The sequence below is a fragment of the Seriola dumerili genome, unplaced genomic scaffold (genome assembly GCF_002260705.1).
Source record: "Seriola dumerili isolate Sdu_G_001 unplaced genomic scaffold, Sdu_1.0 BDQW01000413.1, whole genome shotgun sequence".
NCBI classification, from domain to species: domain Eukaryota; kingdom Metazoa; phylum Chordata; class Actinopteri; order Carangiformes; family Carangidae; genus Seriola; species Seriola dumerili.
In genome coordinates this window covers 878,310-1,002,490 of record NW_019174668.1, presented here as the reverse complement: position 1 = coordinate 1,002,490, position 124,181 = coordinate 878,310, and the positions used below count along the sequence as shown (strand labels likewise).

The following is a 124,181-nucleotide window of genomic DNA, read 5'->3' as shown; positions in this document are numbered from 1 at the left end:
ATTTTCGAGTCTTTTTCTATTTATTTTCTGCAGTCACAGCTCTGTTCATAGTTTTGTTCTAATTATAGGACAGGAATGTTTTAGTTTTATTATTATTATTATTATTATCATTACATAGCTCAACATAGAACATGTCTTAGGAAATGATTGACTATTGATTATTAGTAAGTTACAGACGCATGAAATAAAGTTTTACAATAATGTTGTGTCCGATCCAGATGGGAATATTGTGTATTCTCTACATTCTTTTCTTTATTTTTTCTGTTTTTTATTAAGTTTCTAATGGTCTGATTATTCAGAATGCTGGTTACTAAACAGAGAAGATTTCAGTCTGTGTGCCGCTCCCTCTTCCTCTCTGATTCTCGCTCTGTGTCTCTCTAGGACACCTTGAGAGAGTGTCGCCCCGGCAGCGTTCGCTGCTTGGGCTACCTGTCCTGGGTCTCTCCGCTCTTCTTCACCACCTTCGTGGTCATGGTCCAGTTTGTGCTGGTGAACCTGGTGGTGGCGGCTATCATGCAGGCTCTGGAGGACAGCACCATGGTACAGTCAGTGCACATGCACAGACAAACACACAGTCATTGTTTGACAGGAACAGCTCTGAGGCTTTATTTTATGATTTTCTTTCTTTACATTTTCTTAATAATTTCCTGGAAAGTTTCCTGGAAAGAGCCGAGTAATCTGGTTCTAATTATACTGAAAACAGACACATGATCTTTATTTTACTTATATTATACATAAAATTAATTAAATGAATTGTATGTGAAATTTATCTACAGTCAATCAAACAACTATAATATGAATATCCAATGACAAATGAATAGTGGATTAATATTTACTTCTTTCAAGCAATTCCCAACTGCACATAAACTCAAAACAGCAAATGAATTTTAATTCGCTGGCTCAGAACTTGATCTGTATTTTTTCTATAATTAGTACCAAATTAAATCAGTATAGCAAAAGAATCTCCTCCTACTGTAACTCACTATACAACAAATAAACACTGAGGATGAGATTTAATAAAAGAGCAAATTCACACATATATACATATATACTTAAATACAAGATTATCTGTGGTCAAAGTCAGTTCAGTTTTTTGTAGATAATTCAGAGTAACTGGGGTTTGTGTTATATAAATGTAATTAATCACCTCAGCCCCGCTGTCAGAACACACCTCTGAAACTGAAATCCTAATAATGCTAATAAACCAAAGCCTTGATAGCTGACTGTTGAGACTGAAATACCAAACTGACAGAAAAACTCTACTAACCCCTGTCTCCCTCTCGAGGAGGAGGACGAGGAGAAGGCCCATGCTGCACGCAGAGCGGGCCCCACCGTCTCCAGAGGAGGGCGTCGGCTCCGAGGGCCACGTAGATAGATCTGACACGGAGCCGGCCCCTCCGTCTCCGGCACAGGTCCCAGATCAGATCCAGCTCTGTAGACCGGTCTTCATAGTAATCAGTCAGTCAGTCAGTCAGTGAGTCAGTCAGTCAGTGAGTCAGTCAGTCAATCAGTCAATCAACTCAAATCAATCAGTCAGTCAGTCAGTCAGTCAGTCAGTCAGTCAGTCAGTCAGTCAGTCAGTAGACAGTCATCAGTCATCAATCCCAATCATCAATCAATCAATCAAGTCACGTCACAGCTGATCAAGTCATAGTCAGCATCAGTCAGTCAGTCAGTCAGTCCAGTCAGTCAGTCAGTCAGTCAGTCAGTCAGTCAATCAATCAATCAATCGTGTATATTTGTAAATAACATTGAATCCCACATGTTCCTATAACTATTTTGAATCTTAATCTTAACTCAATCTTTTTTAATCTTTATTTTCTTGTGTAGTTATGTTAAGATAGTACCTTTTACATTTGAATGTTTGTATTTTATCTTTAAATTGGTAATAGATGTTATACTGTATATATATCATTTTCTGCCTTGTTTTTGTTGCAAATTGTTGTTGTATTTTTAGTTGTAAATATCAGTAAATAGATAATAATAACTGAACAAACCTGATTTACCGTTGTTGTGACTTTTAATTGATTATTCAGTGGTTTTAAGCAGTGACATAAACTGGCTTTAATGTGCAGTGTATGAATGAACAATGATATGAATGGTGTTACACAGAAAACATAATGTTACCATTTTATAAATTGAAGGAAAGTAGACTCTATGACAAACCCATTACTATTGAAATGATGTGACTACAAGACCAGCAAAGGTGGTAGCCATCTTGGAAAGATGTGTGAATGTTCCCAAATCTAAATAATGAGGTTTTCCTGCTCTATTTTCTCCGCTGACATTGTGTAAATGCAACGCATGGTTCACCCACATATTTGACTCCACGTATTTTAGACCTCTTAATTCATTCTCAATATTAACAATAGAGACTAACACCAGACTTATCCAGGGTTCTCACACTCCTGGAAAACACATGGAAAATAAGAGATATTGTACAATACAAACTAGAATGTCTAACACACTTTCACAACAATAAGTGATGCAAAAAACAGAATCAGTCATTTAAATTTTCCTTTAACTGAACTGCAGCATCTGTTTGTAGGGAGACTTTGATTGATTTCCTGTTTGATTTGATCGGTCAGTCATTCAGTCCACTATCTCCCACTTGATTCTTGACTCTTTATGCTGTAACACAACATAGAGAAACATATTTTAACCCTCTATTGTATGGTGACGTCATGCCAGACAGCCAGTCAGTCCACTGGCTCCCACAGAGGACTTGTGAAGGCTCTGGTTGGGATCAGGTCTGAGGAGAGGGAGGTCTTCCCAAGGTCAGCTTATGATTTGCATTTTCTCCTTGACATTCAAGAAACTTTGTTTTTGTTTTGCTTATGAATTGGGTAACACTGTGGGCACCTGAGGTTATTTAGGTAGGAAGGCAGGCATAGGACCAGAATGCACCTGGGTGGACCTATGGTTTTTTACCAGAGCAAGAGAGGCATGCAGTAAACAGGATTTCTTTGTTCTTTGCGTGCTTGCTTGTTTCGACAAATAAAACATAAGTAACGCAGAAACTTGACATGGATAATGCACTTCTTTTGCCTGCATACACCACATGGCCATTGTGCGTCATTGGCCCTCTGATTCTAAGTTTGATCAGAGTTTGATTTTGTTTTTAATTGTTTTTTGACAAATGGTCACAACACAAAATAAAACCAGCACAAAATATAAACTATATAATAAAATGTGAACTTTCTGACATCCCATCATTTTTCCATGTTGCATGTGTAATGTTCATCACAGACACCGTTCATCCCCCTCCAGTCTTTCCACAGCTTGCTGTTCTATTCAACATCATGCTAAAGGGCTAGACGTAAATAACTTGTATTGCAAATATTGCACAGTGAACAAGCAATACAAATATCACTTCAGTTTAAATTAGAAAGAAGAATTGGAAATAATTGGATGTTATATTAGAAATATTTTATTTAAAAACATCTGATATACACATTTACACAGATTAGAGACAGATTAACCAGAACAGATTGTTCTAATATCGTGTTGAGTGGATGAAATATTAAACACGAATGATTCAATTCAAACCTACTATTTTACTCTGTGTGTTATGCTGATAAAAAAGCATTAATATGTTCAAATGTCATCCATGATGAGAAGGGTAATGCTTTCAGAAGTGAACAACCACATCACTAACTTCACAGAGATTTCTGCTGGACTAAAAATCAATAATAAAATGCATGAGATACCAAGCCATAGGAGGTAGGGTGGACTGAGCTTGCTGTCATTTTGTTTTTAATTTAAAAAATTCATTACAAGGACAACAAGAAAAAGTAGTGGGAAATTCATATGATGGCTTCTGATAAAAACACAGGACAACAGAGTAAAAGGATGCACATTTCATATGTGTACATGTGTAACAATCACACCTAAAATCTCCTTATTGCGCAGCAAATAATGCTCTCCGTCAAAACATGCTAAACTAAAAATAATTAAAAAAAAACACAAAAAATAACACACTTATTTACATTTAAAAATTTCATTTCATCAACCCCGCCCTTATAAAACTTGTAGCAGACATAAAATGTGCAGCAATTGGTCTTCAAGCAGACTGGGCAGCTTGAAAGTCAGACTGCTGTTTTACTGAACCAACATCTGTACTGTGCTACTTCTCATCATCCCATGCCCATGTCCATATCTTTGGCCTTGTTCGACCATTTCACAGTGATCTAAACTCCTGTCTTTTCTTTGATCCAGCCACGGAATTTGGTGACTGTTGTATAGATACCGGGTTTGTTTCTGCGAGCGCAGCCATCTCCCCAACTAACCACTCCTGCCAGGAACATACGATTTCCAGATGGACTGGACAGAGGACCACCAGAGTCCCCCTGAAACAGACAAATACACAAAGACACACACAGATACACGTTAGCATCAAGGTACTACATAGGGGCAGTCTGGGGAACATTTTCCATTTTCCACTTAGCAACCGGTCTTGGCGTCATTACCTCTTATCACCATGGTAGCACTGACAATAGCTGAGTTAAATTTATGAATAACCGGTGATCACTGATAATTGGTGAATTTGTCCATTGATAATATGTTTGCACCTGACAAGCATCGACTCCTCCGGTCAGCACTCCAGCACACAACATCCGAGACGTGATCTGCCCTCCCATCAAATCATTACACACAGAGTGGTTTATGATTCGGACCTGGGCCTTTTGGAGCACTGTTGCAGCATATCCTGAATCATGCAAAAACACAGTCATTAAACGTCCAATACCGGCAGGCCTTCATTAGAGAAAAGTGATTGTTTTCCTTTGGCAGGTCCACAAATAAGTGGTGTGTTTAATCAATCACATTTATTCACCAATTCTCAGCAATTTATGAAACAGATTACTAAATAAAAAACAAGAATTCAACACCAAAGCCGTTTATAATCTAAACCACAGGCGCATTTGAATTCACAATAAATTATGTTTATCACAAGCAATGCATACAATGTTGTCAATTTCATGATTTTCTTAATTGAGGAATTAAAATTACAACGATTCCATCCGTTTGGTAAAATCAGCATTGACTACCGCTACTTGCTACACTACTTGTATAACTGCAAAAAAAAAAAAAAAAAAAAAAAAAAAAAAAAAAATTGCCATCAAGAAACTGTATTTGATTATTTTCAGAATTAGTGGCTACGGGTAATTAATACAATGTTCATGATTTCTCAGGACTCACCTCCTTCTCGAGTAGCACCCCAGCCGGTGATCCACACAGTGTTTCCAGCTGGAAAATCATGCTGTGGGGACGGCAGGCAGATGGGCCTGATGTAGTCGGAGTACGTTACAGGACTGTCCAGCTCCATCAGGGCAATGTCATTGTCAAAGGTGTACGCGTTGTAGTTAGGGTGGGATATGACCTGCTTCAGGTTCTTCTTCACCACAGCGCTTCCAGTCTTCCGCTGGGTGTGAAGGCCGAGGTAAGCTTCCCACGTGCCGGGCTGGGAGAATCTGAGGACACATACGCAACCAGATCAAAGTTCATTCTTAAACTCTGGTAACCGTTAGCGGGTACAGCATGTAGCATAAGCATCACATTAGAAAATACAGTATGTATCGTTGTTGGGATGGAGCTAGACTCTCTGCCGGTGGTGTCCGACAGGAAGATGTTGTCTAAGTAACAGACCGTCCTGGACAACAACTCCCACCCACTCCACAGTGTGCTGGTCAAGCACAGGAGCACCTGCAGCGACAGACTAATCCAGCCAGATGCACCACAGAGCGCCACAGGAAATCATTCCTGCCTGAGGCCATGAAACTATACAACTCGTCCCTCTGAGGGTCAGATGCTCAGAACCAACAGACTGGCCTTGGACTTAATTTCACCAGACATTACCTCATAATTTATGCAATTTTAAAACTCATATCCTTACATATTTATATATATATATATACATATATAATTAATTTGATTAAGCAGAGGAATTTTCTGGCTGCCAGTGAGAACATGAAACATAAAATAAGATGTTACCTCGTCTTGCCGTCATCTTGCACGCAGTGGGCAGCAGTGACCAGCCAGCGTGGACTGATGATGGATGCTCCGCACACGTGACCGAAGTTTTTGACATGGAGGCTGACCTGCCAGGGGAACTCCCCTTCTTCTGTATCCTGACCGCCCACAATACGCGATGTCTTGAACATACTCCTCCCACAGTCTAAGAAAGAACACAATCAATCATTCACAGGGCTGGCTTGTTGCAGCTTGTTGCCGTTTGTGAAGAGGGTGGAGGTTCACACACATTGTTTTGTCATGCAAGCTTAATAATGCAGATGGAGGTAATAGCTAACTTATTTTTTGTTTTTTTGACATACCGCAGTTCTCCTCGTCGGATCCGTCGTCACAGTCCGGTGTGCCGTCACATTCTGGGTTCACTTTACTGATGCATTTATTGTTTTTACATCTGTATGTGAGATCAGTGCAGCTCACACCAGAGACTAGAGAGAGAGAAGGGGAGAACAGTCAAATCCAAGGCCATGAAAGAGACCCTGTGTGAAAGCTATTCATTTCAACATCAGTGACATTATGTGGTCACTAAGACGCGTCCTTCACACATGTGCAGACCATTTCCAATCTGTACTGCAGTTTAAAAAAAGTGTTTGAAAAAGTGTTTTTGAAGCTGCTCTCATTGATTTTTTTCTTTTACCACAACATGCGAAAAACACATCCCTGGCATACTGTCGCCCTTTAACCATGTTACGGTTGAATATGGTTAAATATTATATACTCTCTCCTTTTAGCTCCGTTTTATAAATCTGGCTCTTTAGCTGCTACTAGTAGCCTACACTTGCTGCTTTTGCTTGCTGCTACAGGAAAACAGGGTTGATGAGCGCTTTCAGACTGAAATGAAGTTGTAATTGTGTCAAACAACCAAAACTATTTTCTAAAAGATGCTAAAACGCTCATTATTCCTGTGAGTTTGGCAGTACAAGTGAGCACTTTTATATCTCACAGTCATTTGAGCCATTACTTTATATGAAATGAATTATGCATATGAAAATACTGGGTAAATGCATTTGCCATTAACAGGAGAGTGTCTTCTGATTAGCTCAACAGGTGGGTCAGTGCAGGGATCAGGTGGAATTACGATTTTTTAAAATAAAGAACAGATTCGGCGATGTATGTTTGGAGACATTTTTGACTTAAGTACAAAACTAGTCTTACCTCTCGCACAGTCGAGCTCATCGGACCCATCCCCACAGTCGTCGCTGCCGTCACAGCGATTCTTCTCAGAAACGCATTTGTTGTTCTTACATGTTATTTGTCCTGATTTACAGCCACCTTCAAAAGAAAAGAAGCATGTCTGAGAAAACTGACTGAAAGCCTCTCAATGCTTTGGTGAAGTACGTCCTCCATCGACGTCAGTAGGTCTTACCACAATTCAGCTCATCTGTGCCGTCTCCACAGTCATCTATGCCATCACATTTCCAGAACATGGGCTTACACAGTCCATTTTTACAATTGATATTGTCTGCTTTGCACTCTGGAAGTAAACACAGTTAAAAACTCCCATTATGACACAACTAACTCATTTTGGATGCTAATGATATACAAAGTAGTCAGAACTAGAATTATGCCTCCGCCAACCAGCCAAGTTACAAGACATATGGTCACAATCTCCATCCCTGAGTTGCAGCGTTGAAGAATAGCCAAAATATTATGATGTCAGTGTGAAGTTGACCTTTGACCTTTTGGATATAAAATGTCATCACTTCATTATTTTATCCTTTTGATTCAAATTGTGTCACAATTAGCACATGAATTTGTGAGTTATAGCCAAAAACGTCTTTTGAGGGGCAATGTGACCTTGAACTTTGACCTTTAACCATTCATCTTTGAGTCCAAGTGAATGTTGCCAAATCTGAAGGAATTCCCTCTAGGAGTTCCTGAGATATCACGTTCATGAGAATGGGAAGTACGTATGTAGGGAGGGATAGTCATCCTGGAGGCAAAATGCCTCTGACCCTGGCTGTCGCCGGCATGGAGGCATAAAAAAGTAGTAAAATAGTCTGAGCTCATAATACTTACTGCAGTTGAACTCATCACTCATGTCTCCACAATCATTCCAGCCATCACACCTGAGTTCTGTCTTAATGCAGCGCTGATTGCTGCACTGGAACTGCTTTGGACAAGCTGTGGAGAACAGGGTTAACGTGAGCTACACTTTCCTGATGTTAAGAAATAATAATAATGATAATATTATCCAGTAGAAACTGGGTCACTTACGGTCTTTGACGTCAATGGCCTCAAACACTGCATCAAAACCTCGGTCTACGTAGGAGGCATCGGAGAAAAACATCACGTTCATTTTGTTGTTTTTGCTGGTTTCCGTTATTGTTCCGTCGGGATGTTCTCCACACAGTCTGAGGATGAGACGCACAAGGAGTGACAAGTCTGCTCTGCTATGGAAACCTTACCTGGTTTTTGTTATGTGCAAGCATGACTCACTTCTTTCCATTGACCTCCACGTAGTCTTTACGGCAGCTTTTACTGCTTTCCTGCCCGGGCTCAGACAAGAAGAACCTTTTGAAGGTCACCTTCACTGCCTTACCAGCAGGGACCTTAATGATTGATAAAGATGAGAAAAAATTTTAAAGACATGTTGATATGTGACCATCAGTAACACAGAAGAGAAACATGTGTCAAACATATGAAATGGCTGACTAAGTGCCGACATCTCACCTGGATTGACCACTGACACGACGTTTGAGGAGGATAGTAATTTGGGAAGTTGGGAGAAGAGAAGGTTCCTTTTTCGCCTGTCAGCTGGCCACCGCATGTTGTACCTGAAAGGTGAAAGTATTTGCACAAATATTAGACATCTATAGTGTAAGCTTGTAACAAAGAGGCTCACGTGAGCTACAAGCACAAACATTAGTTCTTACCTTTACTTCCACGTTTGACTTGTGAGACTTGTGCTCTAAAACCTGGGTAGTTCTTTTTGTCATTTGTGGCCATTGTCACCAGCATGACGTTGCCCGAGGACAGAAAGGTCAGTGGTTCACTGGGTGAATAGTACCCACACATCCTGTAGAAAGAAAAAAAAAAAAAAAAAAAACAGAAAACATGAATTTTCTATATGCACTGATCCCTGATTGATGCATCGAGATGATATGGACATTTTCTCAAAAACCATACATGTGATATGTATATGTGATGTTTATGGGTCAGGTTTACTTAAACTGCATACTCATATTCAGATAGCGGTTGCCTGTGGAAAGGCTGGTTCCTTTGACATGGTCTGAGCTTAATCAAAGACTAAAAGTAAAAAACAAAAAGAGCCCAAACAACTATTGTCCTAAGAAAAAAAGTATCATGTGGCATCAGTTTGGGTTGACAACATCTTATCCTGTCATGATTTTATCATGCAAACATGAAATGTTCTTCCCGTAGAGGTTCAGATTGCTCTCTTGCTGCACCTTATTTCTCCGGTTTGGAGAGAGCGATCACATTCTTACATCTTTAGCTGAGTTGCTCCCAGATTAAGACTAAACTGTCATTTTACTATGATTCTAGCAATAAGGCTTAACCCAAGCAATGTGTGGCAACTGCATCGTCTGACCAGCAGAGGGCCTTACATACAAGATGAAATCTTATCTATGCAAATCTAAAAGCATGCACTGTATGAAAATAAGAGTGCAGGGGGCAGAGTGAGTTAAAGCTGTAACCAGATCAGGCAATGGGCAAACTCACTCTTCCATAACACGGCTCTCAATGGCCACCAGGGAGTCGTAGATTTTTACAAAATCATTCTTGCAGTCCTCTTCCAGATTCATGGTGTCAAACTCGAGCTTGATGACGTAGCTTGGGTCTGCTCTCAGCTGCCACTGGATGAAGGTGTTGGAGGGATAAGGGCTGTCGGGGAAGCCGGGGGACTGGATCTGCTCTATGTGATTGGTCTTTGCGTGTTCGGTAAACTTGAAAAATCCTGAGAGAGAACAGAAACAATGACATTTAGTTTTAGTTCACACTCAGCTTTGTTAAGTCACTGTCACGGGACTCCAGTGGACTGCTTATCTAAGACATACAGACAGATTCTGACATCACTGCAAACGATAAATCACATGACCAAATATGACATGTTTATCACATGAGTTAGAATATTACTTCCTGAAAAATCATCAGTTACATCATCCTGGGTGGAAAGATAAGATGCAAAAAAAGATCTTTTGTTATCAGCTAACTATATTTTCATAAAATGTCCTCATGTAACTAGTGACAACAGACAATAATCAGTCATGGTAACATGTTCCAAACCTCATGAACTATGTGTTTGACATTATTTTTTACTCTTTGCGGTTTTCTATGTATATGGATCAGTTGTCAAAGACACCTCAAGTAAAATAAATGATAAAGGCAGGTTGAACACTCACTGCTGAATGATGTTGAAAACAGGCGGGCATCGAGTGCTGTGAGATGATAAAGAACAAAGAACACAGACATAATTAAGATGAGGAGTCCACAACCAAACACACCTTGTCAACTGACTCTACAACAAACCACAAGCAAACCAACGTGATGGACACGACCTAAATCACAAACAACAGCGGTTCTGCTTCGACTCTACCTGAGGACACCACATCCGCGAGGACCAGGGAGTTGCCAGGTCTGTGCAGGGTGCGCTGCTCTTTGTCCACCAGCCTGTCCATTGAAGACATGGCGGTGTCTACAGACGCCTCTTGGCCTGCTGGGACTCTGAACTCAGACAGGTAGTAGGCAATGACGCTGCCTTCACTAGGAGCAATGAGACAAGGAAGAAAACAGTATTTAGGCAAAGCAAACTGTGAAGAACACGTCACTATGTTAAAAAGGGTAAGACTGACGCATGTGATCAGGATTTATTATTAGATTTATTAGATTTAGAGGTGGTGTTGCCTGGTCTGATTTCAGTAACACATGATTTTTTATTAATTATGTCTTTGTGTTTGATCTTATCTTTCTATACCCTGGCTCTCTTATATTACCGACTGATATAAGTTGAACTATACACTGAGGGGAAAGTGAATGCCATCCAGTTTTGGACACGGAAATCAAAACAAACACTGGCGCATACATGCACGATCATCTGTGTGTGTTTTGAGGGGTGGTGCCACTAGCGCTGTTTGGATCCACACCAAAAACAGTCACTTGTTCTACTTAACCTGTGGCCTAGTTATTTCAGCTCACTTTGTGTTGGAGATCTGCTGCTAACCAACACACAAGCAGTCAAACAGGAATGGAAAAATGACTCTCTCGGTGGAGGTAATATAAAGGAGTAAATCAAAGCTATTTATAAATGGCTTACTGATTTACCTGAAAGCTTGAACTGTAGAACCAACATAGTATTTGGCCAGCTGTGGACTCTTGGAATAGATGGCTTTAAGCTGAGAGAGACAGGAACATAACCACAACAGAGCATGAATGAAAAATAACTGTTTGTCTCAAAGCTTAAAAAAAAAACAGCAACTTCTGACACAGAGATAACATGAGTTTAATTTCTGAGGACGTGGCGGTGGAGTGGAGGCCTGAGCAGCAGTCTACTTACCTGTGAGGTCACCTGCTTCGCCAGCGCTTTGAACTCGGTGCTGTTGGAGTTCTCATAGGCGTCTTCAAACACCTGGTTGGTGATCCGCATGGAGCCGCTGTACATCCTCTTGACCCGCACATCTTTACGGACTGCAGGATCACACAGAAAATTTACTCACCCCCCTCTGTAGTGCTGTAGGCTTTTGATTGGTTTTTGTTTGTCACTAAAATGTCTCCTGTGTTGCGATGTTTTCAGTCCCTCTGTTTCAGCTGTACCTTCAATCTCTCATTCTGGGTTTCAATCATTTGCATGTGCAAATAAACAAACAGCATAAAAGGTGCACTGAGCTCTAACTTGACTATGAACATTACATGGTTGCGTGCTCATGTGTTTTTGGTTTTTATCAGCGGAGGCTTAAAGAAGAAGACAGCAACATTAATTTATGGGTTCTTTCTTTTGATCTTTATCTTTTAGTGACACTAATAGAAGTTAGTAACTGGTCCTGTCTGTTTATGTTTGTTTGTTGACAAGATATTTTTGGATCTTGTGAAGAGATTTCAATGAAATGCAGAGAAATAGTAGACCAGGTGCCACCAACAAACAAGTCTTTAATGTGGATCCAGGGATTTGTGAAACATTTCTTTAACAATGTGCAAAAAAAGCCTTTTTGAACTGCTTCCTCTTCCTCTCTATTTGGAAAGAGCCTTGAGATAACTTATGTTGTGAATAAAAATTGAATTGACTTGATTTGACTCTGGACCATCCTGAATGAAAACATTATGGCAATCCCGAACTCTTCTTTCACTTAAGAGTATTTTGATACAGATCTGATACCAAATGCTGATAAAAAACAAAACAAAACAACAAATTTAGAAGATTATGGATTGGTGGAGATGTGTCATGACAAAATTGGGTTGCTTGCCAGTTAGCATGCGTTAACACTGTATATACTGTAAATGATTGATGTAAATTCTTGTTACTTTGCACTTGTGACAATTTTCCACCTTTGTTAGGTCAGATTCCCTGTTCTCAGTCGGTTGTCATGGCTGTTGAAAAGGTTCCTTCGGGCAATAATAACAGCCATAACAATAGTTTTGCTCTGCTTTGTTATTTGTCTCATGTTGGGCTCGTAGTGTATATCAAAATGTTGAAACCCACATTCTTTGGCTGACATTAGATACATTTACACGGATGGATGAATGGATTCAAGGGAGGGCTACTTACAGTGGAAATGCCAGACGAGCAGTCCGGTCATAAGAGCAATAACGGCAGCAAAGATCACCACACCGATCACAGCCCCAACTCTTCCTGGACCCTTGCTCTTCTCAAGCTTTTTGTTATCCGACGCTGGCAGGAACTGGACAGAGGTGTCCCAGTCTTTGTCCTGGAAGACCGACAGAGGAGGGTCAAAACATAGAACTAGAGGGGTCAAAAATCAATTCCCACCATTTCACAGGAGGATGAAGACATTTGTTCCACTTCGTAGACATAAAACTGCAAATGCTTCTCACCAAGGATATCCCTTTACTGACACTTGACAGGATGGAAATACTGGGGCCATCTATACCTGAGCAGATAATCAACTGAACATAAGTGACAGCAGCAGACAGCAAGTAGGTACTTGTGTATTTTAGGAATGTCCCACCCTGTGGTGACCCAAAGAAGTAGTTTCTTAACCAGAGGAACTGTGCAAGCACCAATTTATAAGTAGCTTTTTCTAGGGAATGAAATGAGAACAAATCTGGGCATTAAAAAGCAGAAGACAGTTTAGTTTCAGTGTCTGGTACTATTAATGAAATAGAAGGGAACTTCAGGCATGAGTCACAGCTCTGTTGTTACCTTTAAGAAGTGAGACAGAGGGGGGGAGGGAGTAAAAAGGTTTCACCATGTAAAATCCTGTCAAACCTGCTGGGAGCAAACTACTCACATATCTGAAGTGGAGCACAGGTTTCTGAGAGCTCGCTGCACTGTTGTATAAAATTAAAAGCTCCGGGAAAACAGGACTACTTCAGGGATTATCAAAAGATAATCTTTAAAGCTCTGAGATGTTTCAAGGAGTAAAAACAAAAATCAATTCTATGACCTTGATTTTATGCCTGTTAACTTTAAAATTACAAGGTGATTACTGGAAGATTATCCACAGTACAACATTATGACTCCATTAACTGTTTTTATAAACCAAGGGCGATGCTTCCTTTCCACCTGTTTAAACCTGATACCCACAACAAACGACAACAATGACTCACACAGCACCTGTCAGGGCTCTGCCACAACTAAAGCATTAAAATGTATCACGGTAACTGGTAATTTTGAAAGAGCAGGCTTCACATGTGTCGAATTAAAATTCTCATTTTAAATAATCATTGCAAAACACATCCCCTACAAATGTCCTATGTGCAGCTCCGACTCGTTAATTAAACTAATATTACATGTCTCATGAATTCGCTGCCTGAGGTGCTTCTTAAAAGTTACAAGGTACAAATTAAGTAGAGTTACATTCTAAATTTAGAAACAGAGAAAACTTGTCATAATACAACATCTCCTTATAAAATGAGATGACGTATTCTTGGATATGAATCATTTACAGAATAACCAGAACTGTCAAAACTGTTACAACTTTTCAAGTGAATAAAAACTAACTCTTAATGAAATTTCTTAGTGTCCATGTTTCAACCAATGGCACTTCCTTAAAACATTTCCATCTATCTTATTATTCTTTTGGACTACAGAGATGTGAATCTTAATCTACATCATTTAATCCCACTTTGTTTTAAAATTGTCCCGAATTATTCCCCTGCCTCACTGTCACACTTGGCACAGCAACCTCGCTCCTATTTCTCATCTTGTATCTTGTATCCCTGTGCACTGTGAATGTATGGAGTTATCTTGAATGGATGTTAGTCAACAGAACAGAAGGTCTCTGGTGAACAAACAAGTCACAACAGGGCGGAGGAACCTGGAGGAATTCAAGCCGCAGCTCAGTAATGGTTACATGCTTTCTGAGGAACTTCACCCAGCGATGTTACCCTAATGTTTTCATGTCAAGCATCCTCCAGAGACACACTTTAAAATCACCGTCTCAAAAAAGCTTTATGCACAGTTTTGAGCTTGAAGGGTTTGACAGTGTGATTTGCTGCTGTATTCTGCAGGTGGGAAGATGCCGCCACACATTCTTTCATTCTGACTTCTTGGAAATGGAAGTGCTTGTTGTCGTTAGGATCTCTTTGTTCGCAGGACATCTCAAAGGAGAGCTGATGCAAAGTTATACCACAGGCCAAAGAACATGGGACTCAAGATTTTAAGAGTTTTCTTTGATTTCCTCATGAACTACTGCTCTTACTTGAATGAAAAAATAAAATAAAAATCTGACACATGAATCCTATGACTGCTTGTTGCAATGTGCACCACTGCGCTCCACCCCCCCCCCCCCCCAAGAAATGAGAGATTGTGCTGCCTCAAGAATCAAGAGGTGACACCTTTGCCTTTTTTTTCTCTATGCGAACAACACATTTTAAAGCTTGCCTAAAGAGTATCACACTAAACTGCAGACACGGCCTCTAATCTGTACAAAACCAGAAGCTTGGCAAAGAAAGGGAGGCAGTTTATTCCCCGCCTAAGTGCTGGATTGCTTTTTCACTCTGTAACATGTTTGTCTTTAGGCAAAACAGTTTGCTGGTGATAAGAGTGTTTGAACCTGCCCAACTGTTTGGTTACATTCTACATCCTATCCTGAAGTGTTATATGTATGTATGTATGTATGTATGTGTGTGTGTGTGTGTGTGTGTGTGTGTGTGTGTGTGTGTGTGTGTGTGTGTGTGTGTGTGTGTGTGTGTGTGTGTGTAATGACAACACAAGGGATCTATTTACTTGATGTCTGACTGGTTTGCTGTGGGCAGGTTCTTTTACCTATGACCCAAACTTCTTTAGTTAAGTTTGTCTCTGCAGCAGTTTTGGTTCACAGATATGCACCTATCAGTGTCCGTGTTATTCAGGTTAACACCCACACACAAACATAAAAACACAATCGTCTAAATTAACATTTAACAGGTTAGAAAAAGTCTCTTACCGACTTTGGGGTGTATCTCAGTCCACTGTCCATGTAGTCCATCAAGGGTCAACACCTGGACTAAACTGTTAAAATTAAAACCTAAACGACCTCAAACGCCTGACCTTCTTCTCCCCTCCTTTCCTTTCTTTGACCTCTTGTAGTTTTGATGTTTCCCACGGGCTGTTTTCCGAGGTGAACCTGCAGGCCTAGCCGCCAAGAGCTGATCCCTGTGTTTGTGAACGAATTCCACCTGCGACCAAAAAAAAATCTATAGTCCTACAAGAAACAGGTAACAATCAAGAAAACTGTTCTCTGGAGTTATTACTGGATTTAAAGAAGGTCCCTCTTCGGTCGAGGAGTTCACGAATGAATATGTCGCCTGTCTGTGCGACCACACCGGAGGGAACTAGTGACTAAACAGCAGGGGGAAAAAAAACCCTCTTTCCGGGTGCTTCAGGTTTCTGCGGGCGTGTCTCCACCCCGTATACACCTGTAGCGACTTCCTGTTTACCTGCCACAGGTAAGAACAACACCTTTTTTTTTTTTTTTTATGTCTATCAATGGAAAACGATTCAGTGAAGTCCCAATGTAAATGAAAAGCTAAATTAATTGGATTTTATTACCGACAGTGCGAGAGGTTTACAGTTTGTTGTGATGTTTTCAAGGAGCCACGGACCAAATTTAAATCTGGACCGACTACATTTCAGCCTGGACACAGTTTCAGAGTGTTGTAATTGAACAAAAAACAATAAATAAATAAATAATAAAAACTGTTTTTATGTCGTCAAATATTGATATAGTAAATGTTTCGTCCAGCCTATTTTTAGTATCAGTCATGTGATCCGGGCTTAGTTGAGCAATGTAATAATGATGACTCACTTCTGCTGAATCACCTCCCTTTTTCTTTTAACATACACGATGAGCCGTGGGTTTCTGTTTGACAAAACAGGAAATTACCCGTCTGTGGCAATAAAATGAATCAATATTTCCAATTTGGCAGTAAATTCAGAGACTGTATTAATCCGCTCAACACAGGCGGACTGATACAACTCTTGGACCTGCACAAACATCCCATCCAACATCCCTAAACATGATGAAGAAAAACAAAAACACCCTAACCATCATTTTTAATCCTGTATCCTTAAACTGATATATTTAGACAATTAATTGAATAGAGATTTAACAGAAAAAATAATTAACCGTTCTGACAATTGGTTAAAAATATATTTTATAAAAAATTACAGAAATTCACAAGTTGTAGCTTCTAATATGTGAATATTTATTGGTTGTCTTAGTCCTTTATGAAACTATATCTCAGGATGTTTTGGTATTTTTTACTTTTTTTCTGAGATTTTATGTACTAAACTATTATTTGCTTATTAGAAAGAAAAATTGACATACTCATTAATAATGAAAGCTGTAAAATAATGGTCCTTTAAACACTTGAATATTAATGCCAATTTAATTGTGAGAGCAAAGGACTGGCCCATTTAAACATAAACATCTACCTATCTATCTATCTATGAAAAGACGACACATCCATATGGAAGTTGTGAGTTTATTGATGTGTATCCCCCCTGTAACCATGAATCTGTTTCCATTGGTGTCAAACATTTTTTTTTTTTTAAAAATCACTAATATGCATATATTATATTAGTTCCCAGTCCCCTCCCACAATCAAGCAGGCAGTTACAAGATTGAAGCCATTTGGGTGCATAGTGAGACAGTCACATACAGAGATACTGTCACAGGAAGAGAAAAAATAGAAAACAAGAGAACAAACTTAAAAATATATATCATATCATTTCATATAAGAACAATGCACACCACAGGTAATCCTCCGGAAAAAAGCCATGATTGCAACATCAACTATACAGGCATACAAAGACAATACTAAGAGAGAGGGAGAGAGAGAGAGAGAGAGAGAGAGAGAGAGAGAGAGAGAGAGAGAGAGAAAGAGAGAAGAGGACTCAAGGATTCAGTTTACTTGTTTGTGTCATTCTCAACCTGTAAATATACACAAGTTAGCTTTTTTCAGAAACCAGCTCTCCAAGCCTTGTCTTTCTGTGTGTCTCTGTCTGCCTGCACAGCCCTCCAGCTCCTGGTTGTCTTCAAGTGGCTTTCATCCAGGGCCGGCCCAAGCCTTTCTGGTTACCCAAATCCCAAAACCTGGATTGCAAAAATTCTTTCTACTCCCACAAATCCCAAAATTAGCTTTAGTACCACCCCAAATTATTTGTTGCAATCCTCAAATTTGGTGTAGTCAGGTTTAGAAAAATTGTTGTGATCCCATTTATTAGCTGTAGCACCCCTAAATCTAACAAACTGTGTACATTTTCACTTCATTTGGGGACCCTCTGGTTCCCGATGGACACTAAGCAGCTGCTTATTGGGTTTGTGCCTCTGGGCCGGCCCTGTTTTGATCTGTCAGACTGTTGTACGCTTTATGACCAGCAAAGCTAACAGTTCCTCCAATAATGTGTGTACATCATCCCCAAATTTGTTTTCAACACTAACTTTTCTGGCTATTGGTTTTTGCGTCAGATAATTTGTACAAAAAATAACAAACACCCCCCCCCCTCCCAAAACAAAAACAAAAAAAACAACAACAAACAAACAAACAAAAAAAAAACCCTTATTTGTCAGTTTGTGGCATGTCATCGCCCACCGTCACAATGTATGTGACACCGCACTGAAATAAAAGCCACAAGGGAACCTGTCAGATACATAGTATGGAAAAAAAGCTTCCAAAATACATTCAACTATGTAACACATGTCAATAGGCATTACTCAATCTATCGATTTATACTGTTTCCCTATTAATGAAAGGTTGTTTTTGTGTGTGTAGGAGGGGATATGTTATCACATTCACTTAGTAAGGTTTCAGAGGAGGTTCTGTATGATGTGTTTGAGCTGGGGGCCTGTGCACACCCTCACCTTCCCCGACTCTTTCTAACAGTGTGCCTGCAAACGCAACTCATAACCACCAAGCTAAGAACCCTAAACAAACTCATGACCTCTTCCCCGGGAAAATAAGGTGGAATAAAAACATCTACTCTTATATATATTTAAACTGTATATGTATATTTTGTCTGTTATCATAACAAAGAACAGAAAGTAAATAATTCATGATTTCATTTTTTTCTCATTTGTTGTTTCACTATACATTTTAATTGGTACAAAGAACCTTCATATACAAGCAATCTATTGAGAGGAAAAAGAACAAAATAAAACACCAATTCATTTTGAGAAAACCATCAGAAACTGCTTGGATGACACTTGGCATGATGGGAAACTGACGTGTAGTGTCTGGTATGTGCCGGTTTGATGATGGCTACTCAAAAATGTTTAAAGTTTGCTTGATTTGCCTTTCACTTTCAAAAATAAAGAAAATGTCTGAAGAAATGTTGTACATCTTGATCTGAGATAGCTGTATTGATAATTACAGAGAAATCTGCAGAATCACATTTTCTGTAATGCAAAAATGGCAGATACATCACCTTTTCAAAAGAAACATGATCAAAAAGAGCTCTATAGTACAATAGTAGCAGTAGTAGAAGTAGTAGCATTATTTAAGGATTGTTTTGAACAAACCAGTAAATGGAGTTTGGATGTATGCAAATAATTGTAACAATAGCATCATGTGTTATTGGTCAGTAGTATGTTCCCCCTAGGTTGCCGTCCTCCACTGCACCCCCTGTAGGCTCTGGTTAGATCTGCATCTGCTCCAGGTATTTGTAGGTGGGGTTTTCATAGCCGTGGTTCTGCATCTTGCTGAGGTGACGTTCCTCTGGTGTCAGCATGGGGTCAACCTGTGGGACAGACAGATGGCATTCATAATGGCTGACCTCAACAAGGGCAACTCTTCTCAAGAAGGCACAGCATGCTGTGTGTGTGTAACATGCAAATGCTGCAGGGACAAAAATCTAATTTTCCCCTGCATTTACCCATGCTCCATTTACATAAAACATGATAATTTAATGTAAATCTAACACTTGGAATAAGATGGATAACAGTTCACCGAGAGTATACACCCTCTGCCCAAATCTCCACACTGTGCTGCAAAATAACGAGTGGCTTACCTCCACAATGCCATGACTGATGGTGCCGTATTGCCTCTTCCTCAAAAGCACCAGACTGATCACAATCACAGTTGCTATGGCCACCGCAATCACCAGCAAGCCAATCAGTGCACTGCTGCCGAAGCTGAAGTCCTCTCCCAGGGGCCGGTAGGACTCCTAACAGGTAGGATGAGAGAGAGGAAGACAGGGAGAGTAACAGTTAGGAGACGATACACAGCTGACTGCTAAAGCAATAAAACAGAGACACGATGAAGCTGACTAACTGTAATAATGAAGAATTTGTATACTGCTCTTGTGTTTGCTGATACTTCTCTAACATGCACACAAGCCAAATTGAGAGCGAGCCTCACATTAATGTAAATAACTGAGCTTCTGTCCGCACATGAATACATGATCTGAAATTGGATCTGCTATTCTGTCAATGGGATTTTCCAACACAGCTATCTGTGAAGTTTTTTGGAAAGTTGTAGAACTTTCCCTGATCAATATAGGTCTTGCTGGAATCTGGGTTTTTTTTTTTTTTTTAAACTTCTACAGCAGAGGTGATGAGTAAATTGTTATCATGATCAATAATCATTATGCAGATTAGATTTGCAGCACCCAGGTTTGCACATTCAATTATTTCCCATTACAATAAAAGACACTCATTTATTTTCCTGGAAAAAGAAGGGTAGCCACTCATTTATGGTAACTGAAACTGGGTTCTTCTGTCCTGCAGATAAACTGTAATTTGATTTGAACTTTTTTCTAAGCAGGGATAATGAAAAATATCACTTTTACAGATTAACCTTCCTTGAAGTCAATTTTAAAAGGGGGAATAAATTAACGGAAGGAGATTTTACTCTTAGTTCTAATGTTATAAAAACCACAGTGAAGCAGGGACAGCATCGCTTTTTGGCAGAGCATCTGTAAGAAATGGTTGACTTGTGAATCGTGTGTACACATGCATGAAATGTGTCTTTGTGAAAGATTGTGTTATATCTTGGCCAATACGGTTTACACACACAACCACGGTCATCTACGCTCATCTTCACAATGTAATCTGGCACATATGACACAAACTAATCATATGTAAGACATGTAGCCACTGGGGGATTGTTTTTTTTGTTTTTGTTTGTTTTTTACTGCTCATTCTCACACATAAACTGAGCACCACTCAGTTTGTGTGGATTCACATTCATCATATGAACTGAGATTTTCAATGTGTACATTCAGATACATTCACATAACAAACATGCGCACATGCAGAAATAACCAAAACATATTAGCCTGAACAAAAATCTTTAAAAAAAAAAAAAAAGAGAGGGGGATAGGGGAATGTTCAAATGCTGAATTTTTCATTTTTAATTTCTTTTTTTTTTTCATTTGCAGTTATCAGCTACAGAACCGGTTCTTTGCACACTCCCACACTCCCTCCTTCTTTCATCTTCTCCCCACTACTGATAACTACAGTTCCCCAGAGAGCCCTGTGGAGGGCGCCGCTATACTCACCAGCTCATCATCATGCATAACGCTGACTCTCTCTGCACTGTAAACCACTTCTTTAACATCCAGAGACTCATCAATCACCTGTCAACACAGACAGGGGAGCCCAGGTTACACTCACCACAATGTGTGTGTGTGTGTGTGTGTGTGTGTGTGTGTGTGTGTGTGTGTGTGTGTGTGTATGAGATAGATAGATAGAGAAAGAGAGGGATAGGCAGGTGGAGAGCGAGAGGGTGTGAATGTGCAGCGAAGTAAACTGTAAGGATTATCTGTGTTTGGGTGATGATACACTCGGAGCTGTCTTGTACAGACTGGAAGGAGAGAGGGAGGGGGTTTGCAGGCATCAACAACAGACTCTCTTATAGGCACACAGTTAACATGTCTTCCTAAACAGGCTGTCAGCCACTCATTACTGAGTGCTCTAATCTGAAGAAGAAGAAGAAGCGCTGTGAGTGGAAGTGGGTGTGTTCAAGAGGCAGAAACAAAATCTGCTGTTTGTAGAGACAGAGCAGTCCAGAGTCTGTTTCTCACAAAAAAAATAATCACGACAGACAATTTTAGGCGTCATCACAATTTGTTATTTTTAACCTCCGATTGCTCCGTCTTAGAAAAACTAGCATTTCCAAAAAAATAAAAAAAATTAATAGACATGCATGCATTCAAAAACTTGCATAACTCATATTCACAGACACACACACACACACACATACACGCACGCACGCACGCACACACACACACACACACACGCACACGCACACACACACACATTTTTTTTTTTTTAAAACCCTCTTTGCTTTGCTGGTGTTGGATTAGCATGCGAAACACAGCACACACTCGGCAGCCAAGCATCGTTTGAAAATCCGTGAGGAAGAATGGTGTGTCTGGCAAAGAAAAGTAGCATGCGATGACTGCAGAACAAAGTGCGGGGTTGATCTGAATGAAGGTCGGTTGGCAGAGGCCAAAGAGAGACACGCAAATAGCCCAGTGTGAGATAGCTGTAACTATGACAACATAATTACTGGAATAATATGAGTCATTAAAAGCTGAACTTAAGAGAGCTATGTGAAAGCGCTGCTGTATGTACTCATTAATTTCAATCATCGACACAACTGCCTCGGCCTGAGGTTGTGGTAATGAAATTGAACTGTCAGGGCAGTTGTCTGCAGTAGAATACAGGATTTACCGCTGGGAATACAATTTCATATCTTACACAATTTCTCCTGTGCTTTTGCTTTAACACTGCTGCTCTCAGTTCACATGTTGAGCATGTTAGTAAGTTGAAAAATGCTCAGAGGCACAAACAGAACGACAAACTGACAACGAAGCTCTTACCACATTGTCGCTGATCTTGGGTTTGCTGTTGATGATTCTCTCCTCGGCGCCTATCAGACCGTCCAAACCAGACATGGCGGAGCCTGCAGGAGGCAAAGGAGCACGGTAAATATCAGCAGGGCAGCACAAAACAACCAACAAACAAACAAACAGGGATGGTGGTATTGATGGTGGACAGCTGCACACAGATATCCAGCTCTTTCCCTGACACCCTCAGTCTCCTTAGTGCACTGGTGACAACAAAGCCCTTTCTTCCATTCACAGCACAGTGTGAGCAGTGTGAAGCCAACACGACACTGACCTTACATCTTCCACAAAGGCCCTCTCAAAGTGCTGTTTTGCATATAACTGAGATTTCTCTGTGAACATCCAGTCACGTGTGTTGACTCATTTAATTAATCCCTTTTTTAAACAAGTGTGAGTCATCCTGACATTTTGTATCACTCACATATCTCCATTTCATGGTCAAAATTCTGCATTGGTGCAGCTCCTCATCTACAAATCCCTCCACAGTCCCTTGAGATTTTAAACAGATGATCTTTTTTTTTTTTTTTTTTTTTTTAAAACCCTGTGGGCTTCAGTAAGTGGCTGAGCCCAAAACTGGGCCAGAGTGTCAAATATGCATGTTAGACTGATGGTTTTGAAATAGGCATTGGATCTATTAATACTCACACACCAGATACGCCATGAATAAATCAGGAGCAGAGAGGAGAAAGAGCGAGTGAGGCAGTGAGGGCACGGTCCTGAACAATGTACAGCAGAGTCTGGTGTCGGCTTATTGTCTGCTGGTGCTGCTGCTGCTGCTGCTGCTGCTAGTCAGCCAGGGCCAAACGCTTGAGATTAGTACAATTGCTTTAGGATTAAGCGAGGAACAATGATGTGTTTACAAGCCTCACTTAGCAGAAGTGACGTTAGAAGCTCTGGCAGGTTATCAGATGGTACTGCAGGGTACACATAATGTTGCAACCAGCCACAACGGGAGTGACCTCGATGGGAACAATGTGACCTCTCATCTGCATGGCTTCGAAAAAGTGCTGAAACAAGTAATCTATTAATTGACGAGTCAATCGCCAGAAAATGAATTGAAAAGTCATTCATCAAGCAAGTGTGTCAAATATTTGCTGGGTCACAACGTTGGAAATGATTTTTTCTCTCTATTCTCTGTACCCATAAATTGATTTTTTTGGGGGGGTTGGGGGACATGGCAAAATCTGGAAAATCTTGATGGGCATTTTTCACTTTTCCTTGATATTAGGTTAATGGAGAAAATAATGGACAGATAAATCTATGATGAACTAATCCTTAGCTGCATTTTAGGTTGGACTGATAAAATGCAAAATCAACAACAAACACAGAGGGACAAAGTTCCATGGCAAAAACAGCAGGAAAGGTTACACATTCATTTTCAAAAAAGTCAATATATAATCTAGCTTCAACAAAAGGTGCCTGTCTCTATTCACTGAGTAAGATCACAAGGTCGAGCCCAGATCAGACAAAACAGGTGACGTAACCACATCCCTGTGTCAGGTCTTGTAGGACAAATTGGGCCAATTTAAATTGGGCTGTGGGTCAGCAGCGGAAGCACTGAGCCTCAGACAGGGCCAGTAAATCACACAGGTCCTATCAGGAAGAGGGCGACTGATGAGGGGAATGAGCGTGTGGGTGGGGGAATAATTAAACAAGGCGTTTTGTCAAATGTACTGAGGACGGGATGACAGCGAGCACACGGCTGAAGAGTCTCTCTGAGAGGGGAGAGCTGGCTGTGACCTATCTCTACCAGACTTAGAAGCCACTGACTTTGCTATCCAGCAAGAGGTGATAATCCCAGTATGATGAAAAGCATGAGAACAACTGAGATCCAACCACGCTGTCCATGTGAGTCATCAAAAGAAAAAAGTAGAAAATGAACCACCAGATGGCTTCTAATAAAACAGAAATGGTGGGAGAGAGAGGATCCCAAATTGCACCAAAGGGAAAGGAAAAAGGAGAACAGTGGAACAAAACAGGAGATGGGAATGGCTTGGGAGATGAGGAGAGGGAGGGAGGGGGGCAGAAAAACAAGATGCAACAGAGGCACCAACCTTTCTTGAAGGCACGTGGGGAGTCTGATAGATCGCCTTGGCATTAGAAATGAGCAACAGAAAAAAAGAACAGAAAAGGGGAAGGAAAGAAGAGAGAAAACTTAAGTGAGAAGAGAAAGGCAGGATTATCAAGCTGTGTTAATTGATTAGGAAAAGAGTCCAGCAGGGAAGAGTCCGAAAATAAATTTGAGAGATAACCAAACTGAAAAAAAGGGAGCCATTTCAAAACTGGCTAGCTCTATCCGAGCCCTCTGGGGTGTTGGCATGTATATTAAATGTTCCTTGGGGATTTACTTGTAATTTTTCTTCCATCTCGCTGGAAACGTTCCATCCATCACTTTTTTCTCTCCTTGAGAATTCAATCTATTGTTTGGCACAAATGTGACAAAGACGAGAACCATAACTGCTCATTTCCCCCCTAAGCTTTTGGCTCCAACTTAGCAACAAAGCCTGAGGCTTCGTGCATTTATCTGAACTTCAGTAGCGCTGTGTTGAAGGGTAGGCCACAGGGAACTGTGCAGGCACAGATAAGTCCAGACCAATGGCTCCACAGCACATTTTCATTGGCACAAAACACATTGTAAACCTATTCTTCCTCACTGTGCAACAGTTCTGGCGTGCTTTGTCACCAATGTCCTTCAGAAAGACTTATGTGTAAGGCTTATTGCTCTCTACACAGCCACAGTGCGGTTCATGATGCTGCTGCAGTGACTGTGTCTGAGGCTGGAGCTGCTCACCCTCTGGCTCTAAGCGGGACCCCAGGGATGTGACCTGGAAGGGCCGGTAGGGTTTGCCCTCAGACACCGGGACTTCCACGCTCTCCTCTGATGACACGGTGACGTCTGGCTGCGACTCAGAGATAGACGACAGGAACTGGTCCATGTCGGCTTTCTGCTCCTGGAGTAGCTCGTCTGTGGTGGAAAAGGCAAATGACATGAGTATGAGACAGCCGGGCAATCACTAACACCAGTCGACTTGGGACACGGCAGCAATGTGCAAAATGAGAGTTTCGCCAATTATTGTTAACATTCCTTTTTCCAACAGACAGAGAGCTGCTGCTGCAAGAGACGCCTGTTCCCATTTCTGCTAACTACCAATTAGTATTTTTCTGAGAGCTATTTTCCATGTAAATCTGCACATCTCCCAACAGGATGCTGCATGGTGAGAGCTGTGACCCAGTTCTGTCACTGATCCCGCTCCATTTTAATCTGTGCTGCAACACCATGCTATGGTTCCTTTGATGAACCAAAGGGAACAAAAGAAAATATAAAAATAATAAAATGTGCCGGACATTGCCTGTGTTCAATTGTTCCACTGGAGGTGATTTCATCCCCAATACTGATCCCATCTTTAAATCTAATTGTGAAAATCAAAGCTGGCGAGGCCCTTAAAAAGAGAGTAGTAGCTGTATTAAATTTGCCTCCACAAATACTGAGAAAAAGACTTTTCTCTCTGTCTGTGATAATTGGTCTACTGGTGTCCTTATATATTTGTGTTTCCCTTTGCTCAAATAGAAGATATAAGAGGAAAATATCACTGAGGGCCACAGGAAATGTGATGTATTTGCTTTATCTGTCTGGCACATGTACGAATTCCATCACTGTTTTCATTTCACCTTACTCTTATTAAAGCACACCGTCCTCCCTCCCCCTCCAAGCTGCCCGGAGGGGCTTGACTGAACACGACTCACCAATTTCATCCTGAATCTCGTCGGCCACATAAGGTACTTTGTAGAGCAGAGATAAACTCTGGTTCATCCTCTCCTCGATCACACGCAGGTGGGTCATCACCTGTCGTTGGAAAAAAACAACAACAAACAAACAAACAGGTAAACAGGGTGTCATGCAACCCAAATCCAAAATCTCCATCACCTGCATGGAGATGATGTGTTTGATTCCCAAGATCCTGGATAATTCTCAAACAGAAAGCAAAATAATACAGATTTTGATGTACAATGTTACTATTTACAACCAGTGTAGGACTGTAGCTAATGATTATTGTCATTTTTGATCAAACTTTAGTTTAATTTAGTCTGTAAAACACCAAAAAATAATAAGTTATAATAAGTATAATAAATAATGTGTTGTCCCCCAATTGTGTCTGAACAACAGTTAAAAACACACTAGGATTTGATTTATAATGATGTAAGATAAAGAAAAGATGAAAAGAAGCAGAAATGTTTGAAATAAATTACTTAAAATGATAATTCATTCATTCATTCAAATTGCTGTTGAATCATTTTATGGCATACGACAAATCCATTAATTGAATAATCATTTCAACACTAATCCAGTGACAACAAATTACAGAGTGAATTGCCAACTATTAGTATCAAATGTTCATCCTAACAGTATTCATGTAAAAGCTCCCATTAATGGACCAGAAAATATACCCTTATTATCCCAGAAAATCCCCATGTTAACTCACTCTGGAGTTTATTGTCATTGGTGAGGTTACAAGTTTTGTCACCTAATAGCATCACAGATTACAGTCTGCTTGGAGGGTTGCACTCTGAGGTTGTGTTATGCAGGAAAAACATGGCAGTGCAGCGTGATAATGCACACGAGAAGATTACAATTCATCCTCAGAAATAGGTGTTAGCAGGAGGAGAAGCATCAGTCCCACCAGAAAGAAGACAACAAAGGCAAAAAGAGGGAAGAAGAAGAAGAAGAAGAAGAAGAAGAAGAAGAAGAAGAAGAAGAAGAAGAAGAAGAAGAAGAAGAAGAAGAAGAAGGCAAGAACACAACAGAGAAAGAGACAGAAGATGATGAAGAACAAATGAAGAAGCAAAATAGATACAACTACAAATCTGATTAATCAACACAACCACAAAACTGGCTTTGAACTTGAATCTAATTTAATGAATGACAATATTACAAATCAACTAACAGTTCTCTCCCCCGGAATATAAGTGTACTGGAGAAAAGGAGTTGTTCATGTTCCCAAATTTAATCACAACTGTCACAGAAATAGCATATTTTCTCAGACTCGCTCACAGTCAGCCAACTTGCAGACATAAAACAAGTTGCTGCATGTTATAGTCAAATCAGTCGTGAAACTCTGAACTGACTTGACAGGATCTACTGCCTGTCAGTCCCACTGATCAAAAAAAAACTTTTTTAATTGAATAGATAGAAAACTGTCACTAGGTTTGGTTTTTGGTTTTTAGCAGCACTGTGATGTTTAGGGAGGAGAAATATTTCCACATTACTGTTGCCAAAGTGGTTGGCAGAATATGAATACCTACCAGCCACTGACAGAGCTGACCAGCTCTTGGCAGGTAACTGGTGTTTATTTCCCACTATGATGATTGACTGTTTTAATCTGCCAACACATGGCTGCAGTGCAGCAGAGCCAGCAACAGATGGCAATAATGCACCTTTCCCCATTAAAGGCACACTGCAGCCCGTATGGCACCTTCCTGTGCCTGTTTGACAAACAATCCTTATAATAAAGATCACATGTCCCAGTGTCGGTATTGTAATTCTGGTGCATCAAGCAGCATAAACTAAGCTAGACAGGTGAGGCTTTTATAAAAGAGAATAACCTTGATCCCAGAGAGTCACATAACACAGTTATATAAAGCACAGCAACCCTTCTATTTACAAAGGATTGTTTTGTAATGCACTTCTAAGTCCCACATTAAATCCACAAACAACAAGTTGCTTAAGACTGAAAATGCAGATTTGAAGCTGCTGCAGGATTGGCCGAGTGAAGGAATAAACAGGGACTGCGCTTGACAAATGAACACTGAGAGATCACAACAATACAGATCGGCTTCTCATGACTGAGCACAGAAGGCTCGCCACCTCCCAGATCCCACGATCCATCTAAATAGTAACCCTCCGGTCTTGTTCCCCCCCCCCCCACACTATGTTGTTTCATCCGTCTGCTGCGTTATCTGTAATGGTGGAGAATAACTATAAATGGTGTCGAAGGGCACTAACACACACACACACACACACACACACACACACAGGCGAGTACATCTAACAGAGGAGCTTCCAGCCAAATCCCTGTGCAGTGGCTCAGAGTCCAGCATTACACAAGACCTGCGCAATGTTAATCTTCGGCTGAGGCTTAAGTGAATGAAACACCCGCCGTCCCTCCCTCCGTCAGACGAGCCTACTCTCTCCTCCTGGGCTTCAACTCGGAGAAACACACACTCTTTCTACCTCCTACACACTTAGAAACAGGACAGAGAGGCTGAGACATCATTATCCCTCCCCTGTCGGAGCAGGAATAGGAGAAGTGTGAGATCTTGGAGTGGCTCGGCATGAGGTTTCAGATTTACTGACACGGCCTCTAATACAGTACGTCTTCAATGTCAAAACCAGCCCAGGAGGGAGGTACCAATTAACCCAACTGAACGATTGCAAACCTGAAGGACCACACACTTGATAAATGATTAATTATACAAATCTAAGATGAGTCATTCTTCACAGAAATGCCAAGCATTTGCTGGTGCCAGCTCCTCAGATTTGTGGATTTGATGCCTTTTTGCTGTTTTACATCACTGCCAAATGAATATTTTTGAGTTTCTGACTGTTGATTGGAAACAAAACAAGCTATCTGAAGATTTCCCCTTGGGCCCTGCGCACTTGTGATGGGCATTCTTCACCAGAGTGAAATCAGGTGATCATCAGTCATGATAATCAGGATAAAAACACAGACCTGTGACTTCATCTGAGCAGCCTTCTCGGGATCCACAGCCAGGACGTGCTGGTAGTGTCGGATGGTGTGCTGGCGGTCCTTGTTCTCAGCACGGACGTAGCGCCTCAGGGCTTGCAGGATGCGGTGGGGCTGAGGGGGCGCATACAGTAGCAAGAAGAATGGTGGTTACCAGTGTCGGTTGGTAAAACACAGCCTCATAAGCATTTCTGTGTAATACTGACTTTCAGATGGATTAGGTTGATGCAATATTCCTGTCTCCTTCACATATATGTGACATGACAGCAATTTCTTTTCTCTGAAGAGGTATCAATCCCTTTTTATTTCTCTTATAATTTTATAGTAATGATTTTGAAAGTAACGTTTCTCTTTCTCATCCCCTTTAAATGTTTGCTTTAAAAGATTCCTATTTAATCAGATTCTGGTTAATTCGAAAATGATGAAACAACAAGATCCAGTTAGTTAAGAACCTGTCATTAGACATGAGTCTGCTTTGTGCTGCTAAAGATGAAAAGCAAACGTGAAAATGACTCTTTCCATCTTCATCTTCATGTAAGTGAGAAGAGACACGACAAGAACGTTGCTGTCAGATGTAGGTACAAAATATTCATTGCATATAGTATGACACAAAGTCTTCTGTCTGCTGCACTTATTTTGAAATAGCATCACACCACAGATGATGATGATGATGATGATGATGATGATGCATTGATCAATTCTGGAGGTAGAACAGAAGCAGGAATTACTGCGCACAAGTCAGCCAACATTATGACAGTCGACACGAGTGCAAAATAAGAATATTTGATTTATTCCTTTTTGGGTAGCAAGTCCAACACTGGTGGTGAGAGAGAAGACCAGCACCTTGCAGCAGAATACCAAACTGTGTGCTGGCAAAAGGATCAAAAGACTATTAGATAAAAGGAATAAAAAAAAAGAAAGAAAACACCACACAGGGATTATAGCTGAAGGTTCAAATGTGATTGACTTTGTGCTCATGGAGGATTTTAGTATGTGTGTTTTTCTGGCTGCAGTAATCCATTCTCCTCATGATGAATTGCAAGTTGGCAGAGGGTCTTTTGACAGGATATGAGATTAGCCACAGGCCATAAGTAGTGTGAGGCTGAGCGTGGTCTGACGGATGTGTGTGTGTGTGTGTGTGTTAATGTGTTTGCACATGGACTCAGGAGGGGAAAAAAAGGCAATAGACAGATGGAGAGAGGTGAAGAGAGGATAAAAGATGCTCTCAGAGGCTGGTGTGTGGTGTTCACCCTGGGGGGGTCGGCCTGCAGGGCAGCCAGGTAGTTCTCCAGGGCCAGACGGCGTCGGTCATTCAGCATGGCCTCCACGCGGGCGAGGTGAGTCTCCACCAGCTGCTGCTTCTCACTGGCTGCCTCCTCCTCCAGGGACTCCACCATGGCTTGGAAATGCTATAAACAACAAAATTATAAATATGTATAAATGTATATGCACCTTAAAGAGTATGACTTAACAGAGCCCCTTCAGCCTCTAAGCTCAGGCTCTGTCGCCTCTCAGGCTTGTCAGGGGAGTTAGGGACTCATTTAGAAGTCTCCCCATTCAGAATGTGCCCTAATTTAGCCTTAGAGTGATAAAGATAGAGCAGCCAGGGAAAAGAGATCTTTATTGGCGCAGGGAGAGAGGGACCCCGCGCCTGTAAGCCGCCACATCTCACCCTAACAAAGGGACAAAGGGGGAGGACTCCCGGGGGGACGGATCAGTGTCTTACCTGGATCAGTGTCTGCCTCTCAGCCTTGGGCAGGTTCTTAGCCTGGCGATCAGCCTCTTCCCATTCCTTTCTTACCTGGAGTGAGTGAGACACAAGACAGAGAAGCACATGAAGAAAGATGCAAAGTGGTGGACTGTTATTAAAACACGAGCTTCACAGGTTTGACCGCAGAAACAGCTGAGGTGTATACAACGCAGTGTGGTCTCCACTGCACTAAAAATGGGTCAGAAAATTACCAAAAGACATTTTTGTAAATGCTAATGGGGGAAAACAAAGCCTGTCGTCGCACAAAGACAAGAGATCCTTAAAGTATGACCCTGCTCCTTGACATATTCCTGCATTCAAATTTTCAAATTTTAAGAATACTTGCAAATTTAGTGAGTCAGCCGACTTGCATATTTTCTGGCCCTGAATTCTCTCAGCTGCTCCCCAGCAAGCTCAGGAGAATTTGTACTCAAATAAATTATTATTAGAGTTCTTAAAAATAAAATAACATTCTTCCAGTTTTATTGAAAAATGTATTACAAAAAAAATCTGTGTATTTATATATTTACTTATTTTATTCTTTAATGTCTTATTTAGGTTGTCAAGCCTGATTGATATTGTAATGTTTTGTGTTTGTGTTCATTATTTGGTTTGTTTAGTGTGACCTAGTGTGTTCAGTTTGATCTGCGTTTATTGTTTTGTCTTCTGGTTATTCATGTCATGTTTTTGTTCAATAAAAAAAGAAAAAAAAAAGAATCTGTGTCTGTACAGTTCCTTCTTAATGAGGGAAGTCAGTAAAGCTTTTACCTCACGAGTGCCCTCTATGAAAAGAGTGAATGTTTAGAGTAATCTTTATCACCAGGCAAAATTAAGAATACTGATTTGTTTTGTAGTTTTTGGATCATTTAGCATTTACTGTAGGTTTTGATGGAATGTCTTTGTACCAGAAATTAAGCACCGGGCAAAATGTTCTTTGATTTCCTGGTATTGATCATCAACACATCAGATAATGTTTTATGGTCATATTGCAGGAAGAGCAGTAAACGTCTTAATTATTGCCTCTTTCATTAGCGAGGTGGTGTCCTGATTTGACTTGTTAACTCACCCTTTCCATGCGATTGCGGTGCCTGATCTCCAGCTGCTCCTTGGCCCTCTGGAAGCGACTGTGCTCCTTGTCGTCGGCTGGGGTCTCAAAGTAAATGTCAACATCATCGGTGGGCTGAGGGGTCGGGGGCACGGCTGCGAATTCAGAAGCAGATGGTGAGCGGACAGGGCTGCAAACTGACAACCAGGCAGACAGACATGCACAGGAACAGACAGACAGACAGACAGACCGGCTGATCCAGTCAGACACAGGTAGGCAGAAAGACAAAGATAAGACAGACGACTGCGCACACACAGAGAAAGAGAGAGAGAGGAAGAGTTGAAAGTGGAATGCAGATTGAAGTTGGACAAAAATCCTCACAGAAGCTCTTCTCTCATTGGCTTTCTTCCACCCTCAGTTACTCTGATAAATTTAAGGGAATCTGACAGTCTTTCCTTTTGAATTCCTTTCATCTTCCCATCGGCTTTCTGCTGACAGGTCGCGTCTCCAACACTAATGGAAATATCTCCGTGTTTGACGGCTGGGTCATCTGGGGCGAGGCCAGGGGGCTCTGTTCTGGGCTCCTTGCTGTACAGTCACGCAGGACTCACTCCCTGCATCGCGGCAACTCGCAAAAACAATAACGCTCCGGGCTCGCAAACAGGAAGAGACCTCATCGTTTCACCGCACCATCAAAAACATGACGCACGGATTAATGGATGAACACATATTTCCTACTCTGAACTTCACTGCTTCAGTCCCTAAAATCATTTTATTTTTGAAATGCAAAAGAAAAATAACATCCAATTGGTCATGGCCGTGAACTGTGTTTGAACTGATGGAAAAAAAAAAGGTGCTTGCTGACATGTGCTGTGGGGTTCTAGCAGAAATAGTGGCAGTGCTCTGTGAGCAGACAGACAGATGGGACAGGTTGTTGACAGGCAGACAGACAGAAACATGAACAAATGGCAGGAGTGAACACTGGCAGGCAAACAAAGAAGACAGTAAACGCTACAAAGTGTGTGTGAAGTTAGCGTGCATACTAATGAACAAAAGTAACAAGGAAAACTAGTGAAGTGAAACTGAAAGTCTTTCTTTGGATTTGGTATTTCTTTTAATTAAAAATGACTCGGAAGGTAGTGACCGTGACTGTAGTGACAGTAGGGCTGGGCATTGAATTTTTTAATACTAGTGCTGATAGTTTTAGTACCAATACCAAAACCACAGTTTTGATACCTTACTTTGACTAAAATAATAATTCCCTTTAATAGAAGAAGCCAAATGTTCAGTGGTGTCTAAACACAGGGAGCTGTACAAGAAATTCAATAGAGAAAATCTGATGAAATTATGAGTAAGAAAATATGAATTTGAGAAAGTAATTAATGTCAGCTTTCTATATTTGACAGTTTTCCAATATTTGTGATACAGATAAATTTTAGTTGGTACCAAAAAAAGTTATCTGACAGTTCTGAAATGAACCAACTTATAGATATTCTGTCTCAGACAGTGTCCGATATTTTATTTAAGTATTATATTATAAATAATACCTAATACAAGCTTCATTTCTTTCTTTCTAATATTGAACATTTCAACAATTCCAATTTAGTAGAGCATTAATCAAAACTACTGACCTAGTGTGTGCTGTAAATTAAAATATTAAGCTCTAAGATCTATTATGTCATTACAAAGAGCCTATTTATGAGTGAAGAAGCAGATAATAAGTGACATTTAATAAAGTGATACAGTGCTGAATCTATCAAATGATTGATCTATTGACAAAAAATCAATCAGTGACAATTCCAATACATTGTTTACGATTGTCATCAAGCAAAAATACCAAACAAAATCTGATTCAGGCTTCTTCAGTGGTGTTTTTCTTTGTTTTAAATCAGTGTAAATGAAATGTCTTTGGATTGTGAACTGCCAAAAGAAAACAATCTAGTCTATCAAACTGCTGTGATTTTTTTTTTTTTTTTTACAGTATTTCTCGACATTTAGGTTTTAGGTTTAGGCAAAAGAATTCAGAAAAAAATAATTGACACATTATAATAATGAAAATGATCAATTAAGCAATTAATAATCATAGCCGCAGCCCTTTGAGTGGAATAGTAAAACAAAAGAGAATGATGTTGAATGAACTCAGCTGTTTTGATTGTTGTGGTGGAGGTGACATGGTAACAACAGCTGCAGTGCTACAATGTGTGACAGCTGAAGACTGCCGAACATGTGTTCAGCTTACAAGTCAGTGACAGACTACACCTATATTATCCTACAGTGTTTTCAGCAGAGAGTCTGCAGCAGAGACACAAACAGAGAGAGGGAGAGGGGTGTTGTCCAACCGGCCCCCGTCATATGAGACTTACTCAGGCGTTTGCACACGGCCATGCAGTACTCCTCTGAGTCGAAATTGTTGCGGTTGCCGGCACAGCCCCCGTATATGAAGCGCACGCACTTCCCCTGGCTCATGTCGAAGTGCCAGCGGGGCATGGAGGCACGGCAGGGGCCGGTCTCAGCCTCCAGGGTGCACACCGCTGCCAGGGGACAGCTTGTTAGATCATCTGGCCACTAGGGGCAGCACTTCATTCCAGTCTCAATTACAAACACTCAGAAAGCTACCCACTGCTACATCTAAAAACATGATTAAACAAAACAATACAAACGTAGGAGCAACCCATTTTTTTGTATGTGATGAGCAGGATTTAGCAGCAGTTTGCTGGATGATCTGTCTTTGTGCTGAGATGAAGAAAAGGGTAAATGCTGCTGATGCTCACACTTATCTTATATAAGTACAATTTGGCTGAGATTCAAGCATAACTGACTATAATTTTATAAGTTAGTTATAAGAATATTTAAGTGGAGGCAATGTGCCAATAAAGGGGAGAGACAGAGAGAGAGAGAGAGAGAGAGAGAGAGAGAGAGAGAGAGAGAGAGAGAGAGAGCATTGTACATTATAATCTATAACAAGTCATTACAAACCTTTCACTTCCTGCAGAGTCTTGTCTTCATCTTGGCTCTCTGACATTTTGTTGGCCTCTGTCTTCTCATCCTCATCCTCCCTATCAGCTTCCTCGTCCTCATAGACATAGTGGTACTCCTCCTCATCTTCCTCCTCCTCATCCTCATCCTCGTCCACTGGCTCCTCCTTTTGTGTGGGCTGCTCGTCAGCTGGTGTTTCACTGGGGAGGGGAGGAGGCGGAGATGATTGAGTGAAGGGGTGGAAGCCATGAGGGGAGGGGGGTGATTTATCAAACAAGGCAGAGCAGCTGCCATAGGTCAATGTCACAACGCTTTAATTCATCCAGATGGCCAGTAATACCTGCCCTTCACAAGAGAGCGGATATCACGCTTGCCATGATGATGAACACAACCACACACAGTCACAGACCTCGCCGCCCACCCCATTTCACAACCGCTCACCTGTCCTCCACAGCATCCTCCTCATCCAGGTCGGCCTCGTCGATCTCCTCATCCTCTATCTCTTCCTCTTCGTCGTCCTCCTGTGAGGGCAGGGAAGGTGGGGCGGACTCCCCGGCGCGAGAGGAGGGGCAGCACACGTACTCTGTGCCGTGGAACTTGTCAATGCCACAGGGCAGCAGCATGCCGTAGCTGTGCAGCACCATGGAGCTCTTGGCACAGGCCTGACAGGGCAGAGGAAGAGAGCTAGTGATTAAATCTAATGGAAACAGCACAGACTGCTGAAGCTTCTCACTACTTTGACTAGTAATATTTGTTTAACCTTTTTTTCATCAAGTTAAAGGACTGCATCATGCCAGATGGAAAAAGTGTGTGAGTCATGGCGGGAGGAAATGGTGGAGGTTAAATGAATTCAGTCACGTTACATTGTTGACATGCTGCAGTCAGGATCCTCATTTTTGTTTTTCATAGATTTAAAACAAAAAATACCCAACAGTTATCAAAATGAGGAAACTGATTTCCCCCTCATTAGTTATTGTCTCATGAAACCAAAAGCTGTTTTCTGCTGCAAGAAGACACTGGCCATAGCAGTTTACAGTAAATAATGTCCTCTTGTCCCCCTTTTTAAAAGAAATGTACATAGGTCAATTAAAAGGTATTTATTTCTTATTTATTTTAAATCCAATTTTCAAAATAAACACATGAAAAAACAAAATCTGACTCTGAATGAATATCTCAGTAGGTTGTTCCAGCCAGCCCAATGCACATTGCTGCAACTGATATCAAATGCAGACCTTAGTTTTAGGGGAAACTTTGCTTTGGAGCCTAGAAACACCAGTGACTTCAATGTCAGCCTTTGGTGAGTATTACTATCAAAGGGGTCTTGCAAGATGTTAAGTCAGAAGAAATCCCTGTTTGTGATCCAGTGTTTGTGTTCACGGTTCTGCGCCTGTAGATATGTACGTAACGAATCAAAAGCTTTTTCCTAATATTTAAACATTGCTTATTTATCATGTGTACTCAAGGTTTTGCAGCTTTCTTTATCCTTTACTGCACCAGTCAGGGCAGGTGTACACTAGCTACCTATTCTCAGAGATGCTACCAGTTCTTACTTCATGACTTCTTGTATAGTGCTAGTCGCTTGCTGTTACCTGACATGGTAACAGATCTATCCACCTACAGGATAAAGATATAGTGATTTTAAAGCTAGTTCACATACTGAGTACAATGATTAATGGGCCACACTTCCAAAAAGTCATGTAGTCCTTTAAGTGACGTGCTATTTTTCAACAATGCTGTGCTTCATCTAGCAGCTCGGAGGTACTGAGTACAACTTCAGTTTAACTGATGGCTGCTGAGCAACTCCACTGGAGCAGTTGAGGATTAGCTGCCCTGCCTAAGAACATCTCAGTGGCAGTCGGTAAGGGAGGGAAGAGGATATTGTTTTTAAATCATTTTTCTTCTCTTCACTGGTGAGATTTATCACCGCTTGGTTGTAACAAATTTGCTATCAGCCGCAGATCAACAGTAGGTCGTTTGTGCTTCTGGGTGTCACACTATCTGAGGCTGCAGATGAATTTGTAACACGTGTCGGGGAGACTAAGAGTCAGGAAGCATGAGGCGGGGAGCGACACAAACAGAAGCTTGACAGGCTCAGTGAGCTGCTGCGCTTACTGTCATGGTCAGGAGTGGGCCCCAAGGGCCAGCTCTGGAGCTGCCCAGGGGGGATTAGTTGCATTACAGCCACAACACTAATCTGATTAGGAGCTGAAATGTGAGTGCTCCCAGTCAGCCTGTGATCATTCGGCCTCAGAGACTCACAGAGACAGGTGGAAAGATATTCGGGAGGAAAGAGTAAAGATTGCAAAGTAAAAGTGTGACTGTATGACAAGGAGAAGTGACTCAAAATTTGTTTATTTTAGTTACTAAAAGTTAAGATGATGCTTCAGACTTCCCACAGGACTTTTCATTTCCATTTCTCTGCTATCTCCAAGATACAGCCTCCCACTGCTTCCTACGAAGTCATTCCTTCCTTACCTCTTTGGCCACACCGTGCCACTGCTGATGGCTGACGCACATGTCCATACGCTCCTTGTGGAAGAACTTGCACTTCTCTGGGACCAGAAGCACGTCACTCACGAACTCGCCCACTGTAACAACAAATCACATGGACCAATATGCCTGTTAGTCACACCACCAATTTATCCAAATATATAAATAAATGAATGAATGACTGAATAAATAAATAAATCACTCTTCTGCCTGATCACTTGTCTACAGCACTGCCAGGGTCCGAAACAATAAATCGCCTACTGGGACTAAAAAAGGAATAGCAGATGAGAGGAATGGAAAAAAAAGGGCATGATTCAATAATTCATAGCTGCCTGGTCCTTTAAAATTCACTGTAATTTCATTACAGTGATATAACAGGAAGGGCATTTGACACTTGAACATCTGTCCATGCACCTGAATCCGCGAGGGATTCATCCCTTCTCTATAGCCGCATCTGTCAATCTGCAATCAAAATGGCAGTGGAGAAAATCAGGTTTCATACTGTGCCTCTTCTAAAAGCAGTCCAGACTCTTCCTGTCAGTCAATGATATCATTTGCTTGATGAATTCAATTTGAATATGTTTTATTCATAGAATGAGCTGACAGAAGGCGGAATGGGAGAAATAAAAGACTTGAAAGGCATCTTGTGAATTCCTGTGAATAGTTTCAGGTTGAAAACAATTTGCGCGTAAGCATATGGCGCAGGGGTCATAGGAAAGATTAAAAAGGACAGCGACTGCTGGTGGGCTGGCAGTGTGACGAGGCGCTCAGGTAGAAACGCTGCCATCAGAAACAGATGGAAAGCCAGGCGGAAAGAGAGAAAGGAAGCGAGAGGGGTGGGAAGAATAGAAGGTTTAGGGCAAAGTCCAGGCTGAGATCAGCGTGGCTGAGGAGTGGGTGGATTGAAAAACACACAAATGAGGGTCTAGAGGTTTCACGACAAGGGCTGGGAGCTGTCCTATAACTGCTCATTTAGCGGTTTGCCATGACCTCGGCCTGAGGCAGAGCTGCTGGAGCACTTCATACGAGCCAAAGCGAGGCAGCCCGGCAGAGGGTGAAAAAGCAGTGTTTTGGAAAATGAGAGGGTAGGATAGGAAGAGGAGAGAGCTGGAAATAGCAGAGGACTCAGCAGCTGCTTCTCATCTCCGCCCAGGAGGTACAGTGACACCCCCCCCACCCCCCCCCCCCCCAACCCTCTATACCCTCAGCCTGTTCATCAATTCTGATAATCAGTTCATTCTTATGGTGAAAATGAAAAATTAATGCTAATTCATTAATTCTATCTTGATTTTCTGACATTTTAAAAGACTAAACACTCAATTCATTTCTATTCTGCTACTTCTTATTCACTATATTTTAGAGGATAATATTTGATTTCTTATTCCATTTATTTGACAGCTATATCTGTGTTGCAGATGAAGATTTTAAGAGATATGTTTAAGACATGATAATCTTATCAAACACGATGCCTTGTTATAACCCGTCTAAGCTACCCACAGTATATTAAGAGCAGTCCAATGCTACAGAAAAACCTAAAGTAACACTGAAAGTGGCCATTCTGCATAATGAGTGCTATATTTTAGTGGAATCTGGTGATAATACTTCTGTATTGTACTTTTACATAAAAACATTTTCAATGAATGACCTTTAGTGACTTTGTCACAGTCATTTTGCTTTAGTAAAATGATCTGAATATGTCTCTCTTCCACTGGTGCTCATCTCTCTACTTTTCACTTCTCCCTCTCTTAACATCCAGAGTGAAACTGAGAGTGGGAGAGAGAGAGAGAGAGAGAGAGAGAGAGCTGGGGGAAAAGCATCATGACTCCCAGTAACCCTCAGCTCCATATCCTTCACACCGGATACTAGCTGATTCATTCGCTCACACACCCTCTCTTCATTTCATCTCTCTCTGTCTCCCTCTCTCTGTCTCACAGGTTGCTTTGGTTGTGAGGTGGAGTGGGTTTTGAGCAGACGCTGTACGCAGTCACACTGCAGTGGGTGATGGATGGTGGTGTTTGGAGAGCAGCTGTGCTCTCGCAAGCACTCCTGCTCTGTGTGTTCCCGAGTGCGTGTAGCTGTGCAAGCGTGCGTATGAGAGCATACACTCCTCTTTTTCTCTGACCTCCTCTCCACCTACTCTATTCTTCCGCCTTTCCTTTAACCTTCCGTCTATCAGACACCCACGCTAACACTCTCCGGTCCCCAGGCTGGCTGCACTACAGGTGTCTGGGGAGTGTGAAGGTAAGAATACACTCAATGCACCAATGATACCTCCACTACAGGGAGGTGATGAATTCAATTAAGCACTAGCCCAGATCCGCTAGTCGACAACACGGCTATTGTGTTTCAAGGGCTTTCCAAACGGAAGTCTGCTGTAATAACATTTAGTGTAATCAGTTTGAGATCTAAAAATGCAAATAACACATTTAGTGCACTTAATGCTTCAATCTGTGATATATTGGACCACTTGATTATGAGATTAAAAAATTAAAATGCATGAGTGAAGATCTTGAGTTACACATGGAAAATAATGTGTTTCTCAGATTATAATCATCCAAAAAAAATAAGTGTTTGTATCAATGACAAACATTAAAGATGTAAAAAAAAAAAATCTTCAAAAGCATTAAAACATTAATACCTTGGATGTAATTGTTGTGTAGTGTTTGGTCTTATCAAGTTCCAGTCTTGTGCTTTGATTTTTGGCAGTGTGGGGAGCCTTTTGTTTACATTTGCATCACAGATTGTGCTTTTAAAGTGGAAGAAATCTGATCCGCCACCATGAAAGGATTACATGGAGGAAACATGACTCAAACCAGGAGGTAGCTGGAGGTCAGCCTTACATAATACCAAGAACATTTGCATTCAACTTCTGAGTTCAAAGAGCATTTGCGGCACATTTTTCACCCCACAGGCAAAACCTAAGCCTTCACCGACATCTAAGACTTACCTAAACCTTAACTTGAACTAACCTTTCACATAGGTTGTATTTGTGACATAATTGTATAACGTGAAGGGATGTAGTCACACTTTTGTCCACAACACTGTGTTACAAAGTTCAGGCTCATTTTAAAAACCTCTTCAGGGGTAAGAGAGTGCGAACAGCCGGAAGGTGTGGTCCTCTGAGACATGCTTGAGTTTGTATCCATTATCAACTCATTCGCAATCACAAGACTCAGCCCCCGCAATGATATCAGGCAGTTGTCACCATGTGCCCTACCCTTCGTTAAATCAACAGAGTTAGTCAACAGGATGTGTCACGTCTGTAAATGTTACTTATTAGATCCCTCTTCTCACCGAAACATGGCCTTGAAATACTTTGTTCCTGAAAAACACCCATGAGATAGAAAGTAGGTCAAAGGTCAAGATCAGAGCTGAGAATGAGCCTCAATTTGCCTGAAGTAAATGTGATCATGGAGGAGTATTGCTGATAGCTACCAACAGCGATAAATGTTAAAGAAGTTCTTCATACAAAACAAACAGAAACAGAAATGAAATGTAAATTTGGCGGCTGCTGCCGCTGTTGTCCCAGCAAAACTTTTCCCTCAGACTGTCTGCCGTGCACACACACCCCAGTCACACATCAGCCACCGACTGTTCTCACCATTCCAGGCATAATAATAAAAAAGTCTCTTAAATAATCCTCTGCTGTTTGACAAAGACATCATGCTGCAGGGATTAGAGTGCCATGGAACAAAAATCACATTCATTTGCAGAGCCATTGTTTGGGGACAGGAAACATGGAGGGATTGTGGCTCTGTGTCTGAGCCTATGCATGGAGAGATAGGATACAGCATACACCAGTCTCTCTCTTTTTACACTGAGCTCATCCTTAGTACTTGCATTATTCATATAAACCTATTAACTTGACAAGGGTGCTGGTCTGGCCCTTTTAATCATATCCTTCAAGCTATAGCCCACCTCCCTTTGGTCTGTTTCCTTTTCTTTTTGATTCCGCTATAATTAATGTACACTGATGAGTATAAGGCAGAACGTCTGATGTCCATTTCAGTGGAACACTGTGCGAAAATCACAAATAATGAATAATTCAGCAGCGCTCTTCATTGCACTTGATATGACAGAGCGGCCTGACAAATCACGGACTGGCGAAGTGAGGTGCGGTGAGGTGAGGTGGCTGAGGCGTGCTGTGGCTTGTAGCATATGATCAGAGCCCTCCAATTAAGCCCCTAACATGCTCCATTACATAATTAAGCAGAAACCCTCTCAATAGCATCCTTCTTGCCAGCACCTTATGTTTATCTCTCCTTCTCCATCTGTCTCTGTTCCCTCTATTCAGGCTCCTCATTTGCAACCCAGCAGAGCAACAGAGAAGGCCTTTGTAATTTGATGGGGCATGAGTGCGCAGACCTTTAACAATGATGACAAAAATGTGCAAAAACAAGCAATCAAGGTATTTAATTACTCCACAAGAGGTGATGGGATTGTTTTAATCAAATGGCAGCCATGGCACTGTTGCTGAATCATAATGAGAGGTCGAGTTGTTGATTAATGCAACAGACGGCCACTGTGAAGACAGGTGGACAGAGGCTATCAGGTGTGGTGTGATGTAAGATGAAAGCAAACCAAGGGGAAATTTGGAGACTGATTCCGTTCGTGAAACTGTCTCATCTGTATTCCCGTCTCAGCCACAGAGGGGCCACTCCAGTTGTGGTGTTTGCCGTCCCATGAATTTCCCAAAAGCCTCCTCTCTGCGTTTGCCAAAAATGCTCTTGAATAGTAGCCCATTTCACAGTCCAGTGCAACTGCTAATGGCTTTTTCATCTCGGAAAGCGGCACAACTCAATCAGCAAGAGGCTTTTGGACAGAGGAAGGGTGCTGGGAAATGTTTGCAGCATAGAGTTGGATGTTTTTTCCTTCCTGACATAGCTGGGCAAGTAGAGGGAGAAGCCTTGTTTCAGAACTCTCTGTTACTGCAATCCTCAGAGGCAGCAGGAATGGTCTGTGTTTGTGTAAGTCAGCAGGTACAGAGGCATGTGGCCTGCAAAGTGTGAGCCTCTATCTGACATTTAATAAACCAGAATATAGCCATGTTGCCACCGCTGATTACAGTGATGCTACAGGAGACAGAGGAGGGAGAGAGGTGTGTATGACGGCGCGGGCGGATGGAGAAATGGGGAGTAATAAAGCAAGGCTCCTCACAGACCTCGCTCTCGCTGACCCTGTATGTCTGTGTGAGTTTATGGCCACTGTCTGAGGGGGGAAATAAGATTGTGCTTTATTGCTCAACAAGCCTCCCCAGCAATAATAGCTTTTCTCCCCTTAGCTATCCGTTCTGAGAGACATTAGCTCCCATCCAGCCTGGATCTGCTCAATCTGCAGCTCAAGGCCTGGATTAGTCAAGTGAATCAGACTCCAATATTGCTCCATGTCACCTCTGCCTATGGCTAAGATATATCATAAATGCTTCTTTCCCTATATTGGACGAAATGCTAATATAGGAGGGGGTGGGGGGGGGGGCAACGGGGAACACCTGATATGAAGGGGCCATTTACAATCTTCTATGTGGTCTGAAAAACTCATTAGTGTACAAGCTTACCCAAGCATTTGTAAGGCACCACTATATGGGCGTGGCCTTTGCACACCTTCTTCTCCTTCTTGCACCAGTTCTCAATACGAATGGGCTGGTTGGCTTCCACCACGTTTGTAATTTGGAGCTCGGGATACATCTGTTGGAAGAAGAAGCAGCAGAAATAATGAGAGGGATTTTGTGTGTGTGTGTGTGTGCGTGCGTGCGCGGGAGAGAGAAGGTGCGGTAAGTGGATCTTCAATGGGATCCTTTAATCCATGCTTTATTCTCTCTAGATGCCATCTGCTCAACCGTGAAAGAGCACGAATTTACACTTTCCCCAAATGCCATTAAAATGTCATCAATATATGCAACTGAAGCTTGTGGAGAGGGCTTCTTGAAAATGTACAGCCCTGCTTTTTCTTCGTGGACAACTGCATAATAAACCATGACAGTATTACCAGCCGCCTTCTGGCTTAGGAGATACAGTAGGAGGAACAAGTAAATAACAACAAGGCTATCCATGTTGTGGAAAAACATGTTGTTAATTGTGAAAAAAAAAAAAAAGACAGAGGGTCTGCTAATTGACATGCCACCGGCTATACTGAAAATTATGTCTGTCTTTCAGCAGCAGCTCAATAGCCTCTCCAGTGATAAATCACAGTGAAATGAAAACTGACTTTTTCCACCTCGCTGGCCAATTCCCCCCAGCATAACAGACATATTTATTAATAAATGTCCACTTATTTACTTTTTTGTCTACTAATTTGACATCAGGAAATTGTGTTCAATATACAAGCATCTTACATCGTTATTACATGTGCTGTAAAGCAACTTAGCTGAACTAAAATGTTCTTTACAAACCAAGCATTGTCTTTGATCATTTAAAGTGATGAAATTTGAGATATAGTTTTATTGCATTTAATTTACTGTGAGCTGAACTTTTAAAGGAACAGTGCAACATTTTGGGAAATATGCTCATTTGCCTTCTTCCCGCAAAGTTTGATGAGAAGACCTCACTCTCATATCGGCCCATTACATGTTAAGCTAGCCAGCAGCCTATTAGCTTATCTTGGCTTTGCATAAAGACTGGTAACAGAGGGAAACAGCTAGTCTGGCTCTGTCCAAAGATAAAAAAACATCATTTAATTACATTTACAACATTTCCTGTGCAATGGCTCTGGTTTGAACAGACTTCATTAGCATTGGTTATCTAGAAAATTAGCAAGTTCCTGACTGGAGCAATGAGACCGAGTAGTAAAACATAGCAAATCCAATCATAGCAAATGTGCCAGTTTTAACATCTAACACTCAACCACATACCACAAAGTTATGATCATTAAATAAAAACATTTTACATATTCAAATCTGCATGTAAAACACAATCTAGTTTTGAGTTTTGAATCACACATCACCACACCCCTGTCACTTTAAGTCCACAGAGTAAAGTGAAGGGAGGATCCTCTCCTTTTCTTGATTCTTGAATTTCACCACCTCTATGATATAGATGTGTCTGTGTCACAGTGACTCACCTCCTGGCAGTACTGCAGCACACCCTCTTTGGTTCCTACACAGCTCTTGGTTCCAGATGGGTCGGGTTCCCAGCGGCCGGTCTGAATGTTGACGTGCATGTTGAGCTTTGCGCAGAACATCGCCACCTGTGGCTCAGCCACGGCAAACCCCGTGCCTGCATTGGCTGCTAGTGCCTGAAGACAGAAAGAGAGAGAGAGAGAGAGACAGAGAGAAACGGGGGTTAATGTAGTCAATCATTACAGAGCCCATAAAAGCTGGGGAGTATTGTGGCTGACAGACTTGAGACACTGTCTGCTCCGGCCACTTTTCTCATAAACACCGTTATGAGGCCGACACAGGGGCTTGGTACTGTACTAAGTCTGATCACATAAAGCTGGTTCTGCTCACGTACTGCAATGGATAACTATACAAGACGCGATGGAGCAACATCAGTACTGCCTGTCAACGCTTGGCTGCTACCGCAACTCAATGCTGCAGTGCTGAGAGAGCAGAGGGGCTCAGACAGGAGACAAATTAAATGTACCTCGGGAATGTTTGGCTAGGTTGATGGTTAAACGAGTAGGGGTTTGATTGGATTTGTGCACAAGGTTTTTTTTTGCTCTGATGCCCACTGAGTGACTGAGAGGCTGCACACAGAGCAGGAGAGAAGAAAAAACTGCAGTCCGTCATGCCTCACAAACCAGGACATTCCTAGTTGAGGGCAGAGCTTTGCTCATTCAGACCTCCTGGGACTAAACTCTTTCCACAAAGAGTGGATCATTTACTCTTCAACGTAAACACTGATGGTGTCTGAGCCACCATCACCTCAGCTGTACAGACACATAGGAACAAGAATTTATACAGTTTACTGAAAATATGTGTTCTGAGATTTGTTAAAAAAATATTTCTGCGACTTCCTACCAGAGCTTCCCATCGTTGTTTACCTCCCAACCCTTTGAACCAGACAGGAAATCTGCTATCTTTCTCCTCCTGTTGTCCTTCCTGTCATAATTTACTGAACTCAGGGAGCAGGAAGCAGGAACACTCAGTCTGCCCATCCTTCACTCAAAATAGCTAAACCCCACTCTGTGTAGAAAATGGACACGAACTCTCCAAAGCTACCATGTAATCAGCTTTCACGTGATTACCTCTCAAATGCGTCGGTGTGGTGCTAGCATCAGTCAACTCATCAGCTCCTCACTGGGATGATAAATCACGGCCTGCTAACACTCGCCTGATGCTGGGGGTGTCACTGCACGGGGAACTCTAATGAATTTGTGAGGCGATGTCGCTCTCAATGCCAAACTATACAAAAAACACACACCAGGGAGCCTCCAGAGAGGAAGTGGCATGGAACTTATCCCCTCTTGATTGTCATAAAGTCATCAGGCTGAGTAAACAGGCTTTCAGCCCCAGAGAGAGATCAAGGGATTGAGTGAGGACTGCCGGACGCAAATGTCTGGCTGTTTGTTGGGTTCTCGGCCTCGAGGAAACACGGGTAGAGGTGTCCTCTGCAGCGCCGAGCCAAGGAGAAAACAGCTGAAGAGGGTGTAACGGCGTGTTAGACAAAGCTCTCCGTCTAATTCTGCGCAGGCTCCCAGGCTGATAATAGGCGCAGAACAGAGTAGAGCGAGGACAAAACAAGTGCTGTGTAATCATCAGTTGGCTGTGGCGTGTGATGAACCAGAGCTGAGTCTGCACACATACACACACACTCACACACAAACCGAATATAGCACCAGGCATACACACGCATGCATATATATCCAGCCGCACAAGCAAGCCAGTGCCCACGCACACACACACACACACACACACACACACACACACACACACACACACACACACACACAATCATAAAACACAGAAAAAACATGCAGACAGCCGCACAGGCGCATGTTCGTCCACGTAGGCGGGCAAACACACGCTGGACTGTGTTGATTTAGTCCTGGAGGCACAACAGCCTCAGATTCAACCTCATTTCCCCTCCTTCCTCCATCTCCATGTCTTTGTCCCGCTCCACTCCTCCCTCTCTGCACCACCACAGGCTTGTTTGCTCTCCTCCCTCTCATTCCTTTGTCAGATTGGCTTGGGGTGTATGAGAGGCAGGAGAGGTGGGGAGGAAATGAGAGATGCAGAGAAGAACGTTAGGGAGGAAGACAAGGGAGGCAGTGACAGCCTGACCACAGCGAGACTCCGCGGCTGCTGAAAAACAAGTGTCAGGGGCTGTCCCGACATCCCTTTGACTCCGCTACAGTGGTAAAGTGTCAGTGTGCCTTTAACTCTTCAAGTGAAACAATAGCAGTGGAACCAAAGAGGAGGTTGTTAATACCACTGCCTTAAATCTGCAGTCACATGCCTGTTTAGTAAGAGCAGCTCTGGGCCAGACTTGGACAAAGAGAAGTGTCATGGAGGGCAGCAGAGAGCATGAGAAGTGACAGACAGAGGAATTTTGTCTCATCTGCGTCCCATGTCTCATCACTAAAGTTACTTGAACCAGAAGGACGACTGGCCTCAGGAAAACAGACTGAACAGTCAGTTCTGCTGACTGTGACATACTGACACACAGTCAGCTTGTTTCTTGAGAAAATACCTTAAAAAAATATTGTTGTTGGACAACCATGACTCAGAAATTAATTTCCACTGGACTGTGTCACTGTCACAATTTTTTACATCAGTCGATACTGACCTATTCCATCACTGTGAAACGGAGTCACAAGATGAAAAAAGAGAAAAAACAGAAGCAACTCTTTGACTCAGGAGGAAGCTATGGATGAGTACAACCTGTAGGCTACAGTTAACTGTGGGTCACGCCAGCTTCGACCCTGTTTTTTTGTCTTCGCTGTGATTTGATGTAACTGAACTCCTTTCTTAAAGGTCACCTGAAATAACCTGACAGTAATTTGCTTCTGCGGTTTTGTTGTGTTTCCACATGAGACAGAGGTTCGGGGCAGGACCTCATGCCAAGAGTGACTTCATTTTAAAGTTCAAAAGCAGGTGAAACAAAGACTGCAGAATTGGCACTGACAGTGGCCCTTGAGCATCACTTGTCTTCTATTTAAGTTGTCTGATCTTGTTCCTAATGTAGAAAGCTGCTGATGATATTGATGAGCCTGTTGCAAACAAACTAATTCAGCTTGGTAGAGCTGGAGGTTTTATAGGACAGCAACAGTTGCCCCTGGATTGCATTTTATTACCTGGGATCTACAAAATGAGTTATCGACAAACATTTTTACAGCCTACGAGAAAAGAAAAGATCGACTGTAGATGTGAAAACATGCCACAATGAATCTTTTGGGATTTATTCGGTATTTCCCAGAGACATAAAGTAATAATAAGATTTTTTTTTATTTCTTTAATCCTTTTGATTCCTCTCTGTCATGTATCATGTTGAACTAAATTCTACTAAAATATCTAATATTTCTTGGATAAGCTCTGGTTTGGGTGTCAAATATAGCAACAACACAAACACAGACACACAATTACTGGAAAAATGTGCCGCCACACCTAACGAGTGTAAGTCATCGAGCATCCATCTCTCATTACTGACTCACCGTGAGATGTTATATCATGTGTAAGTGTGAACACCTGCTGCTATGTGGAGGCTTAGCGAGTCAGAGGAAGAGACAAGAAAGGGAGGGAGAGAAGGAGTGGAAGTTGGGAAGAGGGAGAGGCAGAGACAGAGGAGAGGAGAGGAGAGGAGAGAATGGGTAAATAGACAACTGCAGCATGGAACGTGTGTTGATTGGCTCACGGCCCGGCTTGACATATTATTCTCAAATGAACGCAGACTGTAATGCTATAAAGGAACGGCGTGATGCGGCGTGAGCGCAGGAGACAGGCCTGCCACCACAGAAGCTTGTCAAAAGCTGTGTGGGCTGAGGATCATTTAGCTCGATTTCACTCTTTGCAAACGCACACCAGTCTGTCACTGCTTTCCCAGTCTGCCTCCAGCACACAAACATGTTTTATTAGCCTGTTCCCTGTGTGCCGAGCCAAGTTTCACATAAAACAAGCGAAGACATGACAGCGCTTGTTGTGAAATAACGCACGGAACATCGCATGCACACACGAGCACTCCTTTTTTAATCCTTGTAACAGATGAATATACCGTATGAGTCTGGTTCTCTAATGAGCAACACACACACACAAAAACATTACCCGGCAACAAAGCGGAAGAGCGTGTTATTTTCAGTTACAGCCCGTTTACTGTCCTCATCTATTTTACATTACACCGTCAATCATTTTGTGATGCACACTACTGTATAAACATTTCACTTGTTTGCACAGTGTAACGCCTATCTCCAAAATAATAAGAAATAAATACATGTGAGAATGAAATGTGTTTTTTTTTCAGGATTATTACCTTGTGACTTTCATTTCTGTGTGTGGGTGATTGACAGTGTAAATTAATACATTCACATGAAAATGCAGAGCGTAGATGCAATGAAATGACAATAAATCAGAGAAAATTTGACATAACCAAATTAAGGCTTTACATTTACTGTGATAGTCTATTTAGCTCAGACAATTTCCGAGTCTGTGGAGGCTGTTTTTTTTTTTTTTTTTGTACTGTTCGAGAATAAAAGGCAGAAAATAGTTTCCTCCAGCAGCTGTGAAAGGGAGGAAATGAAGTCTGATATCTTCAGCAACGCTGATTGTATGCAGACACCAGCAGGAATAATAGAAAAAGGAAAGTGCAACAAAAGACAACTGGCACAAGCTTACAAAAAGAAAAAGGAAAAAAAACAAAAACAAAAACAGGTAGTATTCCTTAATGAGGTTTTAGAAAAACCCTCCTGGACCTGCACGGGTCAGTTATTACATGACCTTCCACACAGCATCTGGGCAGGATCCAAAGAAGCTAATCCGATCTGTGTGTGTTTGTGTGTGTGTGTGTGTATGTGTGTGGTCTCGGGGTCAAACACTTCGGGCAGCGTGAACAGCGGCGTGTGAGTTCAGGACACACACAGAGAGGACAGTGGGAAAGGGGAAATGAATAAACGAGGGCCATAATATTCCAAACAGCAGGGTCTGAGCGTCACTGATGATCCTCCAACTCAAACACAGAGATGGTAACTTTGACACAGCCAAAACAAACTGTGCACACGCTTCCTCAGTGAACAGACAGTCTAATGATCAGGTTAGGTGGAGGTAGTGCCTGGCTGACATTTCTGACAGACATATTTTCTGGTAAACTGCCTGTGTTGCATTCAGAGGCAGACACACTGTAATCAGCTCCAGTGTCAACAGGTCTATAAACCTCGTAGGCCTCACAGAGCGGTGGCAACTAGTCTAATTTTGGCAGAGGTATGGTGAAGCCATCCTCAAAGTCTAGCCCTTATAAAAGCAGCTCCAGAATGAGGCACCGGTCAGGACTTGTGGGTTCCCAGAATGCTTAGTGTCCATGTGACTCTGTGGAGAAATGCCTGGCATCGTTAATCCACCTAATCCTTCCCTGTGGTGACTTAATGCTTAAACAAGATAGGCAGTGGTGAGAAAGCCACACTCACATGTACAGGAATGCCATGTATATGTACAATATATAGGGACATAAAATGAATACTGATATTCCTTATTGCCTGCAATAAAAAGTGTTGATGTGTATGAGGGAGCAATGTGCACTGGAATTACTGCGTTGTGCTAATAAGTGGCGCAAGGCAATTACAGCATTTCTCTTTCTTTATTAGCTTCTATTATAGCTTTTACATAACAGCTTTTAGTATAGCATGTGCTTGTTACCAGCTGCAACAGCTGTTTTCACCTTGTGAGTCTGTTTGTGTTTGTGTGTGTGTGTGTGTGTGTGTGTGTGTGTGTGTGTGTGTGTGTGTGTGTCATCCTGGCAAAATGTGGTCCTGGAGACTGTACTGTAGCGGGAAATACCACAGAGGTGGTTTTGAGGACTTTGGCAGGTGTTTACATGTCTGTGGACAGGTTTTGTCACCGCAGTAGCGTCACGTGCCAGACGCAGTCAGAAAACTTTACAGGTGTGTCGTTGACATTAAAATGAAGGCCAAAATTGAAGATGGCTGTTGTCCGACACATGCAAAGTCACCATGTTGATGGGCGTTGCGACTGTATTGATCCCATTGAAAGATGGTCTCTGGTGTATTGCGTTTTGAGCTGGTTGGTGCTGTAGCTATCGAATTTCCCAGTAGGATAATCTCGACAGGGCTTTAAGTCGTTGGCTAATGATAACTTTGTCAGGTGCAGAGATTTCTGCTCGTCTCAACACCTCAGTGAATATTTTTCAGCTGTTCAAAAAGTGGAGGATGTTAAAGGGGCCATTTTCAAACACTTTAACAAGATCTTGCGATGTGATCACACCAGTCGCGACGCCCGTCAACATATTGACGTTCCGACCCATGAGTACTCAGCAGTCATAACTGCTAATGATCTGTCCACATGTGGACAGATCATTACTGTGAGTCTACAGTGGTGCAGAAGGATGTGTGGCAGCCTGCAGGCTAATATTAGCTCTAAAGAGAAGGAAAAAGATGGAGTTTGGTGTTTACTGTTTCTTACATTAAAGAATTTAGAGAGCGCTTTCAGTTTGGACATTAAAGCTGCTATTTTGCTGCCACTGCAAAGAAATTAGTAGTTTCCCATCACTAGTATCCATGCAGCTACTTTCCAAACACAGCATTGCATTTGGTTCACTTTGTGGCGATTGTGGCACAGACAAGAATCAATAAAACACAATGATCCGTTCATGCCAAGAGTGATCTGAAATGCTGATTAGCATTCGAGCTCTGATCAAGATCTGCTTATGAGCTGATAGCGTTAGAGCTGAGGATCAAAATACAAAGATATAATAGGACATTGTTAAAGGAATCACAGTTGGTGCTTTCAGAGATTATATGTATACAGAAAATATCCATCACAAGTTCCCAGAGACCCAAGGTAACATCTTCAAATGTTTTGTTTTGTCCAATCACTAGTTCAAAATGTAGAAAAGCAGCTAGTCCTCTCATTTAAGATGGTGGCTCCAGAGACTGTTGAAAAAATGACTCAACTGATCAACTGATTGTAAAAAAAATGGTCGTCAATTATGTTTGCTGCATGGTTGATCGATTAACTGATGAATCATTTCAGCTCTAGAACAGTTGAATTGAGACTTAAAAACAGGATCTGAAAAAAAAAACCTAATATGTGTCCCATTACCAAGTATCCACCATGCCAGATAAAATCTACTCTGACAACACTCTACTGATATTATATCTATCCAGTATGTCGCCCAGCTTTGCCTGGTCACTAAGTGTTTATGTTGAATCTATAATCTTTATTATTAAGCTTACATGATATATTTTGAAAATTAGACTTTTATATTTCTGTAAATTACAGGTCATCATCCCGTTTACCCGCTCAGTGATGGAGGTCAATAAAAGTCCTGAAATACTTATTGCTCCTTTAACTATCCATCAAAGCACCAAATGGGGGTTGTATGACATTGGTGTGATTCTCTCGGTGGTAAAGCCCACAGGAGGGCTGAGGCCTGAGCCACTGACACCATCATTACACAAACAGCTCACCCGCAACAGATAACAGATGAGAAGGGGGAGGACATTTAGCAACAGAGGGACAGTGACATTTTCCCCACTGACCAAACACCTCTGCCACCTCCCACTCTCAAATGAGCAGACAGTAAAAACAGAATAATAAAAAAAAAAAAAAAGGGGGGGGGGGGGGGGGGGGTTTCTGACTCTGAATCAAAAGGGCAACCCCTCACTGCAATGCAAATGAGCTCCTCTGTCTGAGTGAAATGGCCTTTTGTCTTCACCATTTGAAGTGTCTCAAGACTACTCTGGAGTTGCCCTATGAGTCACCGCTCCAAGCCCACAGCGTTAAAAATGCTCCCACAGTTAGGGGAACAGACAGTCCAGTCAGTGCCAGTGTCTTTTCCTCTAAAGACAACAACATAAAGTTGTGAAATTTATAGTTCCACCTAAAGTCTGCGTGGGACTCTTCCTTTTAAAGAAGAAACATCACTCACTTTCCACTTCCTCTTATGTCCATTGGGAAATTCTCAATGAAAGCGCAAGTGTTAAAGAAAAGTTAGTTCTTATAAATAGTCTTGTATTTTGTTAAAACTAAATCAAACATCTTCATACAGATTCTACACACATAAAAAACCATTTGCTGAATTTGTTCAAGGAAACCCTGAGATGAATTTGTGTGTGTCCGGCGTTTGAGGTGACAGGTAGATGCTCCACAGAGAGCTGAATATTATGTTTCTGTTCACCTCTGCGTGGTCCATTAACCTCCCATCATTCACGCCCAGATGGGACCGGACAGGACAGAAAAGCGTGTTGTTACTTCTGCCCTGAGGTGTCACGGGGGGGGGGGGGGGGTCACCACACACCCAGTGCCCACCGTGGAGGAAGACAGTGGCACGGCCATGACACGCCGGTACCAGCCCGGGGTCAGACAGTAAGCCTAGTTGTAATCCTTTCAGCCCAACCTGTGCTTGATTGAACACGCCTTTGTTAATGAGACTTTGTGGAGCTGCTCCAAAAAAAATTGCGAAACAGTAGAAATACCATTGACGCAGCCATGTGACGCAGCCATGTCCATCATTTCCTTTCATGTCTCAAGCAGAGGAAATTATTCAGAAGGGAAAAGGAGCTGATCGCGCTACAAGAGTTCAAAGTGATGAAGGATCTGAGGGAGATTCAGGGAGGAAATTTCCACCCGTTTGACTCCTGGTACCAGTGGTCTGCTATTAGATTAGCCTGCTACCTTTTCAATAGCTCATCTTTAATTGATTTTAACTGTAGTTTTTCTATTAAATGCGAGCACAAGTTTATTTGACTAGCTCTCATTGTCTGCATTCCTGAGCAGGTTTCTCTTAAAGACATTCAACTGAGACCTAATGAGTTGAATGTGCTACGTATTGTTTGTACTATTACTAACACTACTACAACAACTATTATAAATAATGAAAATGACTCATATAAAAAATTATTAAATTAAATAGAGTACACTGGTTTAAATATAATAATAATAATAATAAATATGATAGAAATATGATTAAAATGGCAAAAATGGCAAAAATAAACTGATCTAAATGTTTCTGAAAGTTAAACCCATATATCTCTTTAACTCCTGTCTAAAAGAGTGTTGGTATTTTTGTCCTCCTCTGCCTTCTCTTAAGGAAATGCTAAGTTGTGTATTAACTGCGAAGTAAACTGCATCCTGTTTTGTTGTAATTATTTACTGGTGTTAATATTCTACACGTCCCACCTTCAAATAAACCTCACTAACAGTTTCCAAGGAGAGCTATGATTGAGCTGCAACTTGAGCTCGTGGAGCGCCGCCCGAGCGTTGCCGTGCTCAGCGAAGTGAGATGAACAGTAGCGAGACGTGTCCGTAATTAAGCTCCAGCAAGAAGATGTGCAGCAGCTTGCTGGTTGCATGCTAACATTTGTGGTGATTGAGTGGCGCAGGTCTGCCTGTGTGTCAGGGGGAGATAACATGGCCTCTCTCCAGCATACAGCAAACGGACGTGAATGACGACTTGTTCAAATGGCCCGTCACTATGGAAACCTTCTACAAAAGCATCCCAGCTATTCACACAGAGGAACATTGAGGCTGCAGAAGAAAGAGAGAGGGAGAGGGGAAAAGAGGGGAAAGAGGGAGAGAGAGAGAGAGAGGAGGGAAAAGGCGAGGACAAGAGAGAGAGACCGATTGGAGAAGTGGAGCAGGGGAGAGTGAGGGGGAAGAGGGAGAAGAAAGCAGGGAGATAGATCATCAGAAGCTCACAGCGACAGAGAGAGAAGACAGGAAGGAGGGAAAAAAAGAGAAAGAGCAGGGGGGGATTCGAGAAAGGGAAAAAAAATAATAATGGAGAAAGAGGGAATGAGGCCACAGTTGTGAGAGACTGGCATATGAGACAGTGTGGTAAAGAGGGAGTAGAGATGGGAGGCGTGGTGACGAAGGCTGCGTGAATGGCACCGAGGACGACACTCACAATAACAGCTGCTCTGCTCTGTTCGGTGTGTTCAGCCACATTGTGTCCTTGTGTGCAAACACGTAAACGACCCTCAGCTCCATAGGCTTGCACGTTCTTCCCCCGATACACATGCACATGGCAGAAATACAGTACACAAAGCTACGTCTGTGCTCAGTGCCCTCCTCAACACACAAACTGCACCCATTCCCATGGCAGCAGCGTGCATCAGTGCGTTCAGCAATGTCGACTCCCATCGTGAGCAGACACTGCTTCACCTGCCGAATATTTACCAGACAGTAAGTCACAGCGTGAGCCCTGAGAGGAGTCATGATCAGGAAAGATGAAGCTAGCTAAAGGTAGTTAGCAGGATGTGTCAGTGCAGGTTAGTGCCACACAGAGTCTGGGTGAAAGTCAATGTGGACCCAGGTTCACAGTGTGGGAAGTAAGGTTATAATACAGTCAGGCCTAAGGCTTCATGTACTAATAACAAACTTGTGTTTTCAAATTAAACATTTAAAAAAAAAAAAAGTCTAGTTTTTCAGCTCTGATGCAGAACATAAATAAAATCTTAAAGTTATAATATGTAACTTTTCTGCATTAAAATGTCTAGGAACAACTACACTTATGTAAGATATTATGTTGTGTTGTGTACTTACATTGTCCCAAATGTTTCCAGCGATTCTCAAATACGTGATTATAATTATGGTAACGGTCTGTTCCATTTGGGCGCCTGTCAATGGCGTCATATCCCATATGTACATGGATCGGCTTTGTGGTTTCCTGCCAGAAGCTCAAAACTGACTTTAATCCAGTTTTAAGCCACATTTTTAAGATGCACTTTTTAAACCATAGTCGTGCTCAACTATGGATTTTAATCGGATGACGGATTTTAGTCATCGGACGTTAAGTTATCAGAGAAAAAAAGCAAATGTTAGGCAGCTCAGCTCACAGCCGTTCTGCGACATCCTGTGTACGACCAAGAGCGTCGGTGAACCACAGATTTTTAAACGTGAACCCGGTTTATTTGGTGTTTATATCTGTGGTAGAGTGGTTCTGGTCGTGGTTCTACCTCCTGGTAAAAACCTCCTGAATGACTGACACTGAAGGAATCCAAACCAGGAGAAGCTGACAGTAATGGCGGTGAAGACATCAACTCCCATGATCCCATGCTACTGCAGGACGTCACCCAACCCGTCTCTTGTTATTGTTTTGATTGAGAGACCACTAACGGCAGAAGTTACATACTGTGTGTTTAAAGTAATAAATAACCTTATTTTAGAGCCAGATGTGGTCGGACTCTTGAAGCACCTTCACTGGCCTCAGTGCGGTTAAATTGAAACATATTTAGAGGCGTCATGAATTCAAAGTCAATGAAAGAACCCGAACACAGAAGAACATAAACCGGATCTGCACCTCAGTTTTTTTTGACAACACTGACACAGTCTGGATGAACACAAGTGAAACTGGAGTTCCTGGGAAATTTTGGGAAGGTTTTCTGCAAAACCACTCCGGCTGTTAAAGTTCACATTGTGTCTGAATTTAGCCTGTTACACGCTTTGATTTATTGTTATTTATGCTTTGATATGTTTTACTTATGGTATTATAATCCTAGTTGGAAGGTGAAGAATGAGGGTATAAAATTAGAATCTTAAAAAAAGTGTATAGCTGCGAGACGAGAAGGTGGCACAAGGTAAAGAGTTTTCTCTGTGTCACTCAAGCATCTGAAGCGCTTGTTAACAAAGAGAAAAGTAGGCGTTTGTTTGACTCATGTTTGCTCTTGAAAATCTCGGTTTACACTCGGCTTGTCTTGAGAAAACATTTCAGAACACCCTCTATGGATTTACAAGCTATAGCCAGGAGTTTACGTGGGAATAAATCTCACGCAGGCAAATTTACACAAAGCTTCCAGAGATTTCCAAGTGTAGTGCTGTCAAGCAGCGGGGACCCTGTTAGTGGCCCTTCACAGTCACTCCACATTCTCCGTCAAAGCCTGAAAATTCATTTCGCCAAGAAGAACCTCATGTCACCCTCTCACTGCTCAATCATATCCTCCCTCTCTAATCTTTCTCCTCTGCTTGCTATGAATTGCTCTCATAAAAAAAGTGAGGCATTTGACATCTCTCCTTAGCTCATGTTTTCTTTTTTTTTTTTCCCTTGCTCGTCTCTCTTACGGTATCAATGTATAATCACAAGAGCATTGTCGGGGCACCGTAACCGTCACCCCTGCACTCTTTGCTATAGATTGTTTGTAATCGTTCTGATCTAGTAATTATTCTGTGTGTTTTAAGTGGCCGTGGACAAGAGTCAACTAAAAAGCCTGCCGTGTAAATGTAAATGTAGAGAAGTGGAGAGATACTAGGCCAAGAGAAGAGAAAAAAACACTGTTAATTAGAGCAAAGTACTTTTTTTCTTCTTGTGGCACACTGCCTTTTCACTAGAGAGAAGGTGTTTCTGGGCTATTTATAAGCGGCTCCAGTTGGTGGGCCAGTGGGGTCTTGTCTTCCAGGCCTTCCCTCTCCAATGTTGCTTGTTCAGATAGTGAGAGATAGAGAGAGAGAGAGAGAGAGAGAGAGAGAGAGAGAAACAAACACTAGAAAACATGAGGATTACACTAAATTTTTTTCTTTGGTTAAGTGATATGCTAATTAGAGCCATATTTCATTTTAAGAGATTTTGTAAATGAGAGCTCAGGGGGGATTTTAAGGCAAAATAGATGTAATGGTAGTACTCCATTCCTTTTAATGAGAAATTCTGTCAGAAGACTGATTAAAAAGGTAATAATGTGTTCGTGTGGCATTTCATTTATTTTCACTGTCAAATTAGGGATTCAAAGTGATTCTGATGGGCCACCACAGCGGGTTCACACTGCAAGTATCCTGGTTTTATTGTGGGTAGAGTCTGGTAAACGTTTGGCACAATTCCAATGAGCAAGGCAAAGGTAGTGTTACTGGGCTCGGGAGTTCATCTAATGCCTGAGGCAACGTCCACACGACTATGTTTTAGTTTTAAAACAAATCTCTTTTGCTATGTTTACACCTGGCGTCCACACTACTGCGGCGTTTTAGTTTTAAAACTCCGGTGTTGCGTTGTAGGTTACATCCACACTACTACGCTTTCATTTTAAAACGGCATTGTTAGATGAAAAGGATCTCTGTCCAGATGACCGTCTTAGCTCAGAAACGATCTTCATCCATACCATCCCACCTGAAAACGCATACGTACAGGGCCATTCACATACTGGGTGTTAACAGGGAGCAGATTGTCTACTCTGCAGTTGGTTAGTTGCAAAACATCATTGTTTCCAAAAGTTCACGTTTTTCGCCCGTCCAGACAACAACACAAACCCCAGAGTTTTCAAATTAAAACAAGGTCCGGCAGCGTTTCCAAAAGTGTGCGTGAAAACTCTGGAGTAGTGCTGACGGCCGGTGAAAATGCAGCACAAGTGATGCGTTTTAAACCTAATACAAAGTCGTGTGGACGTAGCCTTAGTTTGAAAATTAAAGGATTGCGTTTTAGTCTGGATGGGACAAAAACAGAGACCTTTGGAAAAAATGACCTAGAAACCCACGGCCGCTCCCTGATTGGGTCTTATCTGCCTCGACTACAGGTAAACAACAGGGATAATGAATTATAAACGTCACTGACCTTGTTGTCTTTGTTAGCAGCTGCTCGTTCACAGTATTTTGCGCAACTAATCAATTGCAGAGTAGACAATCTGCTTCCTGTTTACACCGGCTCGAGCATGCCCACTGCGCATGAATGGTCATGTATGTATGTGTTTTTCATCGTTTCTGATAAGGAGCTAAAATGCTAATGTGGATGGAGATCGTTTTCATGTGTGTGCGCTGAGTTGTTCATAGATCACACATGAGCAGAGTTTCCTTGGTCACTGAGCTCTAATGGAAAGAGAAAAGAAACTCAGAGTTTCTTGTTTTGCTCGTGACTGCACAGCTAGATTTATCAGTGACATTGATAAGTGTGGAACACTTCCTACAAAATGATGTTCCGGGGTTTTTTACAAGTCAGGTTTTACTGCATGAGTGTTTTTACAGAGGCAAAACCAATGAACCCATTAACTCATGCAAAATGCACCTCAGATATTTATGATGGAAAGGGCAGCCAGTCATGGCTGCCCTTTGGTCTATGTGGTACAACTATGTGGTACAAATAGCTAAGCCACTCTCCGCTATCACAGGACAAAGGTCCTCACTCCGCCCCATTTTAATCCCTTTCCCCTCCCTCACTTCACACTGTTTTTTCCCTCCGACACATTTTCTCAGACACCCAGTGTTGTCAATACTGTGTGGTCTCACCATCTTTCTCTCAGCTGTTATCTGCAATGTGTCAGACACACACACACACACACACACACGCACACACAGGGATGCTGTTCAGATGCCTGCTTGTGAACATGCACCGAGCGCCTGACAGCCAACATCAGGATGCCTGCTGCATCTTGTGTTTCATTATTCTTTTATTCTGTGGGCAGGGGCTGCCAGTGAAGCGAGGAGAGCGGGGCAGAGCAGGAGCATGAGGGGACCGAAGAGCCATTTTCCCCCACGGCCCCTCTTGACACAGATTTCAGGCTGCACACATCTCCCTGGAATATTACTCCTCCCCATCCACCTCTGCAGCCCCATCACAAACAACCCTGAGGGTCGTCCGCAGCCTTCATAATATTGCATTTGGGCTTCCTTACTTGGTTAGATTAGGTAGATACAGAGCAGATTGGTTTTTCTAGCTGGCTGAGGAGCAGGAGGCATTGAGGTCGGGAGATGAAGGGGAAGAGGAAGCAAATTTGTTTAGAATCTGTTCGGGGTGTACTATTTGCAGTGTATGCTGCAAAATTTAGGAGGAGAGACACGTCAAGTCATGGCGAGGGCTTGACTACAGCTTCCTCGTTAGTCCAATCACCGTCAAGAGATGTCAGGAAAGAGGCAAGGAAAGCAGGAACAAGGATGGGCTGAACCGGAAAGGCAGGGCAGAAGAGTAACTGTTAGCTGATAAAACATGGGCTGAGCTATCTGCTGCTGAAGTATCTGCTTCTCTCCTGTGTTGGCTTTTATGAGTTGTCACAACAGCTTTTAAAAAGAGACATAAAAGTAGGTGCAAGGGTCTGTAAATTGTTGATTGATACTTAATAGGCGCAATTCTGAAGAGCACAAACTGAATTTAAGCCTCTATCATCAAACGTCTCCGACGCAAACATAACAAAACAAGCCAAAAAATTCAGGGTCTGAGGTGTGTTCTGTAGCTTGCAGAGAAGGTTGGTATACACAGTAAAGTCAGTCAACAGAGAAATAACTGATAAGTGTGCGCTGCAGCGATAAAGAGATAATTACACCGAGGGTTTCACCCAGAGATTGTTGTTTAGTTGCTAGGATACACAGGTGCATGATTGCATAAATAAGGCGATGAGGTGTAAAAACTATTTCTTGCAGGAAGATGATTATTGCTTTTCATTTTGTGTTAATGACTCAAGGACTGCCATGATTGAGGTCCACTTTCAGGTGAATTTTTTTTTTTTTTTTTTTTGCGCAGCCTCACAGCTACACGGCAATGACTATGGGTTTGAGCGTTGAGACTGCCTCTTTTACAGAGCTCCTGTCAGTAAAATCACCCATTCTTCCCTCCTGACCACTAAAAGCTCTCTGCATGAGCAACCCCTTCAATCCTCCATCTCCCTCCTTTCATCTCTATTCACTTTGAGCACTCTGGATAACCGTGCGCACACATCTCCTCTTGCCTCAACTATCTCTTTGCCTCTCCACCTGCTTTTCTCTCTCTCTCGCTCTCTCTCTCTCTCTGTCAGAGCCATGTGAGCTGGCGACCCTCTCAGCCCTCTCTATCCGGGCTTATGGCCCACGTGGCCTAGAGCGGATTACATTCTTGACATCACTGTGCCAGATGTTTATGACGAAAATAAACAGAACAACTAGCCTCACCACTAAGTCAAACAATGCATTCAGCCTAAACTTGACACGTCATTTCCCATTTATGCTTGGGCAGGTTCTTCTGTCTCAACAGTTGCCTAATGATCTCCCCTGTTTCTTTTGTCTCTTGTGTCTCTCTCTTGAATTGGAATCGGAGCTGCTGTCTTCATTACCTTGTTCAGGAGACTAAATTGACTAACTTTCTCTGGCTTTTACTTCATCGCTCCTCCCTGCACGAGGTTGCATTTTTCCGTTCTTTCTCCTGTAGCTCTCTCCAGTGAGGCGGTATGGAGATCAAATTGCCGATAAGCCGCCCGCTGTAACATACACATTAGCATGATTAAATTGGCCATTGCCTGTCCATTTATTAAAAGCCTCTCTTGTGCTGGGTGGGAGGTCTATCTAGGTGGTGAGTGGAGCAGGAGCTGCATACGTGCGATTGTACATAGTGTGTGTCGCTGCCATGTGTATGTCTAAGCCTGACATCACCGAGGCAGAGGAGTTAATGAGGGTTGCAGGGGTATTTCTGACACGGTGCTGGCTTTCTGTGAGGGATTTCAGGTGATGTGAGGGAGACGGAGCCTGCTGAGAAGCGATAGCTGGGCGGGAAAAAGTCGGCGGTGGCTCTGGCAGTGGCTACACAGGAGATTTAGGGCTTAGGTGATTGTTAGACGGGGCTCAGTTTGTTTTGAACTATGGGCCTGTGTTTTCCACGGGCCGCTTTATGTGGACGCTGACTCTTTCCCCACTTTGTACTGCACTCTCAGCAGTTTAAAAGAGGAGGATTAGACACAGGAGTGTGCCTCTCTCTCGTCTGCCGGAGAGCACAGCCGCCTAATCTCTTGCGCCGAGGAGAGGGGATTTGGGAGAAATGACCTGTGCTCACTTCACTTTCTCTTGCTTCCCTTCCTCTCATACCCTCCAAGTTGACTGAAAACACAGTGCCGCATCCTTCCTCCCTTCCTTCCGTCACTCCCACTCCTGCTTCATTTCATTTTCCTGCTGGATGACTCTACGCTCATCAGCATGCAGCACCACGCAGCTGCTCCTCAGGACCAAGCAGGCTGGCAGACAGGCAGGCAGACTTGTCAATAAAGGAACCACAGTAACAGGGCACCTCGGTGAGGCCTGCAGCCCTGTCACTGACGTCTCTCTCAGCTGCCCGGACTCCCTCACTTAATGAGCACGTAATTGTTGAGCAAGCAAAAGAGAAACCGGGGAACTGAGGAGGGAAGAGCAGCCATGTGTAATGGAGAGATAGTAGAGTGAGAGGGGAAGAAGGTGAGGGAGTCACAAGGACAAATTGTTCCGGTGAACAAAGTAAGACATAAAGCAGCCAATTTGTCCTCAAATGTGTGTTATAGTACATTGAGCGGTGAGAGGGGAGGGGAGGAAGAACACTGCGTCTAAATCAGAGGGACAGTGGGGGGAAATGCTGCTCAGCGGGAACTGACATTGAGAGCGGGCGGGGGAAAAGCAGCTTCAAGGACAACATGGAAATATCACATTCAGTCGCTACAAGGCAGCCAGGAGTTGTGGACCAGTCAGAGAAACTGCAGGAGAAAAGAACCAGATCAAGGACATAGAAGTGATGTTTCCAAAATATCTGACAACATGACATGATAGCAGGTGACAGATGTACTGTGTGGGAATTCAGAAAGAGAAGAAGAAGAGGTTTTTGACCTTACTAGTGTTGGCATGAAACCTGGAGTCTGACTTTGATTCCACAACTAATTTTAACATCTTTGGATTTGATACAACAAATCCACAGCAAAAAAAAAAAAAAAAACCTGAAGCAGCGAGTTGCCACATAGTCAGACATACATCATAAATTTTGCACCATTAGTCAATTAATTATTAGGCAAAAAAATTGCCTTTGTTTCTCAAATGTGAGGCACTAATAACCCAGCAAGTCTGCAAGAGTTCACTGTGAGACAGCCAAATCCTTCACATATACTATAAGCCCTGTGGAGGTGATGTTAAAATTGATTTTCAGCTTCCCGAAAAAATTTCAACATATTGAATGTTCAAAAATTTTAATATTAAAATCATTTTCCATCACCATCTTACGAGGTTGTATTATAATTCTCGGTCATAGTGACGACACTGTGGCGGCAGCTGAGTTGGACTCCGGTCCCTGCGTGCGGTGCCACTCTCCCATGACCACCCAAGCTGATTTTAAATGAATCTGTGCCCTCATTGCAGAGCTCCCTGCTCCTCTTTCCCTCCCGCAGACACCGAGCAGTGGAGCACAGACACAACCCACATGTCTGCATTAGCTTCTGACGCTCCAGGCAATGCAAGGGGAGGCCATCTTCACCAGGGGAAAAAAAAAATGATGGATGTGATGTAGATATGCTTATCTGTCATTAAGCCCTGCTCTGCCCTCCCTCAGCCTCTCTGCAGAGGGGAAGGCGGAGGAGTTTCAATCAGACTAGCGAAGAATATAACTCTGGTGAGACATGCTGAGGCCAGTGGCTAATCAGTCACGTTTCTATGGAGAAGACACAGACTTCACAGCAAGAGCATCCCTCTCTAGGCCGGTCTACTGCATTTGCTTCTTGTCACTGGGCTGACCTTGTTCCCCCCCCACCACCTCCTGTGTCTTGTCCTAAAGTGTACAACCCAATTCGGACCCCTCTGCGGTGTCCTGCCACTTTTCTGGGAGAGATCCCAAATCCAAACCAGCGTGATGACGGAGACTATGAGACAAATCCCTCGCATGACTGGGCTGCAATGTCCGCCTGTCAGCTCCCAGCGCCTCAATAATAGCGCAGTGACGCTAAATGGGCTCCTGAAACATAAGGACGGGATGTGATGAACACTGAAGGGAGCGGTTGGAGGGTAGGTGGGGAATGGAGGGGGTGGAGTCCGGTAAAGGCGGCTAGCTGCTCAGAAGGCTCTATAATTAGCTGCAGAAGATCAAATGACTTTTAATGGGTTTGTCTGAAAACAGCAGACTATTTCAGATTTGTGCTTGGAGCTATATTCATATCTCATCAAACTAATGGAATTCTCTGGAGTGCTTGATTGGTTTTTATCTCAGATCAAAATGGCTGATAGAGGTGCACGGCTGCAGCATTCGTGAACTGCAGTTTGTAATAAAAAAAAAAAAAAGTCCCGTTTTCGGGGGAACCTATTATGTAAAAAGGACATGGTTGTAACAAAATTTTTTTTTTTTAATTTTTACAAATGATGTCAAATGAGAGCACTCAGAATTCATGGCTTGATGCACAATCATTGTTGCTGTAAGAATCAGTTCCCATGGATGTTTCAATGAGAATGGGGTTATAATAACTTCTTGTGACAGATAATGGAAACATCCACTGGTCATTAGTTAGAGAATTAATAAGTGGAATACTACAAGGATAATATCAGGGTCAGAGCTCAGCCACTGCCCGATCTAGGTGGAGGGAGAATGGTACAGAATGCTAAATATGCTGCCTACAATTAGGACCTGAGCGTGCAGCAACAGACACTGACACAATCAAATGGGGAACTGTCCAGTGCAGAAACAATAAGCAGATTAATCGATTAGTTGATCAACAGAAGATTAAAAGATAATTCTGATAATTGATTAATCTGTTAAGTCATCTATCAAACAAAAATGCCAAACATTTTCTGGTTCCAGGTTCTCAGATGTGAGGATTCGCCGCTTCTCTCTGTTGTATGTCATTGTAAATTAAATTTAATTGATCAATAGGCTCTGTGACAGACTGGCGACCCGTTCAGGGTGACCCCCGCCACTTGCCCCAATGTCAGCTGTGCTTGGCTCCGGCTCCAGCCTGTGAGGTTATTGTTTATGCCTTAAAAAAAACTGTATTGCTGAAAACTTGTGTACAGTCATTGCAGGGGAACTAAAGGGAAATACAGCCCAAGGCAGAACGGGGAGTTGCTGCACATGCTCTCTGTCTCACTCTGTTTGTGTATCTATGAGTGTCCCTTTATTTCCCAGGGTTTCCTGCTAGCATTCAAGCTACATTAATTTTCCCCACTCCGTCATCTTGAGTTTTCTATTTTCGACTGAGGGAAATATGTCCAACAAACTCCAGCCGAGTTCTAACTCTCATTTACGTTTCGCCTCCTCCTTAAATTATACAGTACACAAACCTCCTTCTTTTTATTGCCTCTGTGACGGCAGGGAGGGGATCTGCAGGCTTCAGCTCTTCATCATGCATGAACACCTCTCATTGAATTAATTACAGTGAAACTCAAGGGGAAATTTTCATCTAATTTCTGTTTCAGGGAAAAAAAATGTTATGCCTCAGAAGTCCAAGGTGGATTGCTAGCACACACACCCCCCCACCCCCACCCCCCTCCCTTTCTCTCTTCCATAGGTGAAATCTCCCCCTTGTTCTGTCTGTGTCCCAAGTGGACCATCCTACAGGGCTGCTGTTTGTCCTTGGTCGCCTTCTCCTTGAGAAAGTGCTGTATCAGACAGGCTGCTAACAGGGCTGACACACAGCTCGAGTACCAGCGGCGGCGGTGGCAGCAGCACAGGCCTCTCTCAGGGGGTATACAGTTACACTGCACTGCTTCTATCTTTTACCGTTCTGACATTTTCATTTCCCCCCCACTCTCCTGAGGAAAAAAAAAGGATAAACTTAAAAAAAGAAAAAAGAAAAAAGAAAAAAAGAAACAGGACAGAGTCCGTGTTTCCAGTCTGGATGATACCATTCCCACTATAGGCACGGGGGTAACGGGAGAGATGTGAAGGAAGCTCAGTAAACAGGGAGGGAGCTGGAACTAACATGCTTTGTTTTCCCTGGCAGCCGATGGGAGTATTTGAGCAGCGTTGCTCAGCAAAATAGAGCACTATAGCAGCAAGGCAGCCTGCCAGTCATCCAGCCAGCTTATCGGGGCGAGAGCCCCGCCTCCTCCCACATTCTCCTTCAGCTATAAAACTGTGGCACTCAGTGTTTATACCTGGGTACGCAGATAAGTTAAGAGAAGGACTTCTCGTGGCTTCTCGAATCACCACAGAAAAAACAACAAAGAACACAGACGCTGTTGCCGTGACCGTCCTCAAATCGCGCCCTACAGTATTCAGGTCGTGACACCAAAACACAAAACATCAAAACAGTGGCTTTCCAGCGTGGTGCATGCACATCCAGAGTGAAGTAAGTACAGAGACATTTGATGAACAAAGAGACACAAATATACACAATAAGACAGACAGGCCCACCCACACACTCCAGCTCACACACAGAAAGAGACAAAGAAACAAATCAACAAAGCACTAAGAAAAGACACATCAATTATAACTGAAGTTTGGAAAACTGGGTCTGATTTGAATGCTCTTGTTCGACAAGAGACGAAATTCAGTTGAAGATGGGTTCAAACACAGTCAGAAAAAAAAACAAAAAAACAGCCCTTTAGTAATTTATGCTCTTATATTTTCTGGTGCAGTTGAGCATGCAAACAGTGAGATACAATGCCTGGCATACAGTTAACTAGCTCTTTGATTCTTAGCTGCCTGCCTCCATTTTATTCCAGTTAGGCAACAAAAAAAAAAAAAAGAAAAAAGAAAAAGGCAGACAAATCAGTGTGCAGGCCTCGATGGAGTCTGCGTATGACTCACTCATCTTACAAAATTGCAAGTACACACCTGAATAAGACATAAGAGGGGACAACAGGCAAGGTCCTTTTCACATTGGGACGGACAGGGACTGAGGAGGAGACGGGCGAGGCCATAGGCAGAGGTACATGTGCACTATAACTCATAGATAGCACACCGGATATTTTATTCATGGGAAGAAAAACCCAAGCAGCAAGAGTGACTCACTGAGCTACAGGGATGGACACACACACACACAGACGCACACATGCACACACAGACTGAGCGGGGGGGGGGGGGGGGGGGGGGGGGGGGTGACAGGGTTTAACCCACCTACTTTGACTGTCTTCTCATTCTCAAACAGAAAATACATTAAAAAATAAAGTCTGAAATGGCAAGGCTCCTTTCAAAGGGATTAAAGGGGATGTTTTTGTCTAGTGAACTTGCCCGAGTGTACTCACTCTCACTGCTATCACAGGAAGAGAGCTGCTCACAGCACAATACAGCGAGCCGTTTGCACTTCAGGCTATGCATTCCTGAGCGCTCTGGCATATAAACCGACAAAAGGAATTCTCGTGCAGCCGCGCTGAGCCGGGCTATTGTGAGAAAAACATACAGACTCAGGTGTAGTGGCGTTCACCTTGGCTCGCGCGTCTGTGCGGAGGATTGTCGCGGCTGTGCAGATTGGCCTCCGTACGGCAGGAGGCCTGGTGCAACTTAAGCGATGTGCAGTCATGAGTGAGTCGATTTGAACCCGCTCACTCACTGCGCGCCAAGTCCCCGCCACCCAGGATCTCTCGCCGAGAAAAACGGACTAAATATGTGATGAGCTGAGCTGTGAGAGGATTCGGCTGCACAAACACACACACACACGGCCTACACAGACACACAAACACACATTTCCAATTGCTAAAAAAAAAAAAAAAAAAAAAAAGGCGAAGAGGCAACTCAGTTCACTTGGGATAGTTAGAGCGCACGCAGAGGCTGGGAGACAAAGCCTGGCATCTTGAGAACAAGTCTCGCCTGATGAGGCCTCTCTATTTAAATCCCCGGGATGAGCTGAGAGTGTGTCTGTCGATGGAATCGCTCCAGGAGACATGCACAGGATTGGAGGAAGAAACAGCCGAGGCAATGAAAGGGGAAGATGGAGAGACAGACAGAGAGTGAAGGCTGTGGATGAAGAGTGGCAGGAAGGTATGTTTGAGGAAATGAAAGGACAGAGAATAAGGGCTTGGATTCAGTCAGACATCCCTTCCTACTGTTAGACATAGAGCACAGTTCAGACCTGCAATGAGCGCTACTGATACTACACACAGGTGACTCACTGTGTTCTGTGACACTTTGAAGTCAGTTTGCGTCTGCAGGGTGTGGAAATGAGGGTTTGTGACTGAGTGAGTGGGCGAGTGGGGGAGTGAGCCGAGTGAGCGTATGAGTGTGTGTATGAGCACACGGAGAAGGGTAGGGCTCTGGGATTAGTACCTCTCCCTTTGCAGATCTATAAGCACCCAGTGTTTCTTGTCACTAAGAGGATTCTCAGGGATACAGGGCTGTCCCAACAATTGAAAGCAAGGTTTTAGGCGCTAATCTACGAATTCAAGGGCGAGCGAGGCTGATTCTCAGCTGATGGAGCACATGCTGCTGCCTTCAGCTTGATTGACACGGCAGAACGTGGAGGTCAAAGAGGCAATCTTTACAGCTTAGAGGAGAGAGAAGAAGCAGCCTACAGAAAGGCTTTAACTGTGAGCCACCACTCACAACGATGTATTGAGAGATCATTATCAAATGCAAGAGCTACCGATTGTTGTTTTGGGTTTTTTTTTCTTTTTCCCAGGCCTTTGCTCTCGTCTCTGCTCGGTATCTTGATCACCTCTGTATGGGTGACAACACCCTGGGTCGTACCGGCTATTCAGGGGCACACAAAAGGCCCTCATAGGGAATCATTCAGCCCTGCTAACGGACGGCTCCACAGCACCCGCCCAGACAATCACAGCCAAACTGGGAGCATTCATTCATGAGCAATTGTTCATTATCAGCCCATATCCAGAGCAAATACACACATAGAAGCACACAGGAGCGCACTTTAATATCAGCACTCACCCACATGCACACACAGCCAAGCACGCACACAGACTTTGAATCATAAGAGGAAAAATGCTGTTGCAAGAGGACTGTAACCAAAGAGCAATAAGCACAGCACCAGTCTTTTTTCTTTGGGCTGGGGGGGTGGGGGGGGTGGGGTTATGCGAAACAGAATTTTTTCTTACTTCTTCTTCTCCCTGTGTACAAGTATCCAGCATTACTGAACTTCTGTGGATTGGGTCTGCTTGTCCATTCCTCTAAGGACTACTCCGACTAGTACACGTTTGCAAACAGACGCTATATAACCAACCACCAGCATGAGTTAACACTGTGGCTCTCTTCCACACAAGCTCCATCTTGCCTCGAATCTAGACGCGTGTGGATATATTTGATGCTACAGGCCAACTGGAAGGAAAACACCCACTGTTTTTGGATTTTATGACAGGCCAAAAAAAAAAAAAAAAAAAAGTCTGATGTTATGTTGTGTTGTGTAACACTGTCACAGCTGTGATAATCTCTGCTTGCTTAAATCAGCAGAGAATCAAATGTACCAAATGCATTAACTGTTCCAGATAGTTGGTATTCCATTAATCCAATGGGACCCATATCAGCAAATGCCTCAGTGTGACGCAACTCTCTGGGTAAACCTGCTATGTGGTTCTAGCCTGTGCGCTATTTCTTTTCTTTTCTTTTTTTTATACAAGAAGGGGTATGAGCAGAAAGTAAAGACCTATAAATCACCAGGGCAAAACCTCTTTTGAAGCCACTGCAGACTGTAAAGCCTCTGACACAGAGATGCTCAGATGGGGGTGGGGGTGGAGGGGGTGGGGTGCAAAGCTGAAAAAACAAAAGCTCACAATCCTGCATTCTCACAGGTATCTGACAAAACAAAACGGTTTGCACAGCTGAGAGTAGCCGGCTAACTCCAAACTGGAGGAACTGCGAGACACAAGAGGGCCACTCTGGTCTGATGACACCTCTGCGTTCACAATACGCAAAGTGATGAGGAACAATGGAGGGATGAGAGGGAATAAACCATCCCTGACCGACACTGAGAGCGTCCCCGCGGAGCTTTCATTCTGTGGACCTCTCACGGCTCGTAAATTCAAGCTCAAGGTCCAGGAGGGTGGGGGTGGGATGAGGGTGGGGGGGTGAGTGAGTGAGTGAGTGCAGTCAGCATGTCAGCACAGCAATATCCACCTCAGCTGTGTGTCCACAAGCTCATCAAGCAGGGCCCAGTCTGCACACACCAGTAGCTTCACCGACAAATAACAGCATCAGTCAACAGCCGGGAAGTTGTTTTTTTGGCCGTCCAGGCCTGACGTGGTTCAAAAACAATGAGTTACACAAGAAAAGGGGCAACACAGCTTTGGTTTTCGTTGCTGTCCTTGGTTGAGAAAAGGACACTTTGATGTTTAACGTTGTGAGTCTGACTGTGAATCTTTTACTTCAGTTAACTGAGGATGTAACCTGATGCTGTTTTTGAGGAGGCATGCATCATAAAATCCTGGTGTTGGTTTGATCTCCTCTTTCTCCCACTATCAGGTGTCCATATTTTCAGGTTTGTTTATTATCACTTCAGTGCTAAGTCTCATTGTACACAGTGTGCATCTGGAGGCAGAGGAAACTGGTGCAAGAGATATGAATATCCGTATTACATGCACATCATGTTTTACTGCAAATAAAAATGCCCTATCAAACAAAGAAAAAAGCCCTGTCTTTCAGGACAGCCATTGATTAAACCACAAGATTCCTCGCATGCGACTTGGACTTAAAAGGTGCCCAGCAGCCACTGTACATTTCTCAATTTAATCTGGGTGACTGATCAAGAAAATTCATTGATTTCACCCATTAATCATCTCAGGAGAGTCTGTGCAATATCGATCAGCAAGTCTGTGCGGCGAGGAGGGCTGACTGAGGAGGCAATCATTGCAGAGGGGACAGGTCTTTGTAGAGAGAGTGCAGCAGCATAGATTTTGTTGGGGGACATAATAACCATTATTTCCCACCACACAATGCCAGCCAATACTGCCTCAAAATGGCCGAGTTTTTTTTTTTTTTTTTTTGCAAATGGGAGACAGAGAGAAACATTCCCTGATAATCACTTTGCGTGGCACACAACAGTGCCAGGAGGACATGTCTTGTTAAGATGTTTTGTCATGGTTGCTTCAACAGTAAGCAGGAATACTTGTGTTTACCCTCTGAGGGGGCGGAGGGGTGGCGGTGGCTGTTTGCTCTGAAAATGGGTGCATTGTCATCCGATGACACACACACACACACGTCTGACACTGCAGGCATCAGTGTCCGGGGACAATAACCGGTGATCCAGCAGGAAAATAGGGCATCAGGTAGGTGAGGAGTGTGTGCACGTGCATGAGTGGGTGTGTTGGTACAGGAGGACCTACATTTGGCCTATTTAGATCTAACAAATGCACTATTTTAGTGGCTCTAATTGCAATACAGACTATAAACCTTTCAAAATAAGACATAAAGAGACACTGTTGAGTAAGGACAGTGGCCTGCCTGCTTCACAGGTGTGGTATTAGAGAGGGCCATCCTGATGACACAGGAATAGCTGGAATTTGAATAGGTAGGTAAATGGTTCCCTCCTCTATGGTAATACACGGACATGATGGACACAATCATTAAGTACAGCATTCTGTTTGTGATCCATTGCAGAGGTCCTGTGTGTCCCCAGAGGCCTGACAAAGCGCCAGTTGTCTTTCATTTGATCTCTGCAGCAAACCCTGCTATAATCTTGTTATGGCACCTTCCGGACCCACATTGTTCAACTCACACCAACAAACTGCAATCAGTGCGCAAGAATGAAGTGGAAAAATCACCTGAAGACAAGCTTATTCATATTTAACTAGATCTGATATTATATCAGCCCCCGAGAACACATTCTAAGCCTTTAAACTCGGGGGGAAAAACAATAACAAATATGACACACATCCTTACATTATTATGTGGAATGATCAATTCCGCTACTTATGTAGGAATCTTGTTTGAGAGAAGTAATCAAAGCTCAATCAATGTATTTTACAATCACATCACGCGAGATAAAATAGTGCGTTCGTTAGAGGATCAACAGAGCTTGGCCATAAATGCCTCATGTGAAAAGAGGACAAATATAGTCCTAAAAGATGAGCTTTTTTCAAGAGCATACCCCCGCTGGTTTTTGATCCAGGTCAGACTAACCTGGCACGTCATAAATCAGGAAACATTTCAGATTACATACCTCGATATAGCCGGCCAGCGCTGGAACCACAATGCCCAAAATAAGGACAGATATCGCCGGGACTGAACCCATCTTCCAGGATTTCCGGTGGTGCTACTGTAAATAACTTATATCCTATGAGCTATATGTGCGTGAGGTGACGTCCGGGAGAATAAGGAGCAAACCAAGTCCTGGGAATAACCTGATAATCTATCCCGGAGAGCGGGACGAGTCCTGCTCCGCTTGTTTTGTTACCCGAGCTCGACAGAAAATGTTGGAGGGGGACTGAGTGTCGCTCTCCTCTGGAAATGTGGACTGTGTCTGTGGCGCGGCGGCTCTGCCTCCGCTGCCTCCTCCCTCCCCTGGTTCATCTGAGCCACAGAGCAGCACGCTGCGCCACCAGGCGGCCAGCATCCACCCCGCAACACCAGTTACACAGGACACAGTGGCTCAGCAACAATATCTTCACCATAACATCTGTCTCATGAGCTGCAGGATGAAGGAGAACGTATCACTCAAGTAAGACAATTATGTACAAAGGCATTTATTTTAAGGCATTTATTGGTATTTCCAGGCTTTATCCACTATATTTTAACAGTAAATACTGTTTCTATTTTTTATTTATTTATTTATTTACAGAATCAGTTAGTATGTTTGTGTATACAGTGCTCTCAGTGCACTTACACACACAGTACCAATAACAATGTCCAGGAAGGTACACATGGACATACAGCAAAAACAAGGGCAACAAAGATGAACAAAGATTTAAAAAAAGACTATTACATACGATCCAGTAGGGAAGAAAGAAAGCAACAACAATGGACCCAGCATACAGTGTCTATATAGGCTACAGGTCACACCCAGAAGGAAACAGGTGGAACAGCTGTAATAAATATAAGTGGGTAGTTTAATAAGTTACTTTATCTACATACACTAGGTGGTTATGTACATTATGTTCATGTATACACATCTATATAGAGTATGTACAGCCTGCTTGTCTATGGATGATATAGTTTATACATTTTATTGCACAATGTGAGTTTTTTCAGCCACATATATATATGTGTGTGTGTGTGTGTGTGTGTGTGTGTGTGTGTGTGTGTGGCTGAAAAAGGAAAGAAGAGCCAGAAAAGATGTGGGGAGTAAAGGCAACAGTGGTGCCAGTGGTTACTGGAGCACTGACTCACAAACTGGGAGAGTGGCTCCAGCAGATTCCAGGTACACCATCTGAGGGTCTGCAGTGATGTTTCCTGCCCGCTTCCTGATTCTGGGGGTGTACCAGTTCTGGATGGTGTGTAGATCGGCACCAGTGACCTTTGCAGCAGGCCTGACTGACAAACCAGAAGGTGAAGGGTGTGCAGGGAACAGATTCAGTGACTGAAATGTGGAACTGGATCAGCAGTTCCTGAACTTCCTGAGCTGGTGCAGGAAGTGCATCCTGCACCATCCTCTGCTTTTTAATGACTGTTTTGACTGCACTGAGTCAAGTCACATTTATCTTTTATACTTGGTGGAAGTTGTAAAGCCTTAACTAAAGTAAATATGTCAATACAACATGATGAGAATGCTCAATTACAAATAAAAGTTCTCAATTCAAGAAGTGTAAAAGTAAAGGAAAGATGCTCAAGATGCTATACACACACACACACACACACACACACACACACACACAGTAACATTTTGTCAATACATGTAGTGGACTAAAAAGGATAGTTTCCTCTGAAATGCATCAGAGTTGACGTAGTAGTTTTAAAACATCAGCTGCCAGACACGTTAGAACAAATTTAATATGAACATGTTACGTCTAATCTTGGCACGTGTTAATTTGATCCTCAGATACCTCAGTAAACACGCCTCTGGAAAAAAACTGAACAGATAATTAACTTTCCTCTTTAGCTCCCCAGTTAACAGTAGTCCGGGGAGAGTAAGTCAGACTCTGTTTAAATGTAAATCTGCATTTTTTTTTTTCTCTATATCTGAAATGTAGTGTTCATTTTTATTTACTTAATTAATATGAAAATATCCAATACCACTTGCCTCTCACCAAATCCCTGAGAAGCTGTAAATTGAACCTTGACACATTGTAATTAGTGCAGAATACTAGCACAGTGGTGACCACAGTATTCATTGTAAGGGTGTATAATAGAGATTTCCCTTAGTCATATAGTTTAGAATAGTCTCGTCTATGAGGACAACATTTCTACACACATTTTTCTTCTTAATTGTTAAAAGGCCTTTCCTCAAGACTCACACACACACACACACACACACACACACACACACACACACACACACACACACACACACACACACACACACACACACACACACAAACACGTGTCCATCAGGTTTCTCCAAATAGCTCCCATGGGACAAGTGTTCTGTAGGCAGCTGGTGGCACTGTACTGTAGGAACAGATTAATGTGGACTAACACAATACAATCCCCTTTTTTCTTACCTCTGTGGTTATGCTTCAGCTGAAGGCTGGACTGATGATAGGACTGAAGTGTCATTTGTTATTACTTCATTTTTAATTGAATAAATACTGAATAGGACAATCACCCATGGTATATTTGCTTTGATTTCATGGACATGCTTCTTATTTGTTTATTTATTTGTAAATGTAAATATGTATATTTTGTTTATTATTTTATTGTACTGTTTTCCTATCCATAGAGTCATGAGTGTTTACTAGTGGCCACATTAAGAAACTGCAGCATTAAATTTGCCAAGTCAGTATCAGTGCAGACATGACAGCATACTACCACTTCCGGTACACACTTTCAAAATACAAACCAAAGCAATCAGAGAAATGGGAAAATAGATTTAGGTCAACTGCAATGAGATGCAACAGCAGCCAACTTTGGTTTTGTGAGTGGTCCCATGCAGAGTTTCTTATTGTTGGCATAGCCCTAAGCAAAAACTTGTTGTTGCGCCCTTAATGATCCCCACTGTACATGTCAGTTTCATTATTTGCTCAGGCACCCAGAAACCAACCAGTACTCTAGAGCTGAAATGATTCATTGATCAATAGATGACAGATCAGACCTACTGTCAAATGATAATGAAAATAAGTGTTGCTTGTGATCTTACAGTTTTCCTATGATGTCTACTGTGTATCCAAATTTCATTGTTTGCAGAGCTTACAGTGACAATAAAGGCTTTTTAAATCCTAATTCTAATACTACTCTTCTAGAGGTTTTCTGTGTATTAATAATATGACACTCAGAATTGCTTAGAAAAAGCTAAGCAATTGGAAAGAACAAATCTTTATAACAAGTGAGCTCAATATGAACTAAAACAAATGTGCAATGAGGGCCTCTGAGGGTTGGGGGCCCTTGGGAAGTTGCCAGCTTTGTCTGGTTGGTAATCCAGCTTTGATTGCAAGGCTATTTCTGTGTATTACAGGTATTTTTCATTTATTGCATGGTGCTTTGTATTGTGTGATGACAAAGTATTGTATTGTTTTACAACAAAAATATATGCTCTGATTACAAAGTGTATATTATTAATACAATTACAATACAATACAATACAATACATTTGATACAAACATGATTATTTGCCCTTTGATATCTCTGAAGAATATTGACCAGTATTAAAATCTACATTATTCTCTTGTTGGTCACTGTATTTTGAAAGTACAGACCGGAAGTCTTGGTATATTGCGATGTCTGCATTAACGCGACTTGACAAATCAATTGTTGCTATTCCTCCTTATCACCACTGGAGGGCGGTAAACGCTCATGATTTAGATTACACTTCGGTCAACCGTCATCGCCCCCCTTTTTTTAAAGAGAAAAATTACCTCTTTTTTTTTTTTTTTTTTTTAAATATACACGTGGGGAAAAACATTTCAGCCCAAGTAACGTTAACTTAAACTCGAATTATTAACGAAAAGTAGAAGATTTTTTAAAATCTTTTTGGACAACAGGTTTATTTCAATTGGACGACTTCGGTGTGTTATTTTTCTGATTGGCTGCAACTTCAGCGACTAAAACTGATCACCAGTTATAACCGAGGCGATTAAACACGTTTGTAGTCCATTATTAACTGTCCAAACACATTACTTTAAAATTTCAACGGGTACATAAACCGTTTCGTGACGATATTTTAAAATGCATTGTGTTGCTTTTGCTCCCAAGTAAATAACCACCAATCAGAAGCCACGCTCCTGCGTGTTGCTAGGCAGATTATGTTAATATATGCAATGCAGCCATCTCTGCAGCTACCATTCTGAGGTAAGAACAACTTGTACGTTTTCCACAAAATGTAAGAAAACCAGGGATTGCTTCATGACCAGTTCTGTTGCTCGATTGCTCTGTAGTCTTTCTGTTAATATAAATTAAAAGTGCGGGTTGTTTTAACGCATTTGCACCGGTATAAAATATATTTTTTTCGTTGGGTCTCTTCGGATGTGGTTGTTGTTGTTAGTCCCACCCAAAATGGAGCCCGTTCTTCCTTGTTCACAGTAGACTGGAAGGGCTGGGCTCAACTAGAATTGGGGGACGGGTGGGTCTATCCAAATAATTCGGGCCTTTACCGCTTCTAAACCACTTTTGTCAAAAACCGCAGACTGTGGTCCACGTCCTGGGGCCTAACAAGTTATGTCTGTCTGCATGGCCGGTGTTACATTGGGACTATATGGCTGTAGTGCTAATGTTGCGGTGCAGTAAATGCCCGGGTTTCTACGGCGCTGGTTTTTGTGGTATGGTCCGGTTGGGACTGAGAACCTGCGGGGTTAAAATAGGGGGGAATTGAATTTATTATTGATTATTCCAGCTAGATTTCTGAATGAGTTCACGGAGTCCCGACTTTTCACCGTGTTTTTTATGCCGACATACGGTTGTATTTAGACACTGTTTTCCTTGCGGCCTCATGAGCAAACGTTGACCGCGTTTTCCTTCGTACCCCCGCTGAGAGTCCTGTGTGACCGCTCTGTGCACGAAGTGACATGCTGCCTTATTTTGGCGTCCAAGTCCTGTCAGCAAGGGCAAAACAGAGTCTGGAGCCCCCGAACCCCTCTCTCTGATGGCACATGGGGTTGAATTCAGTTCCACTTAGCTCAAAGATCGCAGCCGTAGTGCCTCATTGTTGCAGCCAAACAGCTTTTCCCTAAACAAACAAGTCTAGCATGTAATGGCTTTGATAAAGCTGTGACATCAGAGGCTCTATCATCCATAACGATTACTTCAGTCCATATACACATTTCTACAGACAATCTCTAAACATCTATGAATCGACAGCCCTAAAGCAGCAATCAATATTTAACTTTAGTATTATCACAGTCACATTTAGCTATTATCATCATGCAATATTATTATGATGTAAATCACTCAAATCCCCTTGTGTGTGTGTGTGTGTGTGTGTGTGTGTTTGTGTGTGTGTGTACGTGCGCGCGTGCACGCGCATTACAGGCGTCCCTGGCTGTCTCAGGAGTGAAGTGATAGGGGACGTGGTTGGCGACAGGCCTGGCACCGAGCTGCCATGGAGACCAAGCAGGAACCCTCTGCTGTGTGGAGTCAGACTGCTAACAGTGATTCAGGCAACGCCACGCAGGTCTGAACTGCCCCTGAACAGCTATATTAGAGTCACAGTCTATAGTACATTTGATACAGGAGAGGACAGTTTAAGCAGATCAGGAAACTCACTTCTGTCCACTGACCCTAGCTGGTCTTAAATCCCCAAATTCACCATCCACTTTTATAGCTTTAGTTAATAGAATAGAGTAGGATTTTCCAAGTAGTGGTTCCTTACCCTCCAAAAGGACTTTAAGAAGACAAGAGGCATTTTAGATGTTTAGATTCCTCCCTGTCATCAGTACCATCAAGTAGGCATCTGATTAATTCTGCAGCATGACAACAAAGCCAAACATACAGCCAGAGTCACAAAGAACTATCCTTAATTGACAAGAAGAACAAGGAGTCCTGCAACAGGTCCCTGCAGAGCCCTGATCTTAACGCCATGGAGTCAGTCTGAGATTAAACGAAGAGGCAGAAGAGACTGAGACAGTCTGAATCCACTGTAGCAAGTTCTCCAAGATGCTGAAACAACCGACCTGCCAAGAACCTTGAAAAACTGTGTGCAGGTGTACTGAGGAGGATTGGTACTGTTTTAAAGGCAAAGGGTGGTCACAGCAAACATTGATTTGATTTAGGTTTTCTTTGTTTACTGCACTTTGTGTGAAGTTAATTGATAAATTAAAAGTATTCATGGCTTTAATTTTGAAAGCATCCTCACTTAGCTTTCAGTGCCTAAGCTTTTGCACAGTACTGTATATTAGACAACATTTGTAAAAGTTAATGGGGGCTGAGTCACAGTCAGACAGTGTAATAATGCTGCAGGTGCTTGAAAGCTTTTTTGTCCTGTGCACATTTGTTGCAGGTGCATTTTGAAGGCAGCACAGTGGCCCAGATAGTGTACAGTGGAGAGCAGGCGGACCGGGGACAGCAGCAGGTGGTTTATACAGCAGACGGGAACTCCTATGCTTCTGTAGAGTCTGCAGAGCACACACTGGTCTACATACATCCTGCAGATGGCGCTCAGGTAATAAGGGTTTTATTCAGAGCAGAGATACTTTCATGCTTATTATGCCTTTTATGAGATTCTCTTTTATGAGATAATTTCATCTATTTTCACTTTTTTTTCTTTCAAATGTACAAAGTATGAAATGAATAACATGCATTCGGTCATGAAAGATTTGCTCACAACTTTTGTCTTTCAGACTGTATTTGCTGATCAGCCTCAGGTGGCTTATATTCAGCAGGATGGTACAACTCAGCAGGTAGGATTACCGAGCTCTGTCACGTTGCTAACTCACTCTGTGACACGTCAATTTTACAAAACCATAAAGCGGCTGAATTTCCTCTGTAGGTCACAGTTTTGCTGCCCAGCGGACAGAACATGAACGCTGCCAACCTGCATGTTCTCAGTAACGTAGCGGAGACTCCACAGGCTATCCTGGAGCCAGTGTCCCAGGTGAGAACACACTGTTTGTGTTTAGCTGTTTACTTTTCCAAATAAGCAAATAGCACTTGTGTGTATTATTTTTGACCCATATTCTAGCATATAGCAGTGACACATAAGCAAACGTAAGCACAAATTATGTCATGATGTATACACACATTCAAGCGAAAACATTGTTATTTTGTTATTCCGTCAGGTAAGTGGTCTGACTAGGTGCCGTTCATATTTGATTTACACCATGACACTGAAGTTAGCTTCCAATTCATCAGTTAAGGGAAAGTGAAGGGAACTTAACTTACAGAGCTTTTTACACCAAGATCACATTGGGGGAAAAAAAGCAGTGACATGTCCCTTTCTCATATTTTCACAAATAGAATAAAGATTTCACAAATCTGAGACGGTGTTTGAAGAGTCTGCAGCTTGTCTGGGATAATCTAGTTCACATTTGACAAGTCTAATTTCACTTTTCCACATTTTCAGAAAATATAATAAAGGTTTCCCAAATTGTAAAGTTGGTTTCAAACAGCTTTAAAGCTTTACCTAAAACGTCTAAAAAAAAAAAAAGCCAAAAAAACTGAGGATCAGCTGCTGAGCTCTGTTAGTTAAGTTTCCCTTCATTTTACCCATAGCTGATGAATTGGAGATATTTGCAGTACAGATGTAATCACATATGATGTATGATATTCAAAAATCATGTCCAGAAATGTCACAGGTTAACTTTTTGATTTTGATGTCAGTGTCAGTCCCACAGCAACAAAGAATAGATTAAGGTTTCTTGACTTTACAACCACAAAATTAGTTTTACATGCACAGAAGGTGATAAATAAATAGTATCTAGTTGTATAAAACTGCAGGAATACATTTATACCGTTTATATTAACTTTTGTTGCATTGTTACATGTGAACAGGCTAAACCTGAAGATGAGAATTTGTCACTGTTTCCCACATAAGGAGAAACAATTGAGTGAGTATTAACTCTATGAAATGATCAAACACAGGAGCAGCTGTCTGTGTCCAATTCGCTCACCTCCATGGCGGACATTGCAGACCCCCCCACCAGTCCGCTCGGGGCCACAGACTCCACAGACGATACGGATGAAGACGAGGACGAAGACTCCGAGATGGATGACTGGGAGCCTCGTCAGCCTGAATCATTTAACCCTCACAGCCTGTGTGAGTGACGTCCCCCTGCAGCTATATCACAGTCGTCCGTCTGTCTCTGTCAGGACTCTCTGTCACTCATGTGGAGCAGACAGGAGAAGATAGCGACAATGATTTAAGATGAAAAGCTGCACGGCTGTAGTACTTGTTGCAAAGCTGTTGCGTTGGTCCTCATCAGTTAGACTGCATTATCTTTATATATGTTGTGGTGATTCTGACTTACTGATTTCTCCTTTTCGTTGCCTCTCAGGGTGCGAGGAGTGTAATAATTCCAACCCCTCGGTCTGTCTGAAGCACGGTCCTCTGCACCCCATCCCCAACCGGCCGGTGATGTCCAAGGCCCGAGCCAGTCTGCCTCTGGTCCTCTACATCGATCGCTTCCTGGGCGGGGTGTTCTCCAAGAGACGCATCCCAAAACGCACACAGTTCGGTCCAGTGGAGGGACCCCTGGTTCCTCAGAGTGAACTACGGGACCATTACATCCATCTGAAAGTAAATCCGCGCTCTGCGTGACTAATTTCTGTTTAATTGCTTTGAGCTCTTTTTAGTTGTGCAATTTGTATTCAGACATTTGGCTGCATGGAGTAAAATGTTGTAAAATGACAGCATCTGCCATTTTCTGTAATAAGAAGGGTGTCTCACTTTACCTGAAACATTGTTTTATTTGCACAGTTTGTTAAATATGAAATTGTGAGTGCGTCGTGTGGCGTAATGGTCTAAGCAGGCGCCCCATGTGTAGAGGCTACAGTCCTCGCTTCAGTCGGCCCCGGTTCGAGTCCCGCAGCGGACGGCCTTTGCTGCATGTCATTCCCCCTCTCTCTGCCTCCCCATTTCCTGTCTCTCTACTGTACTATCAAATAAAGGCATAAAAAGCTCAAAAAATATACTATAAAAAAATGAAATTGTGATATTGGGCAGGGATACTTCTTGAAACTCCGATACTTTGAATAACTTCTCATTGTAGTTTTTGCTTGGAGTGAAGTAATCACAGGGCTGCCCTTACATTACTGCTTCTTAGCAAAGAAACAAAGAGGAAATATATTTTTTGTGAATGAAACAGTTTTATAAGAAAGTGTGAGGTAGATAATAGCTGAGCAAAACGTTTTGTTTTGCAAGCGTGTGCAGTCAGGTTGCACTCTTCATATCTAAACTGTTTTTGTGCTCGTTGCCGTAGCTGTGTCTGCTGGATACAGAGAAAGACGGAGAGAAGTCTAACGACATGTGGTTGGACCTCTCTGACGAGGACAGCTGTAACTGGATGATGTTTGTGAGGCCTGCTCAGAACCACCTGGAGCAGAACCTGGTGGCCTATCAGTACGGCTCAGAGATATTTTACACAACCATCAAGAACATCCAACCTAAACAAGAGCTCAAGGTCAGTCCTGTGTAGTCCAGTTTATATTTTATTACATCTGTATCATACCTGTCCGACAACAGGCAGACAGGCTGGTGAAGACGTTCCATCAAGTTCAGTTGAAAGTCAGACATCTGGAAAATTAAGAGCCAGATATTTTGCTCATGAGCAGCTGGTCACAAATCAAAGCTAAAAGAAGAGTGAATCGGTCCCAATAACTGAATTATAGCTGAAAATATTTTTTTTTTTGTGTTTTTAATGAGATTTCCCTCTGCAGGTGTGGTACGCTGCATCATATGCAGAATTTGTAAATCAAAAGATCCACGATGTAACGGAAGAGGAGAGAAAAGGTGAGTCTCTGGCGACACCTAGTGCTTACTTCATTTAATATCAACACCACGTCTCAGCTCTGCTGTTTGTGACGACATCTGTCCCGTTACAAACTATTCTACCAGTAGTAGATGTTAGTAGTGGTGCTTCTCCCTGGTCCTCACCTTCTGTTGTTTCTTCAGTGCTGCGGGAGCAAGAGAAGAACTGGCCTTGTTACGAGTGTAACCGCCGCTTTGTGAGCTCTGAACAACTGCAGCAACATCTCAACATGCACGACGACAAGTTGAGCTCTGTCACCAGGTAAAACCTTTTCTCATCACCTCGTTTCATATTTTGGCTGTGATTCCCTTCACACTAGAGGCTGTATGACCTCTTAAGCTTGTCTTTACTCTCTCAGATCCAGAGGTCGGGGTCGTGGAAGAGGCAGGAAGAGATTTGGGACAGGAAGAAGACCGGGGCGGCCGCCGAAATTTATACGTCTGGAACCGCCTGTAGAAACCGGCGGGGACAAGACAACAGTAAGTGACACATTAATAATTGCTGTGTTGATTAATCGATTAATTTGATTGGCATTTTATGCTAATTTCTAACATTTTATAGACCAATAGATCAACTAAAAAGTTAACTGACAGATTAATCTGTAATTAAATAATTGTTAGTTTCAGCCCTGCGACATACAATATTACATTCAACATAAAATGGAAAAATTTTAATTAATTTATACAATTATCTCGGAGCAAAATAATAATTAAAAAATCTTCAGTTTGTCAAAAATATTATTCCAAATAAAATGAGCAACGCAAGACTTCAAGTGTGCCACTGATAACTGACTTAATGAAAATCTACAGTTTGTTTTGAAATTTGTGACTGAAAAACTCCAACCTACAATAACATTCTTTTTTTAATTACAAATTTCCAATCACCTTTTTAATCAGGAGATGCTGGAACTGACGGAGAAGCAGCCGCTGGAGGAGCGAGTGGAGGGAGCTCAGAACGGCCTGAAGGTGGTGGAGATGGAGCCGGAGGTGGATGCCGGGGCCGAGGTGGAGGGTCAGCTCATACCTCCTGCAGGAGAACCGGTCCCGGAGTCCGTCACCCCACCTGCCAACACGGACCTGCCAGTTCCGCTAAAGGAAGACCCGGCACAGAGCAGCCAATCAGACGCCCACCTCACATCTCAGGATATGCGCCGTGCCAAGAGGATACGGGTAAGATGGGAGACTGTGCGTTCACTGAAACGCAAAAGTGTTTTATATTTAGTCTGTTATTTGCTGTCAGAGCTGTGATTTGCTTTACAACCGTGTGTCTCTCTTCCTCAATGCGTGCTTCCCTCAAAGATGGATGTGCAGGTAGGTGGGACCTGGAGGAGAGCAGAGAAACACGAGGTTCAAAGATTCCTTTTGTTATTTTCCATGGTGTTTGTGTTCATGTGACATTTCAGGATATACCCCCTCCTGCAAACTCCATTGTATCATCATCTTCTCTCTGTGCCTCTGCAGATCAATGTCTGTTAGTAGTTCCCCTCTCTCTCTTTTCTCCCTCAGAACGCAGCGCTGCAGCACCTTTTCATCAGGAAGAGTTTCCGTCCTTTTAAGTGCACCCACTGTGGCAAGGCCTTCCGGGACAAAGACAAGCTGGATCAGCATCTGCGGGTCCACGGCCGGGACGCCTACACCTTTTCCTGCCACATCTGCAACAAGAGCTTCATGAGTGACTCAGCTCTGGAGGACCATCTGCTGGTTCACACAGAGAACCGCACCTACTCTTGTGTCTTATGCCCAGAAACCTTTGAAAAGCTGGACCTGCTCAAAGACCACGTAGGGGTGCATGCGGTGGACGGCTGCTTCACGTGTCCCTCCTGCAAGAAGACGTTTACTGACTTCATCCAGGTTGGTGATGTTTGTCTCCAGCAGGGTTTGTTAGACATGACAGGAGGAGAATTGTCAATCTTTCTAGATGTTTAAAAAAAAAAAAAGCAGTTGCACATTTCTATTATGTATTCATCACAATCAAAACAAAGGCTTTTCGAGAGGGAAACAACATGTTGGAGAAGTTGTGTGCAACCTGTTGATCATTTAATTCTAATCATTGCAAAAACGTAAGTGTAGTTACAGAACCAAGCAAAGAACAGTCTGATTTAAAATAGAAGTTTGACACATTTACAGTTCCCAGACTACAAAATGTTTATGTTCCTCAGGTGAAGAAGCATATACGCTGCTTTCATTCAGAGAAGATCTTCCAATGCTCAGACTGTGAAAAGGCCTTCTGCCGGCCGGACAAGCTGCGTTTGCACATGTTACGCCACTCTGACCGCAAAGACTTCCTGTGCTCAACATGTGGCAAACAATTCAAGGTAAGATGAACAGGGAGAGCACTGAGAGATAAGAGCTTGTGGTGTTAGTTCATAGATCCATCAGATCTTAATGGGCAATTCTTTCCCTGTGACATTAAGAGGAAAGATAAGCTGCGGGAGCACATGCAGCGTATGCACAATCCTGACAGAGAGGCCAAGAAGGCCGACCGGATCCACCGCTCCAAAACCCTCAAACTGAAGGTGCCCACCACTGACTTCGAGAGCTTCATGTTCAAATGCAGAGTGTGCATGATGGGATTCAGACGCAGAGGAATGCTGGTGAGCAACAACCCACAGAAAGCTCTTTTTGTTGATGTTTAGTTTCAGTGCACCAGCTTTTTTTCCAGCTTTATTTTTCTGGTTACAGGTTAATCATTTGTCCAAGCGTCATCCCGAGATGCGTATTGATGACGTGCCTGAGCTAACGCTGCCAATTATCAAGCCCAACAGGGACTACTTCTGCCAATACTGTGACAAGGTTTGTTTTTCCCTTCCAGTTATTTCAAACAGTGAGTTTTGGAAAAGACTCATAATTTTTACATTTATTTTTTTTTAATCATTTAATTTCTTAAAATTTATTTCAGTTGATTCCGGGGTCAATGTGAAAATTCATGCCTTAAAGCAAACATGCTAACATCTGCTTTACCCTAAACTCTGAATCAGATCAGAGGAGACCAGCTTTTAGTATCATACTAATGAGCTGATCTCTGTGCAGGTGTATAAGAGTGCCAGTAAGAGGAAAGCACACATACTGAAGAACCACCCAGGGGCAGAATTGCCTCCCAGCATCCGTAAGTTGCGACCAGCTGCTCCTGGTGAACCAGACCCCATGCTGAGCACACACACCCAGCTGACTGGCACCATCGCCACGGCACCGGTCTGCTGCCCACACTGTGCCAAACAGTACAGCAGCAAGGTCAGTAATGAAGCTCCATGGAAGTTAAAGAATCTTACCTATTAACATTTATATGGAGATCAACTGTTGATACAGTAATTCAACATCCTGTGCTGTGTCTCAGACCCACCTGATAACTTTCTGTGCGCTCGTGTTTCAGACCAAGATGGTTCAGCACATCAGGAAGAAGCATCCAGAGTTCGCCCAGCTCGCCAACACCATCCAGGCTCCGTTGACAACAGCTGTAATCAGTAGCGCTCCTGCAGTCATCAGTTCAGACGGAACCACAGCTGAGGCTGTAGTGGTAAGAAACACACATGTTAAGCACAAATGCTGAGCAGATTTCCGTTCAAAGGATGTCACATACTACCATGAAAATTATTATTACATAAAGAAAAAAGCAGTGATGGTAAAGAACAGTGCTACAGTGTAAATAAATGTTAATGCTATAGAAAACTGGACTCAGTTCAGCAGAAGCAAGAAAGACAGAAAGAAATAAGGAATGAAGGAAAATAGTCAACTAATAGACACTGGATATTATAACTATGATTTATTTTCTCCACAGACCACAGATCTGCTCACCCAGGCCATGACGGAGCTCTCTCAAACACTGACCACAGACTACCGAACAGCACAGGGAGACTACCAGAGGATCCAGTACATCCCTGTCTCTCAGGCAGGAGGCAGCCTGTCCCAGCCGCAGCACATTCAGCTGCAGGTGGTGCAGGTGGCTCCGGTAAGATCCAGAATCTCATCCAGGACCTAGACTTGTTTTTTTTTTTGTTTGTTTTTTTTAGCTTTATGCATCCACAGAAAGCTGACTGAGTATCTAAACAACCTCCCACCTCACAATCACAGTTATACACCTTGACAGCTGTGCTGATATAAACACGAGTCTAATCATTGTATGGATATATGAACCATAGCGGTCGACAGAAAGGAGAGCTGTTTTTTCTGATTCACTAATCAAATTTTCCATGTTGGTCTCGGACTGGCAACTCTAACTTCTGTTGTTGTTTCTACCTCTCATGTGGCCAAAACAACTGATCACTTATAAGAGTTGGTGAGGTTTGTTCTTTCTTTTACACTCAAATTAAAAGGCTTAAAGTTTTAAGGGAGGGCTGGCAGTAACCAGCAGCCACCATGAAGACTCTGGCAAATGACTGCTTTGGTTTGTAGGTTGGTCTGCAGACATTTCTGCAGCTAAACCACCTTTCATTTCCTGCTATCGTTTGAAAATTGCAGAAAACATTTATTAAAATGTATCCCGTGGTGGATTGAGGTGAATTTAAGAAGCAGTAACAAGTATTTATTTTCTCTGTTTCACAGGCTTCCTCCCCACATTCACAGCACCCCACAGTAGATGTGAGCCAGCTGCATGACCCGCATGGCTACAGTCAGCACTCCATCCAGGTACAACACATCCAGGTCAGCGAGCCTTCAGGCTCTGGACAAGGTGCCACCCAGGTGAATCCTCATTTCTGACTCTGGGGTTAGGTTCATTCTTTACAAGAATCTGAAAATCACAACCAACAGTCTGTTATGGAAATCACCCAAAATGTTAAGCTTGATAACAGAAGAATAATAACCATCTCTTCTCCCTCTTTCAGGTAACTGGTCAGCCTCTAAGCCCCACCTCCCAGCAGGCTAGTCAGGAGCTGAGCCCCGCCCAGTTGACCCCTGTAACTCTGGCTCAGAGCCACACCCTGCAAACAAGCAGCACCCAGCAGCAACAGGGGACTGTGCAGCATGCGTATATACCTGGGAACTGGAACTACCGAGGTTACCGTGAGTGCCCCACATGCCATACTTGATGGCTCTTTACTGTTTGATTGCATGTTAAGTTAACATGTTAAATTCTTATTGCTCCAGCATCTGAGATCCAGATGATGGCTCTACCTCACGCTCAGTATGTGATAGCTGAGGCCAGCACACCTGTATCTGGAGTCAACAGCAACCAGGTGAAAACGGTGAGTAAATGCTGTCTGATACCTGCTAGAGGAAAACGAACACTGTATTTGTATTTCTGGTCAAGGAAATCAGTGTTGAGCACAGCTGAAGCAGTTTAATTTTTCTCACTCTCTCATATTCTTATTGGTAAGGCTCACAAAGCAGCTGAAAGTGTCAACACATATATACACATATCTGGATCACATGAATATGCAGTAAAAAAAAAAAAAAGTATCAAAAACTGCAGTTCCTCTAATGGCCACTAGAGTCTGGCTCCAAAAGTGAGTCAATCCCCATAGACTCCCATGTTAAAATGTTTTTTTCTCTATAGCTAATTTCCTCCTTCATAACCACTGTACAGGGGGCGAGTTTTTATGTAACTCACCTGTTTACATTTTATTAAGTTATGCATAATTGAGGGTGTGCCGCTTTGAGTGACAGATGGGCGAGCGTATGCTTGCCACAAACCGACATGCATCAAAGTCCCTGCTCCACACACGCCCCTCCCCCTTGCCCAATTTTGGATTAGCCAGGAGTTAGTTGGAGTCAAACACTGCCAAAACCGCTCTTGAGAAACCTAACAAATGTTTTGGTTGATGAATCCGAGAATAGGAGAAGGGTTTGCTGCACACCAAAGCTTTTTAAAAAAAAATTGATTCAAGCATTTTAGGTTATGCTTATTCATCTAAACTGTGTACTTACTGTTACTTCAAACTAGGGGGTATGTAGCTTTTTACACCTTCCCGACTGTAATCTGCCCTCTTGTTGATGAGTGAGCCTGATGAAGCACATGTGAAAAGCATTGTTTGCTCTTTCAGTATTTGTGAAAGTCTAGAAATAATTTATCGTATCTCGGCGTACACAGTTTTGTTGCCAGATGGGAGTTACATTCCAGATAATAATAAATGAAAAATTAGCAGAATTTTTTAATTGAAAATGGTGGCGCATGTGGAAATAAAGATGTTCTCACCCTTCTCCTGCAGACACACTACGTGATCTCCGAGGGCCAGACTGACCTGGAGACAAAACAGACCGTTCCTCAGAGCACAACCCAGACGCACACTGAACATCTGGAGCAGCAACCGACCAATCAGCAAGCCACCACGCAGTACATCATCACCACGACAACCAATGGCAGCGGCACTAGTGAGGTTCACATCACAAAACCCTGAACTGTACAATGAAGAACTCTCACAGACTTGATCCTGCATGTAGACCTCAGACGCTTGTGCGCACATGAATGAATAAATACATGGATGGAAACAGAGTCGGGGACATAGAGAGATAAAATGGGGATGAATAGACGACCAGCACAGTTTTATGTGTCTGTAAGTTAGTAGAGAGCAAAATGCAAAGTTTTGAGTTTGAACTGAATATATAAAAAACTAAAACTTGACTGAACACTTGTTTGGAACCCACAGCAATGGAAGGTGTGGATTCTTTCTGAAACATTTTCAATGGAACTGCTGAAAGTGTGAGGACCATTACATCAAATACAGAGTTCCTGTGCGAGTTATACAGTATCGAAAAAGAAAGATCTTTTTAAGGCCTGGAAAAGGTGGAAAGGTTTTGTTGCTCAGTCCTTATACAGATTTGAGTGCTCATTTTACATATTTGTAAAGTAATGGACATTTCTTGAAGAATAGTATTTGTAAATGAAACTCTGGAAAGAAATACTGAACTGAAAAATATGGGAAAGTACTGTATAAAGCAATCCTGCTAAACAGGTCATTATGTTTTTGTCCAGCGTAAGTACCCCACACATCCTCTGTTGTGTCGTATGTTTGCAGATCATTGCTGATATCTGATGTGATTTTTCTCCATGAATTTCCTCTTTTGAAATGTCTCAGACATCAGTTTTTATTCACATGCTGGATTGTCCTGATTTTTCCAAAAAATCAGAATAAGCAATCTTTCTCTTTTTCTTTGTCATTGTCACAACCACAACACCCGTGTTTTTATAGTAAAATTTTAAAAAGTAAACATAATCAGTTCTACTTTTCCAAGACTCTGAATGTTAAGAATTGCATTTGGTTTTAAAAGTTCATGCAGCGTTTGTTGGATATAATTGACCTTTAACCTTATGGACTATTTTGCTGTTAACATATCCGAAAGCTAAATAACAGATTGAATAGCACCAGGAAACTGTGCTTGAGGAGTAACAGCATCAGGCTGAAAACCCTCTGCTGCTAGGTGTGGTTAGATATGTGCTCTGTTACACCTGTAACCACACCCAACAGCGATGACACAGAGTCCACATGTACAAAACACATGCACATCACTGCAGCAAGGTGAGAAGTTGGAGGTTTGAAAAAAACCCTAACCCAACCAGCAATCCCATGGTCTTCGCTTGGTGCCTGTGCAGAAAGCTAACATGTAGTTTTTTTTAGAAGCCTGGTGCAAAATACAAAACGTACTTTCCTCAGTGACGTACACTTTTAAAGACAACTGACTTGAATGTTCATAATACTTCTTTAGTCCCTCAAGTGATATCAGTGAAATATTTACAGACAGCATCACAGAGGTTTGCAACTGAACAGCTCAACATGACACAGTGTTAAAGGGTGACATGGGATTATTTTATTTTATCAATCTATTAAGTGCAAATGCTTAACTTGTGGTTGCTACTAAAATGGCAGCACAGGATTTTAAGTTGAACACCAGCAAGTGACAGTGCCACCGAGCGTCTCATTGCAGGTAAGTAAGAAAGGAAAATGTAGTTCAGTAGGAGGAGTTCAAACCTTGTGAGAGCAATCACCTGTCTTAATTATGTGTTCATGAGCAAGGAAATTCTGTGTTAAGGTACTTGTTCAAAGTAGAAATGTTTTAGATGCAATTGTACAGTAAGTTCCAGTTTAATACACAGTTTAATAAACTAAAATAAGGCTATTGTAATTACACCACCAGGCCATTGAAAATGATCTAAACTAGTCTAAGAAAATAGACTTCACAATGTAAGATATGGAAGGAATATTATGAGATCATGTGCAACAATTCACATTATTATTTGAATTAGTATTTTGTCCATGTGTGTCTATTATATCTGCACATGTTGTTTTTCTGTTCACTTTATTATGAATGTGGTGAACTCTGGAGCAAATGGCGTCCAAATAATTTCATGGTGTCCAAGTTAATGTTGGGCCTGTGGTTTAATGGGTGTTTATTTGTCAGAGTGTTATTCTTGTTCTCACTGCTAGATGGCGGCATTGCCTCAGAAAACCAACGAGTTCTTCAACATCAAAATTGTGATAGTTTAAGATTCTACCAGAGACAGTGTTTGCCTTTATTGTGTTTGAATATTAATACATAACATGGGCTTACTTCCATTTGTAAACATCTCCCTCCGTATGAATTAATTCACTGTTCAGATGCCAGCAGGTTGTTCACGTGCTGTGAGTTAATAATAGCTCAGGGTCTGTGTCTGACAGTGATGGCAGAGGGATAGAAGTCAGTGTTGGAGGTGGTGTAGTTGCCTCCTGTGTACCTGGGTGGAGCAGGGCTTGTCCTCCAAACAATTGTGGTCAGTATGTTTAACACATTCCTGCAAAGATGGAATGTGGGAAAAGGAAAAAAACTTCTACCTACATAAAACAAATCTTCCAGTAGAACCAGTTTAACAAGCTGGTCCTGTTACAGAAGAAATCATATTGAGCGAGTGCATGTTGTTCATCTAATTGCTCTGCTGCAGTTTCAACCAGCATGTCTGTGTCTGAGTTGCTCCCATGCCTCGGCTGACAGTCATCCACACGAAAGGTCAGGGGGGTACGGGACAGGGAGGGGGAGAGGACTGGGACTGTAAATGGATGGAGGAAGTAAAAGAGGATGGAGAGGGAGAACCTGCCGAGCGGAGCCGAAAACTGCTGAGGTAGGTAGACCTGCGTGTCATTCAACAACTGGCCTTTCATTTGAATCAGCGTTTGAGTGGCAGGTCTCTTATTACCTGCTGCCACAGGGAAAGGTCTGTGTGAAATGATGGTCTAAGTACATCTCTCTGCTCAGACTGTTGAAAGCAAATGTTTTTCTGTTTCATTAGGCAAGATATCTGTCAACATTTGTGATGGCTGACAGGCACATCTAACTGCTCACCATTACACATGAGCTGGCAGACCTGAGGTGACTGTCAATTATACAGTACAGTGCCTGTTTGGGTATTACTCCGCTGGACCGGACAGCTGGTCCCTCATAATAAATGTGTCACAGTCTGCCCTTTGAGTGACTTCATGCCTGGACTGTGTTATTTCCTGTTTTAGTTTGAAATGACTTTCCTTTTGCATCAGTTGTAGTTCTTCCTGTCTTTGTTTTTGCCTGCCCATGTGATTATCTGCACTGCCCTGACGTTACCCTCACTAGAATATTTAAGTCTCTGTATTCCCGTTGTCAGTTCATCTGTTTCGTGTGTCTATGCATTTGGGTCCAGAAATCATCGACTTGTGACAGTATGATCTGACATAAACACGGACCCAGCAGACATCCCCTCTGTGGATGAGTTTCATCATTTGTTGGGATCCCTCATGTGGCTCTGTGGGGTTTGGAAAAGGGAGACTAGAGAACACAAAAAGGCGTCTCTGAGGATGGCGCACAAGGAAGTCTCCAAAAAGCTACGGCTTTTTGGTGTAGTGTTCATTTCCTGAGTGGATTAAGGACTATTAACACCTGATTTCTAAACAGCCTCCCAGCCAGCTGGCCTTCAGCATGCTAGCCTCCAGTCAGCTGGCCACCACCCTGCTCCTGAGTCAGCTAACCTCCAGCCAGTACTGGCAAGCCCCAGGTTTACAAGCCTCCACCCTGCTTCCAAGTCTGCCTCCAAGTTGGCTAGCTCTCAGCCTTATAGCTTACAGTCTGCATCCAAGTCACTTAGCTCACAGCCTGATAGCGTGCAGCAGAGATGGTGAGTCTGGGGATCATCCACCTGCAGCCAACTCCATCAGCTACAGGCTCTGTTGGTCTCCAGTCAGCGAGCCTCTAGCATGCTAACCACCAACATGTTGATCTTCAGCCTGCACCCTGGGCTGTGAGCTTCCAGCTTCCAACAAGTCTCCAGTCTGTACCCAGGTTGGCTAGCTTCCTTCCTGGTTCTGCTCCTCAGCCAATTAGCCACCTCCATGTTTCTGCTCCCAAGCTGAAGCTGAACCCTGAGCAGACCCCTTTCCTGGGGACTCATCTGGCTATCTCCCTGAGATATCTTGGGGCTGGACCCCATAGAAGGAAGCGTGGGTATCGGAGGCATTTGGCTGCCTAGCACTGCAGAACCTTGACTGAAGCCTGAGCCTCAGCTGCCAAGTGACCCCGAGCTGTCTTTTCCAGCTGCCCACTTCCTGCCCTGCTCTTTACCAGCAGTTGAATCTTCTGGTGCTGGCTGTCTCTTCAGACCTTCAGCCTTTTTGCCGGCCTCCAGAGCGGTCTTGCCTTGGGCGATCTCACATACATTTCTGGCCTACGATCATTCTCCTTAGAGGCTCCGCCTGTCCAGTTGTCGTCTTCTTCATGAAAGCACCTCCTCTGATGCCCTTCTGCTCTGCTCTGCCTCTTGAGGGGACCTGTCTTCACCGTTGCCCTTTTACTCTGCCTCTTGATGGGAACCACCTTCACCGCCGGCCTTCTGCTCTGCTTCCAGAGGGATCCTGAGTGCCCTGCCTGTCTGCCAGGTCACCAAGCTGTCTGCCCAGTCCTCCTGCTTTTCCCCTCAGATACCCAGACCCATTCCTGACTTCCTGTCAGTTTGTCTGTTCTTTGTTTGTTTTGTTCTTGCATTTGTTCCCCAGAGTTTTGCTTTGCTGCTTGGAGTTACTGTTTATGTTGCTGCTTTGTTCCTGTTCACGTTCTTGTGTGTGTGTGTGTGTGTGTGTGTGTGTGTGTGTGTGTTTCAGTCGGCCAGTAAGTTTACAAGTAAGGCATTCTGTTGATATTAAAGTATACCATCACTGCACCTACCTACGTTTGGGTCCAGAAATCAGTGAAATGTGACTAAATGCATGTTGTGTCACAAAGCATTGTTTAAAACTTCAAACTTTATTTTAAATTCATCACGATCGCAAGATTTCCAAAGATAACAAATTGTATGAAAGGTGAAGCACAGGTTCTCTAACTTTCCATCTCATATTGTATGTTGATATGAAAACATACCTTCAATTTCATTCACCGTGATAATCATGTAAATGTCATTTAAATGTAACTTTAATGATAATCAGGATTCTTCAATAATTTTTCAAAACAAGGCCAATCTGAATGTTAAATAATGATACAGGTAAATTAATCAACCTTGATCTAGATTTAGCAAAGTGTCCGTTGGGAATTTATATTTGCAGAATTCCTCTCCTTTTCTTTGACGACTAATGTTGTGTTTCATTTTCAATCAACCTGTCCTCGCGCTCTCTGTTGCTTTTTAACAGTTGGCTGTCTCTATCTCTTCCTCATTACTCTTGCAGTTCAAATCAAATGCCAGCTGATGGTCAGCCACATCTCACATTTTGGTCCCAGGCCCTGCGGACACTGCGACCCTGGAAAGGTTGGTGCAGTTTTGCTCCAGTAGGTGTAGTGTGGTTACTCCACCAGGTGGAGGCGCCGCTGCGCCCCTCTGTGTTACTGATAGATGTGTGCTGGAGGCTCCTGTTGGTGTGTTCACTGTGGATGGTTCTGGGAGTCTGTGTTTATGCCCTGAAGTACTGCCTGCGGCCAGGACAGAAACAGGTGAGTGCAGCAGCATGAACCAGATCTCACTTGACCTTGTTGGTGCATTTGATCGTATTGTGTTTATTCACTGGCTTTGCTTCAATTCAAGGTGGAGCCTCCACAGACGATACAGAAGGAGGTTGTGACTGAGAACAGGAATAGCCAGGTATCATGGTGAGACATCATTATTTTCATAGTTACACCTTTATTAGATTTAAAAATGTGGCTTTTTTTTCTGACTGGAGTCAAAAAAGTCACAATTTGCCCCAAATTTCATAGGATTAAACAGCTTCTACAGATGAGCATTTTGAAATCTGCAACATCCCTATTTTGAGGAAAAAGATGCCCCCAAAGGAACCACAAGTGTCTCAATCATTACACCTGTTTTCTCAAATGTTTTTATTTTAAAATACCAGTATATCTTTAGTTGTGAGGGGTGTGTTAGATTCTTTATTTGACCATTTATTGGCCCAAAAGTATATTTATAGACTTTTGAAGATGACAGAAATATGGTCATACAAAAAAGGTGACAAATCAAAAAACCTCACATGGTCACTGTGATCTCCTTAATTCTCCAGGGTGTCCCAGTCGAGGAGCCTGACCCTCCAGCTTCCTCTGGCCCTTGCCCTGGCCAACAGCCTGCTGCTGTGTGTGCTCCAGGAGCCCCTTCCAGACCCCAGTGTGCCCCACATTCAGGCTCTCCTCTCCAGGCTGGAGGTAAGGGGGAAGAAACCACCTCAGGAGAACAAAATGCTTTCTTTCTTACGCACAGCAGCCTCCAGCAATCCTTGTCATCTCCTGTGTTATCAGTTGCTCTTTGCATGTAGATCAGTGTGAAGTCTGTTGGTAATATTACAGAGATCAGACATGGCACTGAGGAATACACAGATATTCTAGCCCTGGGCAATACACTCCATCACTGAGCTGCTGTTATCTGCGCTCTGAATTAACCAGACTGCCAGAGGAGAGCAGTTTTTAATGTTTTGTCTTCCTCTGACTTTCCTGTGAGCCACACTAGCAAAGAGGCTCTGTGATTTCAATGTCAGTCGGTCTGTCCAAAACTTTGTTCCATAGTGAAATATTTTGCCTTGACATGCCCTGAGGATGAATCCTCTTTCTTTTTTGACTTAATTCTAGCACCACCAGTTGTACAACACTGTATTTCATGACACTATATCTCAATAATAATGACAAATGATAATAATTAGGTGTGACTTAATGCTTACAAATGTGCTGACATGCTGAACTGAGCATACGGCACCATCTCCTGGTGTCAGCCTCAGGCCAAACTTTAACTTTGACACTGATTTGCAAAGATTTTTAAAAATAAATTAATTTGGTGAAGCAAGTCAAAGACACAAAAAATAACACTACATAACATGACATCTGACAGCCTTTTGTTAAAGATTCATATTTTGACTTATTGTTTTGACTTAATGAGAGGGAAATAGAGGGAGAAAAGAGGAAAAAAAAGTGGCAAGTGGGTATGACGGTTACAGCCCCAAAATGCCACTAGCTACAGACCTTTTGTCTGGTTTAAATCATATTCCTCCTCCTAATCCTGGTGTTGTTATAACTCTCCTGTCTCGGGGTTTATTATTTCATGTTTTGGTTTCCTTTTTTTTTGTTCCAAAAATATTTATTTTAATGGATTTTTAAATGTCATCTGCAGAATCAATATTGTTTTTGTGTTTTGACATTTTAATCTGTATGAAAATATGTCTTTTAGTTGTGTCAGTGTAGAATGGATATAAAATGCAACAAGTAGATTCCGGCACTGTCTTAATTTTGATGCATACATTTTGCAGAAATAGTTTAAAGGACTTTGCTAAACCAAACAAACCCACAACACTAAACCCAGCCCCCAGTCATTTCTTTCTTCTTTTTTTTTTTTTTAATTGTAGTCAGTGTCTCTCACACTTGAGGAGGCTGATACTGGATCAGAGGTGACTCTGGAGGAGGTGGACCAAGACTCCACACTGATAGAGAAAGTGAAGCTCATCTGCACATTCCTACAGCAGAGGTGAGGTTCATTATCTAGTGTACATGCCATCTGCTTTTTTTTTTGTTTAGTTCTGTTGGATTAACATCATACACTCCTCTGATAGGATGAGGTCGCTGCGTGCTCTTGTCCAGGTGCAGGGGGATTTCGAGGCCAGTGTGAAGGACATGCTGGAGGGCCTAGATGGCCTCTGGGCTCAGCTGGAGGAGCTCCACACCGGGGTCACGCTAACCAAAGAGGGGAGTCAAGGCCACGGAGACCTGGCTGCAGCCTGCACAGACGCAGAGGTAAGCAGGTGTGAAGGTCTGTCAGCATTTCTCGGGCAACGGTATTATAATGTTGGTTTTGTTTTTATATTACATTTATATTCTATACTTGTTTTCCGAAGTTAAGTTTTGTAGTTTTCTCCTGAGTTTGTTTCTTTTAACAACCATCAATCTCGGTGATTTACATTAACATTTGCCTTGTCACTGCCATTGGGTGTTAATTGTAACACTCTCATGTGTTTGGCAAAGAACTTGTTTGCAGTCCTGGGTCACTATAGGAACAGACTTCAGTGCTGCCAGACTTATCTGAAGAACAGCACACAACTACTCCAGGTAAAGTTTTCCTCATGTAATAAAAATCCACCTCTGATATTCCCCGCTGTCTTCACTCAGGAATCTCCTTTGCCTTGTTTCACAGGAGTTAACCTGGAGTCACACTCACATAAGCAACAGTGTGAGCAGCAGCATTGAGTCAGTCTGGCCAGAGCTGTTGCTTCAGTCCAACATTGAGCAGGTACACTGAATTCTGCCCCTTAGACAAACAGTCGAATGTTGTTCATAGGTTTAGAAACACAGCAGGACTAAAGACTTGTCTCTCCTCGCAGTTTGACAAGGTGCAGGAGGGTTTCCTCTCCCTGGAACAACAGACCTCTACGTTCCAGGCCCACCTGGAGGGACTTAGAAAGCAGAATAAGGAAGGACATGCTAATGGGTCTAATTCATGCTCAGCCTCTCCACAGACTTCCCCGCATCTCCGTAATAGACGCACAAGTGATATATCACTTGAACATTGTAACTCAACCTCTGCTTCGTCAGTGGAAGAAGACACAGAAACAGACACTCCTCTCTCACTGTGTGAGAGGTCGGCCTTACAGTTCTCCTCCACTATTGGACGCTTAAGTAAATCTGGAAGGAGGAAGTGATTTTTATCAAAATGTACTCGGCATATGCACAGGGGTGTAGTGTTGAAGTACAGGAGTTGCACCTATGACATGTAAATTTCAAATTTTCTAAGGTTATGTAACCACTGTTCTATGTTTACATACATTCATCAACTATAACTGACCACACGATCAAATGTTAGACTGACTTTATGAATAGTTCATAAAGTCAACTCATTTATTTACATAAAGAACATGTTACAGTAATACGGCCACGGGGGATTATGTCCATGTTTTTTCAATATCTTATTGGTCAAAAGACTATTTTATGACAGACTGGAGCTAATAATCAAGCCAATTTTGTAAATAATTTAGTTGCCATGCAGCTTTGTTACACCCCAACACTGATAGACTCTAGTGTTAATAGCAATGAAAAGGCTTTAAATAAGTTTGAAGTTCTTTTATTCTTTTTATTAGTATCATTTTGTAATTTATGGACAGCAGGCTATTAGAAGAAACAATTGACTGTTGATGCACTATAGTCAGCGATATTTTATATTTTAGAGTCAAGAATGAAATGCTGCATAAGAATTTATTAGAAAAAAAAGTAAATACTGCAAACAATTGGCCGATTTAAACACACTGTAAAATATGTTTGTTTTTTTTGCTTTCTTTGAGTTTTTCCCCAATAAATTTAAAATTTTTCCCTTTCAAAATGACTGGCAAATGGTATTAAAATTACACGAATAAACGGTTTATTTAAATTTTTCATGTGATTTAACAAAAGAAAATTCTGAACAAATGGAATACATTAAATATGTTTATGTAACTGTAAAAATAAAGTATTCTTTATTGACAAAAGTAGCAGCATTTTCTTTATGTATCACAACTCAACTCAAAATCTTCATTTTATTTGAATTTTTCATTTCATATACAACCTAGTACAATTTCCTTTTAAATTTTAAGAATATTTGAAACACAAGGGGGCACACTTTTACCAGTTATTACAGGCATTAACATGAGCGTCTCACAGCATCCATCCAACATATTATACAATCACACCATAAATATATATTCAGCTGAATTCTGTGCAGTGAACCCAGACCTTTTCATCTTCAATCAGCTTCATAAGAGGAGAGGCTCCTCAAACTGATTCTCAATAGCCACAACTTGTCTGAAGAATCTCATGATTGTGTCTTATGAATGAGATCCAGGTATATATAGCAAAGGTTTTGTGTTTTTAGAGTAACTTAAATTTAGTTACTGATTAATTTCATCAACCATCTAATCTGTACTTAACAATGTAGCCTAATATGGGATATCTGATGAGACATTTTTTCATTATTCAGCTTGTTTCGAAGCCTTGTGTTGTCTGTTACAGCCCTTTTAACCAATGTTGTAAAAATAAAATGCTTTTTTCCCCATTAATCTATCATTGTAAGAAGTGTGCTCTTCTAATGTGCAAGGGGAATGAAGTTACATGTTAAGAAGTCCCAGATTTTTTTCTTTTCCCACAACAATTTTTCATTCCGTTGCTCGCCATCAGACCAAGCAGCCGCGACGACTTGAGCAGGGATTTCAGGTTGAGGGCAGAAGGAGGGGGGTAGGGGGTTGAGTTGGAAGGGGGCAAAGGAGGTCAAAGCCGGAAGCGTTTCTGTTATTACTAAAAACTGAGCAGCCCTCTAGACCTTTTTGAAAGACATGAATGTCTTTGATCCAAAATTCAATTACCCTGCAGCTCCACACTGAAGGCAACAGTTTTCTGAACCAGATTCCTGACTTCTCTGGCCCGAGCAGACAGAATTCCTGATGAGAATCAATTCATTCATGGCTGCCGTTAAGTGCTAATTGTTGGGAGTCTGTACAGTATGCATGACGTGGATGTCATTTGACCACGGACTTGCCTACCATCTGCCAGATCCTGCATCTGTCTGATTCCCTCACACTGGGGCAGTGATTGGGAGAGGTGGGGTCGACCACTGGGGGATCAGGGATGAGAGGAATGTGAGCTGAATGCTGCAGGATCCGAGCTGTCACAACACCAAAGACACAAACACACCATGTCTAGATGGATAGGGGGATGTAAAGACATTGGGAGGAGAGATGTTGTGTGTTGGGTTATTTGAACTGAGCGACAAGAGTTGTGAATAATAAAAAAAAAAAAAAATCAGTTATGACATACCACATGAATATGTAACATTTTCCACAAATCAGTCATGAATACACATAATGGTCTTGGACGCTTGCTTACAATAACAATGACCACACTGGCTTTGAGGTCCAGCAGTCTAAAGACAGCACAACACTTTGAGTTGATATGTGAAGCACTTTAATAAATGAATAGAAAGGGGAGAGTTGATTCTATTAGAGGTGAATGAAAAACAGAGCTTAAAATACGAAACAAGCCCTGCTTTATGAGCGAGTGGGGAACATCCCGGTCCCGTCCAGATGAACTCATGTCTCACATTGTTGGCATGTGATGTCATGGCCAGCAGAGGGACGGTGTCTGGCAGAGCAGAGGGCACCAGTTATCTGCTCACTAAGAATGTAAGAGTGAGCGAATGAAATTACCACAGGCTTTGTTTAGTTACACTAAAAAGTTGATGACTAGCTTCCTCACGGTCCATTCCAGTCCTGGAGCAGAGGCTGTTTCAAAGCTAGCTCAAGTGTGTGTTGTTTCAGAAAATATGGTTCATGGCAGAGGTCAATCCCTTGCCTTATCCTGACAATTACTCAAGATCGGGTTTCACTGGCGTACACATAGCACACATTTGTGCTGATCCCTCCTCTGATGGCACTGAGAGACACCATACAGTAGTATGGACAGCTGCTATCTGATGGAAGCAAAGTCAAGACCTTGTCACAAAACTTTCATGAGAGCACAGTTAAATAAACTGTTTAAATCCATTTCCTTTAAGACTTAAAATCTGTTTTCCACACACACAGTGTCAATGTGCCAAATCATAATCAAAATGGTGTATAACAAAACATACAACAACAAGATGGAATGGTGCACAGGAAGTTAATATGTGGACAAATAAGCACCAAACAGAAGAAGCATACACAGTGCCACCGAATCAAAGTAAGAACAACTTAGCAGGGTTTAGCTGAGAGGAATGATAATTGATGGTTTACACAGTGGTGTGTGAGTGTGTGTGTGTGTGTGTGTGTGGTTGGTGGGAGTCCTGTTAACCTTTTAACTTAATAGCAGTGACATTTCGCATGTTAATAAATGGCAGCAGCACCATTAGAAAGACTGTGTCTTCATCCAGAGATCTGAAGCGTGTGACAAAGGTACAAAATGTTTGTAAAGTCCTTAAAATCATATTTCTGTCAAACAAGTTTAAAAGCATCTGAGAATGTGATGAAACAGTCTCTAATGTCTAACTAACTTTCGTAACTATACTTAAATTGGTTTGTATTAGCAACTGGGTTGAAATACTGTAATCTCACCTTATTGGTAGTTATGGGTTTTTAGGACTCAACAATGGATAACAATGAGAGGTTTTGCTCAGTGTAGTAGGTTCCAGTTCGACATGATCACAATAGATGATAAGAGAAAATGAGTGTGTAAATATATATTTGGTTATGTTTTGATTTTGTTGGTCTGTGGGGCTAGAGAATAAAATGCACGTTTGTTTCATTGATGGCCATGTGTATTTTTTTGTACATGCGCTGGCCTCTAAGTTGAACTTAGGGAAAAAAGCAAAGCCCTCCTGGTGAATCGCAAACCACATGCATGGCTGCTATTAAAGGCTCTGGACACAGATAACGGAGGGCCATGCCACTTTTAACCAGAGGCTGTTGGAAACAGAATGGACAGCTGCACGTTGAGACAAAACATCAAAACACCAGCCACAGATGTACGCAATTAGCAACATGGTAGACATTTAGGGAGCAAAGGTCCATAAACTCGCAACTTATTATGGTTGATCTAACATGGCTGGAGGGAAGCCTAAACTCAACAACATTAATGGGGTTTTAGTTTGGGCAGAAACATTCCACTATCTGGGATTTGATGTCAGTGAAGGCTGAGCTCCACCTAATATCCTTCTTAAACATTTCATATCAGCTTTCTGATACTGAATATTATCCCATTCAGTGAATGTGCATGTGTGTGTATATGTGTGTATATGTGTGTGTGTATGTGTGTGTATGTGTGCGCTGACTTAGAGAGCAGTACAAATAGGCCGGGGGGAGGGAGTGACCGCCACGCTCAACGCGTTTCCACTCATTAGGAAATGCTAAGCTTCCTGTTTGTGTAAATATTTTCTTATTCTGTTTTCCCAGAGAGTGGGGTAGAATAATCAAGCCTGACCTCTCTGCCCTCCTGCTTCCTACTTATCACATGGAGGCGGCTCACCTTCTGCGTCGACACCGCTGACCAGAGGCAGGAGCCTGCCCGTCCCCACCACTGGCCGGTGGGAGAAGTTCGTTTGGAATGGATGGACTTTCCGGAGGTCATGAGCAACAGTCATTGATATCAATGGGTAACAGATGTGGGGCCAGTTTAAAGTCAGCATAGTAGAGTTTTTAACTTCATGCAAACACAAACATATCTTTTACATTCTTTCATTTTAATTGTAAGTTACATCTCTATATTCCATGGATTGATAAGGCAGAAATGCAGAATATATATGAAAAACATTTGAGGGAATAGAATGCACCATGAGTTATTTGTGATAAAATCTCACAATTCCAGATGTAGCTGTCTACCACTTTGAAATATTACATTATAAATCTTTCAGCCCACTATTTTTCCTAGCTTTCTGGAATGATACCCTTAAAATCTCAGTATCCATTGCATCACCTCTTTTATCTCTCTTGTATATTTTATCTGTGTTGCCAAAGAGACAGACAGTTTGATTTCTTAGTATTCCTCCCTTAGAAATAGTTCTGAGCCGTCTGCGACCAGATGCTGTGGCTCTCAACTCTGGGTTTCTTGCTGACACCTTAACATTATACTACACTACAACTGCTGAGATCTGAGGAAACGTGGCATCATCACTACGACAAAGTTTCCCTCAAGAAAGACGTGGTCAGCTGATTAGAATGAATGTAAAAAAGCGAACATTTTAGTGAGATTATCTAAACCACTTTAATTGGAAGTAAATGCCTCTCAGATATTGATAATCACTCTTTGCACAGTTAGAGCAATTATAATAAGTCCTGTATGAACCAGGAGATTAGTCTGTAAACTGGGATGGATGTTTTTTTTTTCTTTTTAGCCAAAACTATGAACACTAGCCAATTTGTAATAAACATCATTTATGATACATCCATGGTCCTCAACCAGAATGTTTTGGCGCTTCTTGTCATTCTCTCCCCTCACCTCTCGAAAGCTTGAGCTCATCTTTTCCTCATCTTTTCCTGTCCTCTGCATGAGGCACCGATGTGTGAGGCAGCTCTCTGAGGAAAGGCTAAACAAACAGGCTGGCCAAGGCACAAAGAGTCCGCCACTCAGAGACATGTGGCAGCAACCCCCCCCACCCCACCCCACCCCAACTCTGAAACTCTCACACTCCCACCGGAGCCGCACAAACCCTTCCACATACCCTGAGCGTGGAGCCAAGAGAAGGAAAGATGGAGGAGGAGGGGGAGCAAATTCTGATTCCTATTCACTGAATGTCACCACCTCACAAAGGGGACCGCATGACACTGCCACTAAATCAGAGTTAATGGACTCCTTTCTCAGTCCTGCGAACATGACAGGGGGCGTGTGTGTGAGAGTAAGGGGGTGTGGGAGAGGGACGGGGGCTGGTGAGGGTGCCTGTTTGCCCCATTGAAGGGGCACATGGGCCAATGAGCCTTGTGTGATATAGTGAGAGCAGATTGGCGAGAGAAGTGTGTTTTCCAGAGGCATTAACAGCTCAATGGAAAGCCCCGCGTCTCATTCAACACTTATTTGTTTTAAGCAGTCCATAATTCACAGGATATACTGACTTGGTGTTTCTCTAAATTGTTAGTGATTTAAAAAAGGTGAATGTTAATCATATGCTTTGTTTGACTGTTCTGTCACTACTCTTTCAGCACAGCTGATTTGTGTGTAAGAAGCAAAACAACGTAACATCAATCACTGGCCTCTTTAACAGTAAGTACAACGCAACACGGACCATGTTGGTTCAGAGGCAATCAATCAAACTGCTGAACTGAAGTTATGGGGAACACCATCCACTGGGCTTGGGGTGCGATTGTTGATTTGCATGTGAACACTTATATCACAATGAGGAGCCAGACTGGGGGACAGCAATTTCGGAGCCGTATGTTATCTTCCCTACAGGGCAGAACCTAATACAAGTAACCCCTCCCACCCTGCAGCATCGCACCCCATCCCACGCTGAAAGAGCACAGCTCCGAGGCCACGGCAGAGATGAGTGAAGATGGCATTGGTGTCACTTGGCAGGCATTCACGGCCGCCACTCCCCCCTGCCTTCAACTGCACAGGGGAGATGCAGAAAGACAGAGGCGCAGAGACACGGAGCCCCAGGTACCGACCTCATTAGCAGATAAAAGCAACCTTTCCCCGTGACCCCTGACCCCAGAGGTTGCCATGGAGCCTTCCTGTCGAGGCGTAGATGCAGCATGCTGGGATTGCTCTCAGCAGAGTAGAATGAATATGGGCTGCTGTGAGAATTATCAAGGACCCCCCCCCCCCATACCACACACACACACACACACACACACACACACACACACACACACACACACACCCACCCACCCCCTCCTCTCTCATACACAAATACAAATCCATGTTCGTCCACTTCACGCGCTTCTGAACTCACTTCTTGAAGTCGTGCTGGTTGCTCATGTGCTGCTCTCTCTCTCTCTCCCTCTCTCTCTTGCTTCCTGCTTTGTTTCTGTTCAGTCGTGTTAATACCAGTCAAAGAGTTAAGCTCATTACATCCCGGAGTTCACCTTTGATGTGCAAGGAGGAAAAAGTGTGATAGTTTACATAAGGACGAGATGAAAAGACGACCCACAGCTGCTTTTCTCTGCTTGTTTTTTACTCAGAAAACTGGCCATGTATGGTGTTTGTTTTTGAGCTTCGATGTGTGCATTCATTATGTTGCATAAATGATGCTGTTTGCTCCAAGCAAGTGAATGGGAGAGTGGTCAAAGACTTCTGAACCCTACTGTACATATGCAGCCTTAAAAATAAAGGCGATTGTGCATTTTCCTAAAAAAATATTTTTTCACTCCTCTGAAATTATTCCTGTTATTATATTTTGTGAACACATTATACACTTTGTTTTTAAAAGTACTATACAAATAAAGGTTATTACTATTATTATCATTATCATTATCAAAATGACAACATATATAAAAGCAGGGTGGCCTTGGTTTGTGTTGTCACACTTTGTATCATTAAAGGTAAAACCTATGGGAGAATGTTTATCAGTATGTTTCAGGGTGTGTGTCCATGCATGTATGTATGTGTGTGTTTGTGTGTGTGCGTGTGCATGTGTGGTTGCTGGAGAATGGGGGGGGGGGGGGGCGGGGGTTATATCTTGGTCATGCTGACTGAGTTTTATAAGCTGTGGCTAACCCCACTCCCCACAGCTGACTGAATATTAAATAAACAGAGCCAAGTGGCTGAATTCAGTGGAGTGAGTCCTCAGGCTGGAGAAGCACTACTTCACCAGTGCGGGGGCTCCCCCATGGGGCCCCCACATCAGCCTGTCTTATTCTTGGCAGCTGCAGAGAGGAGAGGCAGACTATGGGGTGGGTGGGTTTATGGGGTGTGTTTGGGATAGTGTACAAGGGGGTGGAAGGAGGAGTCACCTAAAGAGGAAGGGAGGGAGGTAGATGGAAGGGAAAGTTGGAAGGGGTGAGGAAAGAGGGATGTGGGCAAAAGAAAAATGGGGGCTGGTGTTTGCTGTGGGATGAAAATCCCAACCAGCAGCAGTGAGAGTTGCGCCGTCACTTGCTAATTTTTCTTGCGGTTTTGAGGAGAGTGGGTAGAGTCTTTCCTCCCTCAGCCTGCCTGTCTGCGTCAGAGAGTGAAAGTAAGGCAGTGTGTCAGCTTCAGTCTGTCAGCCATGAACAAACCTTATGCCAGGAACACAGCACGCCTTCATGCTAAATCCCAAATTGCCGCTCATACAGACACTTTCCGAGGTGATGTTTTATATTTTGGGATGTATCCAAAACCAATATGAATAGTGAGCGATGCTGAAATGATGCAAGCAGAGCAACAACAACAACAACAACAACAACAACAACAACAACAACAACAACAACAACAACAACAACAAAAGGCATCTGTCTTTACACCTCCAATTTTCATGGCTTAATGGATTTCATTTCTCAATGCATTTGTGTGAATGAGAGGCAGACAAAGAAACCCACATAGCAAAATAAATCTGGCCTGTATGGGCCACATGCTTGTTTTCTTCTGGCCCAGTGTACACCCAGTTCTGTGGCCCAAATCTGGCCCATATACAGCATGACTGTCAGATGCTACTTCCACATCTGGACCAATTCTGGCACACACACAGAAAATCTTGTGGCTGTGAGACAACACTAGATGAGCTGAATCTGCCCAGATGTGGAAGTATATGGGCCAGACTCAGGCCAACGACACCAGCATATGTTGGGCCAGAAGTTTCATTTTGCTATCTGGGAAGAAAACCACAAGTGGGCCTTTTTCACAGAGCAACACAGTAGAAAAACCACAGGTGTAAATCATCAAATTAATGTTGGCTGAATTCCAATTAGCTGCTTCAGTTTCAGCTGGTGTTGTGCAGAATGACTCACTGTTAAGCATGGCGTACAAGGACACCTGAATAAAACATTACTAATGTTAATGTTATTAGTAACACCTGTGCTTTTTGCACTGTGAGAAGTTAAAATGTCTATGGTGAACCAGGCCTGTTGTGGCCCAATCAAGCTGCCAGTGTTCAAATTGTGACAAATGTCTCAGGTACAGATTTATTTTTACTTCATGCATTTTTACGTGAGCCACAAGTCTGTGAAATTATAGTCATGTGGCTTTTTGCTGTTCATAGTTAGAAAACAACAGCTCACATGCAAACATACTGTATTATTGAAAACAAATCATAACTGGGACTCCCTCAGCTGCACTGTGAACACTCATTTGCATCCTCTCTGCAGGGTCAAGTCAAGATACACACACACACACACACACACACACACACACACACACACAGACACACACACAAACTATACACTTCCCCGACTGGAACCCTCTCCCGTCCCACTTCCCAAACATCACTGTCTCACACCCTTGAGAGTTTCCTGTCTTGTATTTTTTTCCATCTCAGAGTTAAAAGAAGATCTGTGGCTCAACCCCAGATTACCCCTCCACCACCATCATTACACACACACACGCACACACCCACTTTGCTATCCACACACACACACACACACTGCACTGGGTCCGGCCTTTGGGAACCCAAAACCGACCATTCCAGACTGTGAGTTCACCGATCCCAGACAGTGAATAAAAAGCATTTGATATCAAGCTCCTGCTTGATTTATAAGGCGCTCCCACATGAACACTATCAAGTCACAGTGAGCATCTGGGCAGGTCATGGGAGCCATTTTGGATGGAGTGAATCCACAGGACTCCAGCCTCCCACACCCTGCTCTATAAACACAGCTGTCAGTCTCGTGTCTCCTGTCATTGCCAGCTCCTGTGTTTTATTCTCTCCTCCTTTTCATGAAATTTGAGCTGCAGGCCTGAGCAGGCTCCCTGTCAGCATCCTCCTCTGTTGTTGGTGGATGTGGGAGAGTTTTGCATACTTGCTGACTGAACTGATTGCACAACAGAGTAATATATTTGGGATGCTTCCCTGTGTTTACAGAGCAATCGTCGCCAGGACCGTACACTGCTGCAAACCGCTGGCCATCTCTAATGACTCACACCAAAAACCAGCAAAGCACATAGTGAGAGTTCAGCTAATTGAAGACAGTGTCTGTGTTTTTTTTGATGAATTGTTGTCCTCTTCATATCACTCCCTCAGCGTCCTCCCACACAGTGCTTTAGACCTCCCACAGAAGACTGCAATCATACATTCACATGCAGTTACTTGCAGGCACACACACTCGTCCACACATACTCAGAAGGCAGGTAGGGGCTGTAGCCAGAGAAATGTCGTTTCATCTTGACCCCAGGAAAGCAGAGGCAAGAGTGCAGCTCATTGGTTTTCAAAGGGGGAATGAAAAAGGAAACAGAAAGATTGCTAGTGATAGACAAAGAGAGAAAGAGCTTTGTATGTGCGGTGGAGGAAGAAGGAGAAGGAAGGAAACAGCGAGAGGTAGAATGGAGCCGCTCGCTACAAACTCTCTGTGGACTCCCCTCTGCTACCCTCTCCTGCAGCCCCATGCAGGTCGGCGTTCCCCCTCGCTCTCCTTGTGTGGTCCGGAGCTCCGAGTCATTTCTAAACAATCGGCATTAATCCAGGGAGCGAGGGGCCTGGAGCACAGCGCTGCCAGACTGCCAGAGGACCCTCACCCTGGACTGTACTGATGCACGCTACGCTACACCCACTGTACACTGTACACACACACACACACACACACACAGACACTAACACACACACACACACACACACACACACACACACACACACACACACACACACACACACACACACACACACACACACACACACACTAATAGACTCATGCAGCTTTTCATCAGAGTAGTGGTGTGTTGAATTGTGCAATATGGTGCAGCAGACTCTGACTTAGCATGAGCAACATCACAGACATCTGTAAATGTGCCAGATGCTATCAGGCTCAGGTTTATCCAGAATGAAGAAATGGTTTATTAGTACCTTGGCAGAGCTGACTCTTTTATAGCTTAAGTCGAAGTCAGTTCAAATTTTTAAAGTTTTTCAAGTGTCTGAATGACCACTGGAATGACATTTTTTTTTTTTGCCTAGTCTGGAGTCTTAAGTCTAGACTAGAGTAAGGTCAAGTTCAAAGGAAGTCTCAAGTTCCTGGTTGGCCTATCATATTTGTTTTGGAATATTCCTAACATTTTGGTGTGTGCAGTATTATTACAAACAATACAAATGATGGCCAAAGTCTACAACTCTGCAGATAAAAGATGATTCATATCTTAAATATTACATATAAAATAACTTTAATCTATTTTTTTTTCAGCCAGCAACTCCAGTCTTCCCAGGTGTAGTTAACCAGTTGCCGTTCATGGATCATCCTTTTCTATTCCCACAGCTCTATTATGGCGCCAGGGGTTTTAAGGTTGGTTGTGCACTTAGCCTCTGTGAAGGGTTCACATTGACCAGAACCTGCACCCCTCCCATCCCACCCCCCTCCCACACATGCAGGCCCAGGCATCTGGAATTAGCCTGCATCTTGTGTTGCAGCCTGGAATGTATATTCCTGGCAGTGCTCAGGGTAAATTGCTGTAATCAGCCATTACTCTAATTCAGTCATTTACCTGACTTTACACATTCATCACTTTCATATAATTCTAGGCACACAGATGATGAATTGGAGTGTTTGTCCCTACCCCTACCCCATCCCACCCTGCTGTAACAGCCCAGAAAACATGTCTCGCCAGGGGACCAAAGTGGACTCCCCTTGCAGCCTCTTACAGCCTAATCACCAGCTCTGACCAGCCATTAGTCAGTCAGTTCAGACACCCTGACACTAGGTCCGGTACCCCAACCCCATCCCACCTCGCTCCCCAGCACACAGGCCAGAAGGTGGGCGTGCTGCTGCTGGGAGGTTGGCTGGATGGAACTGTGGCGAGGAACCAGGTCACTAGCTCCCTTACGGCCATTACTGTAATTATAGTTGGCGTTGTTAATTGTTTTTTGTTGGGCCTAATGAGGTGGGAGGCTGGTGCGATGCAATTAGGGAGGACGAAAAAAGGTGGAGGGGGCTGAGGGAGGTTTGGGTGAGACAGGGGGTGAGTGGGGAAGCCAGAATGAAGGGGGGTTGGGGGGGGGTTGGACTGGGCGATGGAGTGCGGGATTGAATTGTCAGTCCGGGTTATGATTAGGAGGCGCAGATGCGGCCATGTGAGAAATGAATTTCATGCCTGTTGATTCTGCGATTTCTCCTGGAATGTGGGGGTTCACTGCGGAGCTCCTCAGACGGAGGAGTAACGCAGCTCTTTGTGCTCTGACACACAGAGATAGAGGAATGAAAGGCAGAGGAGGAAAAGAGTGTAAACAAGGACTCAGCACATGGAAGAAGTCAGTGCTTTAATCTCCTCCTTCCATATCCTCTGTCTTGTAGAAGTGGCTATAAAGTACTACTACTACTAGTACAACTACTATTTTTATTTTCTCACAATTTGTTTAGATTTTGTTTGTTTATCTTTTTCTTTTATTGATTTATCATTCATTTGATGTAATTAGCTGTTATTATAAAGCTATTTAAACTATTAGCATTATTATTGATATACATCCAAATGCAAAATATCCTACTCTTATGGATATTGCATTACTTTAAGTTTGAAGTCAAAAATGCAGATCAGTAATGTCTAATCTGGCTTTGACCCCTCAGACAAAGCAGATTTGTATTCTTGGACACACATGGGAGGAGAGGTTACACTATGAGCTTGACAATTAATCAGGGAACGTCAAATAAATATTCCCTAGTGTTTTTGCAGGGATGCGTCAGTTTGGATTAAAGGGCTGAGTCTGAAGAAAAGGCGGGAGACATTATGTATCCCTCACTGTGGGAAGAACAGAGCCCTATGTACACTCTCCCTTTTGACTCCCTATGTGAGCACATGTTTTCCATTTCTGTTTGGAGTGTCAGCGAATTGTGTGACACAAGGGGAGAGAGCAGGGTGTCTGCAAGGGAAGGGTGTATGTATGGAGATGGGCTGCCAGGCTCTGTTTACTCTGGCCAGCGCTAGTTGTGGATACCAACTGCCAACCTGCTGTCTCACCAGCAGCGTCCCGCCCCGCATTACTCCCCCACCCTGCTCACTCTCCCAGGCCAAGGTTGGACGCACACCGCAGGATTTCTTGGACCAGACAAGCAGCGGAGATGCTGGCCAAGTGGACTCCTCATCATGAGAGTACAAGCTTCGAGGTTCAGGTTTATTTGCTCTAAAATTGAGTAATTATTGTTTTTCAGCATGAAAAGAACACAAAAGATCAAAAATAATCCAAATCGGAGATACAGTTCATCACGGTTCAGTGAGAGCAATTAAGACAAGTTACAGTTATTCCTAATTACACAGAATTTCCCGTTATAGCACAGTGGTGTTGGAATAAATGATGCTTGTAATTATTTATCCTGACTAGAGGAACCAGAGCGTGGAGGCTGGAATTAAAAGTGAAGGGTGAGAACGCTTTGGTGGAACTTGATGACATGATTTTCCTTGTCCTCTTTTCCTGCAGCTGCTCCAAAAAAACAAACAAAAAAAAGTTAGGAGAAACGCATATTCATGGGGGCGCCCAATGGCTCACCTGAAGGATCAAGTCCAATCCCTGGCTCTCTGCTGCATGTCATCCCCTCTCTCTTTCTCCCTGACCTTCCTGTCTCTCTCTGTCACTATCAGATTAAAGGCAATAAATGCCCAAAAAATACATTAAAAAAAAAGAAACGCATTTTCATGTTGAATTAAAAACAACGACATAGAAATAGATAGCTACGCTAAGCCAATTTTTCATTAGCCCCGTTCAGGCAACCTCTTATTCAAACTGCACTAGCCCAGTTTGTAAGGTGGACTATTCAATTCGAACTTGGAGCCACAGTTTGAATTGGCACATTGATATGTTGGCAATAAATGGGTTTTCACCTCTTTATAGAGGGTAAGTGATCACTCCATCCACTGGAGACTTGCTAACAAGCTAACAAAGTGGAGGAGGACTTCCACTAACCGAATGGATTTTTCAAGTATTGACTTTCTATTTAAACAATACCAAAATCTGATATAGTCTCGATGGTAAAGTACAGTTTTTGAATGCTATGATGCATTTGTATGGGGATTTTCACTGGGCACTGCTAGCTCTAACCATCCCTCTGCTGGTCAGAGGGTGGTGAGTCTGAGCAGTGGGTTCCTGAGCAGTGAGGTAGTGCACATGCTGTAATAGGGTGTCAGTGAGACACAGTGTTGTGTCTGTCCACAGGGGACATCGCATCATGGAAAACCAAGCACAGAACAGTGCCTGTGCAGAGCGGGACATTGCGTAAAGTTTTCAGCGGCCTTGTCGGAAACGGGTCAGCGAACTCCCGAAAAGCGTTTGTCGCGCCCTCGGTCCTGTCTGCACCTCACAGTGTGTGTGGGAACGCTCAGGTGCAGACAGGGCTGTTTGAGCGTGCGGCCGTGCACAGGGCCCTGTTTGTACCTTTCCTGCTGGGTTTGTAAGTGAAGGAGTCTAATTGGATTTTTTGGGTATTGGTGAAGGGCTGTTTAGGAGAAGGGCGGGGCCAGTCTGAACCCCCTGAAGAGAGAGGAGATGAGGGGGGCAAAACCTGCAGGCTGGATTACCACTGTGCCCTTTTCTCTCCTGCTCTGTCTTCCCAAGGTGGGGGATTATTGTTTGTATGAGCAGGGAGGCGGGTGAGAGCATTTCGTGAGTTCAGCTTGTTAAGATAAAGGGCAGGTCATGCGAGGCTACACAAATTCTGCTTTGAATGCAAATGTTAAAGGGATAATCTAGTGTAGGTCAGCTGTTGCTGTTCAAACCACAACATCTACAACGTCCATGAACTTGTGAGAAGCTATTCTCAAGGGTAAATCTTTGCACGCTGTAAGAGTGCTCATAAATTTAGCAAATTATATTTTTACGACATGAAACTTATGAAACACTTGTGAGTGTGACTAAATTCCACCACAGATGAAAATGAACCTTACTTGGCTTGTTCATTTACTGAGCTGTTTACTGCCATGCCTTCTTCTTGTTCAATGAACAGACTGAATATAAAAATGGAGGTTGAGCCTCTCAGATATGCCATGACAATGGTAAAGAGAAGAGGGAGGTTCTGCGGATTTTTTTTTTTTCTGCCAACAAAAGCAGGGAAACAGAGGGAGACATGCAGTGAGGGTGAATACAGGTTCGCTGTCTCTCTCACTCCTTCCCACACTCCCTCGTTCCCTCTCCCTTCGCTGGGCTATTGTCCACTGTCCCCCGACCTCCCCGTCTTCCGGCTGGGACTGGAGTAGTTCCCGATGGCCGCAAACAGGATTAGGGGCAGCCACGGCTCCAGTCATTCTCTGTGGATTTGGGGGTGTTACTGCAGCTTGGCTGGGCTGTGGTACTTTAATTACCCTGCCACCAGGGGGCCTCAGAGCGGCCCGGCGGGTAACAAGCGGGGAGCGGGGGGGAAAAGCTTCTATCTTTACATGGGAATAATCCCTGAGCCGCTCTCATCAGGTCAACTTGTGCTAAGCACTGACAGCCGCTTTTAACCCTAACTGCTAAACTTTAGTGGCAATGGGATGTTTAGTGTTTAGAAATATTAAGAAGAGAAAATTATATTTCAAACCACTAGCAGTCTTTATTTTGTTACCTACCTTAAAAACTAGGAAATATTCTAAAGGTACTCTTAATGCCAGCAACTTAAATTTATTGCACAACTTTGGCGTTACCCACTCCATAAACACACCGCCGCAATGTGGTTCTGCTGCCAAGTGAATAGGCCGTAATTATTTTAAAAGGTCTGCAGACTGATGCACGACAGCAAACCAATTCAATCATATCAATTCACATTACAATTACATTGACATTTATAACATGTCAAACACACTTAAATGGTTAGCATCATGTTGTCTGCATGAGATATGATCAAAATATTTAGCGTTTTCTTTTACTGTTCCAAAAAACAAACAAAAAAATACCATAATTCAGTCTTAAATTGTAACAAATGAGCGATAAGAAAATTAACTAAGTCTGTATTTGGCATATAACAATTACTGCAGAGCCTAAAGGCTGAAACACTAAACGACTGACTATTATCTACTTCTGTGGATCAGACAGTACTTGAGTGATTTGGTAATTTGAAAATTTGTGCTGGTGTATTATAGTCTGTGCATGTGTGGGTATGTAATATGGCAACAGTGCCACAGGCTGTTTGTTTATCTGTTGTCTAAGTGACAAGATGAAGGCGGTGCTTATTGCTGAAGAGGGGAACATTTCTCTAGGCTACATCAGTGTTTTCAGATCCCTGTAATGGTGAGAACAGACGTGCTGCACCTGCTAATGATTGACAGACTTCATATGAACGGAGAAGATTCTCGTCTTCACAGCTGTGTAATGTCACAGCTGTAAATGTGACTGATTTTATGCCTTTCACTTTATGCATTCTTTGTAATGAGAAGGATAGAGATGGGATTTTCTAGTGTATTATTCAGAAGATGCCGAGGTGTAATCTTATTAAAGTATATTTACGACAATGTTTTGCATGTCATAGATGCAAAATACAGCCTGAGGTAAAATGAGTGGAATGAGAAAATGTGGTGCAGACTTAAAATGCCAACATCTGGACCTGGCTTAAAGTCACTGTTTGTTAAGTGTGAGAGTGTATTTGTGAGTCCGTGTGCTGCGCATGTCTGTGTGTGTGTGTGTGTGATGGCAGATACAGTGAGTGTGTGTGCTTGTGAGAGAGCAGGGTCTACAGAGAAGGAGGCAGAGCGCGGGCACAGACAAAGGTAAGCCTGTGTGCCCCGTCCACTGGCGACCTGTGGAAAATTCCCCGTCTGTGCCGTGCCAAGATGCCTGGCCCTGCGAGGTGGGACTCAGGAGGAATGTGAGAGGCAGACGTGACCAGGAGTGCCAGCATTTAACCAAGGCCAGGGAGGGTGAGAGGGGGCACGTCCAGAAAGGTCGGCCAATTTAAATTCACTGATTACTCTGCGGTGGTGTGACGTTGCCGTTTTCATTTTCTGACATGGATCAAAAAAAAAAAAAAAAGTGTAGATGTACGATGCATATGAAGTAACCAAAACATCCATGTAGTGTAGGGGACAATAGAACCCATTTAAATCCTACAAATTTTGTTAGATCTTCTGTTAAATCTAAATTTTTTTACTCACTCACTGAGTGGAGAGCTCATTACTGCTGCCACTGGTTGCTGGAAGACATATTGCAAGTCTGTGCTCCCACAGTGTACAGTTCTTCACTCCAGTATAGTATGGAAACATTCATGCTGGATCACAGTGCAGCGTTGGCAGACAGTGGTTTGTGACCTGAATTTAACTGAAAGGAACAATTAAACTTGCAGCTTCTAGCAGTGTCAAGCCGGATGAAGAGCTGAGAGGCCTGCTGGTTAGACAAACTGTTCCCTTAACGGCCCATTTGCCGTGTTTGTCTAATCGAGAGCAAAGCAGTAAATCCCATCTTTCTTACAAATGTAAATCGTTTCAGTTGCAGTATACATGTCCATTAAATGGCACGAAAGTGAAGAGCAATAAAGTTATGTAGAGGCTGACGTAAATATTCCTCAGTGGTAGATCGAGTGTGGTACTTGTCTTTCCCTTTTACAAAACCCACCTTTGTTTGCTCATTCAAACAGCTCAAAACCTCCAATCACTTCTCTTTCACTGTGGCCTTATTTAAGGCAGCTGTCCTCGGGCACTTCACCTGGCTGCCTGGCCCCCAAGGTGTCAATCTGGACCAGGTGTCCCTTTCTACCCATCACCTCTCTGGTGAGACATGTCGGACCTACAGGAAGCTGCCAAAATATCCCACTCCGCCTGCAATTCCTCCAGCCTCCGTCCTCTCCACCTCTGACAGCTGGAAGATACGCTACAGCGACTGTGAACCTCCAGCAACGGAACTGCTTAAATGCACAACTTTGCTAATGAGTGTGAGTTATTGCCTCGGATGGACATAAACAATGAACTATGAGCAATTATTAGGGCAGTGGGCTGGCATAGTGATTAGAGAGTCTGTCTCTCAAGCAGAAAGACCTGAATTCAATCATGTTCGACAGCAAGATCCCTCGGGGTGCGATTCTGTAGCTGATTTGGCGCTTTGATGGCCTTGTGGCAATGAGGTAAGAACAATGACGAGATTCTTCTTTTTGTTGTAGAATATCACTACAAATGTGTTAGTGTTACTCATATGTCCCTTTATGGCCCTCTAAGAGGTACAGTATATCTTTCCCAGAGATTCATTTCTATAGCATAGTGATATCCACTGTGTTGTAATGGGTGCAGAGAGGAAATTGTCCCGTCTGCCAAGCCTCCGTGGATCCTGACAGAGGCTCCACTGGGGCTACTGAGCCTCCTTCAATCAGACCCGGGAGCCGCCAGGACCCTTGCATCTGGTCCTGCTTAGGGCAGCCCCCAGCCTCTCCTGAATAACGTAACAATCGTTTGCTTTTGCTCCAGTTTCGTACCACAGCGAAGCTGCAGAGGGGCGCTAAGACAAACTGCTGGGTGTGCTCCTCTGCCGTGCAACCAAAGCATGCGTGAAAACAGTCAGGGTTTGGAGGAAACACATGCGCAAATACATAAATAAACACACATATGGAGACTCACATACACAATGGAGAGAGAAAAAGGTCAGCTCTGCCTTGCCCCCACCCTTGTAGACATTCCTGGAGCACCTGCACTCACTTAATATTTTGGCAGGAGTGGAAAAAAAGCTTCTCTGCTCAGCGCCTGTCATGTTTGTTCACTGAAGGAAACAAGTTTGGTTTTAATTAGAGCCCCTGCCAAAAGCTGAGGTAATTGCCACTCTGTATGTCTTGCTTTCTTTTTAAAATTTCTTTTCTCTGTTGTTGCCTCATACACTTTAAAACAGAGCTGAGTGGAGCTCATGTTTGTGGAGAGAAAAAAAAACAGCATTCGTCAGAGCATGCGTTCAGTGCGGTCAGCGGGTGCATCCATGCTGGAAATTAAAAAAACAGAAAAGCTGTTGTCATAAGTTACACGGGACATACAGAGGATTATGAGGAACATAATCATTCGGATAATTCCTGTGTTCATCCAAACCCAACCTCCCTATGTCTCTGGCCCAGTACAAGGTTTTGTCCTTGAGGCGTCCGGGAGTTCCGCTCTTACTTGCCCCACACCCACACCCCCACCGCAGCCCTGCCCCTGCCCCACACCCCCTGCTCTTCCCCCCACCTGTAACCCAGCTGTGGCCGCGTGCAGCTCATGAAAATTCTCACCAAATTATTCTGACAAAACGCCAACATCTGCTGCAGGGAGACACGCCCCTCATTACGCACACATGCGCACATACATGCAAACACTCATCTACATTCAACTCTCTTTAGAGTGTTTGGTGCGTACACCTGTTGACGTTCCTACGGGGGCCAAGAGAACTCAACACACTGCAACTCAATAAGACAGAAGTTAAGAAAACCATCCTCTCCACGTTGACAACATATGTAGTACATACACGTACGAACACACGGACACACTTAGGAACACAATGTTTCTAGGGGACACTAAAAACTGATGAACACATTTGTTATGAATAAAAGGCTTGGAGCCGCCCATACATATTGGGTATACATATGTACATGTATTTAATTTCATACATTGACATATATGTAATATCTATACGTATCAATATACGTTGACATTATATACAGTGGGTTCCAAAAGTCTGAGATGACTTTCTCAGAATGTGAAGAGAGACATATTCAAAGTTTATGAGAAATTAATAAGAAAAACCTATATAAAACATATTGACATTTATGTTGTTTTAATAAACCTGCATCTCTAAATTAAATATATATTGTTAACATATAATAATTCACATTATAGATATTTTCAATTTATGTACATTTACAAATTTTATGATGGGTATTTCATACAGTGTATATTATACATATCTTCATATAACCAGAGGATGTACAGTATGTATGTGATAATAACATAACTAACACATATGGCAACATCACTCTTGATATAGGGACATATATCACATTTCTGTATGGGCAGGTGCACAACCAATAACTTCAAATTTATTGGCAACATTCGATCTGAATATTAGAGTATGAAACTAAAATAGTGACGACTCCATTTTTAGTGTCCCCTGGGAAACGTCTTTTGTGTTATAATTCACTTCCTGTGTGTTGTTGTATTTCTGTATTTGTGCTGCAAATTGGTTTGCCAAATATGTATATGATATTTAAATATTTATTATTTTGTAAGATGCAGTGCACGGAGCTCTCTCAGCCACCGTACGTGTACAGTTTCTCGCACATGAATGCAAAACACATACAGAAATGTGACCACCTCATCGTTCATCCTGCTGCTCTGCTGTGTGTCATCACACCATGTGTAACCAGTCACAACGTTGAGACTGAGAGGGTGTGCTTGAGACAGGAAGACACTTTTGATTTGTCTGTCTGTCAATAAATGGATGAGAATCAAGGATGTATTTTCTCCCAGGTTTTTCTCGGCGGGGCCTCAAATGACTTGAGCACATGCTGAGCCTTTCAGAGGGGCTTTTATTTTGATTTGCACCAGCAGGGGATGGAATGGAGCCTGCTTGGTCTCTCTCCATCCGAGCCCCTGTGGACCCATCAGAGCCGTGCTCCAGTCCAGAGATGAGACGCCACGGCGCTGATTTACTATTCAGAGGTTATTCATCGCCTGTGGATAAAAAGACAATTGAATTATGTTGTTGGAGCAGCCGAGCCTGGGCCAGAGCAGTTCAGGATGGATGATCTGCGTGAACCCGAGACGGAGTGACAGGAGAGAAAGAAAGATAGAAAGAAATGTCTGATCTTTCTGATTGCTCCAGGCGACTTCCTGTTCCTCTGATCAGTTGAATGTGCCGATGAAAAACAGAGAGAGGAGTGCTGTTTGCAGTCAAGGCTGCTGATATTCCCTGAGAAAAGCTCCGGGTCATAAGGTGAGATCTGAGCTTCGAGAACATAATTGCACTCAGGTGTATGTTTTGAGATGGACAACATTTGAAAAATGGAATTGTTAATCGAATAGCTCACCAAAATCATTTTTCACATATACATGACTTCCCAGCTGCAATGTCCTCTCCTCACGGCTCAGATGCTGCGTCAGAAGTAGCAAACGATATATAGTGATTTTCCCGCAAAGCGGTGATTGTTTGTTTGGATGGTTTAAGAAGTTTCTATTGGCATTTTAACAATGTTTTTTTTTTGCTGTGATTCTTGGTCTTCACTGGAGTTTATTGGAGACTTCTGTGAATCCAAGCAGACGACAGCTGCTGTCCTCCACAAAGGAGAAAGCTACCAACTTTATAAACTTTTTAAAATAACACATTAAACACATTAAAGCATATCAATAACTCTAAACTTAGACATGTGTGTTTTGAAAATATTGTGATTGATTTTTTAATGAAATCTTTTTTTCTAAAAATGGGGTGCTGAGGCTGATAGAGGGGCCAGGGGCCTTTATTTAGACTTACAACGCTCCTGATGCAAACACTGTGGGCACTGAGCTTCTTATTTAATGACCATCATGTCATTGCTGTAAGATGTCCAACATATATAGAGTTGTTGCTGCTGTAATGAAGAAAGAATCATCAACCGATGTTTAAGTTTTCAGCTGTCAGGTCTGAAAACACACTGGTTCCACGCCCAGCAGTTTAATTGTTTCTTGGATGTTTAACTTCCTTCCCCTCTATGACATCATGCTGTTAGTGTTGACCTGCCATCAGGGCAGCAAAACTTTAACTACACAGCGACCGGCCCACATGTTCTGCCATTTGTGGAATATTTAACTCTCAGTCACGTCTCAGGTGAAATAAAACCACAAGAGATGCTCAATGCGAAGCGCTCTCCAGGCCCTGTGGCCACATTCTGTGCGCTTCCTGTTAAATTGCTTTTTAATCACTGCTGCAGAAATGTCTATGGCAGATGCACTGAGGTGTTGGCAGGACATACGTTGTTTTTGAAGGACGGGGATGTTTTACCCATTTCCCATCACCCATGTGGAATCACTGATATTAAATTGAAAATACACATTGGAATCCAGGGACACACACAGATTGCACAAATTTAAAAACATCAACAAATGGAAAAAACATTCAACAGCACAAATCTCTGTATCCAGAAGTTGAGTCTGTTGGGTGGCCTTTGCTCAGAGGGTGGCCCACCGTGGCATGTTATAAGTGTTGATTGTGTACAGTGTGAGTATCAATTGTAACACCCCCTCCTCTGTTCGCCAAAGTGAACATAGCTCCCTGCGTCCCTCGCCTCCCAGGACACAGAAGGTGAGCTGGACCCCGGCCCAGATAAATGTGCCGTCCGTTCCAGCTGGGGTTGTGTCAGGATCTCCCGGGCGGTGGGGACAGGCCCGTCTTTGTCCAACGGGAGCTGCGTGTGGTTCAGTATCTTAAGAGAGTCATAATCACATTGGTGATCGGGGGTGTTAACTGGCCCCCGCAGCTGTCAGAAAGCGGTGCACCCTGGGAATGCATGACGAAGGAACCGCTGGTCCTTGGCGTGCGGGTTGCAGTACGTGTTAATCTCCAGACACACACGGCATACATATATGTCGATTCAACTCTGCGAGGGTAATATGGGTGGACGCCCCATTTCTTGTCCAAACACTCCAACAGCTATGGCAACACATCAGCGGCTGTAATTTAATTGCCTTATGAAAAGCATCTGTCTGGGACATTGTGTCAAAGCATTGTGAGCATTGTTGTGATACATCTCTGAACAAATTCCAAACCACAGTAAATGACTAGAATCAAAAATAAACATAACAACATAAAAAAACAATATAATCTCAGAACCAAAAAAAAAAAAAAACCTCTACAAAGCATCATCTGCTTCAAATCAACCCGGAAACATTCCCTCTTTGCTGAGGAGACATTTGGAGGCCTTTTGATGCGTGAAGGGTGACCCAAAAATAGCCCAGTGGTTAGGCAAGGGGATCTATAGGGCATTGCAGGGAACTCTGTTCATGACCCACGCTCAAGTACCTCCTGTCCAGGGGCTGATTCATGAGCAGGGGTCAGTCCTTCAGAGTATATATCAGGTTCTCAGTTTGTTGCTTTTAGCAGCTGTTATTGCATTTAAGAGACTGAGCTGCCCCCACTATATCACAGGCATGAGTATAAGGGGGGAGGACTTTGCCCTCAAGGGCCCCAGCGTACAGGCAGGAGCAGGAGGTGGGACCATCCTGATGACGCCACGGTACTACGACTAGACCCAGGCAGGGATGTGGTAACACCAGACCATGCCAGGCTGTCTCCAGGCTGGCAGGCAAGGCAGCGCAGGCTAGGTGGTCCAGCCTTGTTTACCCCTTCAGCCGCACGCACAGTCTTGTTTAAACAAAGTGGGTGCCTTCATAAGCCTCCCCTCGGCCTGTGGACGTCATCAGGCAGGCGCGTGTTGATGTGGCCTTTCCCTGGAGCACCCTGGACTGTGTACTCCAGAACGAGAAAGAGAGAGCGAGAGAGAGATATGTTGCCAGCTGCAGGACTCAGACCACAGCACCCCTCTCCCAGTTGTTTGACCAGATAACTGTGGGCCAAAAAGATGGTGGAACAGCATCAAAATCTTGGCTCCTTGGCAGGCCTGATTAACATTTGGATCCTTAAATCGAACCCTCCAGCCAACGATTCAACATTCTTCCACTCCACAGTGCTGCCAGCTCCTTCTGTGATCACTGTATACTCACTCCATCACCTGTTGCCTGGTCCTTACAGGTGATCCTTTCTGAGCTTGAAAGTGCATGTAACATATGAAATATCTCATGGAAAGGCCTGATCATAATGATCTTGGGTGGTTGTAATACAGTGCACCAAACCAACAAAAACTCAAACCTGAAGGTCCCAACATTGTATCAAAGAGACAGATGGTTAATAGAAAAGGTTGAAACCATAGAGCCGGCTTGCGATCTAAAAGGGGATCCATTCAAATTTTAAAAGGGTGGAATTATTCTGGATTATTTTATTATTATTTTACACTTTTCCAGTGTTTAATCAATTCAATCAGAAGAGAGGAGGCTTTGAGCATCTCTTCTGATTGGCTGACTGTTTTCTGAGTGATTCAATAAAAATATAAAAATATAGCAGATTTCAGGTAAACACTCCAACCAAATCCTTCGAGGTTGGATGGTGGGTCCAGGGGGGCGGGGCTTGGGGCATTGCTGAGTGTGGTGACTGCTTTGTTGTGACATCACAAAGGTACAGAAGTCCTGGCGGCGCATTTTAAGGCTCAGTTTCTGAATACAGGCTGTGTGCATTTCTCTGTGGACTGAGCGCTTTGATACTTTCACAGTATTAATACAGAACATAGACCTGCTTTATAATCAAGACATGGAAATCTACCTTTATACAATGTGGGAACTTTAACAAATATCTCACTTTTGGCTCATCAATTAAATGTCAAACCCAAAGGCTCTGCGCACCTGCACAAGTGTTTTCAGTTATTCTAATTATTCGCCTCTGCACAGGTTAACATTGGAGTGAGTCATAATGGAAAAAATTATGGAAATCCCCAAACTTCATTACCTAATGAGAATCATTAAGGTGTAGGTTCAATAATCTTCTTAAGAAGGTTTTTTTTTGGAAGTGTACACCTCTTTAGACAGACAACAGCAGCGGAATGACAGGAAATGAGGATGGAGAGAGATGGTGAATGACATGCAATAATGGTACCCGGCTAGGCACAAACCAGGGATGTTGCAGTTACAGGTTTTTTTCCTTAACCTCTAGGCCTCCAAGGTGCCACAGGTGGAACAAAACTGACAGGAAAGTGAAGGAGACGTCAATCAATCACACCCACACAATCCTGAGAAGAAGAGATCTGATAAGGCATAATAAGTGAAAACATCTGTGTAGGTGTACCAGGAGTGTGTAGGGTCTCTGTTAAATGCAAGCCTGAAAATGTTTGAATGTCAATTTCTACCCTTGAGAAAATGTTAGAAAGCCTAAAAATGAAATAAAATTAGGCAAAGCCATCAATAAACTACTTTGATAAAGGGAAAATAGAGAAAAGAGGGTGCTTGGTATGTACCTCTAGACAAATAGTCTAATCAGCAGGGCCATATGACATAGAATTTATCTCTGGAAAACAGGATGCGGTGATCTAGTCATGCTGAAGCCGTTAGACTGAGGAATTTTAACTACAGAAAATCTCCTTATGGTGCACCACTGTCACTGATACCAGGCCACATCCATATCAGTCAAGAGCAGTTGAACAAGTCATTAGTAACTGCCATGAAGGCCACTTGGCTGCTGACTTTATCATTAATCAAAGGACTGTGTCCCTTAATGTCAACCAACAGAGTATAACAAGCAGCACTATCTGAGTGCTTTGATCAAGTGTCTGCCTGTTCTCTCTCACATTGCCGGCCCCGGGTGGCCCTTGGTGGCCTTGTGTTGTAGGCCCGGCCTGGTCCGTGGGGACAGGGTTTAGAAAAGGTGGCTATCTCAGATGTCCTCCCCTCCTCCACACCGATCTTCTGCGTCCCCACTGCTTCTCCAGCACATGAAAGCTAACAGAGGGCACGCAAGTCTGATCCCAGGCGCTGACATGAATTTTTGATCAATGGCTGGTGCCTCTGAAGGGGCCTTTCCAACACCGCTCATCTTGCCAACCCTCCCCGCCCCTGATGGCAACCCCCCCCCCCCAATCCTCCCCTTTCCTCTCAGTCTAAAGCTTGGGCAACTCCAAATGTCAATGATGTTAGTTTAGCCATTGTACACGGCTGGCCGCATCTGAATGGGTGACTTGTCCCCAGGCCAGCCCCCTACAATTGCCTCCTTTCTCACTCTGACTTGTTCTCAGCATTTTCCCCCCTCCATGAAGAGAGGGCTCTCTCTCTCCCTGGCTCTCTTAGCTGTTTGGCTCTGCTGAGAGTCCTGGAGCCGAAGTTAAACTGGAAGAGAGGGAGCGGGAGAACGAGAGAGAAGGCCAACAGAGAGAGAGAGAGAGAAAGAGAGAGCGAGAGTGTGAAGGAAGGATGGAGGTTGGGGGGTCAGTGGGGAGGTGGACCGTGACAGAGCAGTAAGCGGTTTTATAACCAGAATTGTTACAGTGCGCTCTGCCAATAATTACCAGCATAGAGGAACGGCGGTAAATCTGGCTTTCACAGACCGGCTAAGCTTGTTAGTGTGCTTAATCGGACAGGGAAAGAGTGTGTTGTTGTGCTGAAAGCTTTGGGGACTGAGAAAATGTGCACCCGCTTCCTTAATGAAGAGTGACGAGAGGAGACAGGGTTGGGAGCTGGTTGAGGGAGGAAAAAGTCATACATATATGGTGAATTTACAGATGGGGATGGGTTGAAATTCCTCATCTGTGAGAGAGAGAGCACAGCTTGGTAAGTATGGACTGACACAGAAGTGAAGGGCAAGCAGGGTTACGGAGGAAAAAAAAAAAAAAAAGCAGGGAAGAAGGTTGGAGCCCTTATTTGGGCTCCATATGTTTTAGGAGGTGAACTGCAGTCCAGCTGATGTGATCAGTGGAGACCAGGGTTGTTTTTAAGTCTTCTGGGGCAACTCCAAGTCGAGTTTAAAGTTAGTTCAGGCCAGTAACAAATATGAAGCCTCAAATCCAGTCTAGTCAAGTCAGATGCAGATTCTCTCAAGTCTCTGAATACCAACAATTATGACACATAAGGTTTCCTTTCAGAGTTGTGTGGATAGTGTTTTTATACAGTGTTGAAGTCTTGCACAATATAAGCCTAATGTTTAAATATTCAAGCTGTGATGCCACAGAAGCTCTGCCTGTCGCTGTTCACTTTGTTTTCTAGTCTCAAGTGAAGTCAAGTATTGAAGTGATAGTTCGGGTACTTATTCATAGTCAGTCTATTACCTGCAATAGATTCGAAATCAGCATGCTGGCAGTTTAGAGAAGCAACCGGGAGCACCGACACAGAAGCTGAGCTATGTGCTGCTGTGGACGGGGCCATCCACAAAAATGTCTTTTAGCCACTTAAATAAATCCCCACAGAAAAAAAAAACCCAATACCAGTTGAAGTGTACGCTTTATTTTGAATATTTTCACTGCTTTATCTTGCCGTCAAAGCCCCTTCCTTTGGAACTACATTTTTCCAACCGATGAATGTATTCCTACGCACAAGTGCACCTACGCTTAGCTCTGTCTGAGAAATACAATGGGCGCCGTAGTCGCATGGGAATTTGACTGATGATGATCAGCCCCAAGCAGCTGATTTACCAACTGTACAGAAATTAGCTGTGAGCTCCATAGAAATCAAAGCACCAAACCTGTAGAGAGCGTGTATCCTTGTGTGGCAGCTCAGCCTCTGACTGATCTTACTAGGAGCTCCTGTTGTTTCTGTTATGTCTCTATATATCATACTGCATATGCAGCAGATTTATAAAGCCCCAAAGTGCAAATTCTTCACTCAGGCTGAAACATTTTAACTTCTGCAGATGTGTCACCTCGGTTTGTGCGTGCTCTCATCCTTCTCTTGAAGGCTGACTCAAAGTCAAGTCTCAAAGTCTTCAATTCTGTCTCTACCCCCCCACCCCCCCCACCCCCCAAACACCACCACACGCACACACCCTTCACCATCAAGCCTCCCGTCACCACTTTCCTCACTGCTCGCTGAAATAATTATTATCATTAAATGCGCTCCCTAATTTCCCATGTGGAACTGATTTTTTTTAGCACGTTAAAAGAAAAACAATATGAATGTAATATTTTCTTGAACAGCTGCTGGCTGGGTCTCAGCCAGGTTTTGTGGAGCACACATGTTTAAACACACACACACGCACGCACGCACGCACGCACGCACACACACACACACACACACACACAAACACCCAAAAACAACTTACCCCCGCTTTTTCTCAATGAGGTTTTTATAGACACTGAACATCTGGATAAGGAAAGGCGGTGATGTAGAGAGGAAGAAGGGTAAAGAGGAGAAGTAACGAGTCACATGTTGTCACTGACTTTCTTTTAAAGGAATGAGGTCATTGTTTTGGCTTGAATTATAATCATCTTATCATTGTATGATTAATGAACCTTTTTCTTTCTTTTACTTATTCATACAGTGTTTGTCATTCTCATTAAAAGAAATGTTCTCTTGACTGGTCTTGCAAGACCTAATCTGTAAATAATGGTATCTGCAGAGATTCAGTTCCTAAGCCAAATGTTTGTTGTACTGTTGAACATCAAATGGAAGCACAATCGTTTAACAGGACTCATTTTTTAACCATGATTTTTTAAGAATTGCTCATTTTCA

General features: G+C 42.9%; 4 protein-coding genes across 6 annotated transcripts; 2 read left to right on the top strand and 2 right to left on the bottom strand.

Annotated features, from left to right (window-relative positions):
• Positions 1-3,450: 3,450 nt before the first annotated feature.
• On the bottom strand, positions 3,451-15,976 carry st14 (suppression of tumorigenicity 14). The gene is made up of 19 exons (XM_022761513.1): positions 15,591-15,976; positions 12,749-12,908; positions 11,543-11,673; positions 11,311-11,381; positions 10,586-10,752; positions 10,392-10,427; positions 9,712-9,946; positions 8,904-9,046; positions 8,701-8,804; positions 8,467-8,579; positions 8,245-8,381; positions 8,047-8,151; positions 7,394-7,501; positions 7,183-7,299; positions 6,333-6,455; positions 5,992-6,175; positions 5,200-5,471; positions 4,572-4,708; positions 3,451-4,349 (listed from the first exon to the last, which is right to left on the bottom strand). Exons 1-19 carry the CDS (start codon positions 15,630-15,632, stop codon positions 4,191-4,193), a joined length of 2,544 nt encoding a protein of 847 aa, XP_022617234.1. The 5' UTR covers positions 15,633-15,976; the 3' UTR covers positions 3,451-4,190.
• A 2,199-nt stretch (positions 15,977-18,175) lies between these two features.
• On the bottom strand, positions 18,176-71,595 carry aplp2 (amyloid beta precursor like protein 2). 3 transcript variants are annotated; one of them, XM_022761491.1, is made up of 18 exons: positions 71,301-71,594; positions 44,559-44,732; positions 43,057-43,186; positions 37,488-37,600; positions 35,454-35,674; positions 35,013-35,212; positions 34,400-34,567; positions 32,058-32,191; positions 30,968-31,042; positions 30,492-30,650; positions 29,227-29,355; positions 26,243-26,342; positions 25,290-25,463; positions 24,553-24,588; positions 22,472-22,554; positions 21,146-21,223; positions 19,655-19,810; positions 18,179-19,384 (listed from the first exon to the last, which is right to left on the bottom strand). In XM_022761491.1, the coding sequence occupies exons 1-18, from the start codon at positions 71,370-71,372 to the stop codon at positions 19,283-19,285; spliced, it is 2,304 nt and encodes a 767-aa protein (XP_022617212.1). In that variant the 5' UTR covers positions 71,373-71,594; the 3' UTR covers positions 18,179-19,282. The 3 variants fall into 3 exon arrangements, with proteins under 3 accessions (XP_022617214.1, XP_022617212.1, XP_022617213.1); XM_022761493.1 differs by lacking the exon at positions 21,146-21,223 and having other exon boundaries at positions 18,176-19,384; positions 71,301-71,595; XM_022761492.1 differs by lacking the exon at positions 24,553-24,588 and having other exon boundaries at positions 18,183-19,384.
• Positions 71,596-76,708: 5,113 nt separating this feature from the next.
• prdm10 (PR/SET domain 10) lies at positions 76,709-88,237 on the top strand. The gene is made up of 22 exons (XM_022761500.1): positions 76,709-76,838; positions 77,664-77,825; positions 78,004-78,063; positions 78,153-78,257; positions 79,244-79,418; positions 79,657-79,898; positions 80,581-80,781; positions 81,038-81,110; positions 81,273-81,390; positions 81,488-81,608; positions 82,026-82,298; positions 82,635-82,979; positions 83,288-83,443; positions 83,543-83,722; positions 83,811-83,921; positions 84,159-84,359; positions 84,499-84,642; positions 84,904-85,074; positions 85,668-85,805; positions 85,949-86,126; positions 86,211-86,308; positions 87,272-88,237. The coding sequence occupies exons 1-22, from the start codon at positions 76,767-76,769 to the stop codon at positions 87,458-87,460; spliced, it is 3,513 nt and encodes a 1,170-aa protein (XP_022617221.1). The 5' UTR covers positions 76,709-76,766; the 3' UTR covers positions 87,461-88,237.
• Positions 88,238-89,995: 1,758 nt separating this feature from the next.
• Positions 89,996-96,753, top strand: LOC111233646. Its single transcript, XM_022761510.1, has 9 exons — positions 89,996-90,153; positions 92,714-92,975; positions 93,067-93,131; positions 93,536-93,674; positions 94,862-94,980; positions 95,066-95,246; positions 95,475-95,558; positions 95,644-95,739; positions 95,831-96,753. Exons 1-9 carry the CDS (start codon positions 90,011-90,013, stop codon positions 96,146-96,148), a joined length of 1,407 nt encoding a protein of 468 aa, XP_022617231.1. The 5' UTR covers positions 89,996-90,010; the 3' UTR covers positions 96,149-96,753.
• The last annotated feature ends 27,428 nt before the right edge of the window (positions 96,754-124,181 follow it).

Coding starts and splice junctions, on each gene's coding strand:
- prdm10 (XM_022761500.1), top strand. CDS start 76,767: ATGGAGACCAAGCAGGAACCCTCTGCTGTGTGGAGTCAGACTGCTAAC. Junction 78,064..78,152: donor AGGATGGTACAACTCAGCAG/GTAGGATTACCG, acceptor TTTCCTCTGTAG/GTCACAGTTTTGCTGCCCAG. Junction 86,127..86,210: donor CTGGAACTACCGAGGTTACC/GTGAGTGCCCCA, acceptor TTATTGCTCCAG/CATCTGAGATCCAGATGATG.
- aplp2 (XM_022761491.1), bottom strand. CDS start 71,372: ATGGGTTCAGTCCCGGCGATATCTGTCCTTATTTTGGGCATTGTGGTT. Junction 44,733..71,300: donor CGCTGGCCGGCTATATCGAG/GTATGTAATCTG, acceptor TTCTGTCTTCAG/GCACTAGCAGCCAATGCAGG. Junction 34,568..35,012: donor GACTCTGCAGGAAGTGAAAG/GTTTGTAATGAC, acceptor GTCCCCTGGCAG/CGGTGTGCACCCTGGAGGCT.
- st14 (XM_022761513.1), bottom strand. CDS start 15,632: ATGGACTACATGGACAGTGGACTGAGATACACCCCAAAGTCG. Junction 9,947..10,391: donor GTTTTCAACATCATTCAGCA/GTGAGTGTTCAA, acceptor GTTCTCTCTCAG/GATTTTTCAAGTTTACCGAA. Junction 8,805..8,903: donor AGTCAAACGTGGAAGTAAAG/GTAAGAACTAAT, acceptor TTCACCTTTCAG/GTACAACATGCGGTGGCCAG.
- LOC111233646 (XM_022761510.1), top strand. CDS start 90,011: ATGCCTCGGCTGACAGTCATCCACACGAAAGGTCAGGGGGGTACGGGA. Junction 95,247..95,474: donor CAGCCTGCACAGACGCAGAG/GTAAGCAGGTGT, acceptor TGTTTGGCAAAG/AACTTGTTTGCAGTCCTGGG. Junction 95,740..95,830: donor TTCAGTCCAACATTGAGCAG/GTACACTGAATT, acceptor CTCTCCTCGCAG/TTTGACAAGGTGCAGGAGGG.